The sequence below is a fragment of the Pseudonaja textilis genome, chromosome 6 (assembly GCF_049901715.1).
Source record: "Pseudonaja textilis isolate UNSWEBS1 chromosome 6, rPseTex1.2, whole genome shotgun sequence".
In the NCBI taxonomy this organism is placed as follows: domain Eukaryota; kingdom Metazoa; phylum Chordata; class Lepidosauria; order Squamata; family Elapidae; genus Pseudonaja; species Pseudonaja textilis.
In genome coordinates, this window is record NC_141995.1 from 4,686,517 (window position 1) to 4,821,516 (window position 135,000).

Genomic DNA, 135,000 nt, shown 5'->3' on the forward strand with positions numbered 1-135,000 from the left:
TGTCTTTGGTGTAAATACTCTCAGTATACACAAAATAAAAGATACATTCATCAAGAATCATCAGGTACAACACTTAATGATAGTCACAGGGTGCAATAAACAATCAAATGATACTAGGAAACAGTCAATAATAATCGTAAAGATACAAGCAAAGCAACAAAGTTACAGTCATAGAGTCACAAGTGGGAGGGGATGGGTCATAAGGAGGGATGAGAAGATTAACATTAATATTAGTGCAGACTTTGTAAATAATTGGACAGTGTTGAGGGAATTATTTATTTAGCAGAGTGATGGCCTTTGGGGAAAAACTGTCCTTGTGTCCAGTTGTTCTGGTGTGCAGTGCTCTATAGTGTCGTTTTGAGGGGAGGAGTTGAAACAGTTTATGTCCAGGATGTGAGGGGTCTGTAGATATTTTCACAGCCCTCTTTGACTCGTGCAGTATACTGGTCCTCGATGGAAGGAAGGTTGGTAGTAATTGTAGAGAATAGAGGAAAGAAGGATTGGGGGACATAATAGCAGTATTCCAGTATTTCAGGGGCTGCCACAAAGAGGAAGGGGTCAGCTGTTCTCCAAAGCCCCCGGAAGGCAAGACAAGAAGCAAAGGATGGAAACGTTATCAAGAAGAGAACCAACCTGGAAATAAGGAGAAATTTCCTGAGAGAACAATTAATCAGTGGAATGGCTTCCACTCCAGAAGTTGTGAATTTTCCTACACTGGAAGTTTTTAAGAAGAGATTGGACTACCATTTGTCTGAAACGTTACAGGGCCTGCTGCCTGAGCAGGGGGTTGGACTGGATGACCTCCAAGGTCCCTTCCAACTCCTATTCTGCATTCTGTTTTATTCACCACTGGAGGTTTTGAAAAAGTCTGGACCACCCTTTATCTGAAAGGGTAAAAGGATCTCCTGCTTGAACCAGGGGCTGGACTGGATGACCTCCAAGGTCCCCTCCAGCTCTATTCTGATTGAAAGGCTGTATTGAACAAGCACACGTACACCCTCACCGTTGTGATTGCAGAAACCCTTGCGATGGCTCACATTTTCCATACTGCGAGTGGTCAGCCCTGGGGCCGGCCGCGGATCAGCTCAGTCCAGAGGTCAGGTGTGAGAATGACACACACACACACACACACACACACACACCTTGGCAGGGAAGGGGAGGTGGTGGCTGCTTCTGAATGCTGGTTATCTGTCTGGCACCCGGCTTCGTCTCCTGGGCCCTTGGAAAGGCAATTTTGGGAGGAGCATTATCACCAGCGGAGCGGCCGTTGGCTCCAGCCGGGCCACTGACAGCTGGACATGGCTGCAGAGAGGGAGATAATGGGGAAGGGGTGCATCAGGGAGGGAGGGAGGGAGGGAGGGTCTCGCCTCACAGGGATCAGTTTCACAGCCTGGCAGGACCCTCTGGTGGTCCCTGCAATGACAGGGCCATCCCAAGGGGGTACATTGTTCTCTCTCATGTCTAACACACACACACACACACACACCTCACACACTCGTCACACAGAATCAATTCATATATAAATCCCCCACACACACATACACACACAGTGTCTTTCACATGAACACAGACGTGTCTCAGACACGTCTCACAAATCCGCTCGCACACAGCCACACACACACGTCTCCCCTTCGTACACGTATACACCTCTCTCTCACACAAGTCTCACACTCATCTCTCTCACGTGCGCACAAGACTCACGCACACAGGCACACATCTCTCGTACACAACATCTCTTCAAACAGTCATCTCACACACACACACCTCTCCCTCACACACATACACACACACAATGTCTTTCACATGCACACGCACGTGTCTCAGACACATCTCACAAATCCGCTCACACACACATGTACACCTCTCACATGCCTCTCTTGCACATCTCTCACACAAGCCTTTTGATGTATATACACACACCTCTTATGTGCACACAAGTCTCACACCTACGCACACACATCTGTCATACACAGTCTCTTACACACACACACACATACACCCCATACAAGTCTTGCTAGACATAAACAGATTTCACACAGAAACACGTCTCACACACCCACATTTCTCACACATGGATACACCTCTCACAGACACACAAGTCTCTTCCTGTCACACACACACACACACACACACACACACACACACACACACACGCAAGTCACTCACTCACACAAGTGCATTCTCTCTCTCTCTCTCTCTCACACACACACACACACACACACACACACACAGACACACACACACACACACACACACACACACACACAATTGCTTTACAATTGCCAAAAATGGTTGTGGGGGGGAGTCGCTTCACAGCAAAGCCGCTTCTCATCCATCTCCTCTAAATCGCTGCTGATTTTCTTAGTATACAAAAAGGGAGAAATAGGAATTGGGTGCTTAATCTGGAGCCTAAACTGGATTTGTGGAAAATCGGAGCCGCTTTGATAAGGAGGCCAGATGTCTTCCACATGAATGGGGGGAAAAAGAATTTTTTTTTTAAAGCAGGCATCTGCAGATTAGAGGAAAATGGCATTCTTGTGGCCTCTCTGAGGGGCAAATGGATTCTTTGCCCCCAGCTTCATTAATTTCAATAATTAATCCCCATGTAGAGAGTAATTATTTCTAGTGCCACGGAAATACCTCAAGGGGTTTCTGAGCGAAGGGCCTCTGAATTTAATTCCTTCGATACTGAGAAGTTCTGAAGCCAAAGAATTTTGGGGCCCCTCCCTGTGTACACGTGAGAACCAGGGGAAAATATGTTGGGCGAGGCAATTGCCAGGCGCGACAAGCCGAGGCCTGCTTGCCAACATTTTGTGTTGAAAAGACACAAAGCAGAGAGAATAATGACAGGATTCAAGGGCCTGCTATGAATGAGGCAGAAAAAAAAAAAAAAAAAATTTTCTTGAGGCCTTCTGGGTTTTCTATATATATATATATATATATATATATATATATATATATATATATATATATATATATATATATATACACAGATCTGCAGCACGTGAGGAGTCGCGTGGCATGCGCAAACATGCATGGTGCACGAGGGGGAATCGGGCGCACATGCACAGGGGGCGTGGGGGTGCTCAGCACACATTGCCTTCTGGGTGCTGGCACACAAGCGCACGCAAGTGAGAGCACATGCAATAATTGGCATGGGAGCCGAAAAAGGTTAGCCACCATTGGTCTAGGCCAGGGGTGTCCAACCTTAAAGCTGGCTGAGGAATTCTGGGAGTTGAAGTCCACAAGTCTTAAAGTTGCCAAGGTTGGACACCCCTGGTCTAGGCCTATCTGCATTTTCATTGTTTATATTCCCTAGGGATGCTTTAATTCCTAGGGATGATTCTGTCAGTTCTTTTTAGTTTAGTTTAGATTACTTTACTTTTTTGTCATTGCACCTCGTACAACACAATTAAATGCCATCTTATGTATACATTATGACTATGAAAATAAACACAAACACACATCCTTCACATTCTATATACATTGAATTGAAACCCCCTGATATTGCATTAATATTGCACTATACAGTAGAATTCAATAGAGCTACTGCCCTGGGATAGCAGCTGTTTTTCAGCCTATTTGTCCTTGTTTTTATTATCTTGTACCATCTGCCAGATGGTAATAGTTCAAAACAAGGGTGCCCAGGATGAGATGGATCTTTGAGGATGTTTTGAACTTTCTTAAGGCAGCGGGAGCTATAAAGCTCTTCCAAAGAGGGGAGAGGGCAACCCATGATCCTCAGGGCAATGACGTTAACCTTCTGGAGTGCTGTCCTATCTGCCCCTGTGCAATTGGCAAACCATACGGAGGTGCAGTAAGTTAAGATACTCTCTATGGTGCAGCGGTAGAAGGTCACCAGCAGTTTTTCATGCAGTTGTTGTTTTCTGTTTATCAATTGCCTTAAATCTGCCTGGATTCAGAATGAAATAAAGCAGGTTGAAAATCCAACCGGTACAGCCCTACTTAGGAAGAACTATGCCCTCCATTTGTGTAGCCCAGGGGTCTTCAAACTTGACAGCTTTAAGACTTGTGGACTTTAACTCCCAGAATTCTTCCTCCAGTCATGTTAGCTCAGGAATTCTGGGAGTTGAAGTCCACAAGTCTTAAAGCTGCCAAATATGAAGTCCCTTGGTGTAGCCTATATTTTTGAAGGGGTTGCTCCACCTGGCAGAGAGACATTTGCAAGGTGCCCAGCCTTCCTTTCTTCCTTTCTTTTTATTTCTCTTCCTCTTGCTCCCAGAAGGGCTGGGAATCATGGGCCCTGTCGTCTACACTTGGGTCCACCGCCCCAGACGCCCATAGGCCAGGAAGGGTCCTTCCGCTCCTTTTCCCAGAGGGAGCGGGGAGAGGAGGAGGATGCCTGCTGCTGCTAGGATGCACCGGTTGCCTAGCAACCCTGTTGTGGTAGCTGTGGTTGCTAGGCGCCAGAGAGAACTACGGCTCCCACAATGCCTCTCCTGAGATGTAGAGGGGGGAGTGGAGTAGAGAGAGAGAGAGAGAGAGGGAGAGAGAGGGAGAGGCTGGGGTTGCCATGGCTGCCCATACAAACAATATGGCCGCCCCCAGCCCTGCTGGCTAGGAAGGAGCGTGGCAGGCCCGGGGAAGAAGACACCATGGCCCACGGTGACCTGGACGAGGAGAGTCTCAATGACCTCTACAGCTGGGTGGATGCCATCCCTCTCTCCCGCCCCAAGAGGAACATCACCCGCGACTTCAGCGATGGAGGTTTGGGGTTTGGGGGGAGGGAGGGGGCGTGAGTCTGGGAAGCAGCCATCCCCAACTGGGCGCCCTCCCAGAAATGGCCATTTTCCCTGCATCTTCCACTCCTCCCCCCCCCATCTCTCCGGAGGGCGCCCGGTTGGGGACGGTTGCCCCCTCAACTGTTGCAGAAATCAGAGGCCCCCTGGAGACCCCCTCCCCTTTTAGCAGCCTGGTGAGGGGGGGGGCTGTCCCCTTTCACCCACTACCAATATCCAGTCAGGGGATGGAGTGGATTTTCCTTGGGGTAGAGAGCCCTGAGAAAGCAACTGTGCAGGAGGGGGAGGGGGTCTCGGGCAGGGGGCAGGGCCTGAAGCGATGGGAAAGACCCCCGTGGGACCCTCAGGAGTTCTTACAAGCTCCAGAAACTCCGCAGGTCACTGCACTGAAAGAACTCGACAGGGTCTCCCAAACTTGCTTTATGGACTTCAACTCCTAGAATTCCCCAGTGGGCTTTGCCATTGCTGAGAATTCTGGGAGTTGAAGTCCACTCATGGAGTTGAGGAGTGTTGAATGAGGACAAAGGGAGGGTGGGAATGCAGTAGTCCTCGACTTACGACCACAATGGAGCCCAAATTTCCTCTTGTTAAGGGAGGCATTTGTTTAAGTGACTTTTGCCCCATTTTACGGGCTTTCTTGCCTCGGTTGTTAAGTGAACCACTGCAGTCAATGGGTTACTAATCCGGTCGTTATGTGAATCCAGCTTAAAACCCACCCCCCCATTGTCTTTGCTTTGTCAGAAGGTCGCAAAAGGGGATCACGTGACCTTGGGACACTGGGACCAGTTGCCAAGCTTTTTAATTTTCATCACCTGACCACGGGGAGGCTGCAATGGTCGTAAGTGTGAAACACGGTCGTAAATCACTTTTTTCAGGCCTGTTGTAACTTTGAACGGTCACTAAATGAACTGTATAGGTATGTGTTGATTTACAACAGTTCATTTAGTGACTTATTGAAGTTACAACAACCCTGATAACAATGATTTATGACCGTTTTTCACACTTACAACCATTGCATCATTGTTGTGGTTCGCTGGCAGCCTGTGCAGATGGCAACAGAATTGGACAGTGGGGAAGAACAGGGACCAGTCCGGGAGTCTGGAGGGGACTCGGACGAGGCAGAGATAGGGCCAGGGCCATCTGGGAGTGGGGTGCTGCCTTCGGAGCCTCCGGAGTCTGGCAGCAGCGAAGCTGAGGAACAAGGGGAGCCTGTTCACTGTGCGTGTGTGCGCAGGGCTGCTAGAAGACCAGCTGAGACAAAAGGGGCGATTTGGGAGTAAGGCTTGGAGCTGATTGCCCCTCCCATAAGATATAAAGGACAGGCAAAGGTGACGAAACCTTTGCAGGAAGCAACGTCGTTCCCTCTGATTGGATTAATCCTTAAAGCTCTATGTGGACTTTGTACTTCGGTTGGTTTTTTATAATTCATTTGGCGCTCTAGTTGTTGGCAGCAATTCAAAGGAGAGAAAGGTGGGTGCTTATCTCGAAGGGATGGTTTGAGACTCATTACCGGCTGGGAATGAAAATAATTCCCAGCATGGAAATAAAACAAGAATTGTTTTAACTAAGCGTGTGCTTAATTATGGTCTCGGGAAGCCTTGGTCAGAACAATCATCCCTATGGTCACATGATCAACATTCAGACATGGACTCATATTTATGACCGTTGCAGTGTCCCCAGATCACGTCATCGCTTCTCATGAGCCAAGTCAGTGGGGAAGCCAGATTCACTTAACAACCGTGTTCCTAACTGAATGACTGCAGCGATTCCCTTAACAACGATGGCAAGACATGTTGTAAAATGGAGCAAAGTTGACTTAACAACTGTCTCACTCAGCAAGCATAAATTGGGCGGATTCCATTCCAGTTGTATGTCAAGGACTTCCTTCTTTTTATTGCCCATCCAGTTCTGGTGGCCGAGGTGGTGAAGTTTTATTTTCCCAAAATGGTGGAAATGCACAATTATGCTCCAGCTAATTCCACCCAACAGAAGCTCTCCAACTGGGGACACCTGAACAGGTGAGTAGTTTACAGGTAAAGCCAGCTGTTGTGGTTCGCCGGCAGCCTGTGCAGACGGCAGTGGAATCATACAGTGGGGAAGAACGGGGACCAGTCCAGAAGTCTGGAGAGGACTCAGATGAGGATCTTGCATCCGATGCAGAAATGGGGCCAGGATCATTTGGGAGTGGGGTGCTGCCTTCGGAGTCTGGCAGCAGCGAGGCAGAGGAACAAGGGGAGCCTGTTCCCAGTGCGCGTGTGCGCAGAGCTGCTAGAAGGCAAGAGCAGATGAAACAAAAGGGGGCGATTTGGGAGTAAGGCTGGGAGGTGATTGCTCCTTCCATAAGGTGTAAAGGACAGGCAAAGATGACAAAACCTTTGCAGGAAGCAAAGTCGTTCGTTTGCTTCAGATTCATTCTTGAAGCTCTTTGTACTTCGGTTGGTTTCTTTTCTAGTTCATTTGATACTTCTGTTACTGGCAGCACTTCCCAAGAAAGAATGGTGGGTGCTTATCTCGAGGGACTGTTTGAGATTCATTGCCAACTGGGAATGAAAATAATTCCTAGCATTGCAATAAAACAAGACTTGTTTTTAAAATAAGCCTGTGTGTAATTACGGTCCCTGAAGCCTTGGTGAGAATACTAGTGTTCACCCTAGTTTGATGGAGATTGGCTGTTGTCCCTGGGGACCTGCCTTGCCAACAATGTGTGTAACCCTCTTCTCTGTGTGAATATTGATATGAGTATTCATTATTCACACTCAGGTAGTCCTTAGTTTTGTATGTATAAAATGAGTACGTATGTAAACGCAGGTCCTCAGGTTCTTTCAGCAAGGCTGAATAATACTCCAGTTTATAAAATAGTATTGACTAGATTTGAAAATGTGAGTGTATATATATATATATATATATATATATATATATATATATATATGTGTGTGTGTGTGTGTGTGTGTGTGTGTGTGTGTGTGTGTGTGTATATGTATATGTATATGTATATATATGTATGTATATATATATATTTATTTATTTTCTGAGGTTTTCATGGGTATTTGTATGTGGATCTTTGGTTATTCGGGTTTTCTCCCACATAAAATTGGAAGTATCTAGGCGACGTTTTGACGAAATCTCATTCATCATCTTCAGGCTTGTGTCTTCGGCTTTGTGCTTCTTGGAGTAATGTTTTTACTTTACATTACTCCAAGAAGCACAAAAAGCTGAAGACACAAGCCTGAAAATGACGAATGAGATTTCATCGAAACTTCGCCAAAATACTTCCAATTTTATGCGGGAGAAAACCCAAATAACCAAAGATAGATAGATAGATAGATAGATAGATAGATAGATAGATAGATAGATAGATAGATGAATGATATATTATCCCCCACAGCAAAGAGAAGCAGAGATGGTTAAACTGATTCTTTTACCCAAAGAAGAGAATATATTTAATTCTCTCTTTATTTTGAAACTGCTTCCGGCTTTTGTGCTTACAATGGAGAGTGGGGAGGGGAAATGAAATTTTGATTTTTCTTTTGTAAACTAGATAGGCTTATTGTTCTAGAAATGGCTTGCATATGCTATTGTGTAAAAGCAAAAAGTTGCGGTTTTACTGTGCTAAAGAGAGTCAGGTGTCAGGGCCTTTTTCTTTTCTTTTCTTCTCTCATTACACCACATTCCATCTTTTCCCTTCCCTCTCCTCTTACTTTTCCATGCTTTTTCTTCCCCCTTTGTCTTTTATACTTTGATAAACTAATTTTTAAAAAGTTAAAGGGGAAAAGGTAGTCCTCAGCTTACAACAGTTCGTTTAGCGACCGTTCAAAGTTGCAACCGAATTGAAGAAAAGTGACTTGGGACCATTGTTCACTCTAACAAGCCCTTATAGCATCTCCCATGCTCACCGGATCAAAATTCCGGTGCTTGGCAACTGGTTCATATTTACGACGGTCGTAGTGTCCCCCCCCCGGGGCCGCGCGATCCCCTTTTGCAACCTTTTGAGAAGCAATGCCATGGGGGAAGCCAGGTTCACTTAACAACTGTGATGCGAATTTATCAACTGCAGTCACAACCGTGGCAAGAAAGGACGTGGCTCAGAGGCGATTATGCTACCGGTTTGGACCGGTTCAACTGAACCGGTAGTAAAAACAAAAAAGGCTCCAACGATCAGCTGAGAGTAGAAAGAAGAGGAAAGGGCAGGATTGGCTCTCACACACACACACCCTGCCTTTTTCTCTTCTTTCTTTTCTCAGCGGATTGGCACCGCAGGCCTCAGCTGGTGTGGGGAAAGCTGGGCGCGCACATTAGGTGCATGTACACTGGGTGCACGCGGTAGTGGAATATGTAGGATCCCACCGCTGACATGGTCACAATTCCTTCAACAAAGGAGTCACTTAGCAACAGAAATGTGGGGCTCGGTGGGTAGCCGTAAGTCGAAGACTACCTGTGCTAAATATATATTTTTTATTCCCAAATGGGCCATGATCTCTGTCGTAGGGCGAGGGGCTCCACCCGCCTCTTTCTGGGTGTGTCAAATCCCGGACACACCAGTGACCCTGGGCGGGGGTTGTGTGTGTGTGGACTCACCTGCTCAGTTCCACGCCTCTTTTTTCAGGAAAGTGTTGAGCAAATTGAATTTTTCCATTCCCGAAGACATCGTCCGGAAGATTGCGCAGTGCACCCCTGGCGTGGTGGAGTTGGTGCTGATGCCGTTGAGACAGAAGATTGAGGAGAAGCAGAAGCAAGCCAAGATGTCAAGCACCTCTTACCAGGTCAGTAGAGTTTGGATGAGGGTCAGTGGAGTAAGCTTTGAACTTGATGTGGAACTCCCAGAATCCCCCAGCCAGCTTGCTTTAAGAGGGGTGGACTTCAACTCCCAGAATCCCTTGCCCAGCAGACTTTAAGAGGGGTGGACTTCAACTCCCAGAATCCCCCAGCTGGCATGGTTTAAGATGCATAGACTTAAACTCCCAGAATCCCCCAGCCAGCAGGCTTTAAGAGGGGTGGACTTCCACTCCCAGAATCCCCTACCCAGCAGGCTTTAAGAGGGGTGGACTTCAACTCCCAGAATCCCCCACCCAGCAGGCTTTAAGAGGGATAGACTTCAACTCCCAGAATCTCCCACCCATCAGGCTTTAAGAAGGATAGACTTCAACTCCCAGAATCCCCCACCGAGTAGGTTTTAAAAGGGATAGACTTCAACTCCCAGAATCCCCCAGTCAGCATGCTTTAAGAAGGATAGACTTCAACTCCCAGAATCCCCCACCGAGTAGGTTTTAAGAGGGATGGACTTCAACTCCCAGAATCCCCCAGCCGGCATGGTTTAAGATGCATAGACTTCAACTCCCAGAATCCCCCACCGAGTAGGCTTTAAGAGAGGTGGACTTCAACTCCCAGAATCCCCCAGCCGGCATGGTTTAAGATGCATAGACTTCAACTCCCAGAATCCCCTGCCCAGCAGGCTTTAAGAGGGATGGACTTCAACTCCCAGAATCCCCCACCGAGTAGGTTTTAAGAGGGATAGACTTCAACTCCCAGAATCCCCCAGCCGGCATGGTTTAAGATGCATAGACTTCAACTCCCAGAATCCCCTGCCCAGCAGGCTTTAAGAGGATAGACTTCAACTCCCAGAATCCCCCACCGAGTAGGTTTTAAGAGGGATGGACTTCAACTCCCAGAATCCCCCACCCAGCAGGCTTTAAGAGGATAGACTTCAACTCCCAGAATCCCCACTGAGTAGGTTTTGAGAGGGATGGACTTCAACTCCCAGAATCCCCAGCCGGCATGGTTTAAGATGCATAGACTTCAACTCCCAGAATCCCCCGCCCAGCAGGCTTTAAGAGGATAGACTTCAACTCCCAGAATCCCCACGGAGTAGGTTTTAAGAGGGATAGACTTCAACTCCCAGAATCCCCCAGCCGGCATGGTTTAAGATGCATAGACTTCAACTCCCAGAATCCCCTGCCCAGCAGGCTTTAAGAGGGATGGACTTCAACTCCCAGAATCGCCCACCGAGTAGGTTTTAAGAGGGATAGACTTCAACTCCCAGAATCCCCCAGTCAGCATGGAGAGTTCGAAGGCCGCAAATCTTAAAGTTACCGAGTTTGGAGACCCCTCCCTGACCTGGACCAATGCAGGTAGTCCTCGTCTTACAACTTTACTGCAATTGAGTAGACGTTGACCTCCTGAGGTCTTGTCCTTGCATAGTCCACCCAATAATCACTCTTCTCCAACCTAACCAGCAGGCTGGGTCACGAGGGATGGCAAGTCACTTGCAAAACCTCTCTGCCAAGGGCAGGGTATGATTCTCTCCCTGGTTGGTTGATCCTTACCAGGAACCCACCAGTTCCTGGAGGCAGAAAAGCCAAGGATTTTATGAAAACAGGTAGTCCTCGGCTTACGACCCCAAGAGCGCCCCAAATTTCCATTTGTTGAGCGAGGTTGGTCTCCTTTCACGACTTTTCTTGCCCACGGCTGTGAAGTGAATCACGGTGGCTGATGAGGTTAATCACATGGCCGTTAAGTGGATCAGGCTTTCCCCTGGACGTTGCCTGTGTCTGAAGGTTGCGAAAAGGGGATCGCGCGACCCCGGGGGGGGGAGGGGCAGTGCGACGATGGTCCGTTACCAAACGTTCCAATTTGGATCACGCGAACCTGAGACAGGGGTGGGCTTCAAACATTTTAGCAAGGGGTAAACCCGGTTGATGGGTGGGCATGGCCAGGGTGGGCGTGGCCTAGTTGGCCTCCTGCACCACTGCAAGGGGGGCGCGGGCGTTTTTGCCTTCCCCGGAATCCGGAGGCTTTCCTTGAGCCTCCAGGAGGTCAAAAATGGCCTCCCTGGGCTCTGGAGGATCTCTGGAAGCTGGAAACGGGCCCATTTCTGGCCTTCCCAGAGTCTCTGCTTGTGCCCTGCACTTCCTCGCATCCATAACAGGCCACGTACGGACTCAGGGGAGGGGCAAGGTAGGCGGGGCCAGCCAGGAGTGGGATCTGGAGGGAGGGGTTCTCCGAACTGCGCAGAATCTTAGCTAGGGGGCTCTCCCGGACCCCTGCGAAACCCCCAGCAGCCCCCTCCCCGCCCTGAGGATGCCGCAACGGTCCTAAGTGTGAAAACCGAGTCCTCGGTCACGGTTTTTCAGCGCGGTTCAACCTTGAACGGCCGCTCGATGAAAAACCGTAAGCCGAGGACTCTCCCTATCGTGCGGTGCGAGCCCTTCAAATCTATATGCCGAAACACAACACGGGGGCAACGTTCGGCCTGAGGTCTCGCCTCTCTTGGTTTCGACCCGGATCTCCCGTAGTAGATAGAGGAGATGACCCCCACCTGAGCAGGGGATCCATGGAGATTCCCCGTCCCCCCCCAAGGGATCCATGCTAGTGGTGGGATTCAAATTTTTTCCTACCGGTTCTGTCAGTGTGGCTTGGTGTGCGTGGCAGGGGGAGGATGTACTGCAAAATCCCCCTTCCCTCCCCCACCCAACTCACCTGCTTTCCAGCTCCGTTCTCCTGGGCAGGGCAACCAAAGGAGACCCAGACGATCCGCCGGGAGTCAACGGGGAGGCCGAGAAGAGATGGGGGTTGGCGGGGCCAGTCAGAGGTGGGATTGGCCGGTTTTCTCCGAACCACTCAAAATTTCCGCTACTGGTTCTCCAGAACTGGTCTGAACCGGCTGAATACCCACCTCTGATCCATTCCTTGAAACCAGGAGGCCCTGTTTCCGCCTCAGACGTGTATATTAGCTCGGGGGAGTCGTCTCCAAGGGCGGCCCCATGTACAAACTGTTGCAGTAGTCAAGCTACGAATCGACTGGGGTATCAGGGATGGTCCCGAAGGGTCCCAATTGAGGAGCACCTCTGAATCCAGCCTGAAGGACTGATGGGGGGGTGGGGGGGAGGGAATAATGGCAAACGTACTCCTCCCTTCTCTTTTTTCTTTTCTTTTTATACCTTCCTTCCTTCCTCCTCTGCTTCTTTCCAGGGCCGGCCACCAACTCCTCTGGGCTCCTGCAGCCTTTGTTCCTTCCCGACTCCAAAGCCCCAGGTTTCTACCTTTTGCCATCTACCTTTTTTTAACCTGACCGGAGATACACCTTGCTGCTTTACCTCTGTCTGTCTGTCTGTCTGTCTGAATCCAAGCCACGAGACAGGTGGGGCTGGGCGGGGCTGCTCTTCACAGGTGCTGCTGGCTTTAAGAGGAGGGGGAAAGGGTTCCTTCGAAGGGTCACACCTGGACCAGGAATCTCCAAAATTGGCAACCTTAAGACAGGTAGACTTCAACTCCCAGAATCCTCCAGCCAGCATGCTTTAAGAGGGGTGGACTTCAACTCCCAGAATCCTCCAGCCAGCAGGCTTTAAGAGGGGTGGACTTCAACTCCCAGAATCCTCCAGCCAGCATGCTGTAAGAGGGGTGGACTTCAACTCCCAGAACACCACAGTCAGCTATGCTGTAAGAGGGGTGGACTTCAACTCCCAGAACACCACAGTCAGCTATGCTGTAAGAGGGGTGGATTTCAACTCCCAGAATCCTCCAGCCAGCATGCTTTAAGAGGGGTGGACTTCAACTCCCAGAACACCACAGTCAGCTATGCTGTAAGAGGGGTGGACTTCAACTCCTAGAATCCCCCAGCCAGCATGCTTTAAGAGGGGTGGATTTCAACTCCCAGAATCCTCCAGCCAGCAGGCTTTAAGTGGGGTGGACTTCAACTCCCAGAACACCACAGTCAGCTATGCTGTAAGAGGGTGGACTTCAACTCCCAGAATCCTCCAGCCAGCATGCTTTAAGAGGGGTGGATTTCAACTCCCAGAATCCTCCAGCCAGCATGCTTTAAGAGGGGTGGACTTTAACTGCCATAATCCCCCAGCCAGCAGGCTTTAAGAGGGGTGGACTTCAACTCCCAGAATCCCCCAGCCAGCATGCTTTAAGAGGGGTGGACTTCAACTCCCAGAATCCTCCAGCCAGCATGCTTTAAGAGGGGTGGATTTCAACTCCCAGAATCCTCCAGCCAGCATGCTTTAAGAGGGTGGACTTTAACTGCCATAATCCCCCAGCCAGCAGGCTTTAAGAGGGGTGGACTTCAACTCCCAGAATCCCCAGCCAGCATGCTTTAAGAGGGTGGACTTCAACTCCCAGAATCCTCCAGCCAGCATGCTTTAAGAGGGTGGACTTTAACTGCCATAATCCTCCAGCCAGCAGGCTTTAAGAGGGTGGACTTCAACTCCCAGAATCCTCCAGCCAGCATGTTTTAAAGGGATGGACTTCAACTCCCAGAATCCCCCAGCCAGCATGCTTTAAGAGGGGTGGACTTCAACTCCCAGAATCCTCCAGCCAGCAGGCTTTAAGAGGGGTGGACTTCAACTCCCAGAATCCTCCAGCCAGCAGGCTTTAAGAGGGGTGGACTTCAACTCCCAGAATCCCCCAGCCAGCATGATTTAAGAGGGGTGGACTTCAACTCCCAGAATCCCCCAGTCAGCATGCTTTAAGAGGAGTGGACTTCAACTCCCAGAATCCCCCAGCCAGCATGCTTTAAGAGGGGTGGACTTCAACTCCCAGAATGCCCCAGCCAGCATTCTTTAAGATATGTGGACCTCAATTCGTGGAATTCCCCAGCCAGCACAGAGAGTCGAAGTCCACAAGTCTTAAAGTTATCAAGTTTGGAGACCCCTCCCTGACCTGGACCAATGCAAGTAGTCCTTGTCTTACGACGGCAATTGAGTCCAAAGTTTCCATTGTAAACTGAAACACTTGTGAAGTGAGTTTGGCCCCATTGCACAACCTTTCTTCCCACCATTGTTAAGTGAATCACTGCAAGTTATTAAGTTAGCGACCCGGTTGTTAAAGGGAACCCCACTTTCCCCTTGACTTTCCTGGTCTGCCAAATGGGATCATCGTGTGACCCCGGGAACACTGCGACTGTCATAAGTACGAGTCAGTTGCCCAGCATCCGAATTTTGATTAGATGACTCTGGCGATGACGCAATGGTCATATGAAAAAGTCAGGGTTTTTTTTTTTCAGCATCGTTGTCACGCTCGCCAAATGAACTGTTGTAAGACGTGTATTTAGCAGAAAGTAAAGTGCCAGGGAAATAGTTGTGTCTGTAGTTGCCGCTCGGACTGCCACACCATCTTATGGACCTTTAACAGCGGTGAGGAAAGGATGATACTTGCCGTTGTGCGTTGCATCAGAAATGACATTGCAACGTCCTTCGGTCTTGGCGGTATTCATTATAGCATTGGGCAGGACGAGGCAACGTAGACTTACAGGTAGAACTCTCCAGGGTCCTGAAATCCAGGTGGCCCATGCCCTATAGTCCTTGATTTATGTCCACAATGAGGGAGCCCCAAATTTTGGGTTGCCAAGAAAGACTGTTGTGAAGTAATGTTTGCCCCGTCTTTCTTGTCACACCTTGTTAAGTGAGTAACAGCGTTTAGAATATAGAATAATAGCAGAGCGGGAAGGGACTTGGGAGGTCTTCTAGTCTAGGGGTCACTAATCTTTTACATCTCTGGGACCACCAAACTCATAATTTTAAATCCCGTGGACCAGAGACCCTGGGAAAACTCCCCCCAAAAGTCTGCAGGAAAATTCCCCACCTCGTATTCCTACCAATCAAACATTTTTTATTTGGGATTGCAGGATACTGTATGCAGCTCCGTGAGAGAGAGAGAGAGAGAGAGAGAGAGAGAGAGAGAGAGAGAGAGGGAGGGAGGGAGGAAGGGAGGGAGGGAGAGACTTTTGGCTTCATGTAAGGAAAGCAGCAGAAGCAGCAGAAGTCTTTCTTTCTCTCCCCCAAACTCTGCCAGAAATGAGTCTTTGTGAGACTTGTCACACCAGCGCAGCCTCTTGGAGCAGGAGGCCTTGCGGGGTCCCAAAGACTCATTTCTGGCAGAGTTTGGGGGCGAGAAAGAAAGACTTTTGCTGCTTTCCTTGCGTGCAGCCAAAAGCAGAAGAAGAAAGAAGTGGAAAGGAGCAGCCCGGTGGCCAGGCAAGGTATGTGGGGCACGTGGGGCAAGTTCCCCCCCTCCGCCCTTTCCCCCCTCCCCTCACTAACTCGTGTTGTTCGCAATGCAGGCAACGCAAGCCTTGTGTTTCCGCGCAGCCTGGATTAATTGCTTTGGGGTTGACATTTCTCTGCGGACCACCCAAATTTTCTCGCACACCACCAGTGGTCCTCAGCCCACTGGTTGGCAACCACTGGTTTAACACACAGAGAGTCTGCAGGATTGCAAGAGAAGGTCCGTAACAACCCCGCTGTGCGGGTGCAAAGCACGCGCTCACCCATTTGGTTGTTACACCGATTGAATCACACCCCTGGTACGTTGAGTTATGCTGACTAGTGATCGTTGACTTCTTACCAATCTGAAGCCCCACCCCTTTAGAAGCTCCAAGTGTAGCTTTAGATTTGGAGCTGAGCTTGGTTGGAATAAAGAAAAGAAAAATATCAGCCGAGGAAGGACTACGTTGAGCAGGATGCCGTGTGAGTGGCAGAAGAGAGAGATCCGTTGTTTTGCTCTGAAATAAACACCCTCGGCCGAAAGATTCCCCAAAGGGTTGATAATCTCCTTGGAGATCCCATCTAACCACCACTGGGGTTGGAGAGTTCGCAAAGCTTCCTGCTGACTGAGAAGGAAACACACCTGTGGTCCACCAGGAGGAGAGCAAAAAGAGGCCCTATGTAAACCAAGGATAAGCCAAAGGCAGGTCATTGGTGGAGCCACCGGTTATCCGTGGGTCCCAACCTCAGAATAAAAGGCAGATGTTTGCTAGAAGTTGAGCTGAACCTAAGGAAGAAAAGTTGAACCACGGCGTTTGTCGCCTGGGAGGATCTGGTCACAAAGGTGTGTTTTCAAAAGGCAGCTGAAAAACATCCTTTGTTGTTCCTGGAAGATGTTTCGCTTCTCATCCAAGAAGCTTCTTCGGTTCTTCAGTTCAGCAAAACGTCTTCTAGGAAAACTCAAGAAACTCTTTGGTGGTCTCTGCGCTGGCTTGTTTTCTCTCAGACGTTTCGTTACCCCAAGTAGGTCACATCATGACTGCTAGTCTAGCTCAGCGGTCACCAACCAGTGGGCCGGGGACCACTGGGGGGTCCACGAGAAAATGTTGGTGGTCTGCAGAGAAATGTTTCCCCCTGCCAAGCACTCCCCACAAAGCAATTAATCCAGGCTGTGTGGGAACACAAGTCTGTGCCGCCCACGCCACACTCCGGCCCCCACCCTTCGGCCAAACGCAAACCTTACCTTGAGTAGAGCCACGCAAGCTGGAAGTAGGAAGCTAAGACCAGCAGCTCCTCCAGTCCATGGCAGGCCGGTGCACCTGGGTGGAGGAGCAGCTGCTCCGGGATGGCCAAAGGGGCCAGTCCTGTGACTCTTGCAGCTCTGGAATATGGGGCTGACTTTCCCACCAACATAGCAAACCACTGTTGGCCAAAATCCATATTAGTGGTCCGTGGGATTTGAAATCATGATTTTGGTGGTCCCTCGGTCCAAAAGGTTGGCGACCCCTGGTCTAGCTAGTCTAACCCGGACGATATTACTTAGTTTGTCAGTGGTGAAACCAGATTCACCGAATAGCCTTGTTCCTAACATCACAACTAAGAACTAGGACCCGGGAGAAATTCCCTGAATGGTGAGAGCAATTAAACGGATGGAATTGTGCGTCCTCCATCACTGGAGGTTTTTAAGCAGAGATTGGACAGCCATTTGTCTGAAATGATGTAGGGTCTACTGCTTGAGCAGAGGGTTGGACTAGAAGACCTCCAAGGTCCCTTCCAAACAGCGGTGGGATTCAAAATTGTTTACTACCGGTTCTGCGGGTGTGGCTTGGTGGGTGTGGTGTGGCTTGGTGGGTGTGGCTTGGTGGGCGTGGCTTGGTGGGCGTGGCAGGGGAAGGATATACTGCAAAATCCCCCTTCCCTCCCCACCCCACTAACCTGCTTTCCAGCTCCGTTCTCCTGTGCAGGGCAACCAAAGGAGACCCAGCCAATCAGCTGGGACTCAATGGGAGGCAGAGAAGAGATGGGGTTGGCGGGGCCAGTCAGAGGTGGGATTGGCCGGTTTTCCGAACGACTCAAAATTTCCACTACCGGTTCTCCAGAACTGGTCCAAAGTGGCTGAATACCTACCTCTGCTTCCAACTTCCAATCATTCATTTCAACCCTGAGCTACAAATATTTCCCTTTATTGGTCAAGAAAGTCCAGTTGTCTTTTGAAAAATCGCCTTGGGGACAGCCATGATCTGGATGACGGAGCATCTCCGTAGATGGTTCTGAAGGTCCTTGGCGCTGTCTGAATGGGATTGTTTTCTCGCACAGGTTTTGTTATCCAAACCAGGTAACCTCATCAGTCCAGTGTGAGGTTGTCAGTGACACTAGCACTGATGAGGATCTCTGGTTTGGTAAGGAAACATGAAAAAGGAAGAATCTTGACTTCCAACAGACAGAGCCATGTTATTTCGTGGTGGCCAGTCCTTGACTTACCACCATGTTTTTTTTTCTGAGATTTTTCAAAATTTTATTGATTAGTTTAGCCAATAGAATTGGTGTCTTTTGGTGGCCTCCTTTCCAAAACCGAACCAGGTCTGACCCTGCTTAGCTTCTGAAAGACCACCCGAAGTTGACCAGCTGCTGTCTTTTGGCTGAGCTGAAGAAATGAAGGGGTCCCTCAAGGAGAGCTCAACCCTCAATGACTTCCAGGAGGTCTCCCTAATGGAGACCCCAGACCAGTGTCTGTCTCCACTCCTCTGCAGGAGCTCTGTGATGACCCGGGGTGTGGCACAAAAGAAACGAAGTCACCAAAGTAGATAAATTCCCTTTAATGTCTCCAACTTGGCCCCCAATGTCCAGTTATCCTCGGCTGGAGATCAAACTCTTACAAAAACAGTCTACGAAGGGAGTAAATGCAGTCCGAACCCAAAGTAAAGATGATTAGAAATTTTAAAAAAACCAACACAAACCACGCTGAAGTACTTAACACGACAGGCCAGGATGATAAAAATTGCAGACTTCCAAAAGATAATGTAGCATCCACCATTGGGAGGACGCCAAAACCCAGATAAGCCTCGACAAAGATAATGCACGCTTTGTTTCCAGCAACTTTGCCATGCACAGTTTGCCCTTCTCAGCTGCAGCCCATGAAGGGGATCAGGGCCCTTTCCTCTCCCGTAAGCCACGTTGCTCCCTTCTCCATTCCTCCCTGCGTGCCCTAGGATGAAGAGGGGTTGGCCCTGGGTCTTCTTCTGAATCCCCAGCCGGATTGTGTCCTTCCCCCAGTTTCTTCCACAGCCAATGGAGCCACACTCCCACTCCCTGTCAGCTGCTCAATCTCCCCCTCAGAATCAGATTCCAACAAGGGCATGACAGAGCCTCAGACCTAGGCAGCTCTCGGGTTTCTGTCCTTTGTTTAGCGACCATTCTAAGTTACAACATTACTGAGAAAAGAGACTTATGACCATTTTCTTCTCTCTTACGACCATTGCAGCGTCCCCGTGGTCACGTGATCAAAATTCAGAATGCTTGGCAACTGGCATGTACTTACGACAGTTGCAGTGCCCCAGGGTTACGCGATTCCCCTTCGGCGACTTTCTAACAAGCAAAGTCATTGAAGCCAGATTCATTTAATGGAACATCTGACTCACTTAACAAATGGCGGTGATTGGCTTCAGAATTGTGGTGAGGAAGCTCACTTAGCCACTGTCTCGCTCAGCAACTGTCTCGCTCGACAACAGAAACGTTGGGCTCAATTGCCATACATCAAGGACAGCCTGAAGGGAAAATAAACCCCCCTTCCGTTGGAAGCAATCGCTGTCCTGAAATCTCCACTCTGGTCCACAAGCCCAGGCGCTTCCAGGCCTCTGTGCCTTCGCAGGCTTTCCACGCAGGCAGGGCACTGGTCTGTTTCTGTGACTTCCCTGCTCCTGCAAGGAGACTCTCTCCAGAATGGCAGGCTGAGAAAAAGGAGCCGGGAGGGAAAGAGGAGGGGGACCCGTAGCGTTCGGACGTGCAAGCCTCTCTCTCCCTCTTTCTTGAAACAGGACCTGGGCATGCGCGCCATTGTGGAAGAGAACAACTACATGGAAACAGGTGAGGCTCAAAGAGCAAAGGTGGGCTGTTCTGACCCAGCTCCCCAAACACGACAAGCCCTCTGACGTGAACTCAGAAAAGATTCCTTTATTCGGAATACCGCCAATCCCAGCCAAAAGTTTCTCCCTCACCGCAGGCTGACAAGTCTGTCCAGCAGGGAGATGAATTAGCTGTCTGTCGCATCTATTCACCTCCACCCCCTGCCTTTTATCCCCAGAGCTAGGGTAGCAGCAGTGGCTCTTCTGTCCCAAGGACCGGCCCATAGATTTCCACTGCTCTCCTCTCCTCTGCCTTCTGTGCATCCACGCATCAGGCACTGGACCCAGCTGTTCTTCCTCTTCCTCATCAGTCACCTCCAGGCCTGGGAGCTGTTGATTCTCCACTTGAGGGCTGACGGACAGCCTAGGCTCCACCTCTGTCTCTGTCTCTGTCTCTGTCTCTCTCTCTCTCTTTCTCTCTCTATCTCTGTCTCTGTCTGTCTGTCTGTCTCTCTCTCTCTCTCTCTCTCTCTCTCTCTCTCTCTCTCTGTCTCTCTCTCTCTCTGTGTCTCTCTCTCTCTGTCTCTCTCTCTCTCTCTCTCTCTGCCAGCTCCATTCCCTCTTCCCCCTCGGAGCTCTCAGGTTGCCCCGATGCTGATCCTGACTCCTCCTCCTCTTCCTCCTCCTCCTCCTCCTCCTCTGATTTGGCTCCTGGAGGGGCTGGCAACCAACAGGCCATAACATGGGTGAAGTTTTAGGGTGAGCAAAGCTAGGATGAACCCCCCCCTGCCAGCCGCAATGCTTTCTTCTCCTTCAATGGAGGCATTCAGATAATAGGTTTAACCTGGTTCTTGAATACAGGTAGTCCCTGGCTCTCAGTCATTCATTTAGTTTAGTGCAGTGTAGTGTAGTGTAGTTTAGTGTAGTGTAGTTTAGTGTAGTGTGGTGTAGTGTAGTTTAGTGTAGTGTAGTTTAGTGTAATTTAGTGTAGCGTAATGTAGTGTAGTGTAGTGTAGTTTAGTGTAGTGTAGTGCAGTGTAGTGCAGTGTAGAGTAGTGTAGTGTAGTGTAGTTTAGTGGAGTGTAGAGTAGTGTAGTGCAGTGGAGTGGAGTGGAGTTTAGTGGAGTGTAGAGTAGTGTAGTGCAGTGTAGTGTAGTGTAGTTTAGTGGAGTGTAGAGTAGTGTAGTGTAGTTTAGTTTAGTATATTGTCATTGCACCTCACACAACGAAATCAAACACCATCTTCAGTGCACATCATGACCATGAAAATAAACACGAACACACATCCTTCACACTCCACACATAAAACCGAAAACCCCCGACACCACACCGACACTGCACTATACAGCAGAATTCAAAAGAGCTCCTGCCATGGGATAGAAGCTATTTTTCAGCCTATTTGCCCTTGTTTTTATTATCCTACACCGTCTGCCAGATGGTAACAGTTCAAAAAAAGGGTTCCCAGGATGAGACGGATCTTTGAGAATGTTTTGAACTTTCTTAAGGCAGCGGGAGCTATAAAGCTCTTCCAAAGAGGGGAGAGGGCAACCCATGATCTTCTGGGCAATGACATTAAACCCTCTGGAGCGCTGTCCTATCTGCCCCTGTGCAATTGGCAAACCATCCACAGGTGCAGTAAGTTAAGATACTCTCTATGGTGCAACGGTAGAAGGTCACCAGCAGTTTTCCATCCCGTTGTTGTTTCCTGGGAAGCCTCATGTAGTCTAATCTCTGCTGGCCCCTTTTGACCAGGGCTGCAAGGTGAGCCCCCCAAGTCAGGTGCTCTTTTAGGGTAACACCCAGAAACTTAAAACTGGCCACTTGCTCCACTGGGTCTCCGTTGATAAGCAAGGGCTGGATGTCTGATCTGTTCCTTCTATAGTCCACTGTAAGCTCCTTGGTCTTATTGGTGTCGAGGACCAAGTTGTTGTCTCCACACCACGAAAGCAACCGGCCCACCTCATCTCGGTAGGCAGGCTCATCCCTCCTGGAGATGAGTCCCAACCCTGTTGTATCATTTGCAAATTTAGCAACTGTTCACAGTTGCAACAACACTGGGGAAAAAAGGGGGACTTTTAGGACTCTTGCAACATCCCTCTGTCCTGTGACCCAAATTTGGTTAGCTGGCAATCAGCATGTATTTATGGATAGTTGCCATCCCAGGGCCTCGTGACCGCCATTTGCCACTTTCCCAGCCACCTTCTGGCAAGCCAAATCAACGGGGAGCCAGATTGCAATAATCCGCTTAACGGCCGGAATGAATTGGTTTGAGCACCGTGGGCAAAAATGGCCGTGAAATTGGGGCACGGCTCACTTAACAACCAAAGCCCTGGAAATTCTGACTGGGGCCATCCCTCGAGGGATGCCCCATCCCGTCTTTTCCGACGTTATGCCAAGAACCTGAAATGTAACGGATCGAGCTTAGATAAAAGCAAGCGCACCTTCCCGAAGCCAACCAAGGTACACGCTAACCGTGGTTAACGTGGGGGGTCAGGACACACGCCGTCGTTCGTTTGAGTCGCCCTTGCCACTCCATGGTTGGTGGGTTGGGGGCTGAGTGTGTTATGGCAATACAACTGAGCTCTTACACACCCGTATCCTCTTGTATCGGGAATGGCAGGTGCCATGCTGGATGGACGAAGGTGGTGTCTGTTTGAGGAATGTTGCAACAAATGAGCCAGTTAGTCTAGTGGTTAAGGCGTCAGGCTAGAAACCAGGAGACAGTGAGCTCTAGTCCGGCCTTAGGCATGAAAACCAGCTGGGTGGCTTTGGGCCAAGCACCAGGAGACAGTGAGTTCTAGTCCGGCCTTAGGCATGAAAACCAGCTGGGTGGCTTTGGGCCAAGCACCAGGAGACAGTGAGTTCTAGTCCGGCCTTAGGCATGAAAACTAGCTGGGTGGCTTTGGGCCAAGCACCAGGAGTCAGGGAGTTCTAGTCCCGCCTTAGGCATGAAAACCAGCTGGGTGGCTTTGGGCCAAGCACCAGGAGACAGTGAGTTCTAGTCTGGCCTTAGGCATGAAAACCAGCTGGGTGGCTTTGGGCCAAGCACCAGGAGACAGTGAGTTCTAGTCCGGCCTTAGGCATGAAAACCAGCTGGGTGGCTTTGGGCCAAGCACCAGGAGACAGTGAGTTCTAGTCCGGCCTTAGGCATGAAAACTAGCTGGGTGGCTTTGGGCCAAGCACCAGGAGTCAGGGAGTTCTAGTCCCGCCTTAGGCATGAAAACCAGCTGGGTGGCTTTGGGCCAAGCACCAGGAGACAGTGAGTTCTAGTCCCGCCTTAGGCATGAAAACCAGCTGGGTGGCTTTGGGCCAAGCACCAGGAGACAGTGAGTTCTAGTCCTGCCTTAGGCATGAAAACCAGCTGGATGGCTTTGGGCCAATCACCAGGAGACAGTGAGTTCTAGTCCCTCCTTAGGCATGAAAACCAGCTGGGGGACTTTGGGCCAGCCCCTCCCTCTCTCAGCTCAACCCACCTCACAAGACTGTTGTTGTGAAGAAAACAGGAGGAGGAAGGAATATTAGGTTGGTTCGCCACCTTGATTTACTTATAAAAGTAATAAAGGCAGGATAAAAATCTAATTTAATAAATGAATAAATAAATAAATGTGTGTCTGAAGTAAAAAGATCACCAGGGACCCTTTAAAGGCTCTAAAGAGGGTCCAGAAGCAGGGAGCTCTGAGTGGAGTGGAGTGGAATGGGAATGGGATGGAATGGGATAGGATATAATAGAGTGGAGTGGAGTGGAGAGTGGAGTGGAGTGGAGTGGAGTGGAGTGGAGTAGAGTAGAGTAGAGTAGAGTAGAGTAGAGTAGAGTAGAGTAGAGTAGAGTAGGAATGAAATGGAAGGGAGGGGAAGGGAGGAGAGAAAAGAAGAGAAGAGAAGAGAAGAGAAGAGAAGAGAAGAGAAGAGAAGAGAAGAGAAGAGAATAACAGGGTTGGAAGGGACCTTGGAGGTCTTCTAGTCCAACCCCCCCCGCCGCTCAGGCAGGAAACCCTACACCACTTCAGACAAACGACTGAGGAGTCCACAGGGATTTCTGACTTATAGATGGGGGTGGGGGTTTGAATGGACCTTTTAGGGAGGGGTCCCCCGTTAATCTCTGGCATTTCACAGGCTACACTTCGAAGTCCAAGCCCAACAGCACCGGAGGTTACACCAAGGACACTCCTGGCTTGGAAAGGTGAGTACCTGAGGTTGCCCTCTTCAGGTAGGTGTCTTTGAACCTCTGGCCCCCCAAATCCAGCGGGTGTATGTGTGAGGGGGGATTGGAGGAGCCACTTTTATCCTTTTCTGCCCTGTTGAATTGCAGCCCAGGGAAATCAGAGCTGCGGAATACAGGCAGCCCTTGACATACGATCCCAATTCCGTTGCTAAGCGAGACAGTTCTTAAGTGAGTTTTGCCCCGCTTTGCGCCCTTTCTTGCCACCGTCGCTAAGTGAATCACTGTAGCTGTTAAGGAAGTAACCCCGGTTAAGTGAATCCGGCTTCCCCCTTGACTTTGCTTGCGAGACGGTCACAAAAGGGGATCGCATGACCCCCACCCCCGGGACACTGCAATGGTCATAAGTGTGAAACACGGCCGTGTCACTTCTTTCAGTGCTGTTGTGATTTCGAACGGTCACTAAACGAACGTGTGATGACCCAGACGGGTGTGGCACAAAGGCAACACAGTCAGATAATCCATAGAAGTCCCTTTATTAGCTCCAACTTTGCCCCCAATGTCCTGGTTACCTTCTGGGCTGGAGAAAAACTCTCTCAGGAACAGTTTTTGGCTGCAGGGAATCAAATCCAAAACGTGGTCAACAAAAACTGTAACTATAAGTCCAATCAAGGCAAAATGAGGTAATTAGTTTGGCAGGGCAGAAGAAGGAATTCCAGACTTGAAGGCACGGCAGTAATTCAATCCAGGGAGGATGCCAGAAACACAGATAACCAAAGCCAACCCAAGGTAAACTCACGTTTGTTCCCAGTAGGCACCGCACTCAGCATGCATCTCTTTTAAACCCTCATTCCCAGGTGTGGCTAATGAAGGGAATTAGGGCCCTTTCCACCCCTGTAAGCCATGCAACCCACGTTGCTCCCTTCTCCATTCCTCCCTGCGTGCCCTAGGATGAAGAGGGGGTGGGCCTGGGTCTTCCTCTGAACTCCCTCTCCCTTGTTCTACCTCTTCCCTGCTCTGCCCAGCCGGACTTTGCCCTTCCCCAGTTTCCTCCACAGCCAACGGAGCCACACTCCCACTCCCTGTCATCCGTTCGTCTTCCTCCTCAGGTTCAGACTCCGACAGGGGCATGACAGAACCCTTTTCCACTTGCAGGGGTCTCAAGGGACAGACGGGGTACCCAGTGCCTCTGCAAACGGATGCCAACCTGCGTCTGCACCTGGCCGAGCGGGAACAGGCGCTGCTGGCTTCCCAGGAGACCATCCAGGTGAGGGCAGGAATGCATCTTGTCTGAAGTGGTGTAGGGTTTCCTGCCCGGGCAGGGGGTTGGACTAGAAGACCTCCGAGGTCCCTTCCAACTCTTGTTATTCTATTCTATTCCATTCTGGCACCCACTGATGGCCGGGTGGGGGGCTTGGCTCAGCCACCTCCCTCTCCCCATTATCTTGTGGGTCATGTGACCCTCTCAGCTTCCCCACCCTTGTTGAGGGCAGGATGCTGAGGAAGGCCACCATCCCCCCCCCGAGTTTTCAGGGGCCATGGGGGCCTTGGTCCCTTGAGCCGCTGCTTCTGAGGAAATTAGAATGGAATTGAAATAGAAACAGAATAAGAACAAAAAAAAAAGAACAGAACAGAACAGAAAAATAAGAATATGGATTGGATTGGATTGGATTGGGATAGGATAGGATAGGATAGGATAGGATAGGATAGGATAGGATAGGATAGGATAGGATAGAACAGAACAGAAAAAAAAACAGAACAGAACAGAATAGAATAGAAATGGGACAGAACAGAAACGGAACAGAACAGAATAGAAATGGAACAGAACAGAATAGAAATGGAAGATAAAAAAATAGAAATGGAGCAGAACAGAATAGAATAGAAATGGAACAGAATAGAACAGAACAGAAATGGAACAGAACAGAATAGAAATGGAACAGAACAGAATAGAAATGGAAGATAAAGGAATAGAAATGGAACAGAACAGAACAGAACAGAAATGGAACAGAACAGAAATGGAACAGAACAGAAATGGAACAGAACAGAAATGGAACAGAACAGAATAGAATAGCAATGGAACAGAACAGAATAGAATAGAAATGGAGCAGGACAGAACAGAATAGAATAAAATAGAAATGGAAGATAACAAAATAGAAATGGAGCAGAACAGAACCAAACAGAACAGAATAGAAATGGAGCAGAATAGAATAGAATAGAATAGGAACATAACAGAATAGAAATAGAGTAGAACAGAACAAAACAAAACAGAATGGAATGGAATAGAATAACAAGGGTTGGAAGGGTTCTTGGAGGTCTTCTAGTCCAACCCCCTGCTCAGCCAAGACCCTCTGCAACCTCTCCTCTTAGATTCTGCAGATGAAAATCCGCCGACTGGAACACCTGCTGCACCTGAAGAACGTCCGGATTGACGATCTCTCCCGGCGCCTGCAGCAGGCGGACCCCAAGCGGAAGTGAAGCCCCTCCCCCTCCCAGCTGCGGTTCTCCAGGCCATTTCCAGCCGTGCCAGGCTGGCTCCCCTCCGGTTCTTTGAGCGCCCATCGCTTTTCTTCGCAGTCCTCCAGCCCGGCTGAGATGTTGGGAGAAGACTCTCCGTGGAGGCCTTCAGGTTTCAGAGGGCAACCTTTAGCCCGGCCAGCAGGCCCAGCCCAGCCCAGCTCATCCCAGCCCAGGAGAGGTCGTATCCAAAGGAAAGAAGGCCGGGTGACGTCCAGTGGTTTGGCCCCTTTCTCCAGGAGAGCTCAGGAGAATCCAGGTCCTTCCAGTCCCCGTCTCCAGGCACCATCGTGGCAGGAGACCCCAGGACAAAATTCTCCAGCTTCTCTCTCTAGCCAACGTGGCAAGGAAGCCACAATAATGGTTTATATGAACTTTCTGGCATCTAAGAAGAACATCGGGAACAGTAGAATCCTTAGCCAGGATTTGGCTCTGTTAGAAAGCCAGAAGTTGGCTTGGATCCTCCTCCTCCTCCTCCTCCTCCTCCTCCTAGTATTGATGCTGTTCGCTAGTTGGGTCATGAAACATCTACAGGAAAACAACCAAGTTCAGAAAGACCCAAGGGGAACAACTCCTCCTCCTCCTCCTCCTCCTCCTCCCTTTCTTCCGAAGTCTAAGGGAAGGAAAATCCTGGTTGGGTGGGTGAAGAGGAATCGCGTCGTCTCTAGGAAATGCACCACCCAACTAATACAAGGATTCAGGAATGTCCTTCTCCAGTGGGTTGGCGTCCCGCTACCCTTCCTTCTAGGTCGCTTCTAGCCAGGAGGCTATTTCTGGACCCTCTAATTCTCCCTTCCCCATCATCAGACACCTGAGACGGTCCCATGGCTCGCCTTCCTCGCCCTCCCCAGTTCCAGCTGGGGAATACCTGTTGGAGGCATCTCCTGGGCGTACCTTCTTGAGGTCCTCCAACATCAACGTGGGCTTCGAAGCTTTGGTGTGACCTCCGCTGCCTTTCTCGATTTTTTTTTTTTTGATCTTGCATGCACCATCCCTAGCACAGACCCAATGGACCAGAACCCACCCACCCTTTCCCAACCTGGCTTCTTCCTGCGGGCAGGCGGGTGTCTTGTGAAGACACAGACTGAGGTGTGTTGTGTGTCCACGAGACGAATCAAGGCCTGTCCCAGAGAAGATGCTCTTCCCCCTCTCCCCCCACCCCCCTCTGTAGAGCTCAGGAGCGAAATATGGGGCGGGATTGCCCGTGTGAGCCTACGCATGGGTTTTTCACACACCCCCAAATTCACACAGTGACGCTGGATGAGCACCATTGCTTAGGAGTTGACCTCCGAAGAGTGGACTCGCCTTTTCTTTGCCTCACCCCTTTCCCTGAATCTCCAAGATAGGAGGTGGTTGCTTCCATCTCCACCTTCGAAACCTAAGAAGAGAATTTGTGTGTGTGTGTGTGTGTGTGTGTGCGTGCGCATGCGGTGCTGGGCATAAGGCGGGCCCAGCATCTGGACCATTAAAAGTGCCTTTGAACACTGTACGGAGTGAGGAGGCCGCCAGAGTTTGACCCAGGCTCCACTGGTCATCTGGAACGGTTTAGGATGGAAGCTCCGGGAAGACAAGCCTTGCTTCGATCTTGTGGCCATCTCGTTTTCTTCTCTCCTCCTGTTTCCCAAAGAGCCCCCCCCCCTCTGAGAAGCTCATCAATCCAATTTGAGATTTGCACATCCGGCAGGAAGTCGTCCTGTCAACCCTCGGCACTTTCCAAAGGATGACCTCGCTGCGGTGCCAGCACGAGGTGTGAACATTCCCACAACAGTTGTTGCTGTTGCTAGCACTTCTGTTCCACAGGAAGAGGAGGAAGGGAGTCCTTAGAAGAGAGGAGTGAATGGTCCACCTTAGGAACCTCCTTCCAGAATCTCAAACCTTACTTGGAGAAGTGGGTGCGCCCTGGGGGTGGGGTGGAGTTGAGAATGAAGTCGCTCACTTTGGGGGTCTACACAAAGATGAAAGGAGAAGAGTGCAACACGTATTGGAGCTCTGAATCATTCCTCAAAGCCGGATTAGCCAAGATCTAACAAGCTGTCCCGCTGGTCCCTTGTAGGACATAGACCTCTAATGATGGTTGTTTTCAAATTATCCCACGATTTCCTCCTGGGATACTGGATTTCTTCCCCACCTAGTGCCTTCTATACACCTTTTGCTTCCATCAGGATCCTCCCGTGAATCCTTGTGGCTTAATTCTGCACGGGCCCCATCCTTTACTCCTACGTGGCCCTGCATAAAGTATCCTCAGGTGCCTTCAACTGAGTTCAGGAGGATGTAGGTTTTGTGCGTTGCCACACACTTCTCAGGGTTCAGTTATCAGTTATCGTTTGGGCCATCGTAACTAAGGGTCTAGCCATGGTTTGGATGACCTCTGGGGGGTCTCTTTTCCTGCAAAAGGGTCTCGGGGAACAGCCCGAACACTACAAATCTCCAGCCCGTCCGTGTGAATCGAGGTTAACTCTGGAAAAAACGGACTGGCTTATGCTTCCAAATGCTTATTTATCCCGGCTAAGCGGGGGGAAAGGAGGGAGAGATTTCTGCAGGGGGTGAGGCTGCCTCGAGCTTCGGCGCGTGCCAGAAAAACAAAACAAAAATAAGATAAACAAAACAAAAACCAAAAAAAAAAGCCAGAAGGTGTAATACCCTGAGTGGACAGCAGAGGACGGTTTTTAGCTGGGTTTTACCAATTGCAAAACCTCTGGGCAATGCAGTTACGGGTCCAATTAGCTTGCTTTTGCGTGGGGCCAGCGCTATTTTTCTGTACGATCCCACGGCTTCCTTCTCTAAAGGTAATTTCCATCTGTTTTTCAGCATTAAAGGCTTTAAACCTACCTCCCTTCTCTTTCTCTCTCGCTCGCTCTTTTGTGTGTGTGGGGGGGGTGTCACACCAGGAGGCCCAAAAGTGTGCAATGTGAAGCTATCACCCACTCCCTGTGGGTCAAAATATTCCTTGCAATGTTCCTATCTCGCCCCCCCTCCTCCTTTTGCCCTTTTCAATCCCGCATCCATCTGCTGAGCGTGGAAACGGAGCAGGAGCCCCGTGATCCCTCCTGAAGCGTGAAAGCGGGTTTTCTGAGTTAACGTCCCTGAATTAGGGTGCTGGAGGCTAAAACACATGGTTGCAGGAATTGGGTATGTCTACTTTAATAAAAAGAAAGACCGAGGGTGACGTGAGAGCAGTATTTCAGCACTTGGGGGGCTGCCACAAAGAAGAGGAAACGCGTGTGTGTGTGTCAAGCTAGTCTCCAAAGCACCAGAAGGCAGGACAAGAAGCAATGGATGGAAACTAGCCGAGGAGAGAAGCAACCTGGAATTAAGGAGAAACTTTCTTAGCAGTGAGGACAATTAACCAGTGGAACGGCTTGCCACCACATGTTGTAGGTGAATAGTGGCAAACCTTTTTGGGCTCCCGTGCCAAAAATTGTGCGCGCGCTTGCACTTGCGTGCCAGCACCGAGAAGGCAATGCGCTCCCCCCCACGTGCCCCCTACGCCTGCGTGTGTAATCCCCACCCACTCACCCACCCCCGCCGCTCCCTTACCTGCACTGCGCCTCCCAGCTGATATTTGGCCAGTTTGAGGCCTTTTTCGGCCTCCCAAAGGCTTGAGGAAGGCTTCTGCGGGATTTGCAGGCTGAAAATAGCCCCGTTTCATCACTTCCTGTATTTTCGGAAAAACAGGAAGTGATGAAAGTTTTCGACCTGCAGTTTTCGACCTGCAGAAGCCTGCAGAAGCCTTCGTCCAGCCTTTGGGAGGCCGAAAAAGGCCTCAAACCGGCCGAAAATCAGCTGTGAGGCACGCACATGCCCAGTGAGGTAAGTTTGCCTGCAGCTCACGTGCCGGCACAAATGGCTCTGCGTGCCACCTGTTGGCATGTGTGCCATAGGTTCACCATCACAGTTGTAGGTGCTTCAACACCGGAGGTCTTTAAGAAGAGACTGGACAACCATTTGTCTGGAATGGTGTAGGGCCGTGATAGCAAAGAGACACGTGTCGCAGGTGGCCTGCAGACCCCTCTCTGCAGCCATGCCAGCCGTCGCCCCATCCCGGCTCCACCGCGCATATGCACACGTCTCCTGCCAGCTTTTTTTTCCGTGTCTCTGCCAGGCATGTGGGGAGGGCGGGACACATGCAGAGGACATGTGTGCACATGCGTGGGGGGTGCTTGCATTGCAGTTCCTGCACGTGTGCACCCCCCCGCCGTGCCCTGTTTTGGACCTGGAAAGCCTCCTGCACCAACCTGGAAGCCAAAACAGGGAGCATGGGGGTGGGTGGAATGCATGCACGGGGGGGCGGGGAGCACTCACATTGTATTTTGGGATCACGTGCCTGCACACACATGCTTTGGGCACACGCATTCATTCACACCCGCGCATGTAGTCCCTCGGCGCCAAAAAGGTTAGCCCTCCCTGGTGTAGGATCTCCTGGTTGAGACTACAAGACCTCCAAGGTCCCTTCCGGCTCTTTGTTATCCTTGTCGGAGAGACGGAACGCGTGACTGGGAACGTTAAACCCCTTTCCAGAAATAACCTTTGTTTTTGAAGGGAAGTTTACGCTTTCCTCTCAACTCCTCTGTCTCCCTGCGGTGAAAAGGCATCACGCAAGCATGAAACCATCTGGAAGGCATTTAAGGAGAAGGGACCACAATTCCCTTGTGGTTCCCCATCCGCCCCCCCTGCCGATCACGTCCCATTGCCAAGCATCAGATTACAAGTGGGAGCACCAGGAAGTCTAGTTCCTCGCCCATCTGTGGACGTGGGCAGCCTCCTGTGGTGAAACTTCATCCTGAAATAGGGCCAATTAGGTCCATCCTGCCCACTTGCCCCCCAAACCTGCAGGAAAAGCAAAGGGATTGGCCCCGCAAGCCAACGTAGGTTAGTCTGCTCTGTTGCCTTCCCCGTAGCTACCTTCGGTTGTGAAAGTCGGACCTTCAAAAAGGCAAAACAAAATGAAATTCAACGGTAAACAAAATGAAATTCAACGATTGAAAAAAAAATGAGGTTCTGGCATTTAGGCAAGAAAAGAACAAATGCACAGGTACAATACAGGCGGTACTTTGGCTCAGTGGTAGTAACTGTGAGCAGGATCTTGGAGTCCTAGCGGACGATCACTTAAATATGATCCAGCCAGTGATGGGATTCAGCCAGTTCTGCGGGCATGGCTCCTTGGGCGTGGCACGGCTTGGTGGGCACGGCTTGGTGGGCATGGCAGGGGAAGGTTATGGCAAAATCCCCCTTCTCTCCCCACTAACCTGCTTTCCAGTTCTGTTCTCCTGTGCAGGGCAAGCAAAGAAGACCCAGCCGATCAGCTGGGACTCGATGGGAGGCAGAGAAGAGATGGGGTTGGCGGGGCCAGTCAGAGGTGGGATTGGCCGGTTCTCCGAATGACTCAAAATCTCCGCTACCGGTTCTTAAGAACCGGTCCGAACCGGCTGAATGCAATCTCTGAAGCCAGCCATGTTCGGCAGCAGCCAAAAAAGCCAATGTGGTCCTAGATTGCATTAACAGAGGGATAGAATCAAGATCGTGGGTTAATACCACCCAGTAAGACCAGACTTGGAATTGTGTATCCATTTTTGGTCACCATAATATAAAAAAAAGATATTGAGACTCTAGAAAGAATGGGCCTGGGCCCAGTTCCGGACTGTGGCCCCAGGGGTTGGACTAGAACAGTAGTCCCCAACCGGTGGGCTGGGGACCACTGGTGGTGTGTGAGAAAATTTTGGTGATCCGCAGAGAAATGTCACCCCCAAAGCAATTAATCCAGGCTGCGCGGGAACACAAGGCTTCCGTCGCCTGCATTGCGAACAACACGAGGTAGTGAGGGGAGGGGGGAAAGGGCGGTGGGGGGAACTTGCCCCGCTCACCTCATGTACCTGGCCTGGCCACCGGGCTGCTTCTTTCCACTTCTTTCTTCTTCTGCTTTTGGCTGCACGCAAGGAAAGCAGCAAAAGTCTTTCTTTCTCTCCCCCAAACTCCGCCAGAAATGAGTCTTGGGGACCCTGCAAGGCCTCCTGCTCCAAGAGGCTGCGAAGACTCATTTCTGGAAGAGTTTGGGGTAGAGAAAGAAAGACTTCTGCGGCTTCTGCTGCTTTCCTTGCATGAAGCCAAAAGTCTCTCTCTCTGTGTGTCTCTCCCCTTGAGAACGGAGCTGGAGACGGTCTCCTGCGATCCCAAATAAAGAACTATTGATCAGGAGGAAAACGGGGTGGGGGATTTTCCTGAAGACTTTTGCGGGGATTTTCCCAGGGTCTCTAATCCACAAGATTTAAAAGTATGAGTTTGGTGGTCCCTGAGGTCCAAAAGGTTGGCGACCCCTGAACTAGAAAACCTCCAAGGTCTCTTCCCACTCTGTTATTTTGTTATCCTTTCTGCTAGTTATTTTTTTCTTTTATGAGCAAAGAACTTTCCAGGGAACAAACCGCACCTTGTCCTGAATCCAAGCCGACCCCCTTAGTGAGGGGTGGGATTCTACCGGTTTCGGCCTGGTTTGTGAGAACCGGTAACTCCAAAGATCAGCTGTGAGCAAACCGGTTCGCTCCGACAATCAGCTATTGGGCCCACCTGCTTCTGGGCTTTATTTCCGCATTTTGCAGCGGAGCTGATTTTGCACAGCACAAGGTGCGTTGCAAATGCTGTGCGCGTGCTCACCGAACCGGTTGTCACACCGGTTGAATCCCACCCCCCCTGCCCTTAGTGGATGCTAGGTTCAAGGAACAGGGCTTGTTCCCGGCTGCTGCTTCTTCCACTTGCAATGAAAGCAAAGCTCTCTGGCTCTGAAGGAAAATTAGCTCCCCCGCTTCCCCCACCAGGCACTGCCAGCTGGCCTTTGAACCCTTTGCTGGTATTTCGGGCCCCCAAATTCCCAGCGGGGGCCTGACTTTTGCCCTGGCGCAGCCGGAAGTCCCTAGTTGGGGAAAAGCCTTGATAAACAACTTGGATGTCAGATAGATTCCTGTCTCGGCCGTTGCTTCATTGCCATGAATCACAGAAAAGATGTTGAGGCTTTTGGGGGGAAAAATAATCATGGAAGAGCAACTAAGACAGGGGTCCCCAAACTTGGCCACTTTAAGACTTGCGGACTTCAACTCCCAGCTGGCTGGAGAATTCTGGAAGTTGAAGTCCACAAGTCTTAAAGTGGCCAAGTTTGGAGACCTCTGAACCGAGATGATCAAAAGGTCCGGAGATTAAAACATACGAAGAACTTCTGCAGGTTTGGGGTACGTCCGGTCTAAAGAAAAGAAGAATTGACATGATAGCAATATTCCAGTATTTGAGGGGCTGCCGCAAAGAAGAGGGGGTCAAATTATTCTCCAAAGCACCTGAAGGCCGGAAAAAGAAGCAACAGGTGGAAACTCATCAGGGAGAGAAACAACCTAGAGTTAAAGGAGAAACTTCCGAACAGAGAGGACAGTTAACCGGCGGAACTGCTTGCCACTAGAAATTGTGGCTGCTCCATCACCGGAGGCTTTTAAGAAGAAACTAGACAACCACTTCACAGAAATAGGATAGGTTCTCTTAAAAGCAGAGCCAAAGATCTGAAAATTAGGTAGAAAGTAAGAAATCCAAAGATTTCCTGCTTTCTAGCTCATCTAAATTTCCTGGCACAGCAGAAGAGCTGATGGTCGAGGGGAAAAAAAGGAAAAATAGCAACTTAGCAGGCAAGTTTGCCAGGCAAGGAGTGAATGGGTGGGTCTGGATTAATTGCTTTGGGGGGGGGTGCTCTGTGGGTGACATTTCTCTACGGACCACCAAAATTTTCTCGCGGACCACCAGCGGTCCCCGGCCCACTGGTTGGCGATCCCTGCTGTGTAGCATAAAAATAGATCTAACAGTTAATTTTCCCTTTTCCCCTATGCTGTTAATTTAATGCTGATTCCGTATTTGTTTCCATTTCCATTTATATCCATATTTACAACCTAGCTACTTTTTTCATCTCCTTTTTCCCTTTAAAGTTCCCTTTAAATATTCAAGTCGTCTTTGTCCATTATATTTCTTTTTCTTTAACTTACAAAACTTTAACTTTCATTCCTATAAAGCGTCAAACACTTTCTTCTTTTCCTCGACTCCATGGATTCATACCTTTTGCTCCAGACTTCATTGTACTCTGTCTCACCCTTATCCTTAATTTCTAGAGTTAGTCTGTCCATCTCTGCACAGACTAATATTTTCCTTATTATTTCACTTTCAATAGGGGACCTCCTTCTCTTTCCTATCCTCCCTCCCTCCCTCTTTCTCCTGTCCTTCCTTCCTCCCTCCCTCTCTCCTTATCCTCCCTCCCTCTATCTTTTCCTGTCCTTCCTCCCTCCCTCCCTCTTTCTCCTGTCCTTCCTTCCTCCCTCCCTCCCTCCTTATCCTCCCTCCATCTTTTCCTGTCCTTCCTTCCTTCCTTCCTCCCTCCTTATCCTCCCTCCCTCGTTCTCCTGTCCTTCCTCCCTCCCTCCCTCCCTCCCTATCCTCCTTCCCTCTTTCTATCCTCCCCTTTCTATCATTCCTCCCTCCCTCTCCCTTTTTCCTCTTTTTCCTTTCTTCCTCTCTCTCCTTTTCTCCCTTCTCTGTCTCGCCTTTCTCCTTCCCCTCTTCCTCTTTCTTCTTTCCTCCCTCCCTTTCTTTCACCTCCCTTTTTCCTTCCTTTGTTCCTTGCTTCCTCCCTTCTTTTGATATTTTTCTTTTCTTTCCTACCTTCCACCTTTTTTCCTTCCTCCTTTTCTTCTACCTCCCCCCGTCCTCCCCTTCTTCCACAAAGCACATCCGTACATAACATTTCCCCCTATAGGGCCCTACTTTTGAATTTTAAACACTTGAGTGCAAATGGCTTGCACGTTTTGCAATAACAGGAAGCGGAAAAGCTATCTGAAAGAATCAGAAGTCAATAGCAGACCCAGGGACGGATACAAAGGTCCCGAGACAGCTTCCCTCCAGCACTGAGCAGGTGTTCATGCGACAGGAGGAAACACAGGGAAGTCGCAATTGAATGTGCCAGTCAAGGAGAATAGCTGTAGCTCAGGGTTGAAATGAGTCCTTGAGCTTGCTTGTTTTCTTGCAGACGTTTTATGACCCATCTTGGGAACATCATCAGTGCTAGGAGGGAGAGGTGTTTGCAGAGTCCAGGACAGGAAGAAGAGGAGGATTGTGGGTTCTTTGGTGCTCTCTCACGTTGTTGCGGATTTTTTGGAGACATTACCCAACTAGGGAACATCATCAGTTCTATAGAAGGGAATGGCGTTTGCAGGGAGGAGGAGGAGGAGGAGGAGGAGGAGGAAGACTGTGGGGTCCTTGGTGCTCCCTGAGCTTGATGGTTTTCTTGCAGATGTCTCATGACCCAACGAGGGAACATCATCAGTGCTAGAAGGAAGGGAGGTTATGGGGAGGAGGACGACTGTGGGGTCCTTGGTGGTCTCTGAGCTTGGTTGTTTCCGTGCAGACGTTTCATTACCGAACTAGTTAACAACATCAGTGCTCAAGGGAGTGGAGTTTGGGGGGAGGAGTAGGAGGGCTATGGCAGGGCCATCTTAACAGTATTATGGGTCCTGGGCAAAGCAGTGTACTGGGGCCCCTACGACCACTACTCACAGGAATGAAAATGTAAATGGTCGATAAAACTCAAACAAATATGTAAGAAATATGTTGCTGTATTTATATGATACAAGGTGCATTGAAGACTTAACATACACAGATTAGTATGGGGCCTCTATGCTCGTGGGGCCTATAGGCAAGTGCCCACCAGGCCTATCCCTTAAGACCGCCCTGGATCACAGGGGGTACTTGGTACTTTCTGAGCTTGGTGGCTTCCTTGCAGATGTTTCATGACCCAACTAGGGAACATCATCAGTACTAGAAGGGAGTGGTGCAGGAGGAGGAGGAGGAGGACTGTGGGGTCCTTGGTGCTCTCTGAGCTTGGTGGTTTTCTTGCAATGTTTCATTACTTTACAAGGCGGGGAGGAGGAGGAGGACTGTAAGGTCCTTGGTACTTTCTGAGCTTGGTAGTTTTTTTTCAGGGAGGAGGAGGAGGAGGAGGAGGAAGAGAGAACTGTAGTTGCTCCTGTGAGCTTGGTTGCTTTCATAAGGGCTAGGAGGGAGTAGCATTTGCAGAGTGCAGGACAGGTGGAGGAGGACTTTGGGGTCCTTGGTGGTCTCTGAGCTTAGTGGTTTTTCTCGCAGACGTCTCATGACCCAACTAGGGAACCTCATCAGGGCTACTACCGAAACGGAAAAAAAAAACCTGCTTCCCAGGGCTGGAGAGAGGACGGTTCCCTCCACCCAGCGAAAGCCCAGTCTTGGGGGTGGGTGGGAGGCTGGCGATGAAGGTCAGCTGCCCCCTCAACCCGCCCCCACCCCGCTGCAAATCCCGGTGCAAGGCAACGCCCTCCCCCGCCCCCCCCTTCCCTTTGCAAGCCGCCCGTCCAGTCCGGGGCGCTCGAGGCGGCGCCCCGCCAACTCCCGGCCACGCGCCAGCCTCGCAAACAGTTGCTCTCTTTCCCGCCCTCTCATTGGCTGCGCCTCCCGCCCTTGACCACGCCCCCGCCTGCCCGCCTCGGTCCCTCGGCGCTCGGCCTTTCAAGCCCCCGCCTTTCTCTCTCTCTCTCTCGCCCCCACCCCCGACTCCTTCCCGCGCGGCCAATCAAAGGCCGCGAGGACGCGGGTGGGCGGGGCGGGGCGCCGGCCTCTTTTGTTGCAGCGGCCAATGGGAAGCAAGGGGCGGGGCGGCGCTCTCCCTGCGGAGCCCTCCTGGCCCCCCTCCCCACCGGCTGTCCGGAGTCCCGCGCCAGGCCGGCGGGTGGAGCGGGAGGCTCGGGGGCGGCGGCGGAGACGGTTCTTCTCCCGGCGGGCGAGGCTTATTTTTTTTTCCTCCCCGCCCTCCGCTGCAGCGAGGTGAGTCGAACCTCCGCTTGTCTTCCTCCCTTCCCCACGCGGACCCATAAACGGTGGACTACAAGTCCCATCCCTCCCAGCCGCCCCAGGTTGTTTTTTTTTCTTTTCGGGGGGTGGACAGCGGGGATCGGGACCCCCGGTTTCTCCTTGTTAAAGAACCCAGGTGTCTGTGCGTGTGTGCGAGGCGGGTGTCTCTCTTCCCCTTCCTCCCCTTCTTGGTCCCGGGATCACCGCGTGGTGCGCCGTCCTTTCCCTTCCCCAATACGGTTGGCTTTCCCGCAGGGTCGCCCCGGCCCGGATTGAGGAAGAGGTGTTTTTTGGGGACGGACGGACGGACATGGCCCGGCTCCCAGCTTCGCGCGGCCGCTGCTGCCCCAGCCGTCTGCAAAGCCTCCCGGCGCTCCTTTTGCAACCGGGCGCCCGCGGGCCCTCTCTTAGCCTTTGGGGTTTCTGCCTTGGGGGTGGTGGCGGCGGGGTGATGAGCTGCGTTAATGGAGGGGGCTGGGAAAAAAAACCCTTTTTCCTGCCCTCCCCGCTTGCTGCTCACTTGCAACCTGCAATCGCAGCCTCCCCCAGGCAAAAGGAGGGGAGACCGAGCCTCTCCTCACCCCACAGCTTGGTGCATTGATGCAGCGCGGGGGTGGGGGGGGGGCAGGCTTTGTTGTCGGATTTAAATCCCCCGGGTCGGTCTAGACGCCCCCCTTCCTTGCAGCCCCCTTCTTGCGTTGCAGGGTAACTTATTTGATTTACACATTCAATGTATGCACCGTTGGAACAGTTGGCTGAATACTTGGCAGAATTGGCTATGCATTTGATCGATGGTTTTGGTGTTTTTTTTTTGGCGGCGGGTGGGGGGAAAGCATTGTCAACCCCCCCCCCCAAAAATAACCCTCACCTCCTCCTTTGGCCTTCTTGGCCCCAGGATGAGGTCTTCGCTCCTCCGGTGCCCATGTGAAGCATCGGGCTGTCTTCCGCAGAGCAGGTACTACAGCATCCATCCTCCCCTGCCAGCATGGCCCAGGGCTGCCCAGAGGGATGGGTGTGTGTGTGTTGGGGGGGTGGGGTTAGCTTTAAGGAATACACAACGACTGAAATTTTGATCCAAAGGTAGATGAAACTGGTGGAGCAGTTTATATATAGGACGAGGGAGAAGGTTTTCTGACTTATTTTATTTATGTTCCTGTGTTTGATATGTTGATAAGTAACTCAAAGCGGCAGATTCCTCCCGAACAACAACCCTGTGAAGTGAATTGGGCAGAGAGAGAGAGGGAGGGAGGGAATGAGAGAGAGGGAACAGGGAGCCAGGTGTGATGGGAGAAGCCTCTGCGTTAAGGTTTTGAGTAACGTCGGGATGGATCCAGAATGTGAGAATTATTTGTGGCCCTGGATCACGAGAACCGTTGGAGTCCAGGGCTGGGCTTCTCGACAGTGGTCAAGTAGTGGTCTCTCTGGAGCTTCCAAAAATGCAGACATTTATATTATATATTATATATTATAATATATCAGGTAAAGGTTCCCCTTGTGCTAGTCGTTTCCGACTCTAGGGAGCAATGCTTATCTCCGTTACAAAGCCGAACAACCAGCGGTGCCCGAAGACATTGCCACGGTCATGTGGCCGGCATGATTAAATGCCAAAGGCGCATGGAACGTTGTTCCCTTCCCACCAAAGGGGTCCCTATTTTTCTACTTGCATTTTTAAACGTGCTTTTGAACTGCCAGGTTGGCAGAAGCTGGGACAAGGAGCGGGAGCTCACTCCGTTTCGTGGCACTAGGGATTCGAACCGCCGAACTGCCAACCTTTCCGATTGACAAGCTCAGCGTCTTAGCCACCGAGCTACCGTGTCCCCTATATTATATTATATCATATTGCATTTATATTATATTTATTTTATATTATATTTCATTTCATTTCTTTATTGTATTGCATTTCATTTCATTATTGTATTTCATTTCATTTCATTATTGTATTTCATTTCATTATATTATATCATATTTATATTTATTATATTTTATTTAATTGTATTTCATTTCATTATTTTATTTCAGTTGTATTTTATTTAAATTCATTCTATTTCATTTCATTTATTTTTTATTTATTTTCTATTTTGTTTTATTACAGTATTTCATTATATTATTTCATTTATTTTTATTTTACTTATTTTTATTGTATTGTTCTTTTTTACTTTCTCCCACGTATATGCTGCCCACCTCCCCATCAAGTGACACTGGGCGCCATTTCCCTTACAGCTTGACATCTGGCGATGGGCTGCCCCAACTTGGGGTCTTCAAGAGGGGTCTCCCCATATGAAAGTAGCCAGGTCCCTGAGAGAGCCCTCCAATGGTGGCCACTGCATTATCTTGTGGGGCTGAGTTCCCCGGTTGAATTATCCTTCCTGCTCACGGTCTCTTCCTCTTGAACCTTCTTGATGTTTTTCCCTGCCATTTTATCCAGGCCAGGCCTGATTGGATGGACCTCAAGGATGCCCTTCCTCTCCCACTGTTTCTGACCTAAGCTTCTCCCAACAGCACGAAGCCGAGTCCTCGTCCCGATAAACCCCTTTTATTTGATTTACAATGAATTTCCTCTCCAACAAAGTCCTGGCCAACGGTCTTTCACGATAGTTCTCGGTTACAAACCTTTATTAGGCTTGGAAGAGGGGCCAGGCCGATATCTTTCAGATGCGGCAATACTTGGCAAGCATGCCGGAATGAACCAATTATCTCCGGCAAAGTTCCACTCCCCTTTTACTCCTCTTTTGTTCCCTACGGAGGAGACGACCGTTTGCCGCCCCCCTGTGGCTTTACTCCCAAGTTGGCCCGTGTTCCTGAGCTGTTCTCTTCATCTGGCAGCTCTGTGCATGCGCACACTGGGAACAGGCTCCAGCTGTTCTTCTTCCTCACTTATCTCCGACTCCAAAGGCAGCTGAGAACTGTCAGACGGCCCTGGCCCCACCTCTGCCTCCGACACAGAGCCCTTGTCAGAGCCTTCCCCAGACTCCAGGACTGGCCCATGTTCCTCCCCAACCTCCTCACTGTCTTGAGTCTGCTGCCAGCTCCGCGGGCAGCTGTTGGGCCACGACACCAACCCTTTTCCTAAGCCTGCCCCACGTTTATCCCAGACTTGGAACAGTTCTTCTGCTCTGGAGGACAATTGAGTAGTAGAGACACACCCATTAAGGGATCGTCATAGACAGGGCCTCTGCGGAGATGATTTCGTGGGACCAGTTTTGTGGAACGGAAGACGTTGCCTGGGGAAACGGGTGCCCCCAAATCTTTGAGGGGCCCTTTGCATTTCCCAAAATGACAAGAAAGCTGAAGGGGGCAGTCACACGGGTGTCGTGTAGCCTGCTTCAACACGTAATAAGCAAGGAAGACAGCAGCAGGTGGCATCTACCTATGGGGAAGTTCTGCGTCAGGGTGGAAGAATTTTATTCACTTATAAGCTGATGTCCCTGGAGCTTCTCCTTTGGGACAACCATGACCTGAATGACTGAGAATCTCCATAGACTTTCTTGGTTGTTTTTCCTTGAAGAGGTTTCACTTCTCATCCCAGAAGCTTCTTCAGTTCTGGGTTAAGGTTGAACTGAAGAAGCTTCTGGGATGAGAAGCGAAACATTAAAAAAATAAAAACTCAAGAAGGTCCAGTTGCCTTTTGGAAAAGCACGTTTGGGACACTTAAACAGTCAAAGGGATACAGGAAGTCCTCGACTTACAACAGTTCCATTTAGTGACCGAAGTTCCAATGGCCCGGAAAAAAGGGACTTAAGGGCCTTTGTTTACACTTATGACCATTGCCGCATTCCCGGGGTCACGCGATCAAAATTCAACCAGCCTTGGCAACAAGACTCACATTCACAGTGTCACGGGATCCCCTTTTGCGACTTTCTGACAAGCAGAGTCAGTGGGGAAGCCTGATTCACTTAACAACTGGGTTGCTGACTTAACAATTGCAACGATTCGCTTAAGCAACTGGGGCGGCAAGCCAGGTCGTAAAATGGGACAAAACTCATTGAGCAACCCTCCCACTTCGCTGTTTTCGGAGTGGTTGGGCGTCAGAGGGTGAGCAATAATAATAATATGTTATTTTTTTGGGGGGGGGGTGTCACGCCTAGCGACCGGTCAATCTATCTTTCTGTTGGGGGAATATTAGTGCATTTTCCGGCTGGGGGGCTGGGGAGCGAATTCTTGGAGTGTGGACTCAACGTGCAAGAGGATTCTTTCCATCCCGGCTTAGCCTTTGGCACACCAGCCACCGGTTCCCCTTCGCTGCTGGAGAAGGTCGACGGCAGCCACATTTCCTGGGGGTGGGCGGTTGGGGGTTATGAGTGTTATGACTTGGGGAGTCACCTGTTGTGGGAGTCACCTGGCTGGGAGAGCCTTCGCCGGGGCTTGCTTGCTTGCTTCCTTCTTTCCCTCCCTCCCTTTTCTCTTTCTCCTTCCTTCCTTTCTTCCTCCCTCCTTCTGTCTTTCTGCTTTTGTTTACTTCCGTCCTCCCTTTTCTCCTTTCTTCCTCCCTCCTGTCTTCCTCCTTCCTCCCTTTTCTCTTTCTCCTTCCTTTCTTCCTCCCTCCCTCCTTCTATCTTTCTCCTTCCTTTACTTCCATCCTCCCTTTTCTCCTTTCTTCCTCCCTCCTTCCTCCTCCCTTTTCTCTTTCTCCTTTCTTCCTCCCTCCCTCCTTCTGTCTTTCTCCTTTTTTACTTCCATCCTCCCTTTTCTCTTTATCCTTCCTTCCTCCTGTCTTTCTCCTTCCTTACTTCCGTCCTCCTTTTTCTCCTTTCTTTTCCTCTTCCTCCCTCCCTCCCTCCCTCCCCTCCCTTTTCTCTTTCTTCCTTTCTTCCTCCCTCCCCCCTCCTATCTATCTCCTTCCTTTACTTCCGTCCTCCCTTTTCTCCTTTCTTCCTCCTACTGTCTTCCTCCCTCCCTCCCCTCCCTTTTCTCTTTCTCCTCCTTTTCTTCCTCTCTCTCCTGTCTTTCTCCTTTCCTTCCCTCCCCCTCCCTCCCTTTCTCCTTTCCTTCCCTCCCCTCCCTCCTTCTGTCTTTCTCCTTCCTTTATTTCCTCCCTTTTCTCTTTCTCATTTCTTCCTCCTGTCTTCTTCCTCCCCCCTTTTCTCTTTCTCCTTCCTTTCTTCCTCCCTCTCTCCATTCCTTCCCTCCTTCCTCCCTTCTGTCTTTCTCCTTCCTTTACTTCCTTCCTTCTTCCTTCGTTTCTTTCCTTCCCTCCCTCCCTCCCATTTCTCTGCCCTGCTTAGCTATGCACACAGGGTACTGTCATGTCTCCCCCTCCGCAGCGTGGCTATTATCTGGGAATGGCTGGAAGAGGCGTCTTATTGCAGGAGGAAGAAAGGAGCAGCAGGAGGCCAAATGGAGAGAGAGCATGAAAAACTCCACAGCGCAAGGCCCATTTCCCTCCCCGTGGGCCCATTCCAATCGCCCTGCTCACGTCACCCAAGAAGCCGTCTTGAGTGGAGTGACATTCACTTCTAGCCAGAGGGGAGGAGACCGTAGTCTTCAATGCTGAGCTTTGAGGACACGTTCAAACATTTGGGGCCGTTTACTTCTCTGCATAGAACTCAAACATTTCACGTATATCTTGGGGTAAGTTAAAGCTTCCCCTCGCACACATGTTCTAGTCATTTCTGGCTTTAGGGGCTCTGCTCATCTCCATTACAAAGCCGAAGAACCAGCGGTGCCCGAAGACATCGCCACAGTCATGTGGCTGGCATGATTAAATGCCAAAGGCGCATGGAACGCTGTTCCCTTCCCACCAAAGGGGTCCCTATTTTTCTACTTGCATTTTTTTTACATGCTTTCGAACTGCTAGGTTGACAGATGCTGGGACAAGGAACGGGAGCTCACTCCATTACGCGGCGCTGGGTATTCAAACTGCTGAACTGCCTGATCAACAAGCTCAGCGTCTTAGCCCCTGAGCCACCGTGTCCCTTTATGTCTTGAGCTATTCGCATCAAAAATGGTTTCCGAGAAACTTCAGAGTCGATGGACAGTACTATAAACCTATGGATTATTTTTCCAAACATTCTTTATTTATTGCAAAATCCTCAGCCCTTTGGATGCCCCGTCAAGTTCATTCACCCTATTGTTAATTTTTGTTGAATTGATAGAAACCTAAACGCTGTAAATCTGGTCGCAAAATCCTTTGCAGCTACCGGATCGAAAAAATATATTTTTTGCACATCTTCAGAGATATTTTTGCATTTCTTCAGAGATATACTGTATTTTTGCTTTGTGCACACCTGATAATTCAGGCAAACCCTAAAACCTGGTTTTCCTTTAAGACTTCTTCCGGCGGTGCAGTCAATGTGCAGTCAGTTTAAATTCCTTTTTTTGTGGCTGGATCTCTGTATTAAAAAAACGGCGGTGGCCCTTTAAACCTGTTTTTAGCCCGTTTCTCAGCAGGCAGGATTGGCTTGGAAAGCTTGTAAGCCAGGGGTTGCTGATCGTGGCTTGTGGAAGTGACACTCTCCCGCTGTGGCCGGCAAAACTGAACTCCGGGAGAGCGAGGATTGGGCTGTGCTTGTTTCCTGGGCACGCATTTGGAAAGCCCAGGGGTGCGTAAAAGCCAGGGGATCACACCCCTTCGCTGCCAGGCCTTCCTTTCCCTCGTTCTCATGCCAAGCTTCTCCCCAAACAGGGTGCAATTTGCAAGCATGGCATTCATTTTCACCTCTGGAAACCAGAGATTTAAATTCTGACTTTTTTTTTTCCCCCATCGAGGGAAGGGGGAGGAACTCAACCATCGGGCGATGGGCAGCTGCCAGCTTATCACCCAAAGCAGCTCTTAAGAACCGGGAATGTTAGCCAGGGAAAATATTTTATTTATTTTATAAATGAAAGCAGACTTAACTTTTCTTAAGAGCATGACAATTGGAACAGTTCATCAGTGGAACAGCTTGCCTGCAGAAGTTGTGGATGCTCCAACACTGGAAGTTTTTAAGATGTCGGATAACTATTTGTCTGAAATGGTATAAGGGATCCTGCCTAAGCAGGGGGTTGGACTAGAAGACCTCCAAAGTCCCTTCCAACTCTGCTATTTTATTCTGTTCTTTTCCATTCTATTCTCTCTTCTCTATTACGTTCTGTTCTATCCTATTCTCTTCCCTATTCTCTCTTCTCTTCTATTTTCTATTATATTTTATTCCCTATTCTCTGTTCTGTTCTCTATTCTATTCCATTCTCTTCCCCATTCTCTCTATTCTCTTTCTTTCTATTCTATTTTCTTCTTTCTTCTCTATTTTATTCCATTCTTTTCTCTATATTCTCTTCTCTTCTTTTTTTTTCTCCTCTCTTCTCTATTCTCTTCTGTTCTTTTCTCTCTTTTTCTCTCTCTTCTGTTCTATGTTTCTATTCTATTCTATTCTTTATTCTATTCTGTGCTATTGTACGTATATTGCTGGAGAAAGCTCATTGTGCAAAGCCTCAAGAAGGAAGGCAAGTTTGTGAGCAGAACCCCGAGACCTTCTATATTACATGCTGTTGAATGCAGCACAGGCAGTCCTTGGCTTGCAACCATCTTGTTTAGTGACTGGCCGAAACTACAGCCCTGGAAAAAATGACATGGCCCTTTTCCACACTTACAACTCATATTTATGACGGTGGCGGTATCCTGGGGTTCGCACGATCATCTTTTTCTCCTTTTATATACAGGCAGTCCTCGATTTAGGACTGCAATTAAGCCCCACCTTTCTATCGCTAAGGGAGACCGTTATTCAAGTGAGTTTTATGCCCCATTTTGCGACCTTTCTGGCCAGAGTTATTAAGCGAAGCGTTGCAGTTGTTAAACTAGTCAGACGGTTGTTAATCGATTCTGGCTTCTCCACAGACTTGGCTCGTCAGAAGAAGGTCAGCAAAGGGGATCATGTGACCCCCCGGGACGCTGCAAACCGTCGTAAGTGTGAATCATTGATCAAACATCTGAACGTAAACCATATGCCCACGAGGGGGATGTGAGAATGGTTGTGTTAAAAACAGCGTTAAGTCCTTTTTTTCAGTGTTGTCGTACTTTTGAACCGTCACTGAATGAATTGTGGGTTCACACCTGTACTTTGGTATTAGCCTTTGGTATTTTTTCTTTATCTGTATTTTATCTGTTGCGTTCATTTTTTTTTTCTTTTTAATGTTACGTATGACTCAGTGGCTAAGACGCTGAGCTTGTCGATCAGAAAGGTTGGCGGTTCGAATCCCTAGCACTGCGTAACGGAGTGAGCTCCCGTTACTTGTCCCAGCTTCTACCAACCTAGCAGTTCAAAAGCACGTAAAAAATGCAAGTAGAAAAATAGGGACCCCTTTGGTGGGAAGGTAACAGAGTTCTGTGTGCCTTTGGCTTTTAGTCATGTCGGCCAGGTGACCATGGAGACGTCTTCAGACAGCGCTGGCTCTTCTTCGGCTTTGTAACGGAGATAAGCACCGTCCCCTAGAGCCGGGAACGATCGGCACGTAGGTGCGAGGGGAACCTTTATTTTTTATCCTCTGCAAATTAAATTATCAGAAAAGAATACCCGATAACATACAACGAGGCATTGCAGATTAGATGAAATGTTTTACCCTGCGTTGTCCAAATTCTCCCTTTCATCTTCCTGCGCCCAAAAAAGGACACGGAGTTGTTTGGCTGATGGGTTGGAGAGGGGGGTGAGATGAGGACAAGGGAGTGCATGATGGGTGTGTTGGGGAGGGGGGCCGCAGGGGGCCGGATCACGCAGAATCAGCAGCTGCAATGCTTGCCAGATCCTCCAAACGGGGAACGAGAGAAACTCGCTGGCTGGTTCCTAAGATCCTTTCTCCTCTCCCCATTTTTTGGGGGTGGTGGTGTGACTGGCGGGTTTCCAGGCGCGCCTGTTGCTTTGATGGTTGTGTTTTTAATGGCTGAGGTGATTTATTTGGGATGGGATGGAAACAAGGGGTTGGGGTGTTTATTTTTATACCTGAAAAATTGCTCGCTTGCTTGACACGTGCTGGGTACCACCCGTGCTGGGAGGGAATGATGCCCAGGGAGTGATGGCACAAAAGATAATGAGGTTCTTTTTATGGGGACTTGGAGCAGCGCCAAAGCCTCTTGGCAGCATCTGAGCATGTCTAAAGTGCCTCGGGGGTCAGGGGTGGCTTCGTGGGATGGAAGATATTCAAAGTAATTGCTGCCTCGTTTGTGGAAAAGGTCACATTTTTCTAATCATCGCAAGCCGATCCGAGCTTACGGGTAGCCCTCGACATAACGGCCACAAGGGAGGCCGACATCTCTGTTGCTAAGTGAGGCCGTTGTTAAGTGAGTTTTGCTCGATTTTGCCCCGTGGACTGGGCTTGTCAGAAAGTCTCCAAAGGGGATTCACGGGGACCCCAGGACACTGCGACCGTCATAAATACGAGTCAGTGGCCGAGCATCTTTCATTTCGATCACACGACCGTGGGGATGATGCCTTGGTCGTAAGTGTGAAAAACAATCATAGTTTATTTTCTCTGGCTTGGCTTCAAGTTAGCCTGAGCCACGATTGTTACCCATTTGAAATAACCACAACAACAATAATAATAATTCAGAATCCAGGCAGACAGGCACCTGCCACATAACACCCCAGACTTACCGTATTTCCCCATGTATAAGCACCCCCTTTGTATAAGCCACCCCCCCAATTTTTGGACTGTGAAGTTTTGAAAAAAATATTTTATTAGAGAAACAAGTTATGAAGAAAGAAAATTTACAAAGAAACAAAATTCGACGTCTAGATCTACAACTTCGGTCATGGCGCAAAGCGGTGCGGGCGGCGCTAGCAATCTCTGCGCATCGAACGAGAGTAGGAGCGAAGCATTCAGGCGATGCCTAGCGTATGCATTTCTATCGCGTACTCGCACTCGTAATCGTATCATCACGTACAATTTTTACAAAAAAGTATAGCATACTGCTGGAAAACCAGTTTATTCCTACTTTATTATTTTATGCATTTTTCACGTATAAAAAGTGTACCTGCTTTGTATATGCCACCCCCCTACTTTTTGGGCTTGAAAATTTTGGAAAAAAGGGGTGGCTTATACATGGGGAAATACAGTAACAGTTGTCAATAAGAAAGACAAAGTTGAAGGGTGGGCGTGGCCTACCAGGACTTCTGGGATGGCGGTTTTTGACCTCCCCCACAGTCCGGAGGCTTCCCTCAGGTCTCTGGGAGGGTGAAAATGGCCTCCCCCGGGCTCTGGAGGACCTCCGGAAGCCAGAAACAGGCCCGTTTCCAGACTTCTAGTAGGCCCGTTTTTTCCCCCCTCCCAGAGCCTCCGCCTGGAGTCTGCACTTACCTGCATCCAAAACGGGCCAGGTGGAGACTCCTCGGGGAGGGGAGGGGCGGGCAGGGCTTGGCCAGTCGGTTCAACTACCCGTTGGGCAAACCGGATGCAAATTTAACACGCAGTTCGCCCGAACCGGTCCCAACCGGTCGAATTCCGCCCTGACTTGTGTGCAAGTCAGGATTGGCTGTGTTCGCAGGGCACGCTGCGCACCCGGAGGCCCTCAACCCTCCCGACGGCCGCATTCCCACAAACAAACCACGGGAAGCTATTACGGAAAGAACAAGGCTTTTTTTTCCCTCCCTCCAAACTGTTTCCTCGCCTTCTCTTTGTGTTTTGAACAGGGCTTTCCATTCATAGTTCACATTTCGAGTGTCTTGCCTTGCAGCGGCCCAGACGGCCGGCTGTTTTCAATTGGGCCTTCGGGTTGATTTTTATCACGTCTTTATTCCAAAAAAACAACAACCTTGCTTTCCTTTCTTCGTGGGCTTTATTGCAAACCGCCAAGGAAAGCTTATTAGAGTTAAAAAAAAATAACAACATAAAAACAACAATAGCACCCTGAGTAAATTAAAGTAATGCATCAACTGGCTTTTCCAGCCAGGGTGCTTTCTCGCATCAGCGGCACCCACCCACGAAAGAAACAACCCCCCTGCTCCCCCCACCCAAAAAAAACTCCCATCAAATTTAGGCTGACATCTGGAGAAGCCGATAATTTGCAGAGAAGTGCAAATTCCCCCTTCTTTTTTTCTTCTTTTTTTTTTTACACAAAGAGGCAGAAAAGCTTCGCCCTCCCCAGAGGAGTCAGGGGTCAGTAAGAGGGACCTGCAGATGACGGGCCTGCCTCCCTCCCTCTGCGCCCTCCGGCTATTTTGGCAAACACGCCTCAAGTTGCTTATTTCTCCGACATCTGCCTGCGCCACCTGCTTCCCAGCAGATAAAGAGGCAGCCCAGGGTGGAAAGGGGTTGGCTGGAAGGGGCCAATTTGCAGATATCCCAGCTGAGTTCCTGCACTCAAATCTCTCTTTCTCTCTCCTCCCTGTTTCTCCCTCCCTTTCTCTCTCTCTCTCTCTCTCTTTCTCTCTCTCCCTCCCTGTTTCTTTCTCTTCTCTCTCTTTTTCTCTCTCTCTCTCCCTCCTTTCTTTTTCCTTTCTCATTCTCTCTCCCTCCGTCTCTTTCTCCCTTTCCCTCCTTCTCCCTTTCCCTCTCCCTCCCTTTTGTCTTTCTCATTCTGTTTCTCCCTCCCTGTTTCCCTCTCTCCCTCCCCTTCCTTTCTCTCTCCTTTCTCATTCTCTCTCCCTCCCTCTCTTTCTCCCTTTCCCTCCTTCTCCCTTTCTCTCTCCTTCCCTTTCGTTTTCTCATTCTGTTTCTCCCTCCGTTTTCCCTGTCTCTCTTACTCTCTCCCTTTCTCTTCTTTCTTATTCTCTCTCCGTCCCTTTCTCCCGCTCCCTTTCTCTCCCTTTCCCTCCCTTTCGTCTTCCTCATTCTCTTTCTCCCTCGTTTCCCCCTCTCTCCCTCCCTCTCTCCATTCTCTCCCTCCCTCCTGTTTCTCTTTCTTCCCCCTTTCTCTCCCTCTCCCCTCCCTCCTTCTTTCTCTCTCTCCCCCTTCTTTTTCTCTGTCTCTCCCTTTCCCTCTCTCACCCTTTCTCTCATTCTCGCTCCCTCTCCCGCTCCCCAATTCCCCCCCTCTCTTTTTCCGCCAGGCAGCCCCGTTCAGTTTGCCGGAGCATGGCTGGCTGATGGTCCTGGGGTTTTGGTACAGCCGCAGCGCGATTCTCGCTGGGTCAGATGGCGACGGCCAACAAAGGTGAGTGGGGCCACTTGGGGGGGGGGGTCGGAAAGGGTCACCAGCCAGCATCCATTTGAGCCCCCCCCACACACACACACACCAAGATGGTCCCCCTCCCTTTTGGGGGGCCTTTGGAATGAGGCCAGGGAGCTTGTCCGGTGGGTTTCTGATTCACGAGGTGTCTCTGTTACCAGGATAGCAGAGTTGGGAGGGCCCTTGGAGGTCTTCTAGCTCAACCACCTACTTTATTTCAGACAAATGGCTGTCCAGTCTCTTCTTAAAAGCCTCCCGTGACGGAGCCCCCACAATTTCTGGTGGCAAGCCGTTCCACTGGTTAATTGTCCTCCCTGTCAGTAAATTCCTCCTTAGTTCTAGGTTGCTTCTCTCCTTGGTTAGTTTCCACCTGTTGCTTCTTCTCCTGCCTTCAGGGTTTGGAGAATAGCTTGACTCCCTCTTCTTTGGGGCAGCCCCTGAGATACTGGAAGACTGCTGTCATGTCTCCCCTTCTCTTCACTAGACTAGTTCCTGCAACTGATCTTTAGACGTTTGAGCCTCCAGTCCCCTAATCCTCTTTGGGGCTCTTTTCCTTTAAGTTCGGCCTTTAAAAGCCATGGTCGTCCCTTCCCAGTTGGGTTACAGCCCTTTCTTTTGGGCCACGGGTCTTGTGGTCCAGAAGGAACCCGTCCTTCTGGACTGGGATGCCCGTTGCCATGGTGAGAAAACTTCTCCTTCTTCCTGTAAAGGAGAACATTTGCAGCTCAGGGTTGAAGTGAATGGTCCTGGGTTGCTCCCTGAGCTGGGTGGTTTCCTTGCAGACGTTTCATGACCCAACTAGGGAACCTCATCAGGGCTAGAAGGGAGTGGGGTTTTAAGAGAGGAGGAGGAGGAAGAGGAGGAGGAGGATAAACAAGAAGAGGAGGACAACTGTGGGGTCCTTGGTGCTGAGCTGGGTGGTTTCCTTGCAGACGTTTCATGACCCAACTAGGGAACCTCATCAGGGCTAGAAGGGAGTGGGGTTTTAAGAGAGGAGGAGGAAGAGGAAGAGGAGGAGGATAAACAAGAAGAGGAGGACAACTGTGGGGTCCTTGGTGCTGAGCTTAGTGGTTTTCTTGCAGACGTTTCATGACCCAACTAGAGAACCTCATCAGGGCTAGAAGGGAGTGAGTGGGAGAGGAGGAGGAAGAGGAGGAGGAGGAGAAGAGGAGGAGGAGGAGAAGAGGAGGAGGAAGCCTGAGGGGTTCTCGGTGCTCTTTGAGCTTGGTGGTTTCCTTGCAGACGTTTCATGACCCAACTAGGTAACATCATCAGGGCTAGTCAACTAACGAAACACCTGCTCAAGAGCACCAAGGACACCAAAGTCCTTCTCCTCCCTATTAAACCCCACTCCCTTGTAGCACTAATGACATTACCTAGTCGGGTCGTGAAACGTCTGCAAGAAAACAACCAGGCTCTCATAATGATTCCCCTTTGGAGGTTCAGGAAAAGCCAGCGGAGCTCCTTCCTCCAAAGCAGACGCCCCATCTCAGCCATTGGCCTTGGTGGCTGGGACCCATGGAGGTTGTAGTCCCCCATTTGAAAAGTTCCAGGTAGGGGCATAGCGGGTGGTCCTTCGCATCCGAAAACTTGGCGAGTTACGTCCTGCCCTTCAAGCGTACGCCTTCCTGCCTGCTGGAGCGATGGGAATTGTGTCTGTGGCAACAGACGACGCTTAATCGATATGGGAAATTTATCGGTCAATTTATTTCTCGCTCCTGCTCAATTGATTGTAGCCAGGGGAGGAGGAGGGGGGGGACGGAACTGAAAAATAGCCAAGAAACGAACCCGGCTAAATTGCACCACAAAAAAACAAAAAATTGCGTTTAGGTTTGTTTTGGAATGTGGGCTGGTCAGCTTCTATCCTTTCTAGAGGGTTAGGAAAAAGCTGAGTGGTATTACGGAATTGGAAGAAGGGACCTCAGTGGTCATCAAGACCAACCCCTGTTGATTTCCTACCCTGTTGTGTGATGACGCTGTTAGGATTCCGGCAGTTACCCCCATTTAAATCATGAGTCTCGAGCCAAACTTCCAAAATTTAAAAAGGATTTATTGGGAATTAACGTGTCGGCATGACCTGGGTGTACCCGATTCTGAGACACGTAATTCGCTGTCACCCTTGACCCTGGTTTCCTCCCATCTCTCTGGATGTATCATAGTTCATATTCTCCAACGGGACACGCCCATAGCCAAGAGTCATCAATCATGTTCTCCGATTAGAAATTGGCTTGGCAGAAACGTCAGTCGCCTAGTTACTATCTTTGAAAAACTATTTATGGAATGCACCTTCAGTTTCCAAGCTGCCGCACTGCTCTTTCAAACCCCTTTCCCCCTCCCCCTTTCTGTTAGGAACTATAAAAGGGCATAGAAATGTTTTATGAGTTGACAGACTCCATGAGGTCACCTGATTGTATAAAGACTCCCCAATTCCCATCGCTCCTGGCTGGTGCTCCCAAGTCAGTGGACATTTGGCCTAGTTCATTGGTGGCTAACCTTTTTGGGCTCCTGTGCCAAAAATTGTACATGCACTTGCATGCCAGCACCCAAAGGGCAATGCGCGCCCTCCCCACGCCCCTGCACATGCACACGCAATCTCCCCCCACCTGCCCCCTTACCTGCACTGTGGCTCCCAGTTGATTTTCGGCCTGTTTGAAGCCTTTTTCGGGTTCCCAGAGGAAAGCCTCTGCAGCCTTTGCAGGCCGAAAAATGGGCCTGTTTCGTCACTTCTGGTATTTCCGGAAATACAGGAAGTGATGAAACAGGCCTATTTTTCGGCCTGCAAAGGCTGCAGAGGCTTTCCTCAAGCCTCTGGGAGGCCGAAAAAGGCCTCAAACGGGCCAAAAATCAGCTGGGAGGCACGCTCATGCGCAGTGAGGTAAGTTTGCCATAGGTTCGCCATCGCGGGCCTAGTTGGAGGGGTCTCCAACTTTGCCCACTTTTAAGACTTGTGGGCTTCGACTCCCAGAATTTTATGATGGTTGTCATGGCTTTTTGGGGGGGTGTATTTCACGTGATTCCCCTCTTGCAACAAGCAACGTCCATGGGAGAAGCCAGATTCACTTAACAACCGGGTTACCCACTGAACGACTGCAGTGATCCGCTTAAACCGCCATTTGTAGCCAGAGGTCGTAAAAACGAGGCAGATGAAGGACGGTTTGATTGGTCTCCTGGCCCCCATGGGAGGGGGATGGACTAGATGCCCTCTTGGAGCCTTCCCACCTCTACCACTCGGTGGTTCCACCAAGCCAACCCACCTCCTCAGGGGGAACTTGGGAGGCCTGAATTCACCTGGGGGGGCTCGCAGAGCTCCCGAAAAGGGGGAGGGGGCCTCATCTCGGCTAACCCAGCTTTCCTCCTCTTGCTTCCGCTGCTTCCCTGCAGGCTCCAACCCCAAAGTCGGGGGCGTCCGCTTCTCCCCGGCCCAGACGGTGGAAGGAAGTTCCAGCCATGTTCATTTCGATGAGAAGCTTCACGACTCCATGGTGATGGTCAGCCAGGAGAAGGATGGGGACTTCTTGGTGAAGGTGAGTCTGCAAAGGGTGTGTGTGTGCGTGTGCGTGTGCGTGTGTGTGTGTGTGTGTGTGTGTGTCCTTTTCTCTTTGAAAGAATTGGTTCAGCGCTCCCTTCCCTCCCTCCCTCCCTCCTCTCTCTGTCTGTCTGTCTCTCTCTTTCTCTCTCTCTCCCCTTCCACCCACTTTCTTCTTCCTTTCCTCCCTTTCTCCTTCCTTTTTCTTTCCCTCCTTCCGTTTTCTTTCCTCTGCCCTACTTCCCTGTCTTTCTACTCCCTTGCTCCTTCCCTCCTTTTCTCTCTCTCTCTTCCTCCTTCCCACCTTCCTTCCTCCCCCTTTCTTCCTTCTTCCTACATTTCCCCCTTTCTCTTTCCTTCCTTCCTCCCTCCCTGCTTTTCTCTCTCTCTTCCTCCTCCTTCCCACCCTTCCTTCCTCCCTGTCTTTCTCCCTTCCTCCCTCATTTCCCCTTTCTCTTTTCTTCCTCCCTCCCTCCCTCTTGAACAGGAAATTGGACAGCAAGACCTCCAAGGTCTCTTCCAACTTTGTTATTCTGTTCTGTTTCATCCCTCCCTCTCTCCCTTCCTCCTTCTCTCTCTTTCTCTCTCCCTCTTTCCTTCCTTTTATCCTTCCTTCCTCCCTTTCCCTCCCTCCTCTCTTTCTTTCTTTCCTTCCTTCCTTCCTTCCTTCCTTCCTTCCTTCCTTCCTTCCTTCCTTCCTTCCTTCCTTTCTTTCTTTCTTTCTTTCTTTCTTTCTTTCTTTCTCCCTCCCTCCTTCCCTTCCTTTCTCTTTCCTCCTTCCTTCCTTCCCTTTTCTCTCTCTTTCCTCCCTCCCTCCACCTGTAATTTTCCACCATTTCCAATTTCTGCAGCTCTGCAGTCTCCTTTCTTTCCCTCCCCACCCCCCTCCACTCCCAAAAAAAACCCCCCTAATTGCTTCTGGTGTTTGGGATGGAAAAACCAATTATCCCCGACTTCCTTCCAGGAGGTCTGATTGCAGCAGCTGCCTTGGCAGCCTCGGCGCCTCGCTTTGCTTTGCTTTTTGGGTGTAAAACTGGGGGGGGGGAGGGGGGCAGCAGGCTGGGGGAGGGGCAGCCAATTCCCCTGGGCGGGGCTTCAAATCTTGAGCTTCATTTCCTCCCGTTCAATATTAGGAGTGGGGTAAAGCAGAACATTTCCTAAATCAGGCGTTCAAAGGCACTAGAATATTTATGAGGCTCAGTCTGGCTCTGCTGTGCAACACGGCACAGAATTGATTGTCCCCTGGGGATGATGGGTTATGGTGTTTTGGAGAGGGAGGAAGTCCCACAGGTGCGGGGGGAACAGAAGTAAGTTCTGAGTGGTACTGAGCTCCCATCGGTTGGAGAAGCCCACTGACCCGACTTCCTTGGTGGACTCTTTAGAGCAGGGGTCTCCAACGCTGGTCACTTTAAGGCTTGTGGACTTCAACTCCCAGAATTCGCCAGCCAGCATGCTTTAAGGTGGATGGACTGCAACATAGCTGGCTGGGGAATTCTGGGAGTTGAAGTCCACGAGTCTTTAATGGGGCCGAGGATGGCCGCTCTTGTGTTAAACCAGGCTGGCTGGGGAATTCTGGGAGTTGAAGTCTATGAATCTTTCATGTAGCCAACGATGGCCACCCTTGTGTTAGACCAGGCTGGCTGGGGAATTCTGGGAGTTGAAGTCCACGAGTCTTTAATGGGGCCAAGGATGGCCGCTTTTGTGTTAGACCAGGCTGGCTGGGGAATTCTGGGAGTTGAAGTCCATGAATCTTTCATGTAGCCAACGATGGCCACCCTTGTGTTAAACCAGGCTGGCTGGGGAATTCTGGGAGTTGAAGTCCAGGAATCTTTCATGTAGCCAAGGATGGCCACCCTTGTGTTAGACCAGGCTGGCTGGGGAAGTCTGGGAGTTGAAGTCCAGGAATCTTTCATGTAGCCAACGATGGCCACCCTTGTGTTAGACCAGGCTGGCTGGGGAATTCTGGGAGTTGAAGTCCACGAGTCTTTAATGTGGCCAAGGATGGCCACCCTTGTGTTAGACCAGGCTGGCTGGGGAATTCTGGGAGCTGAAGTCCACAAGTCTTTAATGTGGCTCAGTTTGCTAAGTTTAGAGTCTCCTTCTTTAGATCTTTGTTTCTCTCTGCTATGCCCCCAGAGGTGGCATTCAGCAGGTTCTGACCAGTTCTGGAAAACCGGTAGCGGAAATTTTGAGTAGTTCAGAGAACTTCTGACTGAAGATTTTACAGTAACCTTCCCCTGCCATGCTCACCAAGCCACGCCCATAGAACAGGTAGTAAAAACAATTTGAATCCCACCACTGTATGTCTCCTTTGCATAGAGTCTCTCTGAGGTCCGAGACCTGAATTCGTCTCCTTTATATATAGGTCAGGCCAGTATTCCTCAAACCTTGAAACCTTGAAGGTGGGTGGATTTCAACTCCCAGAATTCCCCAGCCAATCTCTTCTGTCTACCCCAAATAAGAAGGTTATTCAAGTTCTGGTTTTGTGATTTGTATATCACTTTTATTAAGACATCGGGCAATTTCATTTGTATATCCAGTGTAGTATCTTTTTCCCTGTCATTCTTAATAGCTTATCATTTTGAAATCCACTTTCTAATCAGCCCAGTTCAGTCTTGTCCCATAAATTTGTTCCTCTTTTTTTAAAATCCAGTTTGTCTATAACAAAGCAGACAATCTCTAACCTCATTTTGCCGTGTGTTATTCCCAAGTAGACTTCACTTCCCCCAAAATCAGAGCATATTGCTCCATTCTGTATTCAGAGGATTGAATTTAAGTGGCGTTCTTCTTTAATTAAATTCTTCATACCAAGTGCTGAACTTTCAGAATCTCATCATGTTTATCCCACCCACCCCTTAAACAAATGCATTTTTCCCACAGGAAGGTTTCTTACGATCGATTTCAAAATCTCCGTATTTTGTTTTTTTAAAAAATAATAATTTAGAGCAACGTTTTCCCAACGGGAAAGATTCTTGTAATTAATTTCAAAATTTTATTCCAAACCCATCTGGGACCATCTAAATTTCCAACATCGGAGTGTTTGTTTTCGAATCACGCCTGGATTCTGGTTTGACGAAGCCAATTCATCTCTCCTTTCCTCTTATCAGTGTCTTTGATGTCCAATTTATGCTTGAGGGATGAGATACGCTTTGCAGAGTTAAGTTGTTGAGGTGTGTGTGTGTGTGTGTGTGTGTGTTTTAAAGTCTGTTTTTCTTCCCAGACTGAATAAGTGGCTTGTTTTCTCAGGCTCCCTCCCTTTGAGCAATGCGGACTTCTTCTAATTTACTGCGAGAACAGATTATTTATTGCTAGCCAGCCGTTACTAAAATGTTCTTTTATTTGCTTGCTTGAGTGATCCAACGATTTTTTGCAGTGTGTTGGGTAATGCTCAGCATGGAGTCAGGAGATAATATGGAAGGATAGTTGACCACCCCACCCCACCCCACCCAGCTGATTTTTGGCCTGTTTTAGGCCATTTTCACCCTCCCGGAAGCTTGAGGGAAGCCTCTGTAGCCTCGGGAGGCCGAAAAATGGGCCTTCCCGGAAATACCTGGGCGAGGCTGTTTTCGGCTTCCGGGGGCTTGAGGGAAGCCTCTGCAGCCTTGGAAGGCTGAAAATGGGCCGGTTTCGGCCCTTCGAGTATTTCCGGAAGGCCCGTTTTTTGCCCTCCCGAGGTCGTAGAGGCTTCCCTCAAGCTTCTGGGAGGGCGAAAGCTGCCTCAAACGGGCCGAAAATCAGCTGGGAGGCGCGTGCATGCGCAGTGCAGGTAAGTTTGGCTGGGGAAAACGGCTCTGGGTGCCACCTGTGGCAGGCATACCATAAGTTCGCCATCATGGGCCTAGTGTGTGTGTGTGTGTGTGTATTAGTGCGTAGTCCTCAATTTACAACAGTTCATTTAGTGACTATTTGAAGTTACCTTAGCACCGGGAAAAAATGGGATCATTTTTTTCATACTTAACGACCACTGTAGCATTCCCATGGTCTTCCGATCAAAATTCAGACACTTGCCCACTGACTCGTATTTACGATGGTTGCAGTTCATGCGGTCCCCTTTCGCCTGATGAGTGAAGTCCAGGGGACAAGCCAGATTCACTTAACAACAGTGTGATATGATTACGATAACCACTGCAGTGATTCACTTAACAACTGTGGCAAGGAAGGTCATAGAACGGGATAAAACTCATTTAATGACTTGTCTTGCTTAGCAATGGACATTTTGGGCTCAATTGTGGCCGTAAGTCGAGGAGTACCTGTAATGTCAATTAATTGCTTTATAAATATTTTAAAAAGTGATTTATCATTTGCAGATTTAAAGCTCCATTACACTGATCCAGTGTAAGTTTTTTTTTTTTTTTTAAATTGAGAGTAACAATTGGTTTCCTACGCCTGAAGCCAAGTAATAAATAATAATTGGCAGGACGTCAAGAAGAAAAACGATCATTGCATTGCAACCCTTTGGCCAAAGCTTTAATAAGCCAAGATCTTCACCGGCCTTATATTTTATTTTAGTTGTTGGCAAGGGAGGTGTTTGTTTAATCGGCAACCGTCTTTCAAACTCATGACTCTGAAAATGGGGGTGATTGGGGGAAGTTGTCTAAATTAAAGCAAGCAGTAGATTTTTTTTTTAAAAAAAAAAGTTAATTCTTTTATTGGGGATGATTGAGATCACGCATCAATTGATCATATTCGGAGCACGCTGTAACTGAATTCTCATTTTCTCTGTCTCTCTTGTGGGATTTACATGAAAAAACAACTGGATCCTTTTGCAAATCTATATTTTGTTTATATGTATGTATGTATGTATGTATTTTGCATATATATATATATGTATTTTGCGTGTATATATTTTGTGATATATATATATATATATATATATATATATATATATATATATATATGAGCAAAATACCACACTCACGCATCATCACAAAATCTCCAGAACCATAAAGCCTACAATCTTGAAATTTGGCATGTTTCTTCCTCTTGGCTTCTAGGTGCTCACTAAGAAAGGATTTTTTGAAATGACCATCAGAGCATTAATATTTCCTATATTATTATTATTATCATGCTCTGATGTTAAGGAGTTCTACTCCCTCTTCCCACCTGAAAAGAAATCTCTTCCAGATGCAAAACACAAGCAGAGGAGAGGAGTTTCCATTTCAGTTTCACAGCACCAAGCAGCTTTAGTACAGAACAGTTGAGCTAAGCCACGCCCAGGCTCCTCGCTGTCTCCTTGCTCACACAGCAAATACTGCTTCAGTTTCTAAACAGCCCTCAACTCTTTCACACACTGACAGGATGCTAACCAGATGAATACCGATGGATGCTGGTAGGCAGAGGCACAATTCCCCCTCCCCTTATTTTCCTCCCCCAAAACAAAGCCTGACCACATAGTTTTGTAGCGAAGCACGGGTATCGAGCTGGTAGATTTATGACACAATAACCTATTTAAAATCGAGCCCTTCACAAGAGCCGTATTTCTCCGAATACACACGGGAGTAATGTAATGTAATGCCTGTAATGGGATTAAGCGCATTGGAGGAGAAGTCACATCTGGGGTTCTGTTCTCGATCGATTTGGAAAGGTTTGCATTTTTAATATTGATCCCCACTTAAGCTGAGAGGCGTCAGAATGATGGCTGCAATGAGGTCAGGCCCGATTTCCATTTACGGTGTCAAAGATATTCCAGAGACCTCCCTCGGATTAATGAAGTTTGATCCAGTTGCCTTGAATCAACCTTTAAGACACCGTTGGCCTGGATGGCGGAGTCTTCATTCACCTGAGGTGTAGTCTTCGACTTACGATTCAGCCCTAAATTTCTGTTGCTTAGTGAGACGGGTGTTCCGTGAGTTTTGCCCCATTTTTGCGACCTTTCCTGCCACCCGTCGTTAAGTGAATCATTGGAGTTGATAAGTCTGTAGAGATTCTCAGTCCTGGTTGTCCCAAAGGTGTTTTTTTCAGGAGAGAACTGGACTTTCTGGTTTCTTGTCTTTTGAAGATGTTTCACTTCTCATCTGAGAAACTTCTTCAACTCTGACTAGATGCTGGGGAGCGGAAGGATCTATACTCCTTGCCGGCAGCTGGTCATTTGCATCCTTTTAGAGAGTCGTTGAGGTTTACCTGTGTCCTTAAGGTCACCTGAGTGGTGCAATGGTTCCTCTAGTCTGCTGTTTTTTTCTCTCTCTCTCTGGAAATCCATTTCCTACCCCCACACCATTCAAATTGTGTTCATCCCAAATTGCATAGCTATAAGCCGGGGTGTGATTCAATCGGTATAACAACTGGTTCAGTGAGCTCACACTGTGCGTGCGTGCTCCATGTTTAAAATAGCTAATACATACCTTCAACTACAGCCCCTGTGAATGAAACAGCTGAGCTGCGGCAAACTTGCTCTGCCACGCGAATCAGCTGTGCTTTAACAAGAGGACATAAATCACAGGAAATAGCAGGCGGGCCCACATGCTCGTTGAAGCAAACTGGTTAGCTGATTGTCGGAACAAGGGGTTCACCCCAACTGGTTGGAACCGGGAGAATCCCACCCCCAGCTAAAGGTCTGTGGAGATTCTCGGTCATCCGGGTCATAGTTGTCCCAAAGGTGCTTTTTCTGGAGGCAACTGGACTTCCTTGTTTTTTTATTTCCTTTAAATCCCCCAAGTGGCCTCGACGACCCGCTAAAAGGGTGCAGATGACCAGCTCTCTGCAAGGAGTATCAGTCCTTCCATTCCCCACTATCCTGTCAGAATTGAAAGAAGCTTCTGGGACGAGAAAGAGAAATGTCTTCAAATAAAAAAAACAAGTCCAGTGGCCTCGTGAAAACAAAGCACCTTTGGGACAACCAGGACCTTAGAGGATTGAAAAACTATAGATTTTTAGCTATACAATTTGGGATGGACACCTTTTGGATGGTGCGGGAACGGGCATGGATTTCCAGAGAGAAAGAAAATTGCAGACTCCAGGAACCACTTGCACCACTCAGGTGACCGTGAGGACAGAGATAAACCTCCAAGTGGCCTCAACGGCTCTCTAAAAAGGATGCAAATGACCAGCTGTCTGCAAGGAGTATAAATCCTTCCGTTCCTCATCCTCCTGTCAGAGCTGAAGAAGCTTCTTGGAGGAGAAGCAAAATGTCTTCCGAGAAAAACAAACCCAGTTACCTCCTGACCACAATGGTCCTAAGGAGGGCTGGTGAATTCTGGGAGTCAGAGTCCACATGGCTTAAAGTGGAGAAAACAAAAAGAGCTCAAGTGGATCTCTGGAGTTCTTGCAGGGGCTGTTTGCTGACATTTTTCTGAAATATTTTAGCCTCCGATGGCTTCAATCAAGAGGCGAAGCTCCCCTGGGAATTGTTCTGCAGACAGAACATAATGTCCTAATTCCCTTCCTTCAAGTTTATTCTGCAGACTACGTGGCACCTAGGGGCAATCTTTTACGAGAAGCACAGAGAGAAAAGCATCAGATAAAGTAGAATAAATACACAGAAAGAAAGACGGGTGCGCAGATACCTCAGCTCTGCGTCACTCAACTCATCGCCCGAGAAACATCTTAATAAGGAGTTGCTGAATTCTGGAGACCGAAAGGTGTGGGATTGAGAGAGAAAAAGAAAAAAAAAAAGTCCTGGGCTGAGCTGATTTATCTCCTATTTATCGTTTAGATGTTTGTCCTCCTTTGGCTATTTTAGAAGTAATTCAAGCTGGCGAACATACGTGATACTCCTGCCACCTCTTTTTTCCCAAAACAACCCTGTGAGGAGGCTTTGGTGCCTAAGGAGGGACTAGAACTCAGAGTTTCCTGGCGATTGACCCAAAGTCTCCCTGCTGGCTTTTGTGCCTAAGGAGCAACTAGAATTCACTATCTTTAAGTGACTGGCCTAAAATTTTTATCCCGAAGGCGGGACTAGAACTCTCTGTCGCCTGCTGATTGGCCCAGCTGGCTTTCATGCCTGAGGCGGGACTAGAACTCCCCATCTCCTGGTGATTGGCCCAGCTGGCTTTCGTGTCTGAGGCAGGACTAGAACTCCCTGTCTCCTGCTGATTGGCCTAGCTGGCTTTCATGCCTGAGGCGGGACTAGAACTCCCCGTCTCCTGCTGATTGGCCCAGCTGGCTTTCATGCCTGAGGAGGGACTAGAACTCCCCATCTCCTGGTGATTGGCCCAGCTGGCTTTCATGCCTGAGGAGGGACTAGAACTCCCTGTCTCCTGCTGATTGGCCCCGCTGGCTTTCATGCCTGAGGCGGGACTAGAACTCCCCGTCTCCTGCTGATTGGCCCAGCTGGCTTTCTTGCCTGAGGAGGGACTAGAGCTCCCCGTCTCCTGCTGATTGGCCCAGCTGGCTTTCGTGTCTGAGGCAGGACTAGAACTCCCTGTCTCCTGCTGATTGGCCCCGCTGGCTTTCATGCCTGAGGCGGGACTAGAACTCCCCGTCTCCTGCTGATTGGCCCAGCTGGCTTTCTTGCCTGAGGAGGGACTAGAGCTCCCCGCCTCCTGCTGATTGGCCCAGCTGGCTTTCATGCCTGAGGCGGGACTAGAACTCCCATCTCCTGCTGATTGGCCCAGCTGGCTTTCATGCCTGAGGCGGGACTAGAACTCCCCATCTCCTGCTGATTGGCCCAGCTGGCTTTCATGCCTGAGGCGGGACTAGAACTCCCCGTCTCCTGCTGATTGGCCCAGCTGGCTTTCATGCCTGAGGAGGGACTAGAACTCCCCGTCTCCTGCTGATTGGCCCAGCTGGCTTTCTTGCCTGAGGAGGGACTAGAACTCCCCGTCTCCTGCTGATTGGCCCAGCTGGCTTTCGTGTCTGAGGAGGGACTAGAGCTCCCGTCTCCTGCTGATTGGCCCAGCTGGCTTTCATGCCTGAGGAGGGACTAGAACTCCCCGTCTCCTGCTGATTGGCCCAGCTGGCTTTCGTGTCTGAGGCGGGACTAGAGCTCCCCGTCTCCTGCTGATTGGCCCAGCTGGCTTTCATGCCTGAGGAGGGACTAGAACTCCCTGTCTCCTGCTGATTGGCCCAGCTGGCTTTCGTGTCTGAGGAGGGACTAGAACTCCCCGTCTCCTGCTGATTGGCCCAGCTGGCTTTCTTGCCTGAGGAGGGACTAGAACTCCCCGTCTCCTGCTGATTGGCCCAGCTGGCTTTCATGCCTGAGGAGGGACTAGAACTCCCCGTCTCCTGCTGATTGGCCCAGCTGGCTTTCTTGCCTGAGGAGGGACTAGAACTCCCTGTCTCGTGCTGATTGGCCCCGCTGGCTTTCATGCCTGAGGAGGGACTAGAGCTCCCGTCTCCTGCTGATTGGCCCAGCTGGCTTTCATGCCTGAGGCGGGACTAGAACTCCCCATCTGCTGGTGATTGGCCCAGCTGGCTTTCATGCCTGAGGAGGGACTAGAACTCCCGTCTCCTGCTGATTGGCCCAGCTGGCTTTCTTGTCTGAGGAGGGACTAGAACTCCCCGTCTCCTGCTGATTGGCCCCGCTGGCTTTCATGCCTGAGGCGGGACTAGAACTCCCCGTCTCCTGCTGATTGGCCCAGCTGGCTTTCTTGCCTGAGGCGGGACTAGAACTCCCCGTCTCCTGCTGATTGGCCCAGCTGGCTTTCATGCCTGCGGAGGGACTAGAACTCACACACACTCCTGGTTTCCAGTCCAGCACCTTAACCACTGGACCAAACTGCTCTAAGTTGTAAGACTATCCCACTTAGTCTGGCCAAGCAGGAGTAGGGCAGGATACCCCATCGATAGAGCTGTTCTCTCTACTCCTACCCACCAAGAACCTCGGTGAAGAGACTGGGGGCTTCTGACCCCGGACTTCTAATCCATCTGTCCTCGTTAAATTGCTCTCCCCGAATGGTTCCCAAGACTCCCATGCACACAACACTGTTGTGGCTCTTTCTTTTTGTCTCTCTTTTCTAGGTCTCCTTTTTTTTGGAGAAAGAGCACACACTCTTCCAAGTGCGGCCCTCTAGGGGGAGAGAAAAAACGCCTTCAATTTTCGGCGTTGCTATTTTTGATCCTTTCCCTTTGGGAGCCTTAGCCCCAAGTGGCCATTTCCACACAACCAGGTCAACCGAAAACTGAATAATAGCGTCAAGAGCCCTTTTGGGGGCGGTCAGTCAGCCGAAGACACCCGTTGTCTGGGTGTAAGGGTGGGTTGTAGGCCCAGGAGGGAGGGGGGCCGCTTCCCAGAAGGCAAAGGGAGAGCGAAGATCGGACTATCCGGTAGGCAGGAAGAGAGCCGAGAGTTCACAGAATATAGCAATAGCCCTTAGACATATATACTGCTTTACAGCCCCTCTCTAAGCGGTTTATAGAGTCAGCCTCTTGCCCCGCAACAACCTGGGTCCTCATTTGACCGGCCTTGGAAGGAGGGAAGGCTGAGTCAGCCTTGAGCCGGTCAGGATCAAACTCCTGGCACTTGGCAGAATTAGCCTGCAGTACTGCGCTCTAACCACTGCATCACTACGAAGGAGAAGGAGAAAGGGAATTACGAGAGAGAGGGAGGGAGGAAAAGAAGGAGGGAAGGAAGGAAGGGGAAGGAAGGAAGGAAGGGCAATAGCGCTTAGACTTATATACCACTTCACAGGGCTTTAGAGCCCCTGCCTAAGCACTTTATAGGGTCAGCTCTTCCCCCCCCAACAATCTGGGTCCTCATTTAGCCCACCTCGGAAGGATGAAAGGCTGAGTCAACCTTGAGCTGGTCAGGATCAAACTCCTGGCACTTGGCAGGAATTAGCCTGCAGTACTGCGCTCTAACCACTGCATCACCACGAAGGAGAAGGAGAAAGGGAATTACGAGAGGGAGGGAAGGAAGGAAGGGAAGGGAGGGAGGATGGAAGGAAGGAAGGAAGGTCAATAGCACTTAGACTTATGTACCATTTCACAGGGCTTTAGAGCCCCTCTCTAAGCAGTTTATAGAGTCAGCCTCTTTCCCCCCACCAACAATCTGGGTCCTCGTTTTACCCACCTCGGAAGGATGGAAGGCTGAGTCAACCTTGAGCCGGTCAGGATCGAACTACTGGCAGCCAGCAGAAGTCGCCTGCAGTACTGCACTCTAACCCTTGCCCCACCATGGTATATATCAGTGATGGCTAACCTTTTCCATGTTGCCAAAAGTGTGCATGCGTGTGCTCGCGCTCTCGTGCCTGCACCCATGATGCAATGCGCACGTGACCCCCCTGCGCATGCTCACGCAACCTGCATGCCTCCACGCATGTGTGCGCGTCTCCCATGCGCGCGTCTCCCTCCACGCATGCCCGGCAGATACCCGACAATCAGCTGGCGGGCGCGGGAGCATGCGCGCAAGGGCAGTGGGTCCCTTCCAGGCGACCTCTCGCGTGCCAGCAGAAGTGGCTCTGCGTGCCTCTTCCAGCATGCATGCCATAAGGTTTGCCATCATGGGTATATAAGCATATATCTATGCTTATTGCTTTACTCTGGCAGAATTCTGTCTGTAGGCGAACGACAATAAAGAAACGACAGGTGATCCTCAGCTTACAACCACAGCTTGAGCCCCAAGTTTCTGCTGCTGAGCAAGAGAGCTGTTAAGCTGAGTTTCGTCCCATGTTACGATCTTTCTTGCCACCCTTGTTAAGTGAATCACTGCCGCTTTAAGAACACGGTTGTTAAGGGAATCTGACTTCCCTCGTTGACTTTGTTTGTCCGAAGGTCGCAAAAGGGGATCGTGTGACCCTGAGACTCTGCAACCATCATAAATATGAGCCAGTTGCCGAGTGTCTGTGTTGTGGTTAGCCGGCAGCAGGTGCGGACGGCTGAGGAGAGCGAGGACTCAGAGGAGGGGCCAGGCTCATTAGGGAGTGGACTGCAGCCTTCAGAGCTTGTAGGGGCTGGCAGCGGTGATGAGGAGGTTCCTGAGGAGCCTGTGCCAAGTGTGTGCGCAAGCACAGGCAACTCAGGAGTAAGGCTGCAAGGTAATGGCCCCTCCCTCAAGAAGATAAAAGCCAGGTTTGAAGAAGCATTCTTTGCAGAAGGCAAAGACGTTCTGAAACTCAGCCTCGCGGACATTATAGTTAGTATTTGAAAACTCTTGCAGACTATTTCTTACCGGTGGGTTTTTGGCAGCCTTGAAGAACAATTTGGCAAGGCTTTTTCTTGTCAGAGCTAATTAGTTGGAAGCAGCCTTTTATCTGTGAAGAAACAGAATTCGCGGATTAAACCTTAGAAGGCGGGGGCTGCTGCCTTTGTTTCGTGTCTGCTCTCTTGGAACCAGGTTGAGCCAGAACAGTCTGGACTTTGATCACGTGAAGCACGGCGATGCTGCAACGGTCGTAAGTGTGAAACATGGTCCTAAGTCCCCTTTCTTCCCGTGCCGCTGTGACTTCGAAGGGTCTCTTTAACGTTTGCCTTTCCAACGGCGTTGGTTTGGCGCCTCTGGGCCTTGGACCTGACTTTTCTTCCCCCTTTGTTCAGGTTGGCTTCCTCAAGATCATGCACAAGTACGAAATCACCTTCGTCCTGCCTTTCGTGCAGGTCCTGGGAACGGACATTTGCCCAGCGCCCCTGTCGAACCTGCATCTTAAGGTGACTGACATCGCGCCCGTATCTGAAGGTAAGATCTCGTGGGCTACCCCAAAGGTGCTTTTTTTTCCATGATGCAACTGGGTGTTCTTGTTTTTCTTTGAAGAGGTTTCCCTTCTCATCCCAGAAGCTTCTTCAGCTCTGGCTGGATGGAGGGGAACGGGAGGATTGATACTCCTTGCAGACAGCTGGTCATTTGCATCCTTTTAGAAGGAAGGAAGGAAGGAAGGAATAGGAAGGAAAGAAGGAATAGAAGGGAAAGAGAGGGAGGGATGGAATGAATGAGAGAAGGAAGGAAAGAGGGAAGGAAGGAATAGGAGGGAGGGAGGGAAGGAATGAGAGAAGGAAGGAAAGAGGGAAGAAAGGAATAGGAGGGAAAGGAGGGAGGGAAGGAATGAGAGGAGAGAAGGAGGGAAGAGAGGAAAAGGAAGGAATAGGAAAAGGAAGGGAGGGAAGGAATGAGAGGAGAGAAGGAAGGAAAGAAGGAAGAAAGGAAAAGGAAGGAATAGGAAAAGGGAGGGAGGGAAGGAATGAGAGAAGGAAGGAAAGGAAAGGAAGGGAAAGGAGGGAGGGAAGGAATAGGAAGGAGGGAGGGAGAGGAGAGAAGGAAGGAGAGGGAGGGAAGGAATGAGAGGAGAGAAGGAAGGAAAGAGGGAAGAAAGGAATAGGAAGGGAAGAAAGGAAGGAATAGGAGGGAAAGGAAGGGAGGGAGGGAATGAGAGGAGAGAAGGAGGGAAGAGAGGAAAAGGAAGGAATAGGGAAAGGGAGGGAGGGAAGGAATGAGAGGAGAAGGAAGGGATAAGAGGGAAAGGAGGGAGGGAAGGAATAGGAAGGAGGGAGGGAGAGGAGAGAAGGAAGGAGAGGAAGGAGATGTGTAGGACAAGAGATGGCAGGATGTAGGCGTTGGAGTCAAAAGAGAGATCAGCCTCTAATCCTTACGAAGCCACAAGCAAACTAAGTCCAACCCTCCCCCCGCTTTGAATTCTGTGGACCCTCATCTAATTCTTATCACGTGTTAAGGTTAGTTGAGAAGATTCCTGTGCAGAGGCTTTTAGCAATAAATCCGTTTAATGGAACCTTCCTCTGGTCTTTCCCCCCTTCTTGTGCGTCGCTTTCTCCTTTCAAAGACTGGAGGGTGTGCGCGGGGTGTGGGGATTGGCATTTTGCAACTCCTGCCTCTCCAAGTCCCCACCCCCCCCACCCCAGTTCTTCTCGGAGTGTCCTTTGATGGGGCTCCCGCTTTCTTTTTCTCCCAGGCTACAGGGTGAAGTGCGAATACGTGGCCCATAAAGAAGGGGTTCTCCACGAAGAAATGGTCCTTTGCAGCGAGAGCAACCATAGTGCCAGCATCAAAGTCGTGGTGCAAGCCCGAGTGATGGGTAAGGCTCTGCCGGTTCTCGCACCCAGGCTGGTCTCCCTCTCTCCCTCCCCCCCTTCACTTTCCCGCCTCTCTGCATTTCCTATCTGCATCTCTCAAGGGCTAGTTTAATATCCTGTTTTCGCCAAGAGGCGACAATGCCCAGGAAATTAAAACTCTGCCTGCAGGGTCTATGAGAAACATCTTGGGTGGGGGGGGTGTTGAGGTAATTCCCCGTTAGGAGAATGAGTGCACACAGGGAGACGTAGTGAGAGTGGTGAGGAATAACACTCAACCAGCACACAGACACACCGTATAGTAAAATGTAGGTTTTTACTTCCAGTAAACGGTTAAGCAAAGTCCAACAAGCAGTCCAAGTCTTACACGGTTAAAGCAGTCAGTTTTTCAGTCCAGGGATAATCCAAATATCCAAGTCCCAGTATCATAAACAGTTCAGTAACAGACTTATAGCAATCCAAGAAGAACGACGATCAGCAACAGTCAAAAATTCAGGAACCCAAAACAGGGAACATCAGAACATCGACCAACTAGCAACAACAGGACTAAACAAACCAGGTTTCTGGCTCCATCTTATGGCCGTTTGAGGAACCACACCCAATTACAATTGTATCATTCCCTTAAAAAGACAGTATTAAATGTCTTATCTTGGTTTATATATTTCCAACCCAACTGTTAGGTGACTATCAATTCCTAACAGGGGTGAATTAATCTGCCAAGCTGAGGATGCCAGGGGGTGAGATCTTAAGCCATCAAGGCCAAGCTTTAAAAAAGAGGTGTTGAAACTTGGGGGAAAGTTCAGAGAAGAGCAACGAAGATGATTAACGGCCTGGAGACTAAAACATAGGAAGAACAGCGGCAGGATTTGGGTTTGGCCAGTCTAGAGAAACGAAGGACTTTTAGGGGGGACGTGACAGCAGCCTTCCAGTATTTGAGGGGCTGCCCCAAGGAGGAGAGGGGAGAATCAGCTGTGAGGCGCGCGCGTGCGCAGTGAGGTAAGTTTGCCTGTGGCTTGCATGCCGGCACAAATGGCTCTGCATGCCACAGGTTCCCCATCATGAGTATAAGGTCTTCTACTCTCTCTCTCTCTCTCTCTCTCTCTCTCTCTCTCTCTCTTTCTTTCTCTCTCTCTACACACACACACACACACACACACACACACACCTCTCTACCTGGAAAATGGGGTGGGGTCTCGCTTTTTCTGTTTCTCTATGTCTCTCTCTCTCTCTCTCTCTCTCTCTCTCTCTCTCTCTCTCTCTCTCTCTCAATCTCTCTCTTTCTCTCTCTGTCTCTCTCTCAACCTCTCTCTGTCTCTCTCTCATCTCTTTCAATCTCTGTCTCTCTCTCAACTTCTCTCTCTTTCTCTCTGTGTCTCTCTCTCTCAACCTCTCTTTCTCTCTCTCTCTGTCTCTCTGTCCATCTCTGTCTGTCTCTCTCTCAATCTCTCTCTGTCTCTCTCTCAATCTCTCTCTTTCTCTATCTCTCTCATCTATCTATCTATCTATCTATCTATCTATCTATCTATCTATCTATCTCTATCTCTATCTCTATCTGGATAGAGAAAGAGAGAGAAAGGTATCAAGGAAGGAAGGAAAGAAGGAAACGGGAATGAGAGGTCTTCGTTGCTCTCTGAGCTTGGTGGTTTTCTCACAGATGTTTCATTACCCACCTAGGTAACTTCATCAGGGCTGGAAGGGAGTGGGCACTGCCCTGTCAGTGTCGGCATGGAAGGCCTTAGAGCAGGGGTCTCAAACTCAATTGACCTGGCGGCCGCTGGAGGCAGAGTCTGGGTGAGGCTGGGCCGCATAAGGGATTCCACAAAAAACGTTAAAAAATATCCTCAAATGTCATCAAGAGTTAATGATTTCTCCAATACATGAACTGTCCTGAACCCATGAATGGAACATTGAATGAAGATCATGAACGGTTCCTCAGAACGTGGCTTCTCCAGCTTAATCCTTGCTGCCAGAGACTTGACAACGCTTCCTCTCACATATCTGAGCCACATTTGGCTTGAGAGAGGAGGCACCTGAGACCCTCAGTTATGGCTTGAAGATGATCCTCAGTAAGTCTGGACCTGTACTTGGACTTGTTAAAGTTCAGGGTGGAGAAGAAGCCACGACGAGGAACGGCGGGCGGGACTTCCTTCAGAGGTCCATTCCCCCTGCGGGCCGCACTAATATTATACTTTCATATCACAGGTGGGGGCCACAGGATACCGTCCTGCGGGCCGCAATTGGCCCGTGGGCTGCGAGTTTGAGACCCCTGCCTTAGAAGTTCTTTAGTTGAGCTGTTTACTGTTGGCTTATTCGTCAGTTCCTTGATTGGGGTGCTGTTTATTTGGTTGTTGGTCTGATGTTAATCTTTGGAGTTAATCTGTGCTCTTGTAAACAGCCCAGCCAAAGAACCACCTATACAGTCCACCCCCCACATCAACACCGATGGGGCAAGCCCCTAGAATAGAAACTGAGCAAAGCCCACTCCTTAGTTAGCACTGATGACGTTCCCTAGTTGGGTCATGAAACGTCTCCAAGAAAAAAAAAAAAACCCAGCTCAGAGAGCACCCAGGACACCCTCATTTCAGCCCCGAGCTACCAAGATTATTTGATTGGCCAAACAAGGGGAACGCGGGAGGAGCGCTCGACGACTTTTAAGGACCGTGGTTGGGCAGCCATGATGGCTGAGTGAATCCTCCCATGTGCACCTGGAGATGCTTTCAGGTAGAAGATCTTGAAGGAGAAGTGCCAAGCAGAAGAAGGGTCTGTGCCCCGACTCGTGGGCTGCTGCGCTGGCCTCCGACACATATACACAAACACACGGTGCTCTTTGCCCCTCCACTTCACCTGTGCGCCAGTGGTGGTATGCTACCGATTTGGCCCGGTTCAACCGAACCGGTAGTAAAAACAAAACAAAACCCTGAGGATCAGCTGAGAGGAGGAAAAAGGAAAGGTAAGGATCGGCCCTCCTTCCTTCTCCTGCAGTTTTCTTTCTCCTGTCAGGGCTCCGACAAACCACCCCCAATTCAAATCATAAGTCTCTAGCCACATCTCTCAAGAGTAAAACTAAATTGATTTATTAGGAGTGACCATTTCGGCATTATCTGGATGTAGCTGACACTAAGATACACCATTCATTTCACCCTTGATCCTGATCTTCCCCCTCCACCCCCTGGATGTATATTCTCCAATGGGATACATCCATAGCCAAGAGTCATCAATCATGCTCTCCAATAATAATCTTGCACGCCAACAGCTTCGGCTGCCTAGCAATTATGTGAAGTATTTAAGGAATGCGCTTGCTTTCCCCAACACCTTTTCTGCCGGCAACTAAAAAGAACAAAGGAGTATTTTTTTTTTTTCAGTTGACATATCCCTCTCGGCTGATTGGTGCTGCAGGTCTCAGCTGGTGTGGGAAAGCTTTGTGCCAGCGTTAAGCAAAGCACGCCCCAAGCCATGCCCACCGAACCAGCGGCAGAACAATTTGAACCCCGCCACTGATGTGCGCTCTTCCCTTGCCTTGCAGACCGACACCACGGCACACCGATGCTCCTGGAAGGCGTGAAATGCATCGGCGCCGAAGTGGAATACGATTCTGAGCAAAGCGAATGGCAGGGCTTTGACTAGCCAGGACATGCCCCCATTCTGCTACAGACTCCAGCGCCTTCCCGGGGTTCCTCTACCTATATAGATATATATACATATATAGATATATATACATATATATTTTTTTTTCCGGTTAAGCTTGAAATAATAAAAAAACTAAATGCCACCTCCGCTGTCCGCCAGGTTTGAGCGCGCATGCGCTGTGCTGCTCCGGTGGCGCTTGTCTTTGTGGGGCTGGCACTGTGCTTTTTCTCCTGTTTACACCCCCCCCCCGCCATTACATCTACCATTAAACCTCAACCCCCTTGTAGGTTGTGCTTCAGGCGGGCGTCCAGCCAGGCGCAGATCCATTTTCGTAACCTCCGTTCCGTCGATGGCGCAGCTCAGGCCGTTGCGCCGTACGGCGGGTTTCGTTCTTCAAACTCAAGCGTGCCATTTTTTTAAAAAAAAAAATTCTACCTGATTTAGCGAAGTCGGGTGGCCTGCGGAGGGTTGTTTTTCTTTGGCAACTACCATTTGCAACGGAGGAGGAAAAAAAACCAGCTGACTTTGGCTGGATGTTTTAATCGTCCCCAATCCGCCCCACGTATGCGGCCTGTTTCGGAACCAGGACTGTGCAAACAGGCACGTTACTCCACTCCGTTTGTGCAAGCGGCGGTGGCACGCGCCTGCCGCTTGTGCAAATGGGAGTTGCTCGTGCCTGGCACTCTCATGGAACCGTTCCTTCCTCTCCGGGCCGTTCCTACAAGCCCAAGAAAAATTGTGAGGGGAACCGCAGGCTTGGAGGCGGAATTGGGTCACCTCGCCACGAGACAATTGACGGCGGGATGACTCAATGCAATTTTCAAAAATAATTTTTCAAAAATGTATTTTTAATCATTCGCCTTTTTAAAAAATTTTGCCCTCCCTTTGCCCCCCTTTCTCTTTTAACGATTCCACTCGATGTTAGGGTAACTCTTATCCCACAGCGAGTTGGCCACGGCGCCTTGCGATAGGCCCTTCAAGACAGGGGTCCCCAAACTTGGCCACTTTTAAGACTTGTGGACTTCAACTCCCAGAATTCCTCTGGCTGAGGAATTCTGGGAGTTGAAGTCCACAAATCTTAAAAGTGGCCAAGTTGGGAGACCTCTGCTTTAAGAAGTTGTCGCTATTTTTAAAACCCCCGCAGAGATCAAGAAAGATGTTTTATTTTTTTCCTTCCTCTCCTTTTTTAGCTCCTTGGAAGGTGCCAGCTCTTTAGCCCCAAAAAGCTGTTTGAGGAAGCAGGAAATTACAGGTTTGCGTGGGGTTTTTGGGGTGAAGTTGTATTGCCAGCACTGGCTGCTGCCCCCCCCCCAAAAAGACAGCTGTTTAGCGCTTGAAAAGGTGACGGGAAAGCTTAATATATGGTTTGCAAGCTGGTGGGAGCGCCCATCGAATTTCACTGTGTTTTAAGAGGCTTTTAAGTGACTGTGACACTGACGGTTCCTGGGGACCACTGCACACAACCTAAGTTGCCTGTGGTTTGGGGGTCTCCCCCCTCTTTATTCTCCCCCCCCTCCCGGTGTTGGAAATGAACCCCACTCAGGAAGAGAAAATAAAAAATAAAAAACCCCGAAGCCTTCTCAGTTTTGCAAAGATTCATTTGAATCCAACAAAAACCCACTCCCCTTCCTTCCAATTTCTCCCTTGGCTATGAGGATGGATGCACCTGTGGTCCTCTTGTGATGCAGCCCACCCCAATTTATTCCCAAGACCCTCCTCCCTCCTTCCCTCCCTCCCAGTTCAGTTAGCCTAGGAAGGTTTTCTTCAAAAGACAAAAAACTTTTGCTGCTGTTTAGGAGATAAACGCAAGGGAATTATTCCCTTGTTGCCATACGAGGTTTTTGTGTGTGTGTGTTTGAAGATATGTGATTTGTTGGTTTCTCCGTGGAAATGTCACAGCTGGGATCCCAAAGTCCCATCCTGGACTAAGAATCCCTAAAGACAAAATTCCTTGTGTTCTCTAAGGCAGGTTTTCTTGAGCTTGGAAGACTTTTAAGAGAGCTGGATTTCAGCTCCCAGAATTCCCCAGCCAGGTATTCTGGGAGTTGAAGTCCAGGAGTCTTAAAGTCACCCCACTGAGAAACACTGTCCTAGAGCAGGGGTCTCCAACCTTGGCCGCTTTAAGACTTGGGGACTTCCAACTCCCAGAATCCCCCATGGCTGGTGAGGGAATTCCCCATGGATGGCTAGAGAATTGTGGGAGTTGGAAGTCCACAGGTCTTAAAGTGGCCAAGGCTGGAGACTCCTGCCCTAAGGGATTAACTCCTCAGTAGACGGCCCATTAGCACAGGTAGAGCAAGATCCTTGTGTAGCTACCCAAAGACAACATTGGTTGAGTAATTTGTGAGTTTTGAGTTAGGGGTGTGGCTTGTTTTCATGGATGGGGGTTTAATCCCCTGCAACACCCCGTTCACTGGCCAACACCCCCCGATGATGGGACTTCCATCGTGATGTCAACCACCTCAACGGCGAAAATGATGTTCATGGGTGGATGTTTGCCCGCCCCACCCTAACCCTGTAGCCCAGGTCCTCGTTGCCCATCTAGGCTGGAGAGCTGTGCGTGGAAGTCCAACTGAGGTTGGGTTCCTCGGTAGGCCAACATCAGCAGGACAACGGGCATGGTGTCGCCAACCAGCCCCAACCCCTTTCCAAAATTCACTGGCATTGCCTAGGTCAGTGGAAGAGGACGGTGCTACGCCTGCCGTTAGGACACCAATGCCCCACCACGATTTTGATGACGTGGTTGGAGAAGACCTTCACGGAAGGTTTCTCAATCGTGGCTACTAGAAGACAGGTGGACTTCTAAGTCCCAGGAATTCCTCAGCTGAGGAATTCTGGGACTTGGAAGTCCACCCGTCTTCCAGCGTCCAAGGTTGAGAAACATCTCCCAACCTTTGCTACAGGAGTCTCTTCTCCTTCCTTCTCCAAAGCTCATGGACCTCTGTCCTTTTAGGACTGCCATCTCTCGGTAGGACTTCCAAGTCAGACCTCCCAGGCGGTCAAGAAGGGCCATCCCAGTAGCTGCTTCTAACTTTTCCCCGGCTTACTCGTGGGGTGGGGTGAGGAGCAGCCCTGGGCCGCTGGGCCCTCTTCCCAACCATCTCGAATCCATTCCTGGAGAAACCACAGCTTCGGATTCTGCCTTGCAAGAGACAGGTGCCTCAGCCAACTGGAGTCCTAAGAGCTCCCATTCAAACGTTAAGGGTCTGTTTCTATCTCCCCTCTTCCCCCCCCCAAATATAAGCCCCCCCTCTTTGTAGGAAAACTCATGGGATACACAGCAGGGATGCGGTGGGCTTCTTGGAAGAAACCAATGGATTTTATGTGCCTATGTATAAAACACATGCACACTTATTTACCCCTATGAGGAAACCTGTGTTCGAGTTTCTTTTGTTTTGTTTTTTAAAGCAAACTCTGGAAGCAAAATAAATTTCAGTTGAAACATTCAAAGTACTTCTGTTCTTTCTGATCTCTGGTGGGCAGGCAGGGAGTTGGGGGTGGAGAGAAATGTGGTTTGGGCTTCTGACACGAAGACACACCCTTGCCTGTTTCCTTCCTTCACCCAGAATTTTTCTACCTCTTCTGCCTCCCAAGTTCAGTCTGCAGATTGTGGGTTTTCTGGTGGCGTCTCACCTCTTCCTGCCTCTTTCCCCCTCCCCCCCCCCAAAAAAAAAACCACCAAACTGATCTGCTTGTATTTTGGGGCAACCCTAAAACCCCTTTGAGCCAAATTCCCCTTTGGGATGGAGGAATCTTCTGGGACATCTCTGGGGTCCTTGGTGCTCTCTGAGCTTGGTGGTTTTCTTGCAGACATTTCGCTACCCAACCAAGTAACATTATCAGTGCTAGAAAGGAGAGGTTAGCAGAGGGGAGGGGGAGGAGGAGAACTGTGGAGGAAGACTAGGACGGCTGGGGTCCTTGGAGCTCTCTGAGCCTGGTTCCTTGTAGATGTTTCATTACCCAACTAGGTAACATCATCAGTGCTAGAAGGGAGTGGGGTTTGCAGAGGGGAGGAGGAGGACTGTGACTTTGAACGCTCACTAAGTGAACAGCTGTGAGTCAAGGACTATCTGTAGTACATTGTGGAACCAGATTTTCCCCATAAGACTTTGCCTCGTTGTTCATGGTGGGTAATTTTTTTTTGACGCCCTTCTGGCTACGAGATCTCTCCAAGCAGAGGAATGCAGAAGGAATCATAACATCCAAATGTCCATTTTTATAGACAACGTTAGTACACCAGAACCCATAACTCTGGGAAGCCAAAGGCCACCAGTCCAAGATGAGTGGAGAAATGCAAGATGTTCTCAGAGCTTTAGAAGTTCCAAGGCACAACAATCTCCTCCACTTTTCACCCAATTAATCCCAACACCCCCACCAGTCTGTTGGCCATTAGAAGTTCCACCTTGCTGTTTTTTTGGCAGGTTCATGACCTAAATCACCCACCCGCACCCACCCACCCACCCACCCAAAAACTGGCCAATGGTTGGGCTGAATCCATAAAGTTGAGTCACCAATCACCCAAGCGGCTTGCAACGCAGAAGAATGGTGTCTTCCCCCTCTGATCTTCTACCAGTCCAGAGTCCTCTCTACTTCTGGACCTCAGTTGGAGAGGAAGTCGATGGATGCCCGCACGGTCTTGGAGGTCCAGACGTCCATGGCAGCCACCTTGATCTCCGTATCACCAAACTGCATGCTGGCTCTTATCTCCCGCCGGCTCTTCTTGGGCGAGCTGGGCTCATCCAGTTCCTCCAATTCTAGGCTGATGGTGCCACACTTCCTCACCCCCGGATCGGTGATGTAGACCACCTCATCCGTGGCACAAGAGTAGATGTTGATGATGATCTTGCGTTGACCCACCCGGGCTGGGCAATAGCTCCTTTGCACCACTTCGCCCAAGGCCACCGACTGATCCACCGAGACAAACTTCTCAAAGATGTCGGTGCACCAGTTCTTCCCTTCCTTGACCAACAACTTCTCCTTCGGGTGTTTCCCCTCCACAAACTTGTTCAGGACCCCAACGCCGTAGGTCAAGGGCGAGCGCCTCACCCGGACGATGGTGGGGTCCAGGCCGAAGAGCACCGCTCCTTTCAGGATGGTCAACCCTACGTCTTGAGGGATGATGACCCGGCAGGAACTGCTGAAGGCGGATTGGATGGCGTGCTGTAAAATGGCCGACTCGGCAAATCCACCCACCAAGAAGAAGTATTTGATGTCTTTCACTTCGGGCTTCTTCATGAGGTCATCTGACAGAAGGAGAAGAGTTTGGAAAGGGGAGGACGTGAGGAGGTTGCAGTGGTGGTATTCAGCCGGTTCACACTGGTTTGAGCGAACCGGTAGCAAGGACTTGGTGCGGGTCACCGAACTGGTAGTAAGTTCTGGCTAGCCACACCCCTGGCCCGGTCGCCCGGTCACCACTGGCTCACTTGCCCTGCCTGCCTGATGCTTGCTCACCCCACCCGCCTGATGCTCGCTCTTTAAGGTATTTCTTTTTTTGCCTCTCCCGACAATCAGCTGTTCATCAGCTGTTCCGGGATTCCCCTAACTGTCTTACTGCTTCGCCCAGGAGGATTCCCTGAGGCCCAGGAAGGCAAAAAAAATGGAAGGAGGGTCACAGGTTCTCCCTCCCTCTCCATTTTTTGCCTTCCTGAGCCCAAAAACGCCCCACCCCCCAGGAGGCTCCTCTGAGTCCCAGAAGGCCCCAAAACAGGTGGGGTGGCTGCAAAAAAACGCCCATCCAGTCACATGGCCACACCCACAGCCACACCCACAGAACTGGTAGTAAAAAGTTTTGAATCCCACCACGGGAAGGTTGCCATTGTCTAACCAAGAGTCGAAGCTGGATATTTGACTAAGTTGACAGGCAGAGAGAGATACCAAGGGTCAGTTTCTTCATAATTTAGCTCACGGGTTGAGCTCCACCCTTGAGTAGGAAGAAGGGTTGCATGAATTGGGGATGTCTAGTCTAATGACGAGAACGGGACCAAGCCCTCACGAACTTCGTCCTGTAACTAAAACGATGGTGGGTATCACATACTTCGCATCCCATCCCAGGAGATCCGTCTGTGGAGATTCTCCATCATCCAGGTCATCCCAAAGGTGCTTTTTAAAGAGGCAAATGGACTTTCTGGTTTGTTTTTTTTTGCTTTGAAGAGGTTTCGCTTCTCATCCAAGATGCTTCTTCAGTTCAACCCTAACCCAGAACTGAAGAAGCTTCTTGGACGAGAAGCGAAACCTCTTCAAGGAAAAAACAACCAAGAAAGTCTATGGAGATTCTCAGCCATTCAGGTCATGGTGGCCCCGAAGGTGCTTTTTGAAGAGGCAACTGGACTTTCTAGTTTTTCTTGGAAGACGTTTCTCTTCTCATCCAAGAAGCTTCTCCAGTTCAACCCCCAACCCAGAACTGAAGAAGCTTCTTGGATGAGAAGTGAAATCTCTTCAAAGAAAAACCGATTGCCTCTTGAAGAAGCTCCTTTGGGATCCCAGGAGATCCACAATTATTTCAGGTGCCCCATTTTCCAAACCCCTTGAACCTCCTAGCGATAGACATCCTTGGCCCTTGGAGACCTTCTTGGTCTTCTACCCTTTGCAACCCCCAGCCCTGCCAACCTGAAGAAATCCCTCTGCCTCTGCTGAGACCCCCCAGCCCCCTCGCCTAGCTGGCATCAGGACCTTTGGGAAGGCAAGGGGAGACCTGGAGGACTCACCAATGTGCTTGATGATCTGGCTGACGGTGGGCTGGAAGAGCTCGTTCATGGCCTCGGGAGACATGCGCAGCATCCCTTGAGAAGACCACTTCACCAGGTGCATGCTGGGAAGGCAAGGGGGGGAGAGAGAGAGAGAGAGAGCGAGGGCTGAGAAGGAGGGGGTCTATTGTTTTAGCATGAAACATCTTGGACGAGGAAGCTGAGGCCAAGCCAGGGTGGAAAATGATAGTGGTGATCTTGAAACCGTCAGTGGCCTGGCATCTGGGGGTTCAAAGTTACCTCCCCACACACATTCAGTCATAGACACATCTATATCTATCATCTATATCGTCTATCTATCATCTATCTATCATCTATGTCTATCATCTATCTATCTATCTATCTATCTATCTATCTATCTATCTATCTATCTATCTATCTATCTATCTATCTATCTATCTATCTATCTATCTATCTATCTATCTATCTCTATCATCTATCATCTATATCTATCCTCTATATCATCTATATCACCTATACCTACCTACCTCTTTCTCTCACTGTCTATCGATATGTTTATCTCTCATCTCTCTATTTTTCTCTTGCTGTCTATATCTATCTATCTATCTATCTATCTATCTATCTATCTATCTATCTATCTATCTATCTATCTATCTATCTATATCTATCCATCCATCCATCCATCCATCCATCTATCTATCTATATCTATCCTCTATATCTATCCTCTATATCACCTATATCACCTATATCTATCTATTAATCTACCTACCTACCTCTTTCTCTCTCTCACTCTGTCTATATGTTTATCTCTCATCTCTCTCTCTCTATTTTTCTCTCTTGCTGTCTATGTCTGTCTGTCTGTCTGTCTGTCTATCTATCTATCTATCTATCTATCTATCTATCTATCTATCATCAATATCTATCCTCTAAATCCTCTATATCATCTATATCTATCTATCAATCTACCTACCTACTTCTTTTTCTCTCTCACTGTCTATCTATATGTTTATCTCTCATCTCTCTATATATATTTTTCTCTCTTGCTGTCTGTCTATGTCTCTCATCTATCTATCATCTATATCTATCTCTCATCTGTCTCTGTGTGTGTCTCTCTCTCATCCTCTCTCTTATCTGTCTATCCCATCTATCTATTATGTGTGTGTGTGTGTCTTCTCTCTCTCTCTTATATCTGTCTATCATCTCTCTCTCATCTACCACCGCTCCCTTTCTCTCCCTCCCTCCCTTCTTCCCTCCCCCTCTCTCTCCAACTTTAGACCCGCACGCACATACCAACACAACGTTCTCCCCAACTTCCCACCTGCTGCGCTTGAGGGCGGTCTCCACGTTCTGCCCTCGGTGCTTGCGGTAGAAGTCGATGAAGGAGAAGGGGAGGGAGATGTTGAGAGGGTTGGCCCGGTGGGGGGCAGCCGTCCGCTTCCGGGCCTCGAAGGCGATGGTCAGGTCGACCCAGGCCGCCGGGCGCTTGGCCTTGAACATGGCGATGAAGTCTTCGCCAAATATCTGGCAGAGCAGCTTCTCAAAGGCCAGGTCCACCCCGACAGCCCCGTAGGGACCTCCTGGAAGGAGAGCCAAGAGCAGAGGGACAGCAGATCCGGTCAAGGGCGAGGAGGTTTCTGGGCACCTTCTGGGATCCCCAGATAAGAGCCTGGATGGTTCTTCTCGGACAAATAAAAGGGGCTCCCCAGGTCCCCTCTGATTTGGGGCCACCATGGACAACTCAGGTTTGTCCCAGAAGAAGCAAACCTCTCCAGAAATGGCTCTGGAAGCTTGCTTAGTTCTTTTTTAAAAAAATACTTTTTATTAAGTTTTTACACTTTTAAAAACAAATCATATATACATTTTTGCAGTAAATTGTGGCATCGACTTTTCCATTTCTATCTATCTATCTATCTATCTATCTATCTATCTATCTATCTATCTATCTATCTACCTACCTATCATCTATCTATCTATCTATCTATCTATCTATCTATCTACCTATCATCTATCATCTATCTATCTATCTATCTATCTATCTATCTATCTATCTATCTATCTACCTACCTACCTACTTACCTACCTATCCATCTATCTATCTATCCTCTCTCTGCCTGCCTGCCTTCTCCACCCATGCCTGCCTGCCTGCCTACCTCTCTATCCTCTCTCTGTTTATCTATCCTGCCTGCCTATTATCTCTCTCTCTCTATCATCTATCTATCTATCTATCTATCTATCTATCTATCTATCTATCTATCTATCTATCTATCTATCTATCTATCTATCTATCATCTCTCTCTCTGTCTCTATCTCTATATCTGTCAATCTGTCTGTCCATCCATCCATCCATCCATCCATCCATCCATCTCTTTACACACACACGCACACGCACACACACCATTTACATTTACGTTTTGCATTATCTTTTATTCCTATCTTCAGTTCTATCTTACCCAGAGGTGATATTCAAAGTAGGTTCTGGCCAGTTCTGGAGAACCGATAGCGGAAATTTTGAGCAGTTCGGAAAACCGGCCAATGCCACCTCTGCCTGGCCCCGCCAACTCCATCTATTCTCCGCCTCCCGAGTCCCAGCTGATTGGCTGGGTCTCCTTTGGTTGCCCTGCCCAGGAGAACGGAGCTGGAAAGCAGGTTAGTGGGATGGAGAGGGAAAGGGAATTTTGGGGTAACCTTTCCCTGGAATGGGGTAGAAGGGAAATTTTACAGTATCTTCTCCTGCCACGCCCACGAAGCCATACCCACCAAGCCACACTACACCCACCAAGCTACGTCCCCAGAAATGGTAGTAAAATTTTTTGAATCCCACGACTGATCTTACCCCACTCGGTCTCCCATCCAAGTTCTAACCTAGCCTGTCCCTGCTTAGCTTTGTGGAGAGAAACATGGAAAAATAACAGCAGAAAAAAAATACATAGTGGTCCATTGAGTTTGCTCTTTTAGGTTTTTTTTAATTATTTTGAATACATGCATTTGTTGTTTTGAAACTCAAATACTTTGGCCGCTAATGAGAAGGAAAGACTCCCTGGAGAAGAGCCTAATGCTGGGAATGGCTGAGGGCGAAAGAAGAAGGGGACGGCGGAGAAGGAGGGGGCTTATTGTTAAAATAATAAGATTTATTACGTGTAGCAAAGTAAGAACAGAGTACCGACATTGCAGTAATGAAAATATATTAATTGTAATCGTTACTGCACAAGATATTTGTACCCAGATGACACACCATTTAAATGGAAGATGGATTGTTTGCATAAAATAAAAATTTAAAAATATTATTTAAAAAAAAGAGAAAGGGGGGGGCTGGATGGAGTCACTGAAGCCGTCAGCGTGAGGTTAAATGGACTCCGGGGGATGGTACAGGACAGGAAGGCCTGGAGGAACGTTGTCCATGGGGTCGCGATGGGTCGGACATGACTAAGAACAACAACAAATTTGTTGTTTTTATTTATTATTTTATTTTTTAAAATTTTTGTCAAGGTTTATCTCCAGCGTATTTAAACTCAGTGACTGATGACGGAGTTCCGAACGTGCTGGGCATTAACATATGTCCATAATTGAAACAAAAATTAAACACTAAAATTAAACCTAGATTAAACCTGGCTCAAGGCTACCATCTGCTGGACGGATCTACTGTTAAGGTCTCAAGAACAAGGGAATTCTTCAGTGAAAATCAGCTCGGAGCTATATCACTTGACTAGATTTACAAATGGTTAAAATAATGATTGCTTAACTAGGTTTAAAAATGGTCTTTTGGGTGGAGGCTGAACTCACTTTTTGAACAACGGAAAGAAAAGGTTTATCTTTTTCCAAGATTTTGTTTTTCTTCCAATGAGCCGTTTCAATTGTAGTCGCTCGATGGCGCTCTAGGATAAATAAAGCAACCTTTTTTTTTTTTTGCAGGAAAGGAGAATTTTTATAAATCTTTCATAGAGGAAGTTATGGAAGAAACAACCAGAGGCTGCTTTGTCCTCAATCTGTCTCCTCTTTTTGTATTTTCTTTACAACTTGCAAACTCACGCCTATTGCATGCATTTCAATCTGCCTGGCACAGCCGAACGGTGTACGTTTTTATTGTATTGCCAGTTTTTGTACACTGAAGTCTCAACTGGTCATGCCCTTGTTGGAATCTGATTCTCGGGGGAGATTGAGCAGCTGACAGGGAGTGGGAGTGTGGCTCCGGTGGCTGTAGAGGAAACTGGGGAAGGGCACAGGCCGGCTGGGCATTCAGAGGAAGACCCAGGCCCACCCACTCTTCCTCCTAGGGCATGCAGGGAGGAACGGAGAAGGGAGCAACATGGCTTATGGGAGAGAAAAAGGCCCTGATCCATTTCATTAGGATACAGGATACAAGTGGGGCGTTTGCACACAGCTCCTTGCTGGAAGCAAAGCGTGCATTATCTTTGTCGATGTTTTTCGGGGTTTTGGCATCCTCCCAAACTGTGGGTGCTGCGTTATCCTTTGAAGGTCTGCAATTTATCATCCTGGCCTGCCGTGTTAATTACTTCAGTGTGGTTTGTGTTGGTTTTTTTTATTTCTAATTATCTTTACTTTGGGTTCGGACTGCGTTTCTGCCCTTTGTAGACTGTTTGATACCCAGCCAAGGATAATTGGACATTGGGGCCAAGTTGGAGGCATTAAAAGGGAATTTATTCTACTTTTGTGACTTTGTTATTTTTGTGTCACGCCCCTTTGGGTCTTCACAATTCTCTAATTCTTCAGTCTGTAGATATAGAAGAGTCCAAGGCCTGTAATCCTCTACATATCTCAGATGCTGGGGCTGGGATCAGTTCTGGGTTCAGCCAAGCTGGTCAAAACATTAAAAGCTGACACAACACTTGGAATACCCCAAAAGTGCTTTTTCAGCAGGCAAACTGGACTTCCTTGTTTTATTTTTCTTTGAAACCTTTCACTTCTCATCCAAGAAGCTCTTTCAGCTCTGACAAGTGTGGGGGTAAGAATGGATTTCCAGGGGAAAAAAATTGGACACTACAAGAACCATTTGCGCCACTCAGGTGACCCTGAGGACACAGAGAAACCTTCAAGTGGCCTCAGGGACCAATTTCACTTAACAAACATTTCACTTAGCAACGTAAATTTGGGGCTCAGTTATGGTCGTAAGTCAAGGACTATCTGTATTTAAGAAGTAGATAGTATCAAATTGCTGTCCTAGATATAGACGAGGACACAACTTTGTGTGTATGAACAGATTTCCAGAAAAAATGCAGACTACAGGAACCATTCGCACGACTCAGATAAACCTCCAAGTGGCCTCAACTATTCTGTAAAATGGATGCAAATGACCAGCTGTTTGCAAGGAATATAAATCCTTCTGTTCCTCACCATCCTGTCAGAGCTGAAGAAGCTTCTGGGATGGGAAGAGAAACGTCTTTAAAGAAAAAAACAAACCAGAAAGTCCAGTTGCCTCTTGAAAAAGTACCTTTGGGGCAAGCAGGAGACCTGGAGGGCTGAGAATCTCCATAGACTTTCTTGGTTGTTTTTTCCTTGAAGAGGTTTTGCTTCTCATCCAAGAGGCTTCTTCAGTTCTGGGCTAGGGTTGAACTGAAGAAGCTTCTGGGATGAGAAGTGAAATGCCTTCAAAGAAAAAACCGGAAAGTCCCGTTGCCTCTTGAAAAATAAGCACCTTTGGGATGACCTGGATGACGGAGAATCTCCAGAGACAGATCTCTGCAGACTTTTAACACTTGAATAGTTGACACCATAACAACCTGGAGGGGACAAGAGGCAAGGACAGGAAAGATATGATTGGGAAAAGACAGCCCTTCCATTAAAATTTCCCTCAGGACAATATCCACCCCTCCATGCCTCCATGTAAGAAGTAATTACGCACCCCGCTCACAGAATGAAATATTTTTGGGGATATCAAATGAGGCAGAATATTATAGTGGGGACTTTCTGGAATGCTGACAGGCCGCAAATGCAGGGGTGGGATTCAACATTTTTAACAACCATTTCTGTGGGTGTGGCTTAGGTGGTGGGCCTGGCTTGGTGGTCATGTTATTGGCTGGGCGTGGCCAACTCAACATCACTCACAATCGAGGCACGCATCTCCTCGCCTGGCCTCTCATGACTGTGGGGATGCTGCAGCAGTCGTAAGTGTGAAAAACGGTCATAAGTCACTTTTTTCAGTGCCACTGTAACTTTGAATGGTCACTCCACACAAGCAAAGTACCAGCAAAGGAGGGGAAAAATAACTCCAGAAACATTCCAGAGACAGGAAGTCTAGTCCTGCCAAGAACGTAATAAGGGTTAACAGAAAGGCAGTTTCTGTAAGCAACACCAGAATGTTTCCTTCCTGCCTTCCTTACAGGATTAGCCCAGTAATTTCTTCTAACAACCGGTTCTCCGAACTGCTTAGAACATTAACAACCGGTTCTAGAGAATAGGTGCAAACCTGTAGAATCCCACCCCTGCCCAGGACAGCCCCGCCAGCCAGATCTAAATATCCCATGGGCCAAATCTGGCCCTGGGCCTTGAGTCTGACACCCATGTTTTAGAACATAACAGGCCTAACTCACCACCATTGAAATGGCACAAGACGCCAAAGACCCTTCACTGCAACAATCCCCAGAACAGTTCAAAGTCACAGAAACCTCTAAAGCTCCGTCAAGCAATTTGTCAGCTGTCCCAGAACAACATGCTGTTGGTGGTCCTGCTCATCGATAAACCGAGTCCTTCTTTCCATGCGGCCTCCGTTTGGTTTCCAGCCACCTTCCTCCCGGCTTGGAACCGGACCGGGTTTTTCTTCCAACACCCCCAAGAGACCCTTCCGACCAGCCTCACCTGACGCCTTGTAGAGCTCTTTCAAGGTGCCCTGGGGTTGTTCAATCTGATGCACTGTCAGATCCACAGTGCCCCCTCCGCAATCGGCCACGATGTAGCGATCCCCTGGCCAGCCAAGGAAAGACAGGTAAAGGCTTTGCTTGTTGAAGGGATGCCAGAACCTCACCCAGGTTGCCCACCTGACATTTTTAGGGGGAATAGGTGCACGGAGCAGAGGAAGAGGAAGCGAGACCAGGAGTGGGCTGCTAGGGGTTCGCAAGGGTTTGGGAGAGCCCCTAGTTAAGATTCTGTGCAGTTCGGAGGACCCCCAAATTCCACTCTTGGCTGGCCCTGCTCCGCCCACCCTGCCCCTCCCCTCCCAGAAGTCCCCACGTGGCCCATTTTGGATGCAGGTAAGTGCAGGGCATGCACGGAGGCTCGGGGAGGGTGAAAAACAGGCGTCCCGGAAGTTTGGGAAGGCCGGAAATGGCCCGTTTCTGGCTTCCAGAGAGCCTCCGGAGCCCGGGGAGGCCGTTTTTGCCCTCCCGGAGGCTCAAGGAAAGCCTCCTGAGTGTGGGGAGGGCAAAAATGCCTCTTCCCGCCATGCTGCCGGAAGTCGACTAGGCCACACCCACCATGGCCACGCCCACCCAGCAAACGGGCAGAGAACCCCTTGCTAAAATTTTTGAAGCCCACCCCTGAGGGAGACCCCCATCCTGTGGGCATGATATCACACCCGGTCTTCGTTCTTGCTGAGGCCAATGTCTCTGACCAGCCTCTTCCGTGCCAACGTTGCTCTATCTGGCTTTCAAGCAATTGGGCCAGTCGGATGGGTTGGGACTCCCGTGCCCAGCCTTCCCAGCCAGCCAGCCAGCCAGCCCACCTCACCTGTCTGCATTTCCGACCAGAGTTCGCCCACCCCAGACTCGATCAGAAAAGTCCGGCTGTGCCTGGACCGGCGGAGCTGTTCTCGAGCTGCGGGAAGAGAGAAAAAGGACCAGAGGGTGGGATGAGATCCCTGGCGATGGGCGAAGAGCAATGAAGAAACGGCCCTGAGCAACTCAGGGTGTCCTTGTTGCTTCCTTACAACCAAGCTTAGAGAGCACCCCACAATCCCGCTCCTCCTCCTCCTCCCCCCTTCCTCCCCCCTGAAACCCCACACTCCTCTAGCACTGATAATGTTACCTAGTTGGGTAATTAAAGGTCTGCAAGAAAACCATAAGTTCAAAGAGTACCAAAGATTATTATTATTATTATTTCTCCTCCTCCTCCTCCTCCTCCTCCTCCTCCTCCTCCTCCCCCTGAAACCCCACACTCTTCTAGCACTGATAATGTTACCTAGTTGGGTAATTAAAGGTCTGCAAGAGAACCATAAGTTCAAAGAGTACCAAAGATTATTATTATTATTATTTCTCCTCCTCCTCCTCCTCCCCCTGAAACCCCACACTCCTCTAGCACTGATAATGTTACCTAGTTGGGTAATTAAAGGTCTGCAAGAAAACCATAAGTTCAAAGAGTACCAAAGATTATTATTATTATTTCTCCTCCTCCTCCTCCTCCTCCTCCTCCTCCTCCTCCCCTGAAACCCCACACTCTTCTAGCACTGATAATGTTACCTAGTTGGGTAATTAAAGGTCTGCAAGAAAACCATAAGTTCAAAGAGTACCAAAGATTATTATTATTATTATTTCTCCTCCTCCTCCTCCTCCTCCTCCTCCTCCTCCTCCTCCTCCTCCTCCCCCTGAAACCCCACACTCTTCTAGCACTGATAATGTTACCTAGTTGGGTAATTAAGGTCTGCAAGAAAACCATAAGTTCAAAGAGTACCAAAGATTATTATTATTATTATTTCTCCTCCTCCTCCTCCTCCTCCCCTGAAACCCCACACTCCTCTAGCACTGATAATGTTACCTAGTTGGGTAATTAAAGGTCTGCAAGAGAACCATAAGTTCAAAGAGTACCAAAGATTATTATTATTATTATTTCTCCTCCTCCTCCTCCTCCTCCTCCTCCTCCTCCTCCTCCTCCTCCCCTGAAACCCCACACTCTTCTAGCACTGATAATGTTACCTAGTTGGGTAATTAAAGGTCTGCAAGAGAACCATAAGTTCAAAGAGTACCAAAGATTATTATTATTATTATTTCTCCTCCTCCTCCTCCTCCTCCTCCTCCTCCTCCTCCTCCTCCTCCCCCTGAAACCCCACACTTTCTAGCACTGATAATGTTACCTAGTTGGGTAATTAAAGGTCTGCAAGAGAACCATAAGTTCAAAGAGTACCAAGGATTATTATTATTACTATTATTACTATTATTATTATTATTTCTCCTCCTCCTCCTCCTCCTCCTCCTCCTCCTCCTCCTCCTCCTCCTCCTCCCCCTGAAACCCCACACTCTTCTAGCACTGATAATGTTACCTAGTTCGGTAATTAAAGGTCTGCAAGAGAACCATAAGTTCAAAGAGTACCAAGGATTATTATTATTACTATTATTACTATTATTATTATTATTTCTCCTCCTCCTCCTCCTCCTCCTCCTCCTCCTCCTCCTCCCTGAAACCCCACACTCCTCTAGCACTGATAACATTACCTAGTTGGGTAATTAAAGGTCTGCAAGAAAATCGCCCGGCTGAAAGGGCACCAAGGATTATTGCTCCTCCTCCCTCGAACTCTGCAAACACCACTCCCTCTTAACACTGATGATGTGAGCTAGCTGGGTCATGCAATGTCTGAGAGAAAACCACCCGGCTCAGAGAGCACCAAGGACCCCGCCTTTCATCCCTGAGCTACAGAGATTCTCCTCCGTGGATCTTGCGACTCTGCCGGGCCCCCCTTGCCTTGGCAAGTTGGCTTGGCGGTGCCTGCTCTCACCTACCCTGCCTGAAGCTGGAGTCGATCGGCAGGTCCGAAGCCAGGCCGTTGGCCTGGGGTCTGTAGCTGAGATCAATCAGTTGGTTGAGGCGAAGTTTTCGGCAGTAGATGGAGGCTGCCTCTGGCTCCAGAGCAATCAGCAGCTTCTCGGGGTTCTCTGAAGACACCAGCCCTGCCTGAAAGGAAGAATGATTGAAAGGGGGAGGACTCCTCTCATTAGCCAAGAGGGAGGGACCCCCTTCCAAACCACACATCTGGAGGGCAGCAGGTTGGAGAAAGCCTAAGGTGAGTCCAAATTTCTGCTCTGGAGAAATATTGGCCATCTCCCCCTCGAGGATAGGTGGTATTCAGCCTCTTTGGACCAGTTCTGGAGAACCGGTAGCGGAAATGTTGAGTAGTTTGGAGAACCGGCAAACTACTCAACGGAGAAGAGAGCAACGTGGGTTGGGTGGCTTATGGGGGAGGAAAGGGCCCTGATTCCCTTCACTAGCAAATCCCACCTCTGACTGGCCCCGTCAACCCCATCTATTCTCTGTGTCATACCCCTGTCGGAATCTGACTTCTGATTGGGAGGAGGAAGATGAACAGCTGACAGGGAGGGGGAGTGTGGCTCCATTGCCTGTGGAGGAAACTGGGGAAGGGCAAAGTCTGGCTGGGCAGAGCAGGGGAGAGGTAGACCAAGGGAGAGGGAATTCAGAGGAAGACCCAGACCCACCCCCTCTTCATCCTAGGGCACACAGGGAGGAATGGAGAAGGAAGCAAGGAATGAAGGGAAGGAGAAAGAAAGAAGAAAGAAAGAAAAAAAGAAAGAAATAAAAAAGAAAGAAAGAAAAAGAAAGAAAGAAAGAAAGAAAGAAAGAAAGAAAGAAAGAAAGAAAGAAAGAAAGAAAGAAAGAAAGAAAGAAAGAAAGAGAGAGGGAGGGAGGGAAGGGAAGCAAGGAAGGAAGAGAGAGAGAGAGAGAAAGAAAAGAAAAAGAAAGAGAAAAGGAAGAAAGAAAAAGAGAGAACAGAAAGTAGAAAGAAAAAGAGAAATAAAGAAAGAGAGGAAAAAGAAAGAAGGAGGGAGGGAAGGAAGGAAGAGAGAGAGAGAGAAAAGAAAGAAGGAAAGAAGGAAGAAAAGAAAGAAAGAAATGAAAAGGAGAGGAAGGAGATGGAAGATGGGAGGGAGAGAGGAGGGAGGGAGGAAGGAAGGAAGGAAGGAAGGAAGGAAGGAAGGAAGGAAGGAAGGAAGGGAAGGAAGAGGAAGGAAGGAAGGGAAGGAAGGAAGGAAGGAAGGAAGGAAGGAAGGAAGGAAGGAAGGAAGGAAGGAAGGAAGGAAGGAAGGGACAACGCCACTCACCAAATAGGCGGCTTCCCTCATGAACTGTTTAGCCGGCTGTTTCCAAATGGCAGGCACCGTGATCACCCACCGGATGGCGTCTGCCACAGGCAAGGCCGGGCACTGGTCCTTCAGCTCCTGCAAAATGGGTGGGTGGGGTCACAGGGGGTCTGGGCTCCATATCAGAGCCAGGAGGAAATCTATCACATGAGATATGCTGGCTGGAAATTCTGGGAGTTGGTCCTTATGGCTTAAAGCAGCCAAGGTTGGAGACCCCGATTAACAATAAAGAAATTACTTCAACCTACTAAAAGAGTTGGGAGGGTACTTCCCTCCCCCCTTCCCCCCTCCCCCCTCCTCCCTCCCTCCCTCCCTCCCTTCCTCCCTCCCTCCCTCCCTTCCTTCCTTCCTTCCTTCCTTCCACCCACCCTCCTTTCTTTCCACTCTCCCTTCCTTCTCTCTCTCCCTCCACTCTTCTTTCCTTCCTTCCCCCCTCCCTTCTTTCCTCCCTCCCTTCTTTTTCTCCCTCCCTCCCTCTCTTTCTTCCTTCCTCCTTCCCACCTTCTCTTCCTTCCTCCCTCTCTCTTTCCCTTCCTCCCTTCTTTTTCTCCCTCCCTCCCTTCTTTCCTTCCTTCCTTTGTTCCCTCCCTTCTTTTCTCCCTCCTTTCCTTCCTTCCTCCTTCCCTCCCTCCTTTTTTCCTTTTTACCTGGCAAGGTAGATGATATCTTCCCCCCCCCCCACCCCAGAATCTGCCCCTTTCCCTCTCACCCGCACGGCCTGCTGCTTGAAGAAACGGAGGGCGTGAGCAAAGACCTCCAGCGCTTGCACCTTCTTCCCGTTCACGGCTGCCAGTTCTGTCTTCAGGCTCAAATCCTGGGGAAAAGACGACAACCGTTATAATCTCCAACCATCTCTGCCTGTCTCGGTCCTGGAACCACGGTGACTGTCATGCCCCTGTTGGAGTCTGAATCCGAGGAAGAAGCTGAGCCGCTGACAGCGAGTGGGAGTGTGGCTCCCTTGGCTGTGGAGGAAACTGGGGAAGGGCAAAGTCCGGCTGGACAGAGCAGGGAAGAGATAGAACAAGGGAGAAGGGAGTTCAGAGTAAGCACCAGGCCCACCGCCTCTTCATCCTAGGGCACGCAGGGAGGAACAGAGAAGAGAGCAACGTGGGTTGGGTGGCTTATGGGGGAGGAAAGGGCCCTGATTCCCTTCATTAACCACACCTGGGAAGAGTGTTTAAAAGAGATGCAAGTGGAGTATGGCATCTAGAGGGAATAAACATGAGTTTATCTTCAAGGGTGGGATTCAAATTTTGTAACAACCGGTTCTGTAGGCGTGGCTAAGTGGGTGTGGCTAGGTGGGTATGGCCATGTGAGTGGGTGGATGTGGCTCTTTTTTTTTAACAACACCCCCCCCACACACACCCTGTTTTTTGGGCCTTCTGCACCTCAGGGAAGCCTCCTGTGGGGTGTGTTTTTGCTCCTAAAAGGCTTCCCTGGGGCCCAGGAAGGCAAAAATGGAGCCCTTTGGAGAACACATTGAAACCCTCTTCTTTGAATCACCATGCTAGAAGGGACCTTAGAGGTCTTCTAGCCCAACCTCCCTGCTCAAGCAGGAGGCACTCTACCATTTCAGACAAATGGTTGTCCAATCTCTTCTTCAAAACCTCCAGTGATGGAGCACCCACCACTTCTGAAGGCAAAAGCCGTTCCACGGCTTAATTGTCCTCCCTGTCAAGAAGTTTCTCCTTAATTCCAGGTTGCTTCTCTCCTTCGTTAGTTTCCATCCGTTGTTTCTTGTCCTGCCTTCAGGTGCTTCGGAGAATAGATTGACCTCCCCCTTCTTTCTGGCAGCCCCTCAAATAGTTGGAAGACTGCTCTCATGTCCCGTCCCCCCGCGTCCTTCTTTTCATTAACAGATAAGAGATCATCAGAGTTGGAAGGGACCTTGTAGGTCATCTAGTCCACCCCCCTGCCCAAGCAGGAGACCCTACACCATTTCTGACAGAGGGCAGTCCAGTCTCTTCTTGAAAGTCTCAAGTGATGAAGCTCCCACAACTTCTGAAGGCAACTCCTGTTCCATGGGTGGATTGTTCTCCCTGTCAGGAAATTCCTCCTTATTTCCAGGTTGAATCTCTCCTTGTTTAGTTTCCATCCATTATTCCTTGTCTGGCCTTTAGGTGCCTTGGAAAATAGCTTGACCCCTTCCTTTCTGTGGCAGCCCCTCAAATATTGGAAGACTGCTCTCCTGTCCCCCCTGGTCCTTCTCTTCACTAGACTAGCCAGGCCCAGTTCCTGCAGCCGTTCTTCATATGTTTTAGCCTCCAGTCCCCTAATCATCCTGGTTGCTCTTCTCTGCACTCTTTCTAGAGCCTCAACATCTTGTTTATAGTATGGTGACCAAAACTGGATGCAGTGCTCTAGGTGTGGTCTTACTAAGGCTTTATAGAATGATGTTAGTACCTCATTTGATCTGGATTGTATCCCTCTGTTAATGCAACTTAAACTAGACATAACCCACTTCCTGCACCCACTCTTCCATGTTTTAGTCTTGAGGTTCCTGGGATCTACTCACGCTGGAACTGTGGATCTTCATTTTGAACTTTTCAAAGTAGAGCCACTCACGGGCCTCCTCAGGATCCAGATCGTGGTAATAGTCCCGGGCCGTGTAGCCAAAGCTGTGGAAGGTGCCTTCTGGGGTCAAGAGAAGGCTGGTCGGGGTCTTCTGGTGGGCCACTCCAGGGTCTCCTCCTTCCCATTTCCTGCCAGGGAAAATCCAAAGTGGAATTAATTCTCTGAGCTCCCCCCTCACTGGAAGGCTGCAGAGGTCTTTGGGATGGGGCTGCCCTGTTCCGCAACGGGGAATCCATCGGACTGAATTTTGTAGCAGGCACATCAGGGTTTCGGCTGAAGTTTGTCTGGTACCCAAAGAAATTTTGCCAGAAAGAATACACCATTTAGAACAAGACCCGTAGCTGTGTCAGGAGATTCGTTCTCTAGCAATTCCTCTGGAATGGATATAGCACTTAACAAGACACTTGTTATAGGATCACAGATGTTTCATGACCCAACTAGGTAACATCATCAATGCTAGAAGTTGGAGAAAGAGGAGGAGGAGGAATGTGGGGTCCTTGGTGCTCTCTGAGCTTTTAGTTTTCTTGCAGATGTTTCATGACCCAGCTAGGTAACATCATCAGTGTTACAAGTTGAGAGTTGAAGGAGGAAGGAAGAGGAGGAAAAGGAGGAGGAGGGAGAAAGACTCTGAGCTGGGTTGTTTTCTTGCAAACGTTTCATGACCCAGCTAAGTAACATCATCAGTGCTAGAAGTTGGAGGAGGAAGAGGAAGAGGAGGAAAAGGAAGAGGAAAAGGAGGAGGAAGAGGAGGAGGAATGTGGGTCCTTGGTGCTGTCTGAGCTTTTAGTTTACTTGATGTTTCATGACCCAACTAGGTAACATCATCAGTGCTAGAAGTTGGAGGAGGGAGAGGAGGAAACGGTGAAGGGGGAAGGAGAGGAGGAGGAGGAGGAGGAGGAGGAAGAGGAAGAGAAGGAGGACCGAGTTTGCTTGTTTTCTTGCAAACATTTTATGACCCAGCTAGGTAAATTCATCAGTGCTGGAAGTTGGAGGAGGGAGAGGAGGAAAAGGTGAAGGGGGAAAGAGGAGGAAGAGGAGGAGGAAAAAGAGGAAGAGAAAGAGGACTGTGCTTGGTAGTTTTCTTGCAAACATTTTATGACCCAACTAGGTAACATCATCAGTGCTGGAAGTTGGAGGAGGAAGTGGGGAAGGAAAAGGAGGAGGAGGAAGAAGAGGAGGAATGCGAGGTCTTTGGTGCTCTTTGAACTTGGTTGTTTTCTTTCCGATGTTTCATGACCCAATTAAGTTACATCATCAGTGCTAGAAGGAAGTGGGGTTTAGGAGGAGGAGGATGACTGTGGGTCCCCTGGTGCCCTCTGAGCTTGGTAGTTTTCTTGCAGGCATTTCCTGACCCAGCTAGGGAACATCATCAGTGCACTGAAGGATAATGAGCCACCTGCAAGGATGCCGCTAAGCTGAAAGAGCACCAAGGAGCCCTCATTTCGACCTGAGCCATAAATATTCTCCTTTTCCTCCCAAGACCGGCCGGGGGGACACCCTTGCAATCCTCCTCCGGGCTTTGGGACGGGCGCAGGGGTCCTTCTCGCCAGAGGGGTCAGCCAGAGTCGGAAAAGCCTCGCCTTCTGGAGATGGGAGGCCCATGAAATCCAGACTGAAAAGAAGACAACATTCAAACTGTCGTGTCCTGGTTTAGAAGCCCGAACAGAGATCGATAGGGCTGGAAGGGACCTCGGAGGTCTTCTAGTCCAACCCCCTTCTCAGACAAGAGACGCTATCCCATCCCAGACAGTCTAGTCTCTTCTTAAAACCTCCCATGGTGGAGGACTCACAACTGGAGGAAGCTCATTTCAAGGATTATTTGTTCTCCCTGTCGGGAAATTCCTCCTTATTTCCTAGTCAGACTTCCACTCATTGTTTCTTATCCTGCCCTCTGGTGCTATTTTTTTTTTTTTCTATAAGGAAGGTCATCTTAGCATGTTTATATCAGGCATTAAGGACCATGTCCGCACACGGGACCTGAAGGTCCAATTAAGCGGATTTATTGCTAAAAGCCTTCTCAACTCAAGGTCAGCACCTGCTCGGAATTAGATAAAGGTCCACAGAATTCAAGGGAGGTTGGAGTTAGTTCACTTGTGCCTACGTAGGGATTCTCAGGAGACGCCACCTTTGACCCCACCCCTCAGGTTCTGCCGTCTCTTCTCCTACACATCTACTTCCTTGGATTTCCCATCTTTCTTTCTTTCTTTCTTTCTTTCTTTCTTTCTTTCTTTCTTTCTTCCTCCCTCCCTCCCTCCCTCCCTCCTTCCCTCCCCCTCTTCCTCCAGAAATAATCTAAAACCCATACTCCACAATCCCAAGTAGGCAGGGAGACTGTGATAACAGTGCTGGGTGCAATCTCTTGCAAACACCTGGGCAGGTGAGCGTCCTTCCTTCGCACAGCCTTTCCACCTGAGGAGAGGCTCGAGAAAAACAAACATTCTCTGTTCATTCATGCACGGAATATCCAGAGACGTGTGCCAAAGATTGTGGAGGAGGCCTGAAGAATAAATGTCTTTCTGTGTTTGGGTATTTGTCTGTGTGTGTGTGAGAGAGAGAGAGGGGGGGGGAGACAGACAAACAGACAGACAGACAGGGACAGAGACAGAGACAGAGACAGAGAGAAAGAAAAAGAGAGCGAGAGTAAGAATGAGAAAGAGATTCAGAGAGAAAGAGGAAAAGAAAAAGAGAAAGAAGCATAGAGAAGGAAACAAACAGAGGGAGAAACAGAGAGAGAAAGATGGATAAAGAGAGAGAGAAAGAAATAGAGTGAAAGAGAGAGAGAAAGAGAAAGAGGGAGAGAGAAAAAAGAGAAAAAGAGAGCAAGAGTGAGAAAGAGATACAGAAAGAAAAAGGCAAAGAGAAAACAGAGAAAACAGAGAAAAAAGATGAGAAAGAAAGAAACAGAGGGAAAGAGAAAGAAAGAGAAGCAGAGAGAAAGAGGGAAAAAGAGAAAGAGAGAGAAAGAAATAGGGTGAAAGAGAGAGAAACAGAAAGAGGGAAAAAGAGAGGGAGAAACAAATAGAAATAGAGTGAAAGAGGAAGAGAGAAAGAGAGGGAGAAAGAGGGAAAAAAAGAAAAAAAGAAAGAGAAAGAGAGAGATTTAGAGCCAGCATTCAGCCCCAGAGGGTACCTCATCATGTGGAGGGTCTCAGGGTCGCTGACGAAGCTGAAGGCGTAGCCGCTGGAAGTGGTCCCGAAGTCGATGGCCACCACCACTCCGAAAGGAGACGTCTCCTGCCTCCGGATGTCATTCCTCTGCAAACACACACACACACACACCAGGATGCCAGAGGAGGACCCACAAGGGCGGCCCCTGGGCCTGGGCCCCACATGCTCCACCCTGAGCTCCAGAGCACTAACCTCGGGCCCTTGAAGATGGGTGGACTTCAATTCCCAGAATTCCCCAGTCAGCACAGCTCGGGGGGTGGGGGCGGTGGAGGTGTTCAGCACCATTTGATAAGCCTACCTGGGACCCACCTTATCCCCTAGTGGGGCTTTGACCAGGTTTGGGGAAGGCTGCTGCTTACCGGGGACTGAGATGGAGTGAGGGGCGCGATGCTGCAGCTGTGGCTGTGGAGACCAGGAGAACTCGGTGGAGACGGGGTCCGGGACCGCTCCCCATTTGTCCCTGGTGAAGAAGAAGAAGAAGGAAAGGAAAGATGGATGCTTAGAAACATCCTTTAATCGTCTAAGTCAGTGGCCCCCAACCTTTTTTGTGCCATGGCCCGGTACTGGCATCACAAAATGATCCGCAGCCCGGTACCGGCATCAGCACGCATGACAAGGCCAGGCGAGCCGAGCGACCGGCCAGCCAGCCGTCCCCCGCTTCTCCCCGCAACCTTCAACGCCTCCTTTGTACCTTTGTCGATGGGCTTTGCTTCGGGACGGCTTTGGGACGGTCGCTCGGCTCACCTTGCCTTGGGTGCTGAAAGAACCCTCGCGCCTTAGTTTCGTTCGAAGCCCCCCCCCTCGATGAAACTAAGGCGCGAGGATTCCTTCAGGATCCAAATGCCGCTTTCCAACTGGAAAAGCTCACCCGGAAGCACTTTCTCATCAAACAAGATGGCGGCGCCCAGAAAACCGGCGGCCCAGTAGGAAATGTTCCACGGACCGGTACCGGTCTGTGGCCCAGTGGTTGGGGACCCCTGGTCTAAGTTGCTCTTCTCTGTACATTCCCCAAAGTCTCAACACCTTTTTTTTGTAATGTGGGGACCAAAACTGGACGCAGGATTCCAGTGGTGGGATTCAACCTTTTTCTTTTTAAACCACTGGTTCTGTGGGCGTGGCTTGGTAGGCGTGGCTTGGATGGTTTGGCATGGCGGCGCAGGCGCAGAGGCGTTCCAACTTGCCTCCTGCAAGTCCGCATTCTCCCGGTCTCTTCAGCAGCTGCCACACAGCACTCTTCTGTGCTGTGCAAAGCAGCTGCGCTTCAAAAGCAGGGGATATAGGTGAGTATGGAAGCCCGGGAGGGCAGGTGGGCCCAACCACAGAGCGGTGGAGAGAACCGGTTTGGTTTCCGCTTCTCATCGGCACTACCAGATCGGCCGAGCCGGGCCGAACCGGTATAATACCACCACTGGGAAGGATACTGCAAAATCTCGTGCACGCGCAGAGGGTTTGATACGGACTTTCTCCTGCAATCCTGTACTCTCCCTGCGTCTTCAACAGCCGACGCGCGGCAATACGCCATGCCAAGCGAAGCAGCTGAGCTTCAAAACCAGGACATAAAGGTCAGAATAGAGCCAGGGTGGGCGGACGGGCCCAGCAGCTGATCGTTGGAGTGAATCGGTTTGCTCACAGAGGATCCTCGGAGCTACCAGTTTGGCTGAACTGTGCCGAACTGGTATAATACCACTGTTATAGGCATCCAGAATTGTCCATTGTAATCAATCACTCCGAGACAAACATCATCTCCAAACGAGATATTAGGAACAGCTCTGGTACTTCTATTCAATTTCCAAACTGAAAATCGTTTTCAGCAGCTTTCACAAAATCCACCCTCTCTCCTCCCACTTCTACACTTCATTCATCACGAGAACCAATTAACGGCAGCTGGAATTTTTAATGCGACAATACGAAATAACCTTGAACTTTCCAACTTCTCTACACACACCCTTGCACTCCTTATAACAATCTTGGCAGCTGAATCTCAGAGCTGACATCCACACCTGCAGGATTCCAGGTGTGGCTTTACTGAGGCATTTATAAAGCAGTACTCAGACTTCACATGGTGGTATTCACATTTTTTTTTTACTATTGGTTCGGTGGGCATGGCTTGGTGGGCGTGGCAGGGGAAGGTGACTGCAAAATCCCCCTTCCCTCCCCACACCACTAACCTGCTTTCCAGCTCCGTTCTCCTGCACAGGGCCACCAAAGGAGACCCAGCCGATCAGCTGGGACTCAATGGGAGGCAGAGAAGAGATGGGGGTTGGTGGGGCCAGGTCAGAGGTGGGATTGGCCGGTTCTCCCAACGACTCCAAATTTCCGTTACTGGTTCTCCAGAACTGGTCAGAACCGGCTGAATCCCACCTCTCGGCTGGTTCACGTTTAAGGGAGCGTCTACTAGGACTCTAAGGTCCGTCTTACAGTGACTGTTTTTGAGCCAGCTTTCTCCTAATCTGTACTTGTACCTTCCTCCAAGGTCTGATTCAGCCATATGTGTGATTCTAAGACTCACTTAGCTATTACAACCCCCCCACAAAAAAATAAAAATAAATAAATGATGCTCTGGGACCTTTGTGGCTGGCTCTGGATCTTTCTTCTCCCCAGAGAACAAAATGGAGGAGGAAAACAGTGAACAAAGGCGAATAATCTTCATTCAAAGGTCAACCATTGCAGCCTGCAGCCCAACCATGTTTTCCTCCAAATCTGGAATTAAGAGGTTTGGGGAAGATGCCCCTCCCCAACCATTTAGGGGCGTGGTGGTCAGACTCCTGTCAGTAACCTGAGATCGATTAAACCCAAGCATGAAAACCAGGATGTCTGGCAGGAAGGAGGGATTGGAGAAAGAGGGAAGAAGAGAAAAGTTTCTGCTTTTTTTTTTCCTTGGACGGTCCCTGTGAAGGTATCCCCCCTTCCTTAAACCTGTTTTACCCCCCCCCCCCACTTTCCCCCTCCCAGGGGAGTTTCGCCTAAAGCTTCGAAGAATGGAACAGGATGTAGAAAATAGAAAATAATAATCAAATAGAAATGGAAATGGAACAGAATGGAACAGAACAGAGCAGGACAGGATAGAACAGAATTGGAATGGAATGGAATAGAACAGAATGCAATAGGAGAGGAGAGGAGAGGAGATGACAGAACAGAACAGGAATGGAATGGAACGGATGAGATGGAACAGAACAGAACAGAACAGAACAGAACAACAATGGAATGGAATGGGATAAGAGGGAACGGAACAGAAGGGAACAGACAGAACAGAACAGAATGGAACAGAACAGAGCAGGACTGGATAGAACAGAATTGGAATGGAATAGAACAGAATGCAATAGGAGAGGACAGGACAGGACAGAACAGAACAGGAATGGAATGGAACGGGATGAGATGGAACAGAACAGAACAACAATGGAATGGAATGGGATGAGAGGGAACAGAACAGAAGGAAACAGACAGAACATAACAGAATTGAACAGAACAGAGCAGGACTGGATAGAACAGAATTGGAATGGAATAGAACAGAATGCAATAGGAGAGGACAGGACAGGACAGGACAGAACAGAACAGGAATGGAATGGAACGGGATGAGATGGAACAGAACAGAACAGAACAACAATGGAATGGAATGGGATAAGAGGGAACGGAACAGAAGGGAACAGACAGAACATAACAGAATGGAACAGAACAGAGCAGGACTGGATAGAACAGAATTGGAATGGAATGGAATAGAACAGAATGCATAGGAGAGGAAAGGAGAGAGATGAGAACAGAACAGAACAGGAATGGAATGGAACATGAGATGGAACAGAACAGAACAGAACAGAACAACAATGGAATGGAATGGGATAAGAGAACAACAGAAGGGAACAGACAGAACATAACAGAATGGAACAGAACAGAGCAGGACTGAATAGAACAGAATGGAATGGAATGAACAGAATGCAATAGGAGAGGACAGGACAGACAGAACAGAACAGGAATGGAATGGAACGGGATGAGATGGAACAGAACAGAACAGAACAACAATGGAATGGAATGGGATAGAGAAGGAACAGAACAGAAGGAACAGACAGAACATAACAGAATGGAACAGAACAGAGCAGGACTGAATAGAACAGAATTGGAATGGAATAGAACAGAATGCAATAGGAGAGGACAGGTCAGGACAGGACAGAACAGAACAGGAATGGAATGTAACGGGATGAGATGGAACAGAACAGAACAGAACAACAGTGGAATGGAATGGGATGAGATGGAACAGAACAGAAGGGAACAGACAGAACATAACAGAATGGAACAGAACAGAGCAGGACAGGATAGAACAGAATTGGAATGGAATAGAACAGAATGCAATAGGAGAGGACAGGACAGGACAGGGACAGAACAGGAATGGAATGGAACGGGTTGAGACGGAACAGAGCAGAACAGAACAGAACAACAATGGAATGGGATGAGAGGGAACGGAATAGAAGGTTACAGACAGAACATAACAGAATGGAACAGAACAAAACAGCTTTGCTTGAAATGTGATACAAGGAATTTGTCTCTGGTATAGAAGAGAGACAGAGAGACACGTCCACTCCCCCCAAGCGGCCAGTCGTAAACTGAGAACTCCCTGCAGCCAATTTTATTTTTCACTTGGAATAAAATTGACTTCCTCCTCCCACCCACCCCCTCCCCAGCCTAACACAGCTCCCCCCAGATCAGAGTCAATAAGCCCGTCCAACTTTGTCCAAAGAGCAACAACCCTTGACAACTTGCAGGGACGTCAGAGTGACTGACAACCCAAACAAGAGCAAGCAGGATTTATTGCCGTGGAGCATTCAATACAGGAAGGCTGACCTCGCCCCCGCAGGGGGGAAGCAGTGGGTGGGGGAGAAAGAATGGCTGACGGAGGCACCTCAGAGGCTCTGCTTACTCCACACATGGTTCCCATTAAGGAGTCAAACTAATTACTCTCCTCCCCTCCGAAGGCTCAATCTCCACCCTGAACAGCAGGGACGTTTCCTGGCTGACAGGCCCCAGCCGAGGTTCATGAGCGGCAGTGAGGCCCATGCTCATATTATCAGCCGACCGTCGATGCCTGAGGCCCTGGGAAGAGAACTTGGACTGAGGCGGCGTGTCCCAGCTATGGTGACTTTGCTGGGATCCCCATACAAGCATATCTATGCATGCATCAATACGTGACAGCACTATCCCATGATTTGAAGGGACGCCCCAAAGAGGACGGGGTCAACTTATTCTCCAAAGAAGGAGAGGCAGGACAAGAATTGGAGGCAGGACAAGAATGGAGCTGGAAGGGACCTTGGAGGTCTTCTAGTCCAACAAGCAGGGAACCCTAGACCAAGGGCCTTCAAGCTTGACAGCTTTAAAACTTGTGGACTTCCACTCCCAGAATTCCTCCTCCAGTCATGTTAGCTCAGGAATTCTGGGAGTTGAAGTCCACACGTCTTAAACCTGCCAGGTTTGAAGACTCTTGTCTTAGATGATGGATGGATGGATAGATTAGATAGATAGATGGATGGATGGATGGATGGATGGATGGATGGATGGATGGATGGATGGATGATAGGTAGATGGGGTGGGTGGATGGGTGGATCATGGATGGAGGGATGGATGGAGGGATTAGATAGATAGATGGATGGATGGATGGATGGATGGAGGGAGGGAGGGAGGGAGGGAGGAGGAGGGGAGGGATGGGTGGGTGAGTGGGTGGATGGGTGGATGGATAGATGATAGGTAGACCGGGTGGGTGGATGGGTGGATCATGGATGGAGGGATGGATGGAGGGATTAGATAGATAGATAGATGGATGGATGGATGGATGGAGGGAGGGAGGGTGGGAGGGAGGGAGGGAGGGAGGATGGGTGGGTGAGTGGGTGGATGGGTGGATGGATAGATGATAGGTAGACCGGGTGGGTGGATGGGTGGATCATGGATGGAGGGATGGATGGAGGGATTAGATAGATAGATAGATAGATAGATAGATAGATAGATAGATAGATAGATAGATAGATAGATGGATGGATGGATGGATGGATGGATGGATGGATGGATGGATGGATGGACGGATGGACGGATGGATGGATAGATGGATGGATAGATGATAGGTAGATGGGGTGGGTGGATGGGTGGATCATGGATGGAGGGATGGATAGATATGGATGGAGGGATGGATGGATGGATGGGTGAAGCCCTCTGATCTTCCAAGAGAGCTTTCCCTCTTTGTAGGGTGTTGGCCATCACCTGGAACCTGCAGGCCTTTTTTGGAGCAGAGCTGGCGATCCACCATTGCAGCATTTGGACTCTTCTGCACTTTCCTGCAACGATCTGAGTGGCCGGAGCAGCAGCCCAACTCCCTTCCCAGGAAGTCCCCAAGAATGCCTGAGCCCAACCTTCTCGGAGAGACTCTCGTCCTGTCCCCCATCCAGGATCAAAGCTGGGACATCGCAGGTTTCCTTACCGATTTTCAGCGTGTGGATGGTGGGGACCACAAGGGTTGACATCTTCACATCACTCTCGTGCCTGAAGGACAGGGAGAACATATCGATCAGAATAGAGCCGAAAGGGACTTTGGAGGTCTTCTAGTCCAGCCCCCTGCTGAAGCAGGAGACTACCAATTTCAGTGGCTCAGGGGTGGGATGCAAATATTTTTACTACCGGTCTGTGGGCGTGGCTAGGTGGGCCATGTGATGGGGTGGGTGTGGCTTTTTTTGAAACAACCCCCCCCCCCCCAGCGCTCCGTTTCTTTGCCTCCCGGGCCTCAGGGAAGCCTCCTGGGTAAGACAGCGAGGGGGATCCTAGCACGGCTGATTGTCAGAACAGCTGATCATTGGAAAGAAAAAGAAACGAGAAAATACCAGTTCGGCCAAATCGGTAGCTGGTTTTTCATTACCAGTTTGCCCGAACCGGGAACGAACCGGTAGAATACCCCCACTTAAGTTGGCTGTCCAGTCTCTTCTTAAAATCCTCCACTGATGAAGCACCTACAACAGTGATGGCGAACCTTTTTGTTGTGGTGTGCCGAAAGCTCACCCGAAATGCAATGTGTCCCGCCCCTGCACATGCGCACGGAACACCCCCTGCCCCCTTACCTGCACTGCGCATGCGTGTGCCTCCCAGCTGATTTTCGGCCCATTTGAGCCTTTTTCGGCCTCCCAGAGGCTCGAGGGAAGCCTCTGCAGCCTTGGGAGGCCGTAAAATGGGCCCTTTTCAGCAGTTCCGGTATTTACAGGCCTGTTTTTCAGCCTCCAAAAGCTGCAGAGGCTTCCCTCGAGCCCCCAGGAGGATGAAAATGGCCTCCCCTGGTCTCCAGAGGCCCTCCAAAGGCTGAAAATGGGCACTTCCAGTATTTCCGGAAGTGCCCATTTTTGGCCTCCTGAGGCTGCAGAGGCTCTGAGAGGCCGAAAAAGGCCTCAAATGGGCCAAAAATCAGCTGGGAGGCATATACATGTGCAGTGCCGGTCCATTTGGCTGGGGCTTACGTGCCTGCACAAATGGCTCTGCGTGCCACTTGTGGCACACGTGCCGTAGGTTCACCCTCACAGACCTATAACTTCTGATGGCAGGCTGTTCCACCGGTTAATTGTCCTCACTCTCTGGAAGTTTGTTAAGCCTCGTTAAGCAAGTTTTCCTCCATGTTACCACCTGTCTTGCCACCGTTGTTAAGTGAATCGCCACAATTGCTAAGTTACAGGGTTGTGAAGTGATTCTGGCTTCCTCTTTGAAGTCTCTTGTCAGAAGGACGCCAAAAAGGAGGGAATCACATCACTGCCCGCAATAAATCTGGCTCGGGAATTTTGGGAGTTGAAGTCCAGGAATCTTTTGAGAGAGGAAAAAAAAAACACTCTGATTTTAAACACTGGGGGATTTTTGCATTTAAAAGGGAACGAAAAAGTCTGTTGGTTTTGGCTTCTTATAAGAATCACAAAAAAAAAAAAAATATCCTCAACGGATTCACCCTGAAGACCCGACTGCACGTGCGGAATGAAAAACAAGGTATTTAAATGCAACACTTTACATTTCAGCTGCCACCTGATCTCTCGATCAGCTGCACCCCTGCTATTTTAATCTCCGCAGTTGTCATTTTAATTCTCCCCCTCTCCCCTCCGCTTTGATATCTGATTTTTAGCTGCTTCTCCTATGGGAGGCCCCAGAATAGCTATTTTCAACGACAAACACAATTCTGGAGATAATAATTGCACAAAAATATTTTGATTGTATCTATTGGATACCTCCCTCGTCTACCATTTGTCCGTGCATGGAACAAGGGTGGGGGAGGGGGGGAGAAATGGAATATTTGTAGTGTATTTGTGTTGTTTTGCGAGCAGGGATTCCAACTGGCTTATCTGGTCGTCCTTGACTTGCAACCGTTCATTTAAGTGATCGTTTAAAGCAGGGATGGGGGTGGGGGTAGGATTCTACCGGTTTGTACCGGTTCTATAGAACCGGTTGTTATGATTCTGTGCAGTTTCGAGAACCGGCAAATCGTGGCCCTGGCTGGCCCCGCCCCTCTCCGCCGACCCCTCTCCTCACAACCCGATCAGTTCTTATCGCGCACGTGCAATACTGCCTGCATGCCTGACATTGCTGACTGCGTTCTCCCCCGTCCAGTCACTCCTTAAGGTATTTTTTTCCCTTCCCGACGATCAGCTATTTCGAGGATCAGCTGTGCCGGGATCCCCCTTGCTGTCTTACCGCTTCATCTAGGAGGTTTCCCCGAGGCCCAGGTGGCAAAAAGGGGCTACTTGCAGCCTTACTCCTGAGTCGCCTGTGCTGCTGCAGCTGTTCTTTCCTGCAAGCAATCCTGCGCGCACGCACACTTGGCACAGGCTCCTCGGGAACCTCCTCATCGCTGCTGCCAGCCCTTACAATCTCTGAAGGCAGCAGTCCACTCCCTAATGGTCCTGGCCCCTCATCTGAGTCCTCGCTCTCCTCAGCCGTCCACACCTGCTGCCGGCTAACCGTAACAGTTAGTCAAGGACCCAATTCTCTTGCTTGTCAGCTTTTCTTTTTCCATTTTTATAATTGTAATTGTTTTCTTTTTATGATACGGGTAGTCCTTGACTGATGAACCCAATGGAGTCTGACATCTCTGCTGTGAAGTGAGACATTTGTGAAGTGAGTTTTATGACCTTTCTTGCCTGCCGTAGCTCTTAAGCGAATCACTGCAGTTGATTCTATTCTATTCTGATATTCTATTCTATTCTATTCTATTTTAAATTCCTATTCTATTTTATTCTAAATTCCTATTCTATTCTATTCTATTCTATTCTATTCTATTCTATTCTATTCTATTCTATTCTCTATTCTATTTCTATATTATCCTATATTCCATTCCATTCCATGTTCTATTCTATTCTATTCTATTCTATTCTATTCTATTCTATTCTATTCTATTCTATTCTATTCTATTCTATTCTAAATTCATATTCTATTCTGTTCTAAATTCCTATTCTATTCTATTCTAAATTCATATTCTATTCTGTTCTAAATTCCTATTCTATTCTATTCTATTCTATTCTATTCTATTCTATTCTATTCTATTCCATTCCATTCCATTCCATTCCATTCCTTTCCATTGCAGGAGAAACCAAACAAGCTTCTGCCCTTATAATCCGCTGATCAAAAGGAAAAAAAAAAGCATAACACTCATTAATTAAGAGCAGCTTTAATCAGGAACCATGAGCGCTGCTGAACCCTTCGTAGACACTCAAATCGTGCCAAGGGGCAGCTGTTGCAAAGGACGGGTGAGGAAACTAAGTCACACCTCCTTTGAAGTTAGAGGGCTCCTAACTGGGAAAACCCAGGAAGAGAGAGGAAAAACCCTCTTTGAAATCCAGATTTTCCGGTGCACAGTTTCCATCATTAAGCCGCCCTCTGAATAAAAGAGGCAGGAAGGGCCGGGCGGGGCAGGGTGGGATCGGATAGGAAATGAATGCTGACACGAGGACAGCCAAAATGGCAGGAACCGCTGAAAGAAGGACCGGACACAATAACAGAGGGGGGGAAGGGACCTTGGAGGTCTTCTAGTCCAACCCCCTGTTTGAGCAGGGGTTGGACGAGAACACCTCCAAGATCTCTTCCAACTCTGCTATTCTCTTATTCTACCCAATCTCTTCTTGAAAACTTCCAATGGTGAAGTACCCACAACTTCTGGTGGCAGAGCTGTTCCACTAGATATTTGTCTTGAGGCTTGAAAGTCACTTGAGACTTTCAAGAAGAGACTGGACTGCCATTTGTCAGAAACAGTGTAGGGTCTCCCGCTTGGGTGGGTGGGGGTTGGACTAGATGACCTACAAAGTCCCTTCCCACCAGTGGTGGGATTCAAAAAAAATTTACTACCAGTTCTCTGGGCGTGGCTTGGTGAGTGTGGCAAGGAAGGATACTGCAAAATCTCCATTCCCTCCCACTCCTGGGGGAAGGTTACCACCGGTTCTCCGAACTACTCAAAATTTTCACTACTGGTTCTCCAGAACTGGTCAGAACCTGCTGAATGCCACCTCTGCTTCCAACTCTGATTATCTGCTATCTGTTATCTTCGCTGTTAGAAAGTTTCTCTTTCGTTCGAGGTTGCTTCTCTCCTGGATCCGTTTCCATCCGTTGCATTTTGTGGCTTTGGAGCAGTGGTGGGATTCAAAAATTCCCACCACTGGTTCTTTGGGCGTGGTTTGGTGGGCGCGGTTTGGTGTGCGTGCATACACACCAAACACACGCTTGGCACACACGTTAAAACAGTAAAAACTAAGCTACTGCGGCTCTCAGCTGTTTAGCACAGCTAGCCGCTCTGCTGCGCCAAACAGCTGAGAGGTTAAAATGCACCTAGGAGCAGAGATGGGAGGGTGGGCCCAACTGCAGAGTGTCGGAGAGACTCGGAGGGAACCGGTTCTCTACCAGCTGACCTTCAGCGCTACTGATATGCCAGAACCGGGCCGAACCGGTAAAATACCACCACTGCTTTGGAGAATGGCTTGATCGCCCCTCTTCTTTGTGACAATAAAGTTATTCTATGCTGTCTATATCTATGTATGTTTCTATGTATGTTTCTACAGTATGTATCTATGTATCTATGTATGTATGTATTTATTTGTCCCTATCATCAATCATATCTATCATAGCTAACTGTCTCTATCTATCTGTCTGTCTGTCTATCTATCTATCTATCTATCTATCTATCTATCTATCTATCTATCTATCTATCTATCTACTATTTATCTATTATCTATCTATCATATATATCTGTGTCTATCTATCTATCATCTATCTATCTATCATCTATCTATCTATCATATCTATCTATCATCTAATCTATCTATCATCTATTTATCATCTATCATATATCTGTATCTACCTATCTATTTATCTATCTATTTATCATCTATTTATCTATCATCTAATCTATCTATCATCTATCTATGATATATATCTGTCTCTGTCTATCATAATCTTTCTATCATCTATCTATCATCTATCATATCTATCTGTATCATCTATCATATATATCATATCTATCTATCATCTATTTATCTATCATCTAATCTATCTATCATCTATCTTATCTGTCTGTCTATCATAATCTATCATCTTTCTAATTATCATCTATTTATCTATCATCTAATCTACCATCTATCATATCTACCTCTATCTCTCTAGCATCTAATCTATCTTTCTATCATCTCATATCTATCTGTATCTATCATCTATTTATCTATCATCTACTCTCTATCATCTATCTATACCTATCATATGTCTGTCTCTCCTATCATATGTCTGTCTGTCTTCTGTCTCTCTCTCCCTACCTACCTATCATCTCCGTCATGTCACACCTAGTCCTTCTTTTCATTAAACTAGACATACCCCACGTACCTGCAACCGTTCTTCGTATGTTTTAGCCTCCAGTCCCCTCCTAATCTCCTTTGTTGCTCTTCTCTGCACTCTTTCCAGAGTCCCAAACTCTTTTTTTATATCGCGGCAACCAAAACTGGATGCCGTATTCCAGGTGTGGCCTTACCAAGGCCTTATAAAGCGGTACTAACACTTCACATGATCTTGCCTCTGTCCCTCTACATGGCATCAAGTTAATGCCCGTCTAGTTAGGTCAAGCAAAGCCCACTCTGAAGCAGAAGCCGTCAATGCTGGCTGAGGAACTCTGGGAGTTGAAGTCCACAAGTCTTCAAGTTGCCAAGGTTGGAGACCCCCTGCTCCAAAGCCTCTGAAGGCAGGACAAGAAGCCATGGGTGGAAACTAATCAAGGAGAGAAGCAACCTAGAACTAAGGAGACATTTCCTGAGTTGGAACAATTAATCAGTGAAACACTGGACGTTTTTAAGAAGAGATTGGCCAGCCATTTGTCTGAAATGGCCTAGGATTTCCTGCCTAAGCAGGGGGTTGGACTAGAAGACCTCTAAGGTCCCTTCCAACTCTGTCATTCTAGTCTATTGTGTTGTAAGTCTTGAGTTTCTCCCAAGCTCGGTGTCTATTTTACTGCTGCCTTTGTGGTTATCTCCTTCCACAATTCCTCCTTAAATCAGTTAATTGAATTTTCCTAAGTAACCCCCCACCGTGGTGGGTTGTTATCTTATCTACAGGCGAATTACACATGCAAACAGTGTTGACCCCAATCACCTCACTTGCACACTTCAAAGGTCTGAGACAAGACCGAGTCTTCTCAACACAAAAGGGTTGCAAATCCAGCGTGCGCTAATTTGGCAATTTACAGGTGGGACGTTCCCCAAGTGACCCTTCGCAGTTACAACAGCAGGGGAAAAGTGATGGGTACATCCCTGTTTTTCACACTTACGACCCTCACACCAGCCTCATAATCCCGCGATCACCACTGGGAAAGCTGGACTCGTATTTACGGCGGTCGTAGTGTCTCAAGGTCAGACACGATCCCCTTTTGCAACCTTCGGGCAAGCAAGGTCAACGGGGAAGCCGGTTTCACTTAACGACCGTGTGGCTAAGGTAACAACAGCGGGGATGAACTTAACAATTTTGGCAAGGAAAGTCATAACATGGGTCAAAACCAGAGGTGGGATTCAGCCGATTCGTACCGGTTCTGGAGAACAAGTAGCGGAAGTTTTCAGTAGTTTGGAGAACCGGCCAATCCCACCTCTGACTGGCCCCGCCCCATCTATGCTCCGCCTCCTGAGTCCCAGCTGATTGGCTGGCTCTTCTTTGGTTGCCCTGCCTAGGAGAACGGAGCTGGAAAGCAGGTTAGTGGGGTGGGGAGGGAAGGGGGATTTTGCAGTATATCCTTCCCCTGCCACACCCACCAAGCCACGCCCACAGAACCGGTAGTAAAAAATGTTGAATCCCACCACTGGTCAAAACTCAACGACGGTCTTGCTCAGCAACAGAAATTTTAGGCTCAGTGGTGGTCGTAAGACGAGGTTATAACTTCACACACACACAAACACACACACACACACAAGCCTTGCAGTTTTCAGTTCACAGTAAAGGGAGGGAGAGGGAGCCTGCCATACCCATTGCAAGTGTGCAAAACTCCCACACACCCTTGTCCTTCTCTTGCTAGCTTTCTCCCTCCCCGGCTCTGGCCTTGCAGCTGCTTCTCCCACGCTTCTGCTGACCAAAGCATTTGATGCAGAGGTCTCAAAACATGGCAACTGTAAGACGTGTGGACTTCAACAATAGCTTAGCATAGCATAGTTTAGCATAGTATAGCAAAGCATAGCATAGCATAGCACAGTATAGCACAGCTTAGCAGAGCAGAGCATAGCATAGCATAGCATAGCACAGCTTAGCATAGCATAGCATAGCATAGCATAGTTTAGCATAGCATAGCATAGCACAGCACAGCACAGCACAGCACAGCACAGCATAGCATAGCATAGCACAGCATAGCATAGCATAGCATAGCATAGCATAGCATAGCAGCATAGCATAGCATAGCATAGCACAGCACAGCACAGTTTAGCATAGCACAGCTTAGCTTAGCATAGCATAGCATAGCATAGCATAGCATAGCATAGCATAGCACAGCACAGCACAGCACAGTTTAGCATAGCACAGCTTAGCTTAGCATAGCATAGCATAGCATAGCATAGCATAGCATAGCATAGCATAGCATAGCATAGCACAGCACAGCACAGCACAGTTTAGCATAGCACAGCTTAGCTTAGCATAGCATAGCATAGCATAGCATAGCATAGCATAGCACAGCACAGCACAGTTTAGCATAGCACAGCTTAGCTTAGCATAGCATAGCATAGCATAGCATAGCATAGCATAGCATAGCATAGCATAGCATAGCACAGCACAGCACAGCACAGTTTAGCATAGCACAGCATAGCTTAGCATAGCATAGCATAGCATAGCATAGCACAGCACGCACAGCACAGCTTAGCATAGCATAGCATAGCATAGCATAGCATAGCATAGCATAGCATAGCATAGTTGGCTGGAGAATTCTGGGAGTTGAAGTCCACGAGTCTTAAAGTTGCCAAGTTCGTGGACCCTTGAATTTTGGTGCTTCGTGATGTCAAGGGGCACAAATGCAACCCCCTTTTGTGTTTTTCAGCCTGTCAGATCAAAGAGCTTCTTTCGGAAGAAGGGAAGTTAGATGTGTTTGAACCCCGCACGGTGTATCCCGCACTCCTCTTCCTCATCCCTCGCCCTGGAGAAGACCCCACCTTTCTCTTCTGAACTGAAGGACTCTCCCGTCATGATAATTCCTCTCTGTAGCAAATTTCCCACATCCAAAGGACTTGTTTCTTTTCTCTCCCCTCCCCCCACCCCCCCCTGCACCCGCAGATCTGGGAAACTGGCTGGGCAACCGATAAGGTTTTGCAACAAGGAACGGGCACAACGTTTCTGGAGCAAGCCGCTCCATTCTTTGACCAATTTCTTTTGATGAGCAAAACAAAAAACCCTTTCTCATTCTCCTTGCAAGAGAAATCCTACACAATAGCCCTCTTGGACTTATATACTGCTTCACGGGGCTTTTACAGCCCTCTCTAAGAGGTTTGCAGAGCCAGCCTCTTGCTCCCAACAATCTGGGTCCTCATTTGACTGACCTCAGAAGGATGGAAGGCTGAGTCAACCTTGAACTGGTCAGGATCGAATTCCGGACAGTGGGCAGAGTCAGCCTGCAATGCTGCATTCTAACCACTGCACCAAGCACAGTTCATCTATGATAGAGAGGATAGGATAAATGATAGGTGATAGATGTGTGGGTGTGTGGGTGAGAGGGAGGAAGGGAGGAAAGAAAGAAAGAAAGAAAAGAAAGAAAGAAAGAAAGAAAGAAAGGAAGGAAGGAAGGAAGAAAGGAAAGAAAAGAAAGAAAGGAAAAGGAAGGGGAGGAAAGAAAGAAAGAAAGGAAGGAAGGAAAGAGAAAGAGAGAGGAAAGAGCAAGAAAGAAAGAGGAGTGAGAAAGAAAGAAAAAGGGAGAAAGGGAAGAATGGATGGAAGGAAGGAAAGACAGGAAAGAAGGAAGGAGAGAAAGAGGGAGGAGACAGAAAGAACAAGAAAAAAGAAAGGAGAGAGTCTGGAAGGATGGATGGAAGAAAGGAAGGAAGAAAAGAAGAAAGGAAGGAAAGGAAGGAAGGAAGGAAAGAAGAAAGGAAGGAAAGAAAGAGAGAAGAGAGAAAGAAAGAAAGAAAGAAAGAAAGAAAGAAAGAAAGAAAGAAAGAAAGAAAGAAAGAAAGAAAGAAAGAAAGACAGACGGGAGGAAAGAAAGGAAGAGGGAGGAAAGAAGGAAGAAAGGAAGGAAGGAAAGAAAGAGAGAAGAAAGAACAAGAAAGAAAGAGGAGTGAGAAAGAAAGAAAAAAGGAGAAAGGGAAGAATGGATGGAAGGAAGGAAAGAAAGAAAGGAAAGAAGGAAGGAAAGAAAGAGGGAGGAGACAGAAAGAAAGAATAAGAAAAAAGAAAGAAGGAGAGAGTCTGGAAGAATGGACGGAAGGAAAGAAAGGAAGGAAGGAAAGAAGAAAGGAAGGAAAGAAAGAGAGAAGAGAGGAAGAAAGAAAGAAAGAAAGAAAGAAAGAAAGAAAGAAAGAAAGAAAGAAAGAAAGAAAGAAAGAAAGAAAGAAAGAAAGAAAGGGCAGTTCTTGCCCAGATACATCGATACTCCTTTGGCCTCGGAGCTCCCCTTAGCATCAGAGCAGCCCAGAGTTTGTTTATCTTACTCTTTGTCAACACACAACTCAGCCGTGATACTCGATCTCCCTTACAAACCAGGCCCAGGCAGCATCTGCAGGGTTTTTTGCATTTGTGATCTAACTGCTTCCCTACTATATGGAGCGTGCAGAAGACCCCACCCCCCAAAAAATAACCACCCAATACCAAACTAAAGGGGAGGGGAAAACAATCTGTGCCCCCCAGATTCCAGTTTTGAAGACCCTTCCCCAAGCTGGCAAAGGGACATTATGTCCACTGATGCCGATATTTTTGCAGGAGAATTGAACGTTAAGAAAGCAGATCTTTCACCATCTTTCTGGATCTAGCTGGAGATCCTCCTGGAACGAGACTGAGGTCCCTCACAACCAAGGAGCCCCTGCCCCCAGCTGACCCCAGAGGACTCCACCTTTCCCCCCACTGAGGATGGCACCCCCCCCAATCCCATAGTCTTCTCAGAGGCCAACTCCTCCCGGTCTGCTTCCGAACCGGTAGAGCGCTGAACAAAAGAACCAGCCTTACTACGGGTTTCCGTAAGCATTCCTGCACTCGAAACAGCTGAAGGCTGGCAGGAATTCAGCTGGAGACATTTCCTCCAGGACGGAGAGATTACAACAGTCAGTGGGGGGGGGACCCTCCCTCAAAAAGGATCCCCAAAAGGAGCAACCGCCTCCTTGCAAACCCGCAATTCCACACACACACACATAACCTTTGCATTATTGGGGGTTCCTTTCCTTTCCAGAGCTGGTCGTGGAATTTCAGCAGTTGGAGGAGAGCCCAGGTGGGGCAGGAAGCAACGATCTGGGGCCGAGAGTCCACGCCAGACGCTGAGCTGTTGAACAGAACAGCCTGGAAACCATCTCCCATTTCTCACCCTGTCCAGGGGAAATCCCCGACACCGGGAAAGATCCGCATCTAGTTTGGAAGTCCACCTGAACTTCTCCAGAGGTTGCCTTCCCGTTTGACTTCTTCTCCTCCTCCCCTTGACCGAGTCTGGGAACTCTCCCGGACGTATTTACGGATCCTTTCGATCACCTCCTTGCAAGGTAGCCTCCCCCCCTCTTCCTTCCTTCCCTTCCTCCCCAGGACAAAAGAGGTCAAGTGTCCAAACGCTCCAGGAAGAGAGCTTCCAGCAAAGCTTCCTCATTTGCAAGACCAGCACCTCATCTCTGGAGGCAACACAACCCATACTGACCACCCTGGTTGCAAAGAGGAGATGGGGGCCCAGCTTAGCCACTCCACCTTTTCTCAACCCCCCTGGTTCCTTCCCGTTGACCTCCTTTGTCGGACACTTGGGGGCCACCTCCAGACGAGCGGATTCTTGGCCGCTTTCTTCAGCCTTAACTGGTCAAAAAAGTTCTCCACAAGTCCAAACTAGAAGATGCCAGCTGGGATAAGCGAGCAGGAGGTCCGTGGCAACAGAAGCCCCCTCCTCACACCTTGGCCAAGCTTACTCCTCTTACCTCGTCCACACAGGACCCCTCGGTGGATTCTCCTCTTCTCCGTAGCTAGTCAACCTCCAGTTTCCACCCAACTCCTCTCTCTCTCTCTCTCTTTCTCTGGGCTCTTCCTTCAGCTTGTCTCTCCTCCCACCCTTTTATCCTGGCCCGGCCCAATTTTTGGCTGCCTTTCAAGTCCCAACCCAGCTGCAGATGTGCTGAGGGGAGGAGGGCTCTCCTGCCATCCAGTCCTCCTGTGGGGGGGAAAAGGGGGGAGGCTGTGAGCGAAACTCGCCTGGACAAGCCAGAAGCAACTTGCAGCGATGCCTCCGCATCCCTCCCCACCTCAAATCCCCCCCTCCTTCCACTCTCCAAACGGAGGGAGGTCCGCTAACACCCCCACTCCAGATTCCTTCGCAGGAATGCGCAGGATGCAGACGGCAACGTAGGGGTGGGGTGAGGAAAGAGGCCTGGGGAAGCACCCGGAGGAGCTGTGCTAAAGCAATCAGAATCACGCTGGAAGGGACCTCGGAGGTCTTCTAGTCCAACCCCCTGCTCAAGCAGGAGACCCTATACCAGGGATGGGATTCAAATTGTTTAACAACCGGTTCGGTGGGCGTGGATTACTTGGTGGGCGTGGCTTGGTGGTCATGTTATTGACTGGGCATGGCTAACTCGATATCACTCACAATCGAGGCACGTATCTCCTCGCCTGGCCTCTCATGACTGTGGGGATGCTGCAACGGTCGTAAGTGTGGAAAACGGTCATAAGTCACTTTTTTTCAGCACCATTGTAACTTCGAATGGTCACTCTACACAAGCAAAGCACCAGCAAAGGAGGGGGAAAAAACTCCAGAGAAGTTCCTGAGACGGGAAGTCTAGTCCTGCCAAGAATGTAATAAGGGTTAATGCAGAGGCAGTTTCTGTAAGCAACACCAGAATGTTTCCTTCCTGCCTTCCTTACAGGATTAGACCAGTAATTTCTTCCAACAACCGGTTCTCCGAACTGCTTAGAATGTTAACAACCGGTTCTTGCGAATAGGTGAAAACCGGTAGAATCCCACCCCTGCCCTATACCAGTGATGGCAAACCTATGGCATGCGTCATCCTAGCTCAGCTCCACTGCACATGCATGCCTGTGTGCCTCCCCCCCGGCCAGCCGGTCTTTGGGTCTCTGCCATGTATGCGCAGGGAGCGGGGTGCATGCATGGGGGATGTGCATGCATGCATGGTGGGGCGGGGCACATGTGCAGGTCTGAGGTGCATATGCAGGGGCGGGGCACAGGGGCAGTAATGCACACACATGTGTGGGGACACTGGTGCATGCATGGGGCGGGAGCATGCACGGGGTCAGGGCACATGCACGGCAGCGCACACATATTGCATTTTGGAGATGCGCGCACACTCTTCGGGCACTCGGTGACGAAAAAGTTCACCATCACTGCCCTTTACGCATTTCAGGCAAGCGGCTGTCCAGTTTCTTCACAGAAACCTCCAGTGTTGGAGCACTCACAAGTTCTGGTGGCAAGAAGTTCTGCTGGTTAATCGTCCTCCCTGTGAGGAAGTTTCTCCTTAATTCCAGGTTTTTCCAAAAGGCAAGTGGACTTTCTTGCAGTTTTCTTCCCCCTTGGAAACATTTCACTTCTCCAAGAAGCTTTTTCCATACTTTTTTTAAAAAAAAATTTATAGTAATGATTTTTATTGTTTTCCACCAGTACAAATCATATTTGCATCAACATACAGTATTATCTTCTGTTTCTATCATCTATTCGTACATATCACTAATAATTATTACCTTTACTTATATTCGCTATTAATATCTAACTTTATCTATTTTACCAATCTACATATCTGTGTATCACTCTCTTAGGAATTCTCCTAAGTAGTCCTCTTTTTTTTCAACTCTTATCTCTCTTTTCTAACCACTGGCACCATCTATGCCCAATTGAGTAATAGTCAGATTCTTCTTTTTCCTTCATTTTTAGTGTGAGCATATCCATTTCTGCACAATCTGCTATTTTTTGTAGAACTAATTCTTCCATTGGAATCTTATGTTCTTTCCACATTTGCACATAAGCTATTCTGGCCGCTGTTAAAACATGTAACATTATATATTTTATCTTTTTTGGATATTGATTTTTGATTATCCCTAGTTTTTTTAAAAAAAAATTTTTTTATTGATGCTGAATAAACCTCGTGTTGTCTGGGTATTTAATTTGCTTAATAATATGAATTATATTCTTTTTTAAAAAATAAATAAATTTATTTATTCAACATTTCATCAGTTAAAAACAAATCTTCACATTTTACAATGTTGCTAAAGCGGAGAATATTATAAAATATGGGATGTCTGGTACAAATGGATAAGGAAAAGGAATTAAATGATAATTTTGTAACATCACAAAACAATAAGGTTTACGTGTAAATAAATGTAAATAAAAATGTATGCATGGATATATAATGCTTGAAATGACGAAGTAAATACGAAGATGTATAACATGCTAATAGAACTGAAATGCAAATGTGTACACTGCTTTAGCATACCATCAATTATATTCTTAATACCTAATAAAAACAATTCAGATTTAAAATGTATATGTTTCCCCTTTCATCTTTTCTAACCACCTGGGTATCTTTGCCCATTTTTTTTTTATCACAAGTTCATCACATGTGATAAAATGTGCCCGTCTTTTGATTACCTTTTCCAACATTTGCTAGACATATTTTTAAACATTTTAGCTAGCCTAGCAGGTGGCAAATGCCATCTATGGAATATTTTACATAAATTTTCTTTATAAGAAGTTGCCGTTGTTAATCTAGATCAAGGGTCTCCAAGCTTGGTAACTTTTAGACTCGTGGACTTCAACTCCCAGAATTCCTCAGCCAGCATGTTTTAAGGTGGATGGACTACAACATAACTGGTTGGGGAATTCTGGGAGTTGAAGTCCACGAGTCTTCAAGTTGCCAAGGTTGGAGACCCCTGATCTATAGTAGAGGTTTCGCTTCTCTCATCCAAGGAGCTTCTTCAGTTCTGAAGACCTGAACTGAAGAAGAACTGAAGAAACTTCTTCGAGAAGAAGCAAAATGTTTTCAAGGGGAGAGAAAAGACCCAAGAAAGTCCAGTTGCCTTTTGGAAAAAGCACCTTTGGGAGAACCTGGATTCTGGATGGTAGAGAATCTCCATAGCCATCAAGACAGATTGTTTCACTGGCTGGAAGAAATGATATGGGATTTAAAATAGACTATAGACCAGAAGGTTTTTACTCCGCCATTAGACCACTGCACCACTCCAGGAACAGCGTAACGCGTGCATGGCAAAAATTAAAGTAGCTTTATTTATTTTAAAATAATGAAATAAGAATTGTTACGTTGTCCCGCGGCGAGTTGGTCGTGGAGATGTCCTGCCTTTGTTGGAATCTGACTTGGGGGAGGGAGCCAAAGTGATAGTGTGGCTCCGTTGGCTGTGGAAAAAACTGGGGAAGGACAAAGTCCGGCTGGGCAGAGCAGGGAAGAGGTAGAACAAGGGAGAGGGAATTCAGAGGAAGACCCAGGCCCACCCCCTCTTCATCCTAGAGCACACAGGGAGGAACGGAGAAGAGAGCAACGTGGGTTGTGTGGCTTACTGGGGAGGAAAGGGCCCTGATTCCCTTCATTAGCTGCAGCTGGGAACACAGTGTATAAAAAAAGGCAGGCTGTGTGCAACAAGCTGTTGAGAGCAAACATGATTTTATCTTGTATCGTCGTGGCTTATCTGTGTTCCTGGCGTCTTCTCAACGGTGTGAGTTTTGCTGTGCTTTCAAGTTTGAAATTCCTGCTCCTGCCCTGCCAAACCAATTACTTCAGCTTGGTCTGTTTTGATGTTAAGTCACAGTTTGTGGGTACCTTGGTTTTGGACTGAATTTTCTACAGTCAAAGGCTGTTCCTCAGAGGGTTTTTCTCCAGCCCGAAAACCTGGACAATGGGGGCAAAGTTGGAGATAATAACAGATAAACAGAGTTGGAAGGGACCTTGTAGGTCATCTAGTCCAACCCCCCCCCCGCCCAAGCGGGAGACCCTTTATCATTTCTGACAAATGGCAGTCCAGTCTCTTCTTGAAAGCCTCAAGTGATGGTGCTCCCACAACTTCCAGGGGCAACTCCTGTTCCATTGGTTGATTGTTCTCCCTGTCAGAAAGTTTCTCCTTATTTCCAGGTTGAATCTCTCCCTGTTCAGTTTCCATCCATTATTTCTTGTCTGGCCTTCAGTTGCTTTGGAAAATATCTTGACCCCTCCTCATCTCTGTGGCAGCCCCTCAAATATTGGAAGACCGCTATCATGCCTCCCCTGGTCCTTCTCTTCACCAGAATAGCCAAGCCCAGTTCCTGTAACCGTTCATCGTATGTTTTAGTCTCCAGTCCCCTCATCATCCTGGTTGCTCTTCTCTGCACTTTTTCTAGAGTCTCAACATCTTTTTTATAGTGTGGTGACCAAAACTGGATGCCGTCCTCTAAGTGTGGCCTTACTAAGGCTTTATAGAGTGGTATTAGTGCTTCCCTCGATCTGGATTGTATCCCTCTGTTAATTCAATTTAGGATTGCGTTGGCTTTTTGGGCTGCTGCTGCACACGGCTGGCTCCTATTTAGCTGGTTGTCCACTCAGACTCCAAGATCCCTCTCCCAGTTCCTGTTATTGAGCCTGGTTTCACCCAGTCTGTATGGGTCCTTTGGGTTTTTCTTGCCTATATGTAGGACTTTACTTTTCTCTACTAATGCTTATCTGACTGTGTTGCCTTTGTGCCATGCCTGGGCTCATCACGAGAGAGTGGTCTCATCCCCATCGCGCTGGACACGGTCTCCACCCCCCCTCTTATGGACCCGGGTCAGCGCAGGGTTGCATTGATTTTGGCTTCTGCCCCAGGACTAATTTCGTAAAAGCCCAGGCTGGATCCACCCGGCTTGGGAAGGGCCGTCTGGCTTCCTGCCTCACAATAGTCTGGATGTTTTTACCAGAGCTAGAATAAATAACTTGAAGTGGACCTAGACATTGTTAATGTCGCCGCCGGGTGAGAGGTGTGGTTCCTTTCGGCCCTCCCGGACTTCCTCTGGCTCATAAATAATATCCCCATCAGCTTGGCTCGGCTCTGATTGGCCGGGGAGGCTTTTTCACACTTGTTTCTTGGTTCTAGAAGGAAAGTTGAGAAATGTCCTGACTGTGAGGAGGATTCGCCAGTGGAACGGCTTCCCCAAGCTGCTTTCAAGAGGCAACTTGCTTCCCTCCGAGAAATTACTCCAGCACCTTCCGTTCAGTGGTGGGATTCAATTTTTTTTTTTTTTTACTACCGGTTCTGTGGATGTGGCTTGGTGGGCGTGGCCATGTGACTGGATGGGTGTGGCTTTAAAAAAAAATATTTTTTTGCTTTGTTGCAGTTGCCCCCAAACCTGGTTTTGGGGGGGCCTTCTGGGCCTCAGAAGAGCCTCTGGGGGGCATTTTTGCTCCCAGAAGGATCCTCCGAGGCTCAGGAAGGCAAAAAGTGGAGGTAGGCCCTGAGCCCCTCCCTCCATTTTTTGCCTCCTTCCAGGGCCTCAGTAAGGGGAAATCCCGGCACAGCTGATCGTCTGAACAGCTGGTTGTTGGGAAGGGAAAAAGAAAGAAAGAAATACCTTAAGGGGCCAGCGTCCGGTGGGCAGGGTCAGCGAGCATCAGGCGGGGCAAGCGACCCAGCGACCAGGTTGGGGGAATGGCCAGCCAAAACTTACTACCGGTTTGGTGACCCACGCCAAATCCTTGCTACCGGTTCGCCCGATCCGGGGCGAACCGGCTAAATACCAGTTTCCATTCCCCACCACATCTGGTCAGAGCTGAAGAAGCTTCTTGGATGAGAAGCAAAACGTACAATCCAGATCAAGGGAGGTACTAATACCACTCTATAAAGCCTTAGTAAGACTACTCCTAGAGTAGTGCATCCAGTTTCGGTCACTACATTATAAAAAAGATGTTGAGACTCTAGAAAATGTGCAAAGAAGAGCAACCAGGATGATTAGGGGACTGGAGACCAAAACATATGGTTGCAGGAACTGGGCTTGGCTAGTCTAGTGGAGAGAAGGACCAGGGGAGACAGGAGAGCAGTCTTCCAACATTTGAGGGGCTGCCACAAAGAGGAGGAAGGGGTCAAGCTATTCTTCAAGGCACCCAAAGGCCAGACAAGGAATAATGGATGGAAACTGAACAAGGAGAGATTCAACCTGGAAATAAGGAGAAACTTTCTGACAGTAACTATCAACCCATGGAACAGAAGTTGCCTTCGGAAGTTGTGGGAGCTTCATCACTGGAGGCTTTCAAGAAGAGACGGGACTGCCATTTGTCAGAAACGGTGTAGGGTCTCCCGCTTGGGCAGTGGGTTGGACTAGATGACCTACAAAATCCCTTTCAACTCTGTTAATCTTAATCTAATTAAAACGTCTTCAGAGAAAAAGCAAGAAAGTCCAGTTGCCTCTTGAAAAACAACAAAAAAACCCCACCTTTGGGAAAACCAGAACCTGGTTGATTGAGAATTTCTGTAGACAGTGGAACTCCTTGTCACCAGAAGTTGTGGGTGCTCCATCACTGGAGGTGTTTATGAAGAGACTGGACAGTCATTTGTCTGACATGGTAGAGAGGGTCTTCTGCTTGAGCAGGGGGTTGGACTAGAAGACCTCCAAGTCCCCTCAAATGCTGTTTTTGTTATTCTGAATCTACCTATCCCTCCTCTCTCTGTTTGGGGACTTGATTCTTTGCCATCTGTTCATTCATATCCCCTAAAAATATATATATAGGGTTTTTTTTCCAGAATGAGTCAGAACCTGACAGTGGCCACCCAGTTACCTCCCCGAAGGAACTCTGCAAACAAGAGAAATTGGCAACAGGCCTTCTCAGTGTGTTTAACATTTGTGTTGGGTTACAAAATAAAATGAAATAAAAGAGGCAAAACAGGAAAGTAAATAGGAAAACGGCAGGGAGGAAGAAGGGGAAGAGAAGTGAAGGAGGATGAGAAAAAAGAAAGAATAAGAAACACTGACTTCCAGCTCTCTCTGTTGCAATAGAACCAGTCATTAACGTCAAATCACAACTTTTTGTTTTTATTCATAATAACATGAACGAGCCATTTCTTTAAAGATCTATCAGTCTACTTGGTAAAACCCTGAATCAAAGTTTTATTCTTTTCCGCTTCGAGCACAAAATTCAGAAGCTTTGTCTCCATGTAGAAACAAAAAGTACTTACAATTTTTTGCTACTGGTTTTGTTGGGCGTGGCTAGGTGGCCATGTGACTGGGTGGGTGTGGTGAAGTGGCCATGTGACTGTGGGCATGGCTAGGTGGCCATGCGGCTGTGTGGGTGTGGTTAAGTGGCCAAGGGACCAGGTCGGCGCGGCTAAGTGGCCATATGATTAGGTGGGCGTGGTTAGGTGGCCATGGGACTGGGTGAGCGTAGCCAGGCAGCCAGGCAGCTGTGTGGGTGTGGCTAAGTGGCCATGGGACCGGGTGGGTGTGGCTAGGTGACCATGTGACTGGGTGGGCATGGCTAGGTGGCCATGCGGCTGTGTGGGTGTGGTTAAGTGGCCAAGGGACCAGGTCGGCGCGGCTAAGTGGCCATATGATTGGGTGGGCGTGGTTAGGTGGCCATGGGACTGGGTGAGCGTAGCCAGGCAGCCAGGCAGCTGTGTGGGTGTGGCTAAGTGGCCATGGGACCGGGTGGGCGCGGCTAGGTGGCCATGTGACCGGGTGGGCATGGCTAGGTGGCCATGGGACTGGGTGGGTGTGGTTAGGTGGCCATGGGACTGGGTGGGCGTGGCTAGGTGGCCATGTGACTGGGTGGGGCATGACTAAGTGGCCATGGGACAGGGTGGGCGTGGCTAGGCAGCCATGCAGCTGTGTGGGTGTGGCTAAGTGGCCATGGGACCAGGTGGGCGCAGCTAAGCGGCCACGTGACTGGGTGGGTGTGGCTAGGTGGCCATGTGACTGGGTGGGCGTGTCTTATGACGGGACGGTCACAAACGCATGTCAGTTGCTATGCATCCAACTGTAAGTCACGTGACCATTGGGATACTGCAATGGCCATAAGTGTGAAAAATGGTCAACAGTGGCACTGCAACTTTGAACGGTCACTACACGATACGGTCGTAAGTGGAGGACTAGCGGTCCTATTCTTTTCTTTCCTCCAAACAGCCCGTTTTGCCCTTTTCGGCAACTCCCTCCGCTCCTGCAACCATTCTCACATGCCGTGTCACCCGGGGACTTTGGAGGCCGGAAGGCTGAAGCCTTCGCACATGGAAACCATTCCGCCTTCTTCCTCTGGCCAGGCTTCCTGGCAGGCCTTCCGTCCAAGGAGAGATCCCTCTTCCGCTCCGAAGACCCACTGTTGGCCCCAGGATTTGGCCAGGTCGTGGGTGGATCCGGTCTGATCCCGCCCCAGAATTTGGGGGAGGTTGGAGGGGGTAAATGCAGGCGGCTGCTTCCTCCTGAGCCAGGCCCGGTTTCCTTCCACACCACACCGGCACTTGAAGGAGGGAGGGAGGGGTGAAGGAAAGGAAGGAAGGAAGAAAAATGAAGAAAGGAGGGAGCAAGAAAGGGATTTAACAGATTTAACAGATAATCAGAATTGGAAGGGACCTTATAGGTCATCTAGTCCAACCCCCTGCCCAAGGAGAGGAAGGAAAGAAGGAAGGAAGGAGCAAGAATATGAGAAAGAGGGAGGGAGGAACAAGAAAAGGAGAGGAAGGAAGGAAGGAAGGAAGGAAGGAAGGAAGGAAGGAAGGAAGGAAGGAAGGAAGGAAGGAAGGAAGGAAGGAAGGAAGGAAGGAAGGAAGGAAGGAAGGAAAAAGAATATGAGAATGAGGGAGGGAGGGAGGAAGAAGAAAAGGAGAGGAAGGAAGGAAGGAAGGAAGGAAGGAAGGAAGGAAGGAAGGAAGGAAGGAAGGAAGGGGAAGGAAGGAAGGAAGGAAGGAAAAAGAATATGAGAATGAGGGAGAGAGGGCGGAGCAAGAAAAGGAGAGGGAGGGAGGAAGAAAGGAAGGAAGAGGGAACAGATAGAGGGGAGGAAGGAAGGAAGGGAAAAGCAAGGGAGAAGAAGGGAAGGGTGAGAGGCAATCTGGGAGGAAAAAGGGGAGGGAAGGAGACGCTTTCCTGTATCTTCTCCTAAAAACCACAATTTTGCCAAGTGAAATCACGTCTCTTTCTTCCATGGACCAGGACCCAAGCTCCCCATTCTTCCATCCTCCCCCCACCCCAACCTCCTTCACCCTTCTCTTTTGCAAAAGTGGGGGGGGGGGAATGTAGACAGACAAGGCCATTTCCCCCCTCCCCCCCCCCCCACCCGTCCCCTAACAAGGTGCAGGTGCTCTCAATCCAACAGGAGCCTCCGGTTGGCAGCCTGGAAAATCTCAGCCCCGACTTCCATTAGCTTGACAGCCCCGCTTGGGGTGGGGGGAGGCAGTGGTGGCGGGAGGTGGGGGTGGGAGAGATCAGATTTCTACACATTTGGGCTGCAAGAGGCACATTTGGGGAACGGGCGAGGGGCCCCGCTTGGGCTGCCACGAAGCAGCTTCTGGGGGGAAGGCGCCGCACTGATGAAACGAATCATGGTTGTACGCGGTCGTAAGTCCAGGGATTGGGGTGCGGCTGGGTGACTTTTGCATCCAGCAGGTCTTCCTCCATTGGGGCAGAAGGAGGAAGCCCACCTGGCCCCCTATTTCCCCCTCCCTCCCTCTCTCTTTCCCCCTCTCCTTTCCTCTTCCTCCCGCTTCCCCTCCTTCTGTCTCTCCCCTCTTCTCTCTCCTCTCTCCCTCCCTCCCTTTTTCTGTCTCTCCCTCCCCCTCTCCCATTCTCCCTGCTTCCCTCTCCCTCCCTCTCCCCTGCCTTGTCTCTCCCTTCTTCTCTCTTCCTATCCCTCCCCCTCTCTCCCTCCTTCTGTCTCTCCCCTTCTCTCTCTTCCTCTTGTCTCTCCCTCCCCTTTCTCCCCTTCCCTCCTTCTCCTCTCCTTCTGTCTCTCCCTCCCCTTTCCCATTCTGCCTCCTTCCCTCTCCTCCCTCTCCCCCTCCTTGTCTCTCCCCTCTTCTCTCTTCCTCTCTCTCCCTCCCTCCCTCCCTCCCTCCTTCTGTCTCTCCCTCCCCTCTCCTTCCATCTCCCTTCCCCTCCTTCCCCCTCTCTCCATCCTGTCTCTACTTCCCCTTCTCTCCCTCTCCTCCTCCTTTTGTCTCTCCCTTCCCCTCTCCCCCTCCCTCCTTCTGCCTCTCCCCTCCCCATCTCCCTCTCTCCCTCCTTCCCTCTCCTCCCTCCTTCTCTCTCTCCCCCCCCCCTCCCCTCTCTTGCCATCCTGTCTCTACTTCCCCTTCTCTCCCTCTCTCCTCCTTTTGTCTCTCCCCCCCCCTCTCCCTCTCCCTCCTTCCCTCTCCCTCTCCATCTCCTCTCTCCCTCCTTCCCTCTCCATCCCTTTCTCCCCTTTCTGTCTCTCTCTCTCTTCCTTCCTCCCTCCCTCCTTCTCTCTCTCCCTTCTCCCCCTTTCTCTCTCCCTCCCTCTCTCCCCTTCTTTCTCTTCCTCCTTCTCTCTTCCCCCTTTCTCTCCCTCCTTCTCTCCCCCTCTCTCTCTCTTACTTTTCTCGCCATGTACATGTATACATCCGAACTCGACTATGTTGTTTCTCTGTATCATATAATATATATGTGGGTATATGCATAATTTTGTGTTTGTTTATTTATTTATTTCATTGTGTTTTATGTCGTGTGTTTGCTTCTTCCAAACAGACCAGAAAAAATGCAGGGCGGGGAGTTAGAAGTTGAGTTTCCAATCGCCGCAACTTTAAGACCTCTGGACTTCACCTCCCAGAACTCCCCAGCCAGCTTTGACCATTGTTCACACTTACGACCGTTGCGATATCCCCACGATTGCCCGATCAAAGTTCAGAGGCTTGGCAACCGACTCCTGGTTTTATGATGGACGCTGGGCCATGTGGGTGACTTTCTCGCCTGCAATGGGGAAACCAGATTCACTTAACGACCGTGTGTGACCGACTTAACAACAGCAGTGATTCACTTAACAAAGGTGGCAAGAAACGCCGTAAAACAGGGGCAAACAAAGAGCTTAACAACGGTTCTCGCTTAGCAATGGAGAGGCCGAGCTCCATTGAAGTCATAAGTCAAGGACCCCCTGTGGTTGTAAAACCGGTGTCTGGAGGGGCTGGGGGCAGCCTGGGGGTGGGAGCTTGGCTGAAGGGGGAGGCCAGTGCAACCCCCTCCCCACCCTCTCACCCCACAGTCCCAGAGGAAACCTTGCCCCACACATCTCCAGCTGGACTCCTCTGGAGTAGCCACAAACATGATTTAGAAGGTCCCTGTTGAGATAAATTCCCCGTGAGGAGAAGGAGCGCATACAGGGAGACGCATTTGAGAAGAGTGTTGGAATAATACACACAGAGCACACAGATACACTGTACAGTAAATGTAGGGTTTTACTTCCAGAAAGGTTTAAGCAAAGTCCAAAATAAGCAATCCAAAGTCATTCACAGGTAAAATCAGTCAGTTTTTCAATCCAGGGATAATCCAAATATCAAAGTCCAGTGTCAAAAACAGTTCAGTAACAGACTTACATTAAATCCAGTAATATCAGTCAATTAGAAGAAATGGAGCAACAGCAATACTTTCCAACAGAAGGAAAACAGAGAGAATCGCTCAGACTCACTCTCTTCAGAGACTAAGACTAAGACAATCCAAGTTTCTGGCTCCATCTTATGGCTGTTTGAAAAACCACACCCAATTGCAGTTTTTGCAATCTCTTAAAAGACATAGTACTAAAATGTTTATCCTGGTTTATATATTTCTAACCCAAATCCCTGTTAGGTGACTCATATTCCTAACAGGCCTCCCCCGACTTCCAGAACTGCAGGAGGACCCCAAACGTCCTGGAAAGGAGGGAGGGAGGGAGGGGACCATGCATGGGACCGCCAGAGAGCTTTCACAGGGAGAGCAATCCTGTCCAGTGGTGGGATTCAAATTATTTTTACTACCAGTTCTGTGGGTGTGGCTTGGTGGGCGTGGCAGAGGAAGGATATACTGCAAAATCCCCCTTCCCTCCCCACCCCACTAACCTGCTTTCCAGCTCCCTTCTCCTGTGCAGAGCAACCAAAGGAGACCCAGATGATCAGCTGGGACTCAATGGGAGGCAGAGAATAGATGGGGTTGGCGGGGCCAGTCAGAGGTGGCATTGGCCAGTTCTCTGAACCACCCAACATTTCCACTACCGGTTCTCCAGAACTGGTCAGAACCGTCTGAATATCACCTCTGATCCTCTTGATCCCGATCGGCACTTTGGAAGTCTGAGTACTCTTGCTCCACGGAACAAAGGACAAGAAGCGAGGGAGAGATGGAGTTTAGAATTAAGGAGAATTTCAAATCGATAGATCAAAATGGATCTGGAGAGGCATCTTGGAGGCCTATCTAGCCCAACCCCCTGCTCAAGTTATACAACTTAGAATAGAAGAAAACAGAGTTGGAAGGGACCTTTGGAGGTCTTCTAGAACAACCCCCTGCCTAGGCAGGAAATCCTACACCCCTTCAGACAAAGGGTTATCCCACAACTTTTTAAAAATTTCCATATAGATATTTAGTTTCAATTCCCGCATATAGATATTTAGTTTCAATTCCCGCATATAGATATTTAGTTTCTGTTCTAGCATATAGATATTTAGTTTCTGTTCTAGCATATAGATATTTAGTTTCAATTCCCGCATAAAGATATTTAGTTTCAATTCCCGCATATAGATATTTAGTTTCTGTTCTAGCATATAGAAAAATTTAAGGGAGTTAGGAAATCACATTGTAGTATGATAGTTTTACTTAAGACCAGTGGTGGTGTGGAAAGGGAACTTCATGAGGACAGTGGTGACACCCAAGCAGGAAAAGCCCAAAGGGAACATCAGGCCAGCTATAAAACAAACTTGCATAGGAAAAGAGATTTAATAAAAGGTATTGAAAGAAGCCCCCTAGACAAAAGCCAAGTAATTAAGAAAGCTAGGAAACAAGAAAAAGAAATCCCTTACAAACAAAAGGTCATGCCAAATCAGCAAAACAAATAGACAAAAGATACGAAATAAATTCCATAGCAGACAGGAGATTGCCACCAAACAAATATAAGAAAACATTAGGATGAAACTGATAATCCAATCAAACCACCCCGCAGAGTTGACCCTCTGGCGGAAATGAAGACAACCCCCTGACAGGATTTAAAACATTAAGAAATACAAACACAAGCACTCACACACAAAAGGAGAAAAGGTATAAAAATCAGGAGTTTATTATACAAAGATGGCTAGCCCCAGGAACGCAGACTTCTTGCTATCTCTTGCCTTCCTGAAGAATAAACCAGCTTCCAAGCAGTTGTCTCTGTCTGTGTCCTTGTACTGGAGCACTCCCAGCAGGAAAACCGAATCATTAGAAGAAAGGCATTTTCCAGCCTTTCAACAGTGGGATTCAACCAGTCCGCACCTATTTGCGAGAGCCGATTGTTAACTTTCTAAGCAGTTCGGAGAACCGTTGTTGGAAGAAATCTCCTTTTGTTTTTTGTTTTTTCTTTCCATTTAACAAGGCTAATCCTATAAGGAAGGCAGAAAGGAAACTTTCTGGTGTTGTTTCTAGCCTAATCTTTATTGCCCTGCTTCAGAGGTGGTATTCAGCAGGTTCTGACCAGTGCTGGAGAACTGGTCACGGAAATTTTGAGTAGTTCAGAGAACTGGCAAATACCCCCTCTGACTGGAGATTTTACACATCCACCCTGCCACGCCCACAGAACTGGTAGTAAAACATTTGAATCCCACCACTGCTTAAGACCAGAAACAAAGAAAGTATGATGGGACATATAAATACAATACAATATCATAGCTTGTTTCAAGACTAAAACCCCCACCCAAAATAAGCAATGTAGCTATATGGGACCTTGGTCAAAACCCTTCATTTTCATTGCTGAACAGTCCAAGGGCAGTTGGAATATATGAAGCCATAAGAAGGTCAAGCCAGTAAATTTTTGTTCATGAAACCAAACAGGGCTTTTCATTCTTTTATCAATGAAAAGAAGAACTGGGTAGGGGGGACAATGATGATAGCGGTCTCCCAATATTTGGGGCTGCCCTAAAGAAAAGGGGGTCAACTTATTCTCCAAAGCACCTGAAGGCAGGACAAGAAGCAATGGATAGGTGGAAATGAATCAAGGAGATTACCAACCTAGAACTAAAGAGAAATTTCACGACGGTGAGAAAAAAATTAACCAGTGGAACAGCTTGCCACCAGAAGTTTGCGGCTGCTCCATTAACGGAGGTTTTTAAGAAGAGATTTGTCTGAAATGGTGTCAGCTCTCCTGCTCAAGCAGGGGGTTGGATTAGACCAGGGGTCACCAACCTTTGGGACTTTAGGGACCACTAAATTCATAATTTTAAATCCCCTGGACCACTGTTAGGAACTGCCTAATGACCGGCTGGGTGGGCATGGCTAGGTGGTCATGTGACAGGCTGGGTGTGGCCAATTCAATGTCAATCACGTCGAGGGGCGCCTCGCTGGCTTCCCCTCCCAGACACTCCTCCCCTCATTACCCAGGCTCCTTAGGGCCTGTTGGAAGAAACATCCTCCTGGGTTCAGTTCCAAGTGGGGGAAAAAGACACTGGAAACACAGAGGCTGTTTGGAAAGATGGTTTAATGGTGGACAGGACCACGTGGCTGGATGCTCCAAAGTGAAAAGGGCTACCACGTGCTTCAAGATGTTGGGTGAAGGAAAAGAAGGGAGGGCCAAGATGCTGAGAGACCCTTATATACCCTCTGCTGGGCCCCACCCTAGTGTTTCCTGTTCCTGTGCAAGAAATGTATCCCATTGGCTGTCAGACTCCTAGGGGCGGGGTCTTAGCTAACTTTATAGGCTTTGCCTGGACCGCATGGCTTCACCCGAGTGCTACCTGATGCAATCTTCCCAGGCCAGGTGATGAGATTGGTGGAGGCCTTTGTGATGTAGAATACTCCGGCCTAGGCCTTAATTAGCAAAGGTGGGGTGGTGGGGGAACTGAGTTTCTGCCTCTCTGAGGTGAGTTTCTGCTTCTGAGTTTCTATTCTTTTGGGGGAAATAGTCTGCCTTTTTAATATTTCCCAGGATGTTTCATTTTTCTAAGAGAGGGATGGGTGCTAAACTTCCTACAGGCCCCAACAGGAAGCAGTTGTTGGCACTAAGCAGCCCTCCCACAAGAAAGAGTTGGCGAAACAGCTCAGTTCAAATCGGATCTGACCGAGAAGGAGGCTCAGGAGAGGCACCTCACTGAGGACTAGGAGCACAGGCATTCCAAGCAGAGGGAAGATCTGTGGTAGTGCAAGGCCAGATGCCGGCACCTGGGAGGCTCAGCGGGCTGAGATGGCCAGCCAGTTCCAGGCCACGAGGCAGTCCCACTGGAACAAGGCCCTCCGGCTCTTCGCCCCCAGCGGCCCTTCCCTCCAGCCTTCGCCCAAAGCCCCTTGCCAGGAGGCTAAAGCAGACCCCAAGTCAGAATTTCTACCCCCCTCTGACACACAAAAAGACCCCGAAGCGGGAAATACTCTGCGGCAACGCAAACGTTCATTGCACGTATCCAGCCCAGGGGCCGTAGCTTGAGGACCCCTGATTTAGTCCAGTATAAAAAAAATGCAAATAATTTTTCTGTGGACCACCAAAATTTTCTCCCGGACCACCAGTGATCCACGGACCACCAGTCCGTGGTAACTGCTGGACTAAAAGGCCTCCAAGTTTCCTTCCAACTCTTGTTCCGTTATTTATCTATTTATTCGTCTTTGGGGCAGTTGGCTTTTTAATTGGTTTCCACCCACCACCCCAAACTATCAAATTTCAGCCTGCAATCTACTTTTCTTCTCTCTTGAATGCTCTTCATTTCCTGCCACCTCCGAGGGGCGCCTGGTGTCCTGTTTTCCTAGCTGAATGTTCCCCCTCGTTTGAAATTCAGAAGGGAGATTTTCCCGCAGCTTGGAAAAAACTCCGGAATGACTGAATACTGGATCAGATGTGGGTTTTTTTCTGCCCTTTGGGGGGGTATTGAACACGCTTTGCGAGGAGGGGGACTCACTCACACCCACCCACAGCTACTGAGACTTTGGAAAAGGTGCAGAGAACTAAGATGATTAAGGGCCTAGAGACAAAAACATATGGAGAATGGTTGCCGGAATTGGGTTTTGCCTACTCTAGAGAAAAAAAAAGAATTAGGGGTGGCAGGACAGCAGTCTTCCAGTATTTGAGGGGCTGCCCCAAAGAGGAGGGGTGGGGTTTTTTCCAACCTATTCTCCAAAGCGGCTGAAGGCAGGACAAGAAGCTGTAGGAAGTTAGCGCTCACCCCTCTCCGAGAAGAATGAAATATCCAAGGATATGTTTAAAAGGCAGAATATTTCCCCTAAAAAGAGAAGTAGAAATTTAGAAGCAGAAGCTCACGCACCCTTTGCTAATGGGCGGGCCATTAAGGCCCAGGCCAGAGTATTCTACATCACAAAGGCCTCTACCCATCTCACCACCTGGCCTGGGAAGATTGCATCAGCCAGCACCCGGGTGAAGCCATATGGTCCAGACAAAGCCTACAAAGTTAGCTAAAGACCCTCCCGCCCCTGGGAGTCTGACAGCCAATGGGATGTATTTCTTACACAGGAACAGGAAACACTAAGGTGGGGCCCAACGGAGGTTGTAAAACAATTCCCTTGCCCGCATCTTGCCCTTTTTCCTTCTTCTTTTCCTTCACCCAACATCTTGAAGCATGTGGTAGCCCTTTTCACTTTGGAGCATCCAGCCACGTGGTCCTGTCCACCATTAAACCATCTTTCCAAACAGCCTCCGTGTTTCCAGTGTCTTTTTCCCCCCACTTGGAACCGAACCCAGGAAGATAATTCTTCCAACAAAGCAAAGGATGGAATCTTTTCTATACCCCACATCCCTAGAATGCTTCTGATATATTCTTCCACCTTTTACCAAAGTAAATAATTATATGCATATAGTTACGTGCATACACTATAATTTTGAAATTTCAAATCCCGAGTTTTTGCACCCCCCGGAATATTGTCTCGCACCCCCCAGGAGGTTGGACTACTAGAATATTAGTCAGTGCAGACTCACAGCAAGCAAATTTTATGTGACAGACTCAGGTAGCCGATGGCAGATAAATCGATCACTGAATGATTCTGTGAGCAACTCAATCTGCCTGCCTGCTTTGCCTGATTTGGGGTAAAAATTGCTCTTTTTAAAAAAAATTAAAAAATTCAATATTTAAATACATGGTGTGTTGTGAGTTAATTTTGAGTTTGCTTGCTAGCAAATTTTATGAGTTTGCTTGCAAGCAAGTTTTATGTGACAGACTAAGGTAGCCAATGGCGGATAGATAGATCTCTGAATGAATCTGTGATTCTGCGAGCAACTCAATCTGCCTGCCTGCTTTGCCTGCTTTGGGTTTAAAATTGTTCTTTTTTTTAAATAAAAAAAATCAATATTTAAATACATGGTGTGTTGTGAGTTAATTTTGTGAGTTTGCTTGCAAGCAAGTTTTATGTGACAGACTAAGCTAGCCAGTGGCAGATAGATAGATCTCTGAATGAATCTGTGATTCTGCAAGCAACTCAATCTGCCTGCCTGCTTTGCCTGATTTGGGGTAAAAGTTGCTCCTTTTATAAACAATTCAATATTCAATATAAATATGTATAATATTTACACACAAGCCATGCCCAGTCAGTCACATGACCACCAAGCCTCACCCACAAATTAGGCCACGCCCACGGAACCGCTTAGTGGTCCCTGGGATTTAAAATTATGAGCCTGGTGGTCCCCGAGGTCCAAAAGGTTGGCGACCCTTGGACTAGATGACCTCTAAGATCCCTTCCAGCTCCACTCTGATTAAGAGAAGGGCAGTCAGTAAGTCCTTATTGATTAGCCCTTGGGCCTTATATCAAAGTGCAAAGTTCCAGCAACAAATTGTTACTAAAATTTAATCAAAGCAATTCAAAACGAACTTTGATCAAATACAATTTCAAATGGAATCTAGACAAAAGGGAGATTTCAGAGAAGGGCCGTCGGGGTCCCACAGGAACGTCCAGCTGACCTCTAGATTCCTGGCCACTCTTATTTGGGCTTCTTGCCCCCCAGCGGATACATATTTTCTCCGGCAGCGGAGCCTTGTAGAAGGGCCCCCACCCTCTCCGTCTGCCAGGCGCCACCCTGGCAGGGCAACCCATCCACCCTGGCACCCACGGGCGGCTCCAAGAGGCTCTCTCGTCCCGCAGCAGGAATGCCTGGCATTCCGGAGAGGCGCGCAGGGCAGCGGCCCGAGGCTCTGCGCCTTATCAGCTAGGAATGCGGAGGCACCCGCCAGCAGGGTGGGGTTGCGCTGCCCTTTGGGCTTCTCCAAGGAAGCTGCAGGAATGCGGCCTGGCAGCGCGGAGCCTGGCCTTGCTGGGGGGGGGGTGGAGGGGGGCTTGGGTTGGGTGGGGGGCACCACGCCGGACTGGATCAGGGGCGGTCCGGGTGTGGGGCAGCAGCCAGCCGACGCACGTAACGGGGGCTATGGATTTGGCCACCGCTTGGCAGCTTTTCCTTCCTTCTCTTTCCTTTCCTCCTTCCTCCCTGTCTCTCCTTCCTCTCCCTCCCTTTCCTTCCTTCCTTACCTCTCTTTCTCTCCTCCTTTCCTACCCTTCCTTCCTCCCCTGCCTCCCTTTTTCCTCCTTCCCTCCTTTCCCTTCCTTTCCTTACCTCTATTTCTCTCCTCCTTCCCTATCCTTCCTTCCCTGCCTCCCTCCCTTCTTTCCTCCCTCCCTTCCTTTTCCTCCTTCCCTCCCTTCCCTTCCCTTCCTTACCTCTATTTCTCTCCCCTATCCTTCCTTCCCTCTCTCTCCCTTTCTTTCCTTCCTTTTCCTCCTTCCCTCCCTTTCTTCCCTTTCCTTACCTCTATTTCTCTCCCCTATCCTTCCTTCCCTCTCTCTCCCTTCTTTCTTTCCTTCCTTTCCTCCTTCCCTCCCTTTCCTTACCTCTATTTCTCTCCCCTATCCTTCCTTCCCTCTCCCTCCCTTCTTTCTTTCCTTCCTTTTCCTCCTTCCCTCCCTTCCCTCCCTTTCCTTAACTATCTCTCTCCCCTATCCTTCCTTCCTCCCCCTCTTTCTCTCCCCCTCCTGTCCTTCCTTCCTTCCTTCCTCTTTCTTTCCTCCTTCCCTTCCCTTCCGTTCCTTTCTTCCTTCCTCCTTTCTCTCCTTTCTCTCCTCCTTCTCTCCTTTTCCTTCTTTCCTCCCTCTTTCTCTTGTCCTTCCCTCCCTATCCTTCCTTCCTTCCTCCTACCTTCTTCCTCCTTCTCTTCCTTCTTCCCTTCCTCTTCCTTTCCTCCTTCCCTTCCTTCTCCCTAGCTTCTCCCCCCCCCCAAAAAAATCTGAAAGCCCCCCCCCCTCTGAGGGGAAGCATTTGGCATCACTCCATTCTTTGCTCGGCCCTAGAGCTCCCCTGTCTGCCTGTGGACTTTCGGGGGGTGGGGGAGGGAGGAAGGAGGAACTTTATCCAGACCCTAAACACAAAAGAGGAGTGCTATTAAAAATATAGTCCGGGACTTGAATGGATAAATGGCACTGGATTATCTCTCCCACTCCTGGCATATTTCTCTCTCCCCCTCCCCCCAATTCTGAGCTGCAAGAGATTTATTAAAATTGCACAACTGCCTCGACTCAAAACAAAATAAAAAGAGGAAGTGACTCTATTGTCGTTGGTGCAATTGTTAGAAAAAGGAATCTATCTCCAGCTGGTGTTTTTTGGAAATCTCAGGACTCTGCCCCTCCCCCACCCCCACCCCCAATTGAGACCCTTTGAAATGCAGGCAGTCCCCCCACCCCACTTATAACCACAACGGAGCCCAACATTTTTGTTGTTAAGCGAGACGGTTGTTCAGTGAGTTTGGCCCCCGGGGGGTGAGATTCCAGTTGCTAGACAACCGCTTCTGTGAACTTTGTGGGTGTGGCTTGGTGGTCATGTGACCGGGTGGACGTGGCTTGTATGTAAATATTGTAAATGTTTATGTAAATATTGAATTTTTTTTATTTTTTTAAAAAAGAGCCACTTTTACCCAAAACGAGGCAAAGCAGGCAGGCGGATTGCGTTGCTTGAAGAAGCACAGTGTACAGCCTTCAAGATCTTCTACTACTGCTTTGCATCTTGTGGCTGCCATAAGTAACGGGGGGAGGAGGGCGGATTGTCTGGGAAGAGAGCTGGAGGTGTTACATTCTTGTGTTGTGTAAATGAGGAATCGGGGCGGGAGTATAAATTCCTGCTCTTAAGTTTCTATTCCTCGCTTAGCTTTCTTTTCTCTGCGCAGCTGCAAATCTTTATCAAAATATGTCAAGGTCAACGGACAGAGGCCTCCTCACCACCTGAAGAGGCCCACACGATCATATTCACAACTTTTAATTGGAAGAATCATTTGAACTGTGGGGGGGTGGGAACGTTTCCAAGACTTTGTATGTGTGATCTGCGCGCCTAATTTCTCAGATTCAGAATGCTACTGGTGTTACCACTTCAAATTCAGTAAAAGTTATCTTTGCTCTGATCTAAAGAGTCTTAAGTTTTTCTTTCTTGAATTTTGAATGGAGCCCCACCTGACACGCAGAGTCGCTCGCGGATCTACCTTTCTGCAATCGGCTGCCTGAGTCTGCGCTGGAAAAATAGGAGCTTCCGTCCTAAGGAAGGTTCGGCTCTGCTCTCAGGACAGCGGTGCGAATTGCCGGTTCTCCGAACTGTGCAGAATTGTAACAACCGGTTCTAGAGAACTGGTCCGAACCAGTAGAATCCAACCCCTGGTTTGGCTCCATTTTACCACGTTTCTTGCCACCGTCTTTCGGTGAATCTGCCTTCCTCACTGACTTGGTGGATCAGAAGGTTGCATAAGGGGATCATGGGATGTTGGGACATTGTGACTGTCATAAATATGAATCCCTTGCCCCCCCCAAAAAAGGGGGGGCTGCATTTGGGTCACGTGACTGTGGGGATGCTGCATGCAACCATGGTTAAGTGTGAAAAAGGTCCTAGTTCACTTTTTCAGGGTTGTTGGTAACTTCCAACCGTTAGAGCAGAACAGGACAAAATAACGGAATTCGAAGAGACCTTGGAGGTCATCTAGTCCAACCCCCTGCTCACAGTGCAGGAGACCCTCGTATACTATTTCAGGCAAAAGGTAGTCCAGGCACTTCTTAAAAACTTCCAGGGCGGGAGCATCTCCAACTTCTGGAGGGAAGAGGTTGCACTGATTAAACAAATGGTTGTATACTGTCGTAAGTCAAGGACTGCCTGGATTTGCACCCATCCAGGGATTGGGGTGCGGCTGGGTGATTGGGCAGAAGGAGGAAGCACAGCTGACTCCCTATTTCTCCCTCCCCTCTTTCCCTCTTTCCTGTCTCTGCCTCCTCTCTCTTCCTCCCTCCCTCCCTCCTACTGTCTCCCCCTCCCTCTCTCCCTCCTTCCCTCTTCCTCCCTCCCTCTCTCCTTCTCCCTCTCCCTTTCCCTTTCTCTCTCCCTTATTTTTCTCACCATGTAGATGTATACATCCGAACTAGACTGTGTTGTTTCTCTGTATAATATAATATACAGGTGAAACTTGAAAAATTAGAATGTCATGCAAAAGTTTATTTATTTCAGTAATGCAACTTAAAAGGTGAACCTAATCTATGAGATAGACTCATTACATGCAAAGCAAGATAGTTCAAGCCGTGATTTGTCATAATTGTGATGATGATGGCTTACCGCTCATGAAAACCCCAAATCCACAATCTCAGAAAATTAGAATATTACATGCAATCAATAAAACAAGGATTGTACATAGACCAATATTGGAACTCTGAAAAGTATAAGCATGCATATGTACTCAGTACTTGGTTTGGGTCCCCTTTGCAGCAATTACTGCCTCAATGCAGCGTGGCATGGAAGCTATCAGCTTGTGGCACTGCTGAGGTGTTATGGAAGACCAGGATGCTTCAATAGCGGCTTTCAGCTCTTCTGCATTGTTTGGTCTCATGTCTCTCATCTTTCTCTTGGCAATGCCCCATAGATTCTCTATGGGGTTCAGGTCAGGCGAGTTTGCTGGCCAATCAAGCACAGTAATCCCACGGTCATTGAACCAGGTTTTGGTGCTTTTGGCCGTGTGAACAGGTGCCAAGTCCTGCTGGAAAATGAAGTCAGCATCCCCATAAAGCTCGCCTGTGGAAGGAAGCATGAAGTGCTCCAAAATCTCCTGGTAGATGGCTGTGTTGACCCTGGACTTAATGAAGCACAGTGGACCAACCCCAGCAGATGACATGGCTCCCCAAATCAACACAGACTGTGGAAACTTCACACTGGACTTCAAGCATCTTGCAGCGTGTGCCTCTCCATTCTTCCTCCAGACTCTGGGTCCTTGGTTTCCAGATGAGATGCAAAAGTTGCTCTCATCAGAAAAGAGGACTTTGGACCACTCAGCAACAGACCAGTTCTGTTTTTCTTTAGCCCAGGTAAGATGCTTCTGAGGTTGTTTGTTGTTCAGGAGCGGCTTGACAAGAGGAATATGACATTTGAAGCCCATGTCCAGGATCCGTCTGTGTGTGGTGGCTCTTGATGCACTGACTCCAGCCTCAATCCACTCCTTGTGAAAGTCCCCCACACCTTTGAATGGCCTTTTCCTGAAAATCCTCTCCAGGCTGCGGTCATCCCAGCTGCTTGTGCACTTTTTTCTTCCACACTTTCCCCTTCCACATAACTTTCTATTAATGTGCTTTGATACAGCACTTTGGGAACATCCAACTTCTTTTGCAATTGCCTTCTGAGGCTTTCCCTCCTTATGGAGGGTGTCAATGATGGTTTTCTGCACAACTTTCAGGTCAGCAGTCTTTCCCACGATTGCGATTCCTACTGAACCAGACTGAGAGACCATTTAAAGGCTCAGGAACCCTTTGCAGGTCTTATGGCTTCATTAGCTGATTAGAGTGGAACACTTTGAGCCTAGAATATTGAACCTTTTCACAATATTCTAATTTTCTGAGATTGTGGATTTGGGGTTTTCATGAGCTGTAAGCCATCATCATCACAATTATGACACATCACGGCTTGAACTATCTTGCTTTGCATGTAATGAGTCTATCTCATATATTAGGTTCACCTTTTAAGTTGCATTACGGAAATAAACGAACTTTTGCACAATATTCTAATTTTTCGAGTTTCACCTGGATATGTGGGTATATGCATAATTTTGTATTTATTTATTTTATGATGTTTATGTCATGTATATTGCAGGTGGCGACCCTTTGAGAGCTGTAGGCAACAAAATTTCATTTTAAGGTATGCCGATTAGTGTGCATTCAAAATAACAATAAAGTTATTCTAATTCTAACTTTCTCCCTCTCCCTCTCCCCCTCTCTCTATCTCCCTCCCTCTTTCTTTCTTTCTTCCTCTCCCTCCCTCCCTCTCTCTTTCTGTCTCTC

General features: G+C 48.9%; 3 protein-coding genes across 6 annotated transcripts; 2 read left to right on the forward strand and 1 right to left on the reverse strand.

The window, feature by feature from the left end:
• The first annotated feature begins 4,539 nt into the window (after window positions 1-4,539).
• SPEF1 (sperm flagellar and cilia associated 1) lies at window positions 4,540-29,301 on the forward strand. Of its 2 annotated transcripts, XM_026722652.2 has the most exons (8): window positions 4,540-4,728; window positions 6,667-6,778; window positions 9,364-9,520; window positions 12,726-12,788; window positions 19,774-19,822; window positions 23,914-23,980; window positions 25,115-25,226; window positions 26,327-29,301. In XM_026722652.2, exons 1-8 carry the CDS (start codon window positions 4,617-4,619, stop codon window positions 26,432-26,434), a joined length of 780 nt encoding a protein of 259 aa, XP_026578437.1. In that variant the 5' UTR covers window positions 4,540-4,616; the 3' UTR covers window positions 26,435-29,301. The 2 variants fall into 2 exon arrangements, with proteins under 2 accessions (XP_026578437.1, XP_087791836.1); XM_087935710.1 differs by lacking the exon at window positions 12,726-12,788.
• A 7,901-nt stretch (window positions 29,302-37,202) lies between these two features.
• ADISSP (adipose secreted signaling protein) lies at window positions 37,203-70,627 on the forward strand. 2 transcript variants are annotated; one of them, XM_026722650.2, is made up of 6 exons: window positions 37,203-37,339; window positions 49,321-49,424; window positions 52,821-52,963; window positions 65,377-65,515; window positions 66,741-66,863; window positions 70,382-70,627. In XM_026722650.2, the coding sequence occupies exons 2-6, from the start codon at window positions 49,406-49,408 to the stop codon at window positions 70,480-70,482; spliced, it is 525 nt and encodes a 174-aa protein (XP_026578435.1). In that variant the 5' UTR covers window positions 37,203-37,339; window positions 49,321-49,405; the 3' UTR covers window positions 70,483-70,627. The 2 variants fall into 2 exon arrangements, with proteins under 2 accessions (XP_026578435.1, XP_087791838.1); XM_087935712.1 differs by having other exon boundaries at window positions 37,221-37,339; window positions 49,325-49,424.
• Window positions 70,628-74,681: 4,054 nt separating this feature from the next.
• On the reverse strand, window positions 74,682-111,639 carry HSPA12B (heat shock protein family A (Hsp70) member 12B). 2 transcript variants are annotated; one of them, XM_026722653.2, is made up of 13 exons: window positions 111,548-111,639; window positions 100,417-100,478; window positions 94,325-94,425; window positions 93,928-94,052; window positions 90,739-90,925; window positions 88,933-89,037; window positions 88,185-88,301; window positions 86,850-87,021; window positions 84,868-84,954; window positions 84,001-84,105; window positions 78,509-78,767; window positions 77,190-77,293; window positions 74,682-75,728 (listed from the first exon to the last, which is right to left on the reverse strand). In XM_026722653.2, the coding sequence occupies exons 2-13, from the start codon at window positions 100,457-100,459 to the stop codon at window positions 75,085-75,087; spliced, it is 2,049 nt and encodes a 682-aa protein (XP_026578438.1). In that variant the 5' UTR covers window positions 100,460-100,478; window positions 111,548-111,639; the 3' UTR covers window positions 74,682-75,084. The 2 variants fall into 2 exon arrangements, with proteins under 2 accessions (XP_026578438.1, XP_087791837.1); XM_087935711.1 differs by having other exon boundaries at window positions 111,524-111,595.
• Window positions 111,640-135,000: the final 23,361 nt, after the last annotated feature.

Excerpts from the sequence above, each read along its gene's own strand:
- HSPA12B (XM_026722653.2), bottom strand. The coding sequence starts at position 100,459 with ATGTCAACCCTTGTGGTCCCCACCATCCACACGCTGAAAATCG. Across the intron at positions 94,053-94,324 it reads TCACTCCATCTCAGTCCCCG|AGGAATGACATCCGGAGGCA; the intron begins GTAAGCAGCAGC and ends GTGTGTTTGCAG. Across the intron at positions 84,955-86,849 it reads CGACTCCAGCTTCAGGCAGG|CTCGAGAACAGCTCCGCCGG; the intron begins GTAGGTGAGAGC and ends CTCTTCCCGCAG.
- SPEF1 (XM_026722652.2), top strand. The coding sequence starts at position 4,617 with ATGGCCCACGGTGACCTGGACGAGGAGAGTCTCAATGACCTCTACAGC. Across the intron at positions 4,729-6,666 it reads CCGCGACTTCAGCGATGGAG|TTCTGGTGGCCGAGGTGGTG; the intron begins GTTTGGGGTTTG and ends TTGCCCATCCAG. Across the intron at positions 9,521-12,725 it reads TGTCAAGCACCTCTTACCAG|GGCCGGCCACCAACTCCTCT; the intron begins GTCAGTAGAGTT and ends GCTTCTTTCCAG.
- ADISSP (XM_026722650.2), top strand. Across the intron at positions 52,964-65,376 it reads ATGGGGACTTCTTGGTGAAG|GTTGGCTTCCTCAAGATCAT; the intron begins GTGAGTCTGCAA and ends CCCTTTGTTCAG. Across the intron at positions 66,864-70,381 it reads GGTGCAAGCCCGAGTGATGG|ACCGACACCACGGCACACCG; the intron begins GTAAGGCTCTGC and ends CTTGCCTTGCAG.